Source organism: Anser anser, assembly GCF_964211835.1.
Source record: "Anser anser genome assembly, contig: HAP1_SCAFFOLD_225, whole genome shotgun sequence".
Classification (NCBI taxonomy): Eukaryota; Metazoa; Chordata; class Aves; order Anseriformes; family Anatidae; genus Anser; species Anser anser.
The window spans coordinates 1-144,179 of record NW_028154213.1 but is presented as its reverse complement, the minus strand read 5'-3'; the positions used below and the strand labels follow the sequence as shown (position 1 = coordinate 144,179).

The following is a 144,179-nucleotide window of genomic DNA, read 5'->3' as shown; positions in this document are numbered from 1 at the left end:
GGGGATTCTGGGCCCCCCCCTCCCTTAAACACCCGGGGGGGGTATTTTAGCCCCCCCACACCCCCAAAACGACTTGGGGGGGCATTTTGGGGTCCCCCCCCCACCCAAGTGCCTCGTTCTCCCGGGGGGGCCCCCCCACTTCTGCCCCCCCCCCGCCTGTACATAAACGCCACTCCCTCCCGGACCCCACCGTGGTTTTTTTTGGGGTTGGGGGGCCCCGAAAACAGCCCCCACCCCCCCCTAAAATTTGGGGGAAAATCCCCTAAAAAAATACATTTCTTACCCCTGCGCCCCCCCCCGACCCCAAATTTTGGGGGAAATCCCCTAAATCCCGCTGTTTGGGACCCCCCCCCCCACCCTAAACGATTTGGGGGGGGCATTTTGGGGTCCCCCCGCACCCTAAATAATTTGGGGGGGGGATTGTGGGGTCCCCCCCTCCCTTAAACACCCGGGGGGGGTATTTTAGCCCCAAAATAGGGGGCCATATGTGAGCCCTCCCCCCCCCCAAAAAAGAACCAGAAGGGGGGCACCAAATGAGCGCCCCCCCCAATAAGGGGGGGGGGGGGAGTCCTCAAATGAGCCCCCCCAAAAAAGAATTTAGGTAAATACCCCCCCCCCAAAAAAAAAGCCCCAAAATCCAGGGAAACGGCCCCAAAATCCGGGGCACGGCCCCAAAATCCGGGGAAACGGCCCCAAAAGCTGCTGATTGTGACCCGTTTTGGGACACACCCCCCCCGAAAAAACCACTAAAATTTCAGGGAATTCCCCCCAAAAACCTCTTCCCCCCCCCCCCCCCCCCTCCAATCAGGGACCCACCAAAAGCCCCGAATTTGGGGGAAATGCCCCAAAAAGCTGCTGCTTGTGATGCTGGGGGGGGGGGGGGGCACGGGGACACCCCCTTAAAAAAAACCAAACTTTTTGGGGGGAAATCGCCCAAAACCTGCACTTTGTTACCCACGTTTGAGACCCCCCACCCCCACTGAAACCCCCCATATTTGGGGAAATCCCCCCAAAAGTCCCAAAATCGAGGGAAATTCCCCCAAAACCGCTGCTTGCGACCCCGTTTTGGGGCCCCCTCCTCAAAGAAAACACTAAGTTTGGGGAAATTTCCTCAAAAATCCTCAAATTTGGGGATTTTCCCGGAAAATCAGGTCCGGAACCCTGAAGTGTTGTTAGTTAATGGGCTGATATCTGACGTCAGCCAAAGGCAGAGAGGAATCCCTGAGGCACTGGAAAATGTAAAGGCTGAACATGCTTGTTCTTTTAGGCACTGAGCTGCACAGGAATACACAGGGTCACTTGCTGCTGACACATTCACTCTGGTCTTGGATGGTTTGTCAGGAATTCCTTGTACAGGAGGCTCGTAGTAGGCCAGGATATCCTGACCTTGCTCCACAGCAAGAGCTACAACGTCAGTCTCAGAAGTGCTGTAGAAAATCTGCAGCTGACCAAATCTTCCCTCACTAAAAGACGTTATAATAAAATAAAGTTCTGTTAGTTGACAAAGGATGTCTAATATTCTACATGTTTCTGGGTTAATAATAGAAGTGAACAAAATCAACTGACCCTTTCTGAATTGCTGAAAAATTCCAAATAACACATCAAAATGCATTCCCTTTGAAACTAGTACCAGAATAACTGAGTTATCTTATTTTTTTGTGGATAGCAAGTTTGATTATTTATAGCTTAGGTAGTAGTCTGTTAAGAATGCATATTTGTAAACATTTGGTTCTAGGAGTTAACTTAGTCTTCTTCAGGACTTGGCAGCTCTCCTTACTTGCAAGGAAGAAAAAGCCGGTGACACCCAGACTTATCATCCTTCCTCTAGGATCACATGCATAAAACCTGTTTTCCTTCTCTTATTTTCATCCTGTAAGGGCTGGCCATTTTGTCCTCCTGTTCAAATCACAGGAACAGGCTACCATGCAGGTTTAAATGATTTGATGATTAAACGGACAAAATGAATAGTACACTGTGTACGCCGAGTTTACATTGTGCATTTCAATGTATACTACGTTTAAGTAATTTATGTAATACACAGACATCTACTTCAAAAACAATGTGTTTGAAATGAAAATACATTGAGATGGCAGATCAAAGAATTGATGCACATATTTTTATGAGAGGAGCATGAAATTTGACATTATAGTGGAAACAAAAGTGAAGAATAAATAGTAATTACAAATAAAGCAAACATTATACAAACCTTCGCCTGACTGTTATGTTTGCCAGCAAATTTCTTTCTAGTGGCTCCTGAACTCGATATAAGGATTGATGAAAGAAAACTGTGCCATAAGGATTATCATTGGCAGGTATTATAATACTTGCCACGCCATCTAACCCAATAGCACCACCATTGGAGGCCTGAGTTAATTCTACACGGACAATCTCAAAGAGAAGAAAAGAAAAAGAAGTAATGCAGCTAGACAATTTGTGGTTTTTCTAACAATAATTACAAGCAAAGTATAACATGAAATTATAGCACCTTCCTGCCGGAACATTTCTTGTTTTCCATCATACATATTTCTAGAACAAGTCAAAATTAATACCATCTTCAAGGAAGATGTAAGTGCTTGACTTACTTCTTCTGTTTCTGGAACATCATCAGCCAGGATTTCCAATAGTAGCATCTGAAAGGCTTCCCCAGGGGCAAAAGTAATATTGCCTGAGGCAACCTGCAAGTCCTCATCAGCAGGGTGTCCACCAATGGTAGCAACCCACTCAACAGTAACGTTACCAAGTGTCCCAGCATTGCGGATTACTGGCAGATTTATGGGTACTGATCCAGATTCAGGCTCCTCCACAGTAAATTCGGTCATCTGGAACACTGAAGTGCAGCACAAAGAGGTGTATTTCATTAACAGTAATATTTAAAATAAAAACACCATCCTAGTTACTGAAGTATATATTTTATTTCACTTGATTGCATTCATTTGCACAATTAAAAAAATGTTAATCAGGTTTAAACTTCAAATTGAACTTTCAGTATCATTTTATCTGCAAATAAAATTGGCATGAAAATTCAGCCCCCACCCAAGAGTTTATTCCAACGTATCCATTGTTCAAGGCTAGCCATGATCTAAGTTTTTAGAAGACGGTCAGAAGGTAATTTTTCCCAGTGAGGAAATTTTTTATCATTTTTTATGTCACGTATGGAAAAAATGTGTCAACATATTCCATCTAAATTGTTTCAAATATAAGTCTTTCTTGTATAAAATCTTTAGTTGTTAAGAATGAAGTTAATGAATTATCCATGTGGAATTATTTACTTTTGTCAATTTCCTTTACATTTTGCTGATAAAATGGAATAACTGAAATAAAGTAGGGTACTAAAGGGAGAAAGAGTAAGTCAAATAAAATGGCTGGAAAACATACACCAGAAATACTGAAATAGAAAAAATAAATAGAAAAGATAAATTTCTAAAATGTCATTAAATTTTTGAAATTACCATTTTTTTCTCAAAACCTGTGTAATGAAACTATTTTTGGAAAGTGTCCACAATCCATTTTACTGATAATGATAGAAAGAAGAAAAACTACAATAACTAACAACCAGAACATACAAGAATGCAATTTAAGTCATATTTGTACTTTCCAATTTCCCCAGATATTTAAACCTGCTTTGCCTGATTATTTTGTAAAACAATGACACTGCACTATCTAAACAGGTTTTGGCATGTAAACTTAAGCTTCAAGCTATTGCAGAAATGCAACATTTAGAATAGATAAAAAAATACAAATTAAATTAAAATCCATCCCCATTAGGAGACTCCAAAATCCACCTTCGTCTCACAAAATCTTGATATATAAGTTGACTGAATGCTTCAATTTCGCTATATAAGGGCACCATTTGCCCTTACTTACACGTTTTAATTTAGTTTATCTTATTTTGTCCTTTACTGTGTTCATCCAGACTTCCCTTTTTGTATTCTGAAAATTTTTATTCCATTGCCCAGTAATAACTCACCCACAAATCAGCAGATTGCTACTGGACAAGAGAAAATATGCAAATAAGACTCATTTACCAAAGGATCCAAACGGGTCATCAGAAGCCTCAATGGTTATGACTGCCCTCGTCAAAGATCCAAGCAAGGCTCCTCCTGTCGTTTGATTCAGCAGCTGAACATAAAAGGACTCCTCAACTTCAGGATTGATATCATTAATTATATAAATTGGCACAGCTTTACTTGTTTCTCCTTCTAGTAAGACAACATCTGATGAGGCTACACTGTAGTCCTCACCTAGATTTGTACATGAAAAAATAACAAAACAATCAAAACACAGAAGAATATTAAGGCATTCTGGTTCATTATGAAACATCACTAATGTTTATCAGCACTAATATTTATCTGTTCTTTTTGCATTCCCTTGTGTTCATATGTTGGTGTGTTTTTTTGTGTTTTTTTTTTTCTTTATCTTCATACCCAGAAAATACAATTGTTTATTTCCTAGTGCCTTTTAGATATCTGGATGGATGAAAATAAATCTCATCTTGGCCAAAACAGAGTTTACACTGTCAGTCCAAGAAGCAATTACAAAAGGTCCATTATTATCTTCCATTGAGAAGATCACACAACTGTGACATTTCTATATTTGATTTCTGATAGTTGTCTGGCTTTCCAAGAGATAAAATGAAACAGAAGTACCTTTTTCAAAGGAGATTTTACTAAAGGACATAAGGTCACTCCTTCCCTCGTGGAGCTTTTCAGGGATCACCTGAGAGCTTTACCTTTCATTTGCAAAGTAAAAGTCTTCTTGAATTGTGCTTAACATTTGTCTGTTTCACAGAGGAGTCACCAGCTCTCAATTTCCCTCCAAGAAACTCAAATAAGCCATGTATGGTAGGTTGAAATATGTACAAAGGACTAAGTACTAGCTATATATACTACTACAGGATTTTTTATTTTATTTTATTTTTTTGAGAAAGTGAGTGGCCACCAGGGAAACAAACAGCCAATTCCTTTCCTTAGTTTTCTTGCTAGATTCTTCAGTGATGATATCTCTGAGTTTTTTTAAATTTGATGTAAGGTCTCTTCTATAGGACCTGAATTCCTGTCTCCTAAGTACACTCAGTAAGTATCTCACACTTTGGTATTTTTTCTACTTGTTTTACTAGACTGCATTCAATACACACTTGCTTGCTTTGGTTACTCGAAGCATACAGTATGCTCTTTCTGGTTTAACACAGAATGTGTATTTCTGCTATTTTGATTTCTTACCAGCTGTTGCAGTTATTGGCATAGCTTTGAATTTCACAGAAACATCTGCAAAAATTCCCCCAGTTCTGGTCACGTTAATGATTGGTCCAACATAATTTTCAGCAACTCGCACAGCTGAAGCTGAAAGCTGAAGTGTTCCAAAAGCATCATCATTGGCATTGATAATTACATGAGCTATAGTCTCACCCACTGATCCAAGACGAGGAGAATTTACAACTGAAATATAAAAAAAACCTCTTAGAGCAAGCCTGAAATGCCTCCTATATATGGCTATACTGTTCATATACATACACCTGAGTTTAGTGGATGGCCACTACTAGCTTTCAATAAAATTTTCATTTTAGATTTGGACAAAATATAACTACAAACTGCACAAGCATATTTTTGATGTTTGAATTATATTATGTCAGAAAATCCACATTCTTACTAACTTATTATTCTACCCTGCTGTGGAGCATACAAAACACCAGTTCTTTGAAGAGGTGAGGTACTAGCAAAATTACTTATTTATTTGTCCATAGGACAATAGAATTTTACACTAGCAATGATGAACTATAAGTAACCTTTCAGTTTCCCAGTAGAATTTTTTGTAGTGTTTCCCTTAAAAATCAAGATTAATGTGGGAGAGTCATGGGGGAGAGGGAAGGGAAATTAGGCATGCCAAGAAGCTCTTAAGCATAAATAAGGCTGTAATGACCTGAATTTATCTGATCGGGCAAACATCCTCTACGCTAAAAAGCCAGCATGAAGCTGCAATTCTACACCACTTAATGTTTAAAAGGCTTTTTTCGCTTTCAGTAAGTGCAACTAGCTTATTTCCTATCATTGTGCTTTACAGAAACAACAGGTGAGCAGGTATTAGCACACAAAACCAATACAGTAATATAGTTGGCCTAAAACACCTGGGATAAAGCAGATGCAGAAGGGAGAAAGAAATGTCCACCCCTGACAAAATTTTGTGGTAAAGGAAATATATGCTGACACACAGAATCTTCATACTTAATGTGAGATACTCTGACATATAACTTACAGGATTCTTAACTATACAGAGTTAGGCAGAGGTAAAATTTTACTGTAATTTCAATTGCTGCATTTTATCCTATTAAATATAAATATTAGCCTACATATTTAAGCTTTTGGTTTACATATGAAAGACACTTACTTGGCCGATCCTGTACTTTGTCGATCAAAACAGTATTGTTTAGCTCCACAAAAACAGATTCTGACCTCTCAGGATCATAATCATCCAAAATAGGCAAAGATATTGTGGCTTCGCTTTCATTGGCTGCGAAGATCACATAACCAGTAATGGGTATATAATCTTCTCCTTGTATTGCTCTAACAACATCAGGTGGAAGAAAGGGTGACTTTTCATCATCACCTAAAGTTCTGTATGTAACCACTACTGTACCAAGAAGACCACCAAGCCTTACTATTGTCAGGGAGATATTTTTTGTTTCTTCCTCAACTTTTATTGGTCTGTTTCTCTCAGAAAAGATGAACAGTCCATATGGATCATCATTAGCTAAAACTGTTAATGTTGCATTAGTGTGATTTCCAAGACGACCACCGGACACATTGATGATCAAAACTGAAAACACCTGATCCAGTTCAGGCACGTTGTCAGGAGAAACTTGTATGGTAATATTTGCTCTCACTTGGCCAACATCAAATGTTACATTCCCATATGCAGAGACCAGGTCTTCTGTAAGATCACAGACTATGACCCAATACAGAGTCACCTCAGACAGGGCCCCATGAGTTCTCACAACCTAAGTGGAAAACACAAAGATTTATGTATTTCTTTGTACTATAAGAAAGAAGAACATAAAAGTGTAAAATGGCATACAGCAAAGTCACAGAATCACAGAATATCCTGAGTTACAAAAGATCCACAGGGATTATCAGGTCCAACACCTGACTCCACACAGGACCACCCAAAATCAAATCGCATGTCTGACAGAGTAGTCCAAATGCTTCTTGAACTCTGGCAGCTCAGTGCTGTGACCATGTCCCTGGGGAGCCTGTCCCAGTGCCCGACCACCTCTGGGTGCAGAACCTTTCCCTAACCCCCAGCCTGACCCTCCCCTGTCCCAGCCCCATGCCGTTCCCTCGGGTCCTGTCGCTGTCCCCAGAGAGCAGAGCTCAGCGCCTGCCCCTCCGCTCCCCTCGTGAGGGAGCTGCAGGCCGCCATGAGGCCTGCCCTCGGCCTGCTCTGCTCTGGGCTGAACAAACCCAGGGACCTCAGCCGCTCCTCATACTTCTTGCCCTCTAGACCCTTCACCACCATAGTAGCCCTCCTTTGGATGCTCTCTAATAGTTTATGTCCTTCATATATTGTAGCACACACAGTGCTAGAGGTGAGGCTTCACCAGCACAGAGCAGAGCAGGACAATCCCTTCCCTTGACCATCCAGCATTGCTGTGCCTTATGCTCCAGAACACAGTTGACCATTTTGGCTGCTAAGGCACACTGCTGGTTCATATTTCTCTTGCTGTCAAGCAAAACCCCCAGATCCCTTTCCATGGGGCTGCTCTTCAGCCTCTTGTCCCCAGGCCTGTCCGTACAGCCAGCATTGCCCCTTGCCAGGTGCAGAATCCAGCACTTCCTCGTTTAACTTAATTCCAGTCAACTGTGACCTCTCCAGACTCCAAGACTATTGAAAAATTATTGAGAGAGGTCTTGCAATGACATCAGCCAGCTCTTTCTGTACTTTGGGATTAATCCCACTGGACCCCATAGACTTATATGCATCCAGCTGGAGCAGCAAATCCTGCACAAGTTCAAAGTTGGCTGGGAGTTTATCATCATCACAGTCCTGAAATTCAGAGCTTTGGGTGTCCCCGAGCCCATCATTGGTGTTAAAGACAGAGGCAAAGAAGGCATTAACCTCTGCTTTATTGGCGTACTTATTTGTGAGGTTACCAACCTCAACAAGTAATGGATCAATGTTTTCTCTGCTCCTCCTTTTGCTGTTAGCATCCTTTAAAAAAAGCACTTTTTGTTGTCCCCACAGTACTGGCCAGCTTCAACTCTGAGTGAACATCACCTCTGTAGTCCTTGTTCAACTGACCTTGCTTCCAATGCCCACAGATTTTCCTTTTTCGCCTAAATTCTAGAATAAGATCCCTGCTCAGCCAAGCTGGCCTTCTGCCCAGCTTGCTCAACTTCTGACTCTTTGGAATTGCCTGTTCCTGTGCTCTTAAGAGGTGTTACTTAACTAACCAGCACTGATGGACTCCAATACCTTCAAAAGCAGGTTCCAAGGGGACCTCACAAACTAGTTCACTGAGTAGTCTGAAGTCTGCTGTCTCCATAGCTAGGGCTGAACTTTTGCTGGCAGTTTTCCTCCTATTACCAAAGATTTTAAACTCAGCCATCTCATGGTCACTATGGCCAGGACAGCCTCCAATCACCACTTCACCCACAAGACCCTCACTGTTTACAAGCAACAAATCTGGAGGGCACCTTTCTTAGTCAGCTTCCAGAGTAACTGTACCAACAAGTTATTGTTAACGTGCCTCAGGAATTTCCAGTACCTGTTTGTATTGGCTGTATGGTATTCCCAGCTAACATCTGGGAAGTTGAAGTCACCCACAGGGACAAGGGCAGATGACCTAGAGATATCCCTTAGTTCATTATAGAATAATTTGGCAATGTTGTCCTCCTGGCTGGGTGGTCTATAGCAGACTCCCACAACAACTTCATCTTATTGTTATAACTTATTTCCATGTCCCTTAATCCTTACCCGGAGGATCTTAAGCATGTCATTGCCAACTGCAAGCTGCACACAATCCAGCCCCTCCATTATATACAGTGCAAAGTCATTGACATGATGAGTTAAAAATAAACTAATTTTAAAAACAGTGTAATCTTTATCATCTTAGCTTTGCTGTATTTGTTGTGTCATCAGCACTTACTTTAAAATATTCATACCTCAAATGTAAACAAGTAGAAGTAAATTTAAACTTATATAAAACATTTTAGTTTTAAGCTGAAAGATACACTTTAGAAAGTGAAGTATAAAATGTCAAGACAAATGTACATGATAAAGTTAAGTTAAAATGCTGTAGACCTATTATAAAAATATTGCAGAATGCTCTGTAAAATAGACATAAAAGAGGATTGCATAGCAATATGAGACCCAAAACTTTCTAACCTGCAACATAATATTGCTATCTCCATCTTCAGGCTCAGTTCCATTTACCGAGAGTGACTCAGTACTGAACTCAAAGACGCCATGAGCATCATCAGAAGCCTCAATAGTCACAACGATGTGGGATGCAATTCCCAAGCTGGCTGTAAGTGCAAGTGCCAAAATGAGTTATTTTTTTATACCATCTTTTCTTAAAAGCTAAGGAAGTTTGTTACAAAAAGCACACAGAAAAGCATAACTGGAATATTTCTGCTGTTTTGCATTTTGTGGTGTGTTTTTTTTTTGTTTTAAATGTGGAATAATTATCCACATGGATAAGGAACTCACTTTCAATAATGCAGTCCTGGCAGCCCTTCTATGGAACAACACTCCAAAGCAACATATAAAATGCAAATATTTTAAGAGAGGATCAAAAATAAAATTACTTGTCTAATTAAGGAAAATGAACTAGAATTTAGGGTAGGGGAGAGTTACGTGGTAAAACACAGTGTAAGCAGTGCAGACAGGACAAAAGCAGGTACTATTTTAACTGAAGCTGGAACAAAGAAAAAGCTAGTCCAGGAAATTCTACTACTGTAATGATCATCTTGTGTGAGATAACTTGCTGCTTAGAAAGAGAAAGAGCCTGTCATTTTAAAAAAAATCTGGAAACACAGAAGAGGAAACAACACTTCCCAGGAAGTTCCAAAAAGTGGTTAAACCACAGACTTACTCTCAGGTTCAAACTGAACTCCTTTGTATTTTCAAATAAAACAGAAAATCAGGCTGTCACTGTGGAATAAATTATTTGATTTCGATAATGGGTGCTAACACAATATTTTCAGGTCTCTAGGGTTTAATTCAAAATCCGCCATCATTAGCGTTTCCCTCATAGTAGGTGCTTTTGTTTTCATCTTATTTCTGCATATTGTATGTTTTTAATTTTCTCAAGATTAAATTATCTTTGTTTTCTGTATGTTGTGACAAAAATAGACTTCAAAAATGAAAAATAATCAAAGCATTCTTTTAGAAAAAAAAGAGCTAACACCACTTTTTATTAAGAGTATTTTTGAGATGCAGAGATCAAAGCATAAAGCAAGTGGCAAAAGAAAGTATCAAAACACACAGTCAGGTAATTTTTAAATTACCTTAAATTTAAAAAGTTTCTCTCCTCTTTGCTCTCCAGAAAATTTTACAAAATTTACAAACAAAGCTAATTTTTCTAACTACTTCTGGAATAACTACATTGTGTTCTATAAAAATACAGCTTTGAAGATAGAGAAGCTGTTATTTTCTGTATTACGGTTAGTATTGACTGTTGTTGAAATTAAGCCTTTTTTAAAATGGGAAAGAATGTTTTGACAGGACTCTATGATATATCTCAAACCACAAGCAAAATAACACTATGATAAACTGTGTCAGTAGTGTAGTTCATGAGGGATATTACAGTTAGCATAAAGAAATAAAGATTAATCCAAAATGCTTACCATGCTGATGGACAGTTGGAAGGAAGAAATCCATGTTCCCATCACCACTACCACTGCCATCATTTCTAAAGAGCTCAGCAACTTTAAGATGACAGACATACAGATATATACACATATATACATTTATAAATCAGAGCGCAAGCAAAGAGAAATTTAAACTATTCTGGACAACAGGAAAAAAAGAGGGAAGCACTCTAGGAAGGTATCAACTTTGCTTCTGAAAGTGTACAGGAGTTCTAATAAAGACTGAAATATTTACATATGCCACCTCTTACTTAATTTATGACATTGGAAATAGCAATGGGAAGTCAGAATGAAAGAAAACACATACACATAGTTTATCTTTCCTCTCTTTCCCTCTTTGTGTCCCCATTTTGTATTTCCCCTTTCTCACTCCTAACTGAGGCTTGTCATGGAGGAATCTAAATTGAAAAAAAAAAAAAAAAAAAAGGTAGGGGAGACGATAAAGTCCCTCAAGCTCCTTATTCTAATATTTTCTCACAAAGTGAAAATGTTGGGAAAATCTGCAGAAAACTTAACTAATGGGGACTTCATAAGCTTTGTGTTTGTGTTGGAAAGGCCAAAAAGAAGGCTCATTTTAAAAAGGCTATATAGTTACTGGATTACTAAAGTTAGTTGTAAATTTTCTGTCACAACAATTTGAAAGAGAAAAGTTTGACTCCTTTTAACAAAACAACTATTCAACCAAAAAGACAAAATACGTGAAAAGTCTCAAGACTTTACCAAAAGAATCACTGAGACCATGTTGCACCATAGACACATACAATCATAGCAGAGAGCTGGATTAATTCAAGGAAATCTGATACATCCTCCCAGAAGGGACCACACTTGCAATTTCTGAATTGTTTAAAAAAATAACATCAGTTTAAAAAAAAAAAATCAATTTATGGCTGTCAGTGTTTCTAATTACTTTTCCCTCCAACAAGCTTTACAATCTCCGTTAAAATTTTTCTCAAATGGAAAAAAAAATCTGTAAGGTATTCAGGGGTTTATGTGGCAGCACCACTATGCTTTGCCGTCCCTTCAGACTAGCCCTTCAAACCAATAATTCTTTCAAGTGTTTGTCTTGTTCTTACAGACAGTTATCTACGAGCTACCTCTGCAGCTACAGCTCAGCAAACTCCCTATGGCCCTCAACATCCACAGCCTATTACTGCTATAATCCATTTGACCTATGTATTGCAGTTCTTCTGATTTCACTCATGTGGAAGAAAAAACAAAACAAAACAAAAAAAAACCAAAACAAACAAACAAAAACACAACACTTTGACTGTTTAGCCTTAAATATTTTATAAATATTCCATATTTTTGAAATGCAACATATTGCTAATATATTTTTGCATTATTTTAGTTCTCATTACCAACCATGAAGTTATACAAAGTGAAAAGCAGCAATTGCCTTTAGATGACCTAACAGATGGCAGTGATACACTTTCCCTAATACATGGTAATAATATACTTGCTATGGGATCTGGTTGTTTCCACCAAGGATTAAGAAAAGAACTGAGGAACAGTTCTTCCCTACGAAAAAAGACAGCTGTATGGGGGTGGGGATGTAGAGGTGCTTTTTGTTTGTTTTCAGAAATAACATAGAAAATAATGCCAAGAAAGACAAGATTTTTATGAACGAGTAGAGGTCATGAAAATACAACTAAGGGCCTGATATATGTGCCTTACCTCCTCCCTCTGGGTTCAACAGCTCCACTTTAAACGTTTTTTCTAATTCAGGAATAGTATTATCAGTGATGTTAACAGTAATGTACTTGTATCTTTCTCCTGGCTGAAATTCCAGTGTACCCACAACAGCCTGCAATATAAGAGCTCTTCATATTTTTGTTCAAGTCTAATGTTTTCATCCATATAAAAAAAAGAAACAGAACCTTCATTTTGTCTTTTTCAAAACATCTACTTTTGCTCACTTAAGCTTTAAAAAAAAATCTGAAAAATCTGTTTTACAAAAGAAAAAAAAAAGAAGAAGACATCTAAGTTGACATACTGGTGAGCATCTGCATTCATGTACATTTTTCTTATTTTTCTGCACAAATGATCAGTTGGACAAGCAAGTGCAGATACATGCAGGTTATTTTGCTAGGCATATACAAATCCCAGTATGTACAAGCATAATGTTAACCTGTACATGCACTTGAATAATATGGTCTGTAACAACAGCAAAACTCACAAATTGCTACACTGAAAACTCTGTTAAGAAAAAAAAAAAAAGTTCAAAACCAGAGGCTTTTCCTAGACAATGCAACTTACTGCAGAGAAAAGAATGGAGAAGTCACATGATGTATATTTTTAAGTGAATATTACATATCCATTTGCCACATCACCTTGTAAAGTAGTCTTTCTGTGAAAGAATCATAGCTGGGCTAGAGCAGTCAAACTGAAAGCTATCTCCACGATAAATAACTCTAATTAATTCCAAAACAATTATACCACCTTGGCAGTTGCCATACCTGATAATCTTTGGGACTGAAAGCTGTGACTGGCACTGTTCTGTATTCCACCAGAACTGTTCCAAGAAGGCCTTGTGCACGAACTACCAGTAATCTGACGTGTCCAGCTTCTTCTTTAATAGTAATATGGGGCACAGAAGAGGCTGGAAGAATCATTTTATCACCTGGCTGAGGAGGTGGCCCCACAGAGAACTGGAGCAGACCTGGAAGACAAGAATTACTACTTACATGGCTTTTCATAACAAATTTTAAAGATGATAAACAATTTAAATAAAGTGATTGATAACATATCTTGTGATGGTTCTGAAATTAAAAACCACATATACCAGTATACCCTTAAGCCTCAATCACACTATTTCCAGAGATGTGCTGTGTGCCTTACCCTCTCTCACTGATATTCTTGTCAGTCTTGATAAAAGGCACAGCACAATAATAAAACCTTCTCTTCCCAAAAGAGCCTCACAGGCCACGGTTTTGCGTATTTACTGGTACAAGACATATGGAGAAATGACTCTCATTGTCAGGAATTCTCATTTGATGAAAAACCTGGACAGGATCAACTACATGCAGAGCCTTTATTTGCCCTCACAAGAGAATCATTGCTTGTTTGGTCAGGGAAGATTTGAGGCCTTTTTGTAAAATTATAAAAGAAAACTAATTCAGTATTCATTCATGTATATAAACAATGAATTAATTCAAGTTAGATAAAGTGGAATATATGAGATTGCTTCCTCAACTATTACAACCAAGCAAAGTTTTCATCTGACTGGAAAGAACTACACAATAATCTGAAACAAAGCTGTATAATTCCCATCATTGTTACCGTATGGGTGGTCACTGGCTTTGATGCTGATATCAGTAGTTTCCTTTTCTGGATCTATACTTGCTCCACTGGTAGGAGTTGAACCTAGTTTCCCATCTCCAGACACTGCAGAGACTAATGTCACACGGAAATATTCATTTAACTCCGGAATGTCATCATCAATAACATGCAAATTTAACACCTAGAGAAGGACCAAATCATGGAGAAATCAAACCATGCAACATTCTTTGATTAGTCAGTCAGCTGTATCTGCTGTATAGTTCTGAAAGCAAAGGACACTATTTTTGCTCTCCACATAAATTCAACTAATTTCTAAGATAACATTTTATGTCTAGAATATGCTTTCCAAAAACAATGCTTCCAAGCTACTGGAAATGGAAGGCATATTTTCTGAATTGTTTCAAACTACATAAATAAGTGATAATAAATACTTGTTTGGTTGGTTTTGTATATCTTCACAAAAGCAGAGTTTAATTTCCATGTACTGAACATGAAATATCTGATAAATTTTAAAATCTTTTTGAAATTATGCTTATGAAGAGACATTACAGTGATTAATCCAATTTAGAGAGCAAATAAATTGAGCTTATTATACCACCTGACACTTTGACCTGCAGATCATACGATTTACTAACATAACCTTGCTCTAAACACGCTAACACATTCACTTCAGAAAATTCCATCTTTCTTTATGTTTCGATATGGTCGGACAAACATATAGAAAACATTTAAGTAGCTGATCATATTTAGAGGCATGGTAATGAGTAGATTACAAATGTCAGTTGAAAGTCCCTTAGGATATCCCACCTGAAGAGCAGCTTGCTACCAGCCCGTTTCTTAGAGCCATGCACATTAGCTCCTCTGTATGTATGCAGTAAATTGGACCAGTAAGCTGTGTAGCAAGAGCCTACATCAGCCATTTTCTGCCACTAGATAGAGTAATGTGGGCCTCGTCTATGTTGCCATGCTAGAAAAGCTTTGGAAATTTCTGCTATATATGATTGTATGAAATGCAGTAATATCATTTCACAGAGAAATAAAGCTGAATGAACAAACTATTATAACATGAATGAACTATTTTCAGATACCACACGCTTTTGCCAGTCATCACATTATCCAGATTCACAGTTCTAGTGAAGTCACTGGGATCCCTGCAAATGACTTCAGCGAATTTGAGTCCACATTGACTTCTGCAGCCTGATATAAGTGAAACTGAGGATGGTATTTTCTACTCACAATTCATCCTTATTATACAAACAATAATAGAAAGTGTATGTTGTTTCTACAGTACTGTGGTCCCGCACCACTTCTTCAAATAAATTTAACAATTCTGTGCTGTACATCAGGATTGAATTCATTGAAACAGATTATTTTTATTTCTATTTCTAGCACACGCTGTTTATTACCACAGAATTTTAATCATAGGACAGCCCACGTTGGATGGGACATCAAAAGATGAAGTTCAATGTTTCATGGAAAAAAAAAAAATAGATGAAATAATCCAGCACCATGTTCAACTGCATCTTAAGCACCCCTGGTGATGGGAATTCTACCATAGAACCATACATTGGTTTGGGCTGGAAGGGACCTTAAAGCCCACCCAGCGCCACCCCCTGCCATGGGCAGGGACACCTCCCCCCAGCCCAGGCTGCCCTCAGCCCCATCCAGCCTGGCCTTGGGCTCTGCCAGGGATGGGGCAGCCGCAGCTCCTCTGGGCAGCCTGGGCCTGGGCCTCACCGCCCTCTGAGGGAAGAATTTCCTCCTTCGCCCCCTCCCTCGCCCTGCTGCCCACGCTGCTGTTGGTGCAGCCCAGGGTACGGGTGGCTTTCTGGGCTGCAAGCACACATTGCCGGCTCATGTCGAGCTTCTCATCAACCACCACGCCCAGGTCCTTCCCCCCCCAAGGGGTGCTCTCAGTGCTTTCTCTGCCCAGCCTGTGTTTGTGCTTGGGATTGCCCTGGCCCAGATGCTGAGGTCGGGACAACCCGACCCTGTCCCTAAGGAAGTCGTTCCAGTAGTTGTAAAAAATTTCAAGACAAAACCTCTCCCACTCTATCTTTGTACTCTTTGCCCTCTGTCTTCTCCTGTGGTTTCTTGAGAAGAGAGAGCCTCTGTCAACTCTGGAGCTGCCCTTTAGGTACTGTAATAATGGGATCAAAGTCCCCTTCTAAAGGGTGAAAAGATCTAACCCCTTGAGTCTTTCCTTAGAGGACAGGTTCTCCAGCTCTTTGATCATCTTTCTGGCCCTCTTTTGGACCTCCAGTCTGCCCACATAATTTTTTAATTGTGGGCCTCTGTAGCTTTGAATTCCTACTCTTCAGTGTATCCTGGTATCCTGGTATTTCTTTTTTCTTTTTCTTTTTTTTTTAAACTAATTCAGATAAGGAATTTCGTAAGACTTTTAGAAAGCTTTCTCAGAAGCAGCTAAAGCTTCCCTTATGTATCATTTCTCTTTCTCTCCCCCAACTCAGAGATGCAATTCTGATTACCAATTTCAGGTGTCTCTAAGGCCAGAATATTGAATAATTTCCTTATGTTCCAGTTGCTCGCACACTTTATGCAGAGGAATAGATTAAAGCAGACAGTAATCATTTCAGGGAGACTCAAAAACAGCTATTGTTACAAGAACACCTTTAATCTCCTGTTTCTGATTTTGAATTTAAAAGGAGACAGAACCTGGATAGCCTTGAGTGCAAGAACAGCAATGAATCTTACTATTGCCTATTTAATTGTTGTGGACATAAATTTGAGTTACAACACTCAGATCAAACCTGATCATTTTCCAATTTCGAAAGTACATGGACTATCTACACTTTTTAAAGTATATGTACACATACACATAAATACAGTTAATATTTTTTATGTATATGTACATATATCTAATATGTACATGCACACATGGTGACTTTTGAACTGACATATACACAGAGCTACAAATAACACTTTCTTGTTGTCAGGGATGGAAAAAAAGAAAGAAAGAAAATATATATATAACAAAAAAATAACAACATAAAATAACAAAATAAAAAATAATAATAAGAAAAGCCATGTGAAGTAAACACTCTCTAGTATGCAAACCAGCCAAGCACCCTCAGAAGGTATTTTCCAGGAGGTTTGTAAAGGACAGGATGAATTGTTAATAGGAAGGTAGGGTTTACCTCTGATCTCTGCCAAGGAACGAATGTGATAGTGCCACTGCTATTAGAAAAATCGGTAACAGAGTAATTAATGCCAGTGGAATCAACCTGTGAGATAATGTACTTTATATACACATAGTCTAGGGCTCCCCTTGTACGCTCCACAACACAGGATATAGTGGAACCTTCATCAGCAGTCTGGAAGAAAGCAAAAATTTGGAACGTTTATTACTGTCAAAGTAAATCAAGGCAATTTCATTAAATAACACGAAAATATTTAATGCCAGACAAATGTTCAAGTAAAAAATTGCTGTCATGTTACTTTCAGCTCTTTTGGAGTGTTAGGAAGCTGAAACTGACCTTGATGCCAATCAGAACAATCCTAGTGGAATCTGCAAAAGTCTGATGCCTCCCTGAGGACTATTAAGGTAACAAATAACAATACACTGCAGTTCGTCCTGGACACAACCCCTTTCCTAAAACTATGCGTCAGAGACAGAATCAATATGCTTGAAATGTACCTGTCGAAAGCAAATGAAACTATTGCTTTATAATAACGTCAATATTGTAATTTTCCTTAGCAATAATTTAAAGAAAGATTTGGATCAGCACTTTCTCTAACCAGACACACTATGGATAGAAATAAACTATACCATCATCATTCAGAAAAACAGATTTTTCTCTTCTACTGTCCTCCTTACAATTCTGTATCTTCACAGATAACATGACTTCTGCAGCGACAACTTCACATCTCTGGAATGAAGCTTTAATTGGTACTGACCTTCTATTTTAGAAAATAACGTTCATAAAATTAACATAGAAAATAATTTTATCTGAAAGTTATTGGAAAGGTTAAAGCTATCTTATGCATTAGATAAATTTCAGGGCTGCTTTGTAAGAAAGCATAGATACTGTGTGTGACTTCAGCTGCCTAGTAGACAGATATGCACAGTTAAACTACTGGTAAAAAAATGCTGTGTTCCTGCATCACCACTAAGAGCTCTAATACTTCCCTGGTGAAATGGACATATGATAGGTGCAAAACAATTACCGTGCCATATAATTATTTTTTTTCTTCATGGTTGGCTGATGATCTGTGGCATCACAGCGTATCAGAGGTACTTGAACCTAAAGGAATCTTTTATCATAGCATATGGTAGGCACACAATAAGCAAACTGAACCAAACTGAAAACTAGTATCACTCAGGCAAGACAGTTATTTTAAAAACATCATAAGCACTTTGATTAAAAAAGAATGTAATTAAAGCTCATAAGAGTTCCCAAATGAAAACTATATTAAATTTTTTTTTCCACAAAATAATCCAATACCAGTAGAGATAGCTATCATGTTATTCCCCCTTATAATTGATTAAAGAAGTAAAGAATGATTTATGTTTATTTCAAGCCTCCTCAAAAAGTAGCAAGTTTACACTCTGCATATAGAATGGATACCACTGAAAAAAGATTTCATCTGTTAAAACTAAAACAACAAAAAAAACCACTACTAAATCAACCAACTGACATCAAACATATGCAAATTATAACTTAGTTTATGACAGCAAATGAAGGTGGAAAAATCCATAACACTTTGTCATTGCATGATCTCTAGTAAAATTATCTCAAACACATCATGTGACACAGAAAACTAAAATAAAAATCTTTGCAATAATCCATTCTCAAAAAAAAACCAGAGAAGTAAATCTTACATTTTAACTGGTAACTCAAATGTAACAGAAGTGAAGGTAAAATATTTTTCTAGAAAAAAAAAATTAAGCCTTAGTCTTCAGTTTATATAGTAAACTAAATTTTCTTAACCATTTTTTTCTTTAGTTTTTTAAAATTATATAGTAAATCCCAGTGGAACTGAGGTTGTATTAACAGAACATATGCATCTCCAAATCCTAGGAAAACTTTGCTTAACCACAAAAGCAAACACTGCAAAATCTAGGGTTTGTTCAGGTCACTTGGTCCTGCCATTTAGCTTTCTGTGCCTGAAATATCACCTACAATTTCCATTATGACCACCTTACCTCAGGGATACATGCTCCAGTGAAGCCAAATAAACCATTAGCATTATCACTTTTCTGTATTCTTAATCTTGCTGTGGTGTTTTCTTGTGAAATTCGAGCTCCACCACGCACAGAAATGAGCTTTAGTATGAATAATTCTTCTCCTTCTTCCTCTTTGTCATCCTTTGCAGACACGATGAATGATTTATTGGTCTCTCCTTGCCAATACTCCAAATACCCAGAGACAGGGTGGACATCACTTTTTGCAGGAGTTGCATGAAGTTCATAGATCTCTGCTCGTGTCAACTTACGCTCATAAAGCCTTACATCCTGCATTAACCCTGTGTACCTACTGCTGCCGTTGATTCCTGCTCCAATTCTTACTATTCCTGGACCTGAGAAGGAAATTATAATTTTTTCTCATGTTATTGTATTTGTATGAAACAGTCAGCAACTGACTACCTGTTTTTCTTAAAAACCAATGGTAAACTGTTCATTGTCCCTGGATGAGGAATCATATTGATCTTGAGATCCAAAATCAGGAGGTTCCTTGAGCCTCATCTCAATGTTACAGGTAAGTCCTCACAGGCCAAACAATTCCATCCTATGCTGTCCAAGTTTTTCATCCTATTAGTTCTAGCAGCACATTATCATCATCCCTCATTTTTATAAGTCTTACAGACTTGAGGCTCCCTCTTTCCTCCACAGATTTTCAGAGCAGAACTGCAACCCCTTTTAGCCCTTGTTTTGCTGAACAAATCCTACTTTGTTTCCCTCTGCTAGGGCAGCTGATCCATTCTGATGATACTCATGATTACTGCATTAACCCTTCTGGACATCCATTTCATCCACCACACTGTAATTCCATGCAAATTCCAAACTCTTTTTACAACAGCATTTATATTTCTCTGTCTCCAAACTATAGGATCACAGCTGCCTCATATTCATTCCTACTCTATCCTATTCTGTGCCATGCTATGCTCTTGTGCTAAAACACACACATCAGCTGTTTTCAGTTGCCTTTCAGAAAACGAAAGAAAACAAACAAACAAAAAAAGCTGTGCTCTTCAGTGTATTGTCATACATATGACACTGAGTGGCAGTTGTAGAGATGAGCAACCACAGGAACTGATAAAAGTCCCAGGGCACAAAGTGGAGGATGCTGAGAAAAACTGGGCTGCTATGCACACCACTGTGTATTACCCAACATTCAACGGAGAGAGATGACATACTTGCCTTACTATTGCATTATCCCCAGACACACGCCATCCCCACTAATAAAGAAAATTTACAGCACAGACATATCCTTCTAGCAATAAAAGCATAATTGCATTTCACATATATTTGTTCTAGAAACCGAGGGAGGGAAAAAAAAAAAACCTCTCAGCCTCTCAGCTTAGCTACAGTACTGCAAGTGTGATGGAAATTACTAATTGCAGAAGTACTATTCTTTTTACAAATGGAAAATTTGATTTCTTAAACTTCAACCTGGAATTTTAAAAGCAGAAATAAAATAGTACACCATACAATTAATAGTCCTCTACTCTCACTCAACATCGCAGCAGTTTGAATTTTTTAGAACATTCACACAATTTCCATAGGCTTTCTGAAAATCCTCAAAGAATTCTTATCCATTCCTTTCAATTAACTTAACAGATATAATCATTTCAGTGTATTTCTTCCACCTTTGAAGTGGCTAGACTATGCATTTCAGAGCTTTATATATGGAGAAAAATAGCAAAGGCTCACCATCAAGAATTGCTTCTCCTTTTAGACTCTTCATTCCTCCCAGAACTAGAATTCCATCAACGTAAAATTCAATTATACTTTCATCCAGAGTAATCAGAACGTGAAGCCAAGTATTCTCATCCAGGTATTTCATGACTGATGTTTTAGCCATGTATGTCATATTGGACCCTAATGCTGTATAATGAAGCACTACAGAAACATGAGAATCATTTGTCTGAATTTTCACACCATAATATAAAGTCCCATTATCGTTATCCTTTTCAACTATATAGCCATCTGTACTGACATTAGGAATTAACCAAGCTGAAAATGTAAAATTGGTTACTGCATTATTTCCATTGTTATGGGTATTCAGGACCGATAATGCCAAATGCATCCTCTTTTCCACTGAAATACAGAGCGTCTGTTCCACTGTGATGGCGCCTCATGTGGGGCTGTGATTGTACTGAGCTTGGGAATGATCCAAGCAACAAGAAATCTACCATTGATGGCAGTCCAGCTTGGAAGGTACTAGACAGTATTTCCCAACCTAGTCGGACAACACCAAAGGTGCCTTGCTGTCTCCAGATGGTGAAGTCCGTAATATAGGAAAGGTCATCTTCAGAAAGAGTATCTTCCACTATCTCTCTGTCCTGGCTCTCTGGATCTATAACAAACACTCCAAAAGGGTCATCATTGAAAGGGATCATGACAGTTACAGTAGGACTGGTTTCAGATAACTGACCACCAGGACCAGGAGACCCACCTGCGTAATAGAAGTTAGAGTAAAAGTTAATGATTAAACAACACACTCAGAAAAAAGTTTCAAAGTACTTTTTTTTTTTTTTAATAAAACAAGTTTCTAAAAAAACCTCAAACCCTCCTTTAAGATCCTCTGGACTTATAGCAAATGATCTAACTTGAAAATTACATAGGTTAATTGTATTATTCTTAAAACACTGTGCTGATGTAATTTCAGTAGAAAACAAACCCACATGCTATTTTTCAGCTGTAAAACACACAGATGTCTTTCAGGTGAAACATGACAAGGTCCATCTTTTCTTAATTAGCCAATAAGGTAGGTTACCTTTGATTCGTTTGATAAGCATGGGGGCCAAATTCAATTCTTGTATTGCTCAAAGACTTACAGGAATAGAGAATGGCAAAATCTTGCCTGTTGCCTCTGATACAGAAGTACATACACCTTGCAGAAACAGTAACCAGTTGTGTGTTAAAACTGCTGCCCAGTCCTGGTGTTAGTCATCTATCTTTGCACAGTAAGAATTCATGATATGAAGATCATGTTGTGAATGGAGAATCTCCGTGTTCAAAGTGTACAGTGATCTACCTGTTATAAGCAGGAAATCTTTTGTACATCCGTATGGACTTCACTTACAGGAAAGGCCAACACACATTTTCACTTGTATCAGAGCACAGAAGACCATGAATAGTACTAAAGTGGAATTAATCCAGATTAGGAAATGTGTCCAGTAGCAATTTAAAGTTGTAATTTAAGTCATGTGAAGTGGTAACTACAAGTATTTTACCTCCTCTAGGGAAACAAACAAACAAAAAAGCAACCTCTATTATGGTAGACACACAAAACCTTTAATACCTTTGTTATTTCTTTGTTAGTATCTTTGTTTTATATTTTGTGCATGGAGATCTATGTATCTGAAATTCAGAACTCTTGGTTTTTGAAATGAAACTTCTGAACTTTAAGAAGTTTAATTTCAAAAACCAAGAGGCATCCCTTTTAAAGTTCAGATCACCAAAATGTGTTTAACAGTATTTCGGGAACTGAGTAACTCTCTATATATGGAAATCAAGATTAAATGAAAAATAAGACCTAAAACCTTACCAGAAAAGCATAGGATATCAAGACATGATTCAGAGCAATGCTCTTTCTAGTGTTGGTTTCTTTTTGATTGATTAAACATAACTCTTTTCTACCAGATATGAAGGAAATGGTGATATGGAAGACAATACCTGAAGCATTCACCAACTTTAGAATGTAAAATTCATTGAATTCAGGAATTCTATCTGAAATGGCACGTAGTGTTATTGACTTCGACCTTTCACCATCCATGAAGCACACAGTCCCATAAGTTTCATAGAATTCTTCTCCTGGCTTCAGTGCAGAGTTATTATCAAACAACTGCCAGGTCAAAGAAACATTGCCGAAGTGTCCTCTGTGTCTCAAAATCCTGTTCAGTGATACAGAAAGAATGAGAGTCCTGGCAGGCATGCATCAGCGTTGAGTAGAAAAGGAAAATGTGGAGACTCCTTTTACTGTAATCTTCCTTACAGTAAGAAGTAATATACTATGTAATATAAAGTAAAATACTAATATACTACAACTGTTCCATGAAGCCTTCCTTTTAAAGGCAACCACTTTTGCAGTACAATTCTACTCCCGGAATACGTACTTTAGAAAACAGAAGTAGCATACGCAGGTCCATGCAGAATACTACTGTGAAGCTACACATCACTGTGTCTTGTAATTCCAATTTATAATAATAAATATGAATGCATAATAGTTCAGAAAGTTAACATTAAAAATTAATATACTTGGACACTCTTAGACAGGAAAGAGAATCATCTACATTTAACCACAAACGTTTCTCCTTTCAGTCATCAAGTCTACTTAAACTTTTTCTTACACTTGTATTAAATTAGAATTACATTCTACGGCTTTCAGAAATCTACTGTTATTTGTGATTAAGAACGTAGTAAATGAAAAGATTTTTTTTTTTTTGGTAACTATCTGCTAACACAATTACACTAATTTCAAAAAGGCACTACAAATAAAAAGTGACCCATACAGTGCCTTTATTAAGAGTGCGCTTACATACAGGAAGTTTGCTTCTGTCGGTTTGCACGGTGACATAAAATGCCTTATAAATAGATTATATCAGGTTGAAGAATTAGTTCAGCTAAACTAGTCCAGCCACAGGAACACATTTATGTTGTTTCTGCTTCCAAAGGTTTTTCTTCTGTGGCGTTAACCAGGGTGCTCTATCCCAGCTGTGTAGCGCTGCTGCACTAATTCCAATTACCTCATTAAAACCTCTGTGTTTTCGGTGGTTTGGTTACATGCTACTTTGACCACTTTTTTATATGCTACACAACTGTCAAAGTAGTGACAGTATGGAAGAGACAGATCCCTAGTAAATATATTTTATCAATGATGACTGAGCAGGTTCCTCAGATGTTGGAGATCTTGGTATCCTATAATTCCATAAAGCACCTGTATATAAGCATGTTTACATCAAAACAATATTCTTAACACCACCAAATCCACAAAAATTATCCTGCAGATTAGACTATAAAGGACAAAAAAACAACAAAGCCCAAAACAGTGAACAGCACAACAACAAACACACAATGAACTTAATATCCTCTTTTCTTGAGACTATTCATATTTCAGATGTATTGACACAAGCATAAAGAACCAATTCACAGCCATAAGCATCTGCTTCAAGGCTTTAAAACAAACAGACAAAAAAAAAAGGATGATTTTTTAAATGCAAGAAGAACCTCTTCCCTAACTATTTGCACTATCGCATTTATTGTGACCTAACTTCTCTTTACAGCCTGTCTCAAGATTTCTTAACGAAAAATCATTTTTTCATCCAATTAAAACCCCATAGTAAATTTATGAAATGAATGTAACAAGGCGAGATGCCAAGTGCATTCAATTTTTAACCCTGCTAATTCTTCAATATATCATGGTGGCACAAAGGAAAATACTTTCAAAGGTCAGACTAATGAAGAGTGTCACATCCGGACTTTAAGTATAGATTTCAATCTGTAATTAACAGATAAAAGAAAAAAAAAAATACAAAAACAGAAAGAAAGAATACAGTAGTTTGCAGTTGAAAATTTCAAAGATGGGTACAAAAAGCCACCTAGTGCCACACAGTTTTATTTAGCTATTTGTTGAGTGGTTTTTTTTCTTTTTCTGTCAGCCTAGGTTATATTGTGCTCAATCATTCAGATTTTTCTGTATCTACAGGTTCCTGAGATTATAACAGAACATCAATGCTGAAGTCTTATTTAGTTACATTTCAACATGAGCTTCTGTGCACTTTTTAATATTTACTGTGTACTCCATAGTATTACAGGTGATGTCTTCAACACATTACAAATCATTTAATCCAAAATTTTGTAAAACTGTTTTTCTATAGTGCACTTCTATCAATGCACACTTGTGCATTTGATTTAATCAAAGTGCTATTTATAAAGTACCACATACACCAGTTCCAAAAGAGTGCAAAGATATTCTTTAAACGTTACTTACCAAAAAATGTTACTTTTGCCTTCTTCAACTGGCTTCTCTAAAGGTTCCAAAGAGAAAATTCCATTAGGATCATCATTTGCTTCAATAATAACTGTTGCCATTCCAGCCTTAAAGATAACTGTATCTCCTAAAAAAGAGGACAATTATTATTATTAAAATTGGAATCAGAAATGTAGGTAACTCTAAATCCAATTATGTTTTCTACTCACTACAATTGCTTTTATACAAAGAAAAGGACAATTATAAAAGTCAGTGAAAAACAGAATTTGAGGTATTCAGCAGCAGGCAAATCAGAGTAAAAGTATTTAAGTAGTGTACCATCCAGAGAGCAAGACGTAAGATTTTCAGGAAAAATGACATGAACTGAGAAGATGTGATTCTTACTACACAGTATCCTTGCATGTAGTTGTTATGTGAGGTAACATTTTCTGTTTGATCATCTGGACAAGTCAAAAGAATAAGATATTCAGAGGTACAGAATAAAAGAGTAAGGTATTCAGAGAGCCCCGACCTTCTTTAGACCTAGAAGAAAAGTATTGCATTTAAACTAAATACAAGCTATGAGCAATGTCTAAGAGTTTATTCACTCCCATATCAAAGAATATCTAAAAGGAAGAAACATAAGATTCTTATTATGTAGATGGGAAGCTAGCAGGCTTTCAGTGTGCATATTAGTACAGGTAAATATTAAGGGATGTTAATTCTAACTCCATTGCATTGTCCATAGATGAACATAATGTGTCCACACCCACCCCATTTTTTGTCTTCTTTGAAAGTGTCCGACTAAATTTTGTTCCACGTTAAACAATGTGCTTATTCCTCTAACTTCATATACCTCTATTTGTATTTTCTCTCAGGAACAACAGTCCCCAAAAAAATTTCAGAACAGTCAAGGCCACTGTATGTAACCAATCATAGAAAGAAAACCAACTTTTGCTTTCAGGAATATGTATAGAAATATTCTTTATTCTTAGTGATTCTAGAATGGCTGTAAAACTATATGATGCTCATTTTAGAGGAAAAAGGAGGCTATGGATACCCATTCCCCATGTGCTAGGAGAAAAGCCATGATATGTTCCCAATGGGGTAGTATTGGGAGCTACCAGTAGATCCTGAAGAAAGTTATTAAAGTAGAAAGAGACAACAAAAGAGAAAACTTATGAAGGAAGAAGAATGGTTTTGTCTAATCCTTTCCCTAGTCTGATATTTTATAAGAGACCTGGGTACTACAGTGAATACCAGCCGACCTTGGGAAATAGCTTAGCTGCCTTATACTCAAATTACTGCTTTCCCTGTCAACCTCTGGCTGCCTGCTACCAATGTTCAGGGAAGGATTCAACTCAAGATCAATGCTGCCTTGTGAGAAACTCACAGGCCAGCCGCAGGGTGTCCACTGTAGCATGACCTCAATCACTTCAGTCTTATCGACTGCTAAAGACTAAGACCATCAGAGACTGTAATGAGAACTAAGATGCTTAGCGTGCTTACAGATGAAGAAATCTAATTTTAGGTTTCCTAATCTTGAATTGAATACCTGGTAGGTATTTTACTTTGAGAACGTGTCACACAATCTGAAGGTATAGTCTGATGGTTAATTGCCATCATCTTTCTTTGCTTTATTAAATTACAGCCCCTCAGGTTTCAATGGCTGATTCAATACAGCTTTGCTTTGCATTGCAAAGATTTGCAGCAGATTCAGAGCCTGTTATTACCTCTCAACTAGAGAACAGTAAAAAATGAAGGGCAGTAAATTAAAATTTGATAACACAATTGCAAATGACTCTCCCACAACACCATGAGTTTTGTTGGAGCTAGGTGTGGGGAGGGTCTTTATTAAATACTTAGGGCTCTGGAAAAATTATGAATTTCTTATACTTCACTTTTATTTTCTCATGTATATTACATAACAGTGATAATTTATTCTAAAAGATATGTATTTCAAAAACGTGAGGAATGGGCTGAATAATTTTGGTCATTCCTTTTTAAGTGTAAACTTTGAAAAATAAATAAATAAACAAAAATACGTTATTTCTAAGGTAATAAATCCTTTCTTTAGAGGTGGTCCCCTGGGTAAATTGTGACATATATTTTTCTGCAAATTAAGCCTTTTAAAACTATAGTCTCAGAGTGAAAAAAATGTATGCATACTTTTCGCTACTAATAAAATAGAGCAATTACATACCCTTCCTCCAAAATATGGCAGTTCTGTTTGTTTTTACAAAAATCATGTAGTTTTGTAATACACTCTGGAGCATGAAAAAAATAACTAAAAGAATACCTCTTTTCCTAAGACTGTTGGGTACTAAATTTTGTTTTTTTTTTTTTTTGCTTTGTGTTTTTGTATTGAAGTCCATCTAATTTGGAGCATTTATATTTGAAAAGGGACTTTCACTCCAGTTGTTTTTGCAGGCAAAGTATCAACTCTATCATTTGATTTTTGTTTCCAATAAAATAATTAAGGATGAAAATTCAAACACAGTATGCATTTATTGTATAAAAATCTTGAAGCAAACATTATTCGTATAATTCTTGGCATTTAAATATTGCTTTATGATAAGACCAAGATACTAAGAAATTGCCAGCAAAAAAAAAAAAAAAAAAAAGGAAGACTTACCTGTAGAATTGAAAAGGATAATATAAAATGTTTCATCAGTTTCAGGGGTATCATCATCGTTGATATACACAGATAAATTCTGCTCCCTTTCTCCAACATCAAACAAAATGACACTGTTCTTTCCACTGGGAACAAAGTCTCCCTCTTCAGCTGTTGCATCTCCATTAACAGTAATATACTGGACAACAACAGCGACATCAGCAGATCCATTCCTTAGGACTGTAAAGTTTGCAACACTTCCTTCTTGAACACTCACTGTCACAGGTTCTGAAAATACAAAAGCAACAAATCTGTCTGAGTTCAAGCCTGAGTTGCTTGCATTTGCTCTGTTTTCTTAATTCTCTCTAGTAGGATCTTCCTCTTCAATGAAACAATAAGATGTATGTGATAAAGGTAGGAAATAATTCAGGTACGAGAGAATATTTTGTACCTTGCCTCCTAACTGATCTCAACATCAACAAAGAGAAAAATGACACACACAAAAAAATGGGAAGGTTCTGAAGGAAACAAATATAAATTAAATACAAAAAAAAAAAAAAGTTTGGGGAGCTTTTCCACTTGCTCTTTTGGGATTACGATTTCGCAATGATCTGGTTTGTGAAAAAAATCCGTTTTAGGTAGTGTATGTATTCCACATTTATAAACAATAATATCTAACCTGCAAAATAAATGGGATCATCATTCTTTGTTATTTGTAAAATTGCAGTGGTTACATTGCCCAGCCTGGCTCCACCGGTAGCATTGAATAAACTGATGGTGAATACTTCCTCCTCTTCAGGCACCTGAAAGTATTAAGACATTAATTTCTAGCATACAAAACACTGAAGAATTTAAAATGAAAAGTTAGGGGGATTAATAAGCCAGAGATTTCTGAGTGTTGTTTTTATTTGTCAGTCCTTATGTGTCTCAAGAGGGATGATAATTCATACAGTTATACAGAAATTATCATCCATCTACAGTTTTTGTAAGTAAGTCCCTTCCTCTTTATCTTGCACAGATGACCCAAAAGTTACCTTCCAGTTTTATGTTTCTGATACATGTAGTTTTTTTTACAGCTTTATTTATTTATCATTAGGTGTAATCTTTCTTATATTACTTCAAATTTATCAGCATATAGGATTAGGATTGAAATTAGGATTCCAGTTATCAAGATACGAGTTTCAGTCAAACTTTCCTATAACTTTACCACAGTACAATTACTCTCAGCTTCTACCTTTTTTGTTTAGAGGTATGCACAGCTTCTGAAATTTCTCTATGATTTGCAGACATTATCTCAGTTCTACCCAAGTATTTTGATATTTCCTACAAGTTATTAGGCTCTTGAGAAACACACATTCCTTTTTTCTCCTTATACTCTAATGTTTTAGTACTTACTCTTTGTCCCATATTCTCACCCCAAAACACTGTAAAAGTGTTTACCTCATCTGGCAGTGAGTAAATGGTGATATTTTTTGAAAACTCCAGATTATCAAATAAAATAGTCCCTTGCTCTGGATAGACGTCATTGGTACATGCTGGATCAACAACCCAAGACACACTAACATTTCCATAGTTTCCTTGATTTCTTACAACTCTGTAAACAGCTAAAAAACATAAACAGAGTCAGTGTGCATATTCAGAGCAACAGAAATCAAAAAGGAACATCTGAAACATCTGAAACTGAGAAAAAGGAAATACAATAATAACCAATTTCACTTCTTATGAAACCAGTAACATGTTGGAGTGCTACAGAAAAGGACACACAAAGACAGATTACTAAAGCAGTGCAAACTGCTTTAATTTCACATGTTAATTCTTGCCTGTAAAAGTAATTGATAACTGAATAGATCAATTAAAATCACCCATAGGAAGATTTAACTCTATGTTTCTCTTATATAACACCCCATTCTTCATTCTCCACCAACAGAGCTACTACCTCCACGTTGCACTTTGCACATACATCAGTACTCCATCCCTCCTGTCTGGAAAATTCTCTAGCAATCCTTTTTACTCAGTTAATCCCTCTGTTTTTCCACACCCATACTTCTCCACTTCACTCTCCGCTGCTCATCTTGCTTGGCATTGTACCAATCTGTAAAGTCCTGAGTGGAGATTTTAGTAAGAAGTCTCCTAGACTTCTGTTATCCTAGAACAGGGAAAATAAGACTTGCAGAAGCAGACAGCAGATAAAGAAGTAACTCTAATAAAAAGGAATTACCGGTATGGATGACTTCTCCTTTGCTTTCACTTATTGTTACTGTTAGTTCGTAAGGTAGAAACTGAATGATACCATGCGGATCATCATTCTTCAAAATGGTTATATTGACCATTGTGGCATTCCCCAACTTGCCTGGCATTTCACTGTAGCCACTAAGTACCACAGAATATAGCTCATCCAGCTAGAAGAGGGAAACTCAGTCAGAACAAAAATACATATTCAACATCCACATCAAAAACAAAATGGTCTATAGTCCACAGTCCCCCATCAGGCAGAAAGGGATACAAACTTAAAATGAAATCACACACATTCTACATGCAATAAACGTTTGTATAATGCTATCAAATAAAGGAAATTGTGAGAACTTTCTATCTCTAAAAGCATCAGTTTCTCCAAAAGTCTATTATTATTATAAGCAAGGACTTATTTTGTGTACTTAATTTAGAATCGCATAATTTCACAAGTAATGTTTGTAACACACTCTGAAATGTAAATTTTCTTTCCTCCAAGACTTCTTAAGATTCCTGGCTTTGTAACAGGTAAAGCAAAGATTTTTAAACCATGGACAGCATGCTAATTTAGAAAGAATTGATCAACTGGCTTTATTAATCTAATGGGACATGGTACTTTCAAAAAAGTATCAGAGAACATTAGAAAAAAATATTGCATTTATCTATCTAGAAAACAGCATTACTCTACACTGGGGAGAACTCAGTGAAACTGGCTGGTGGTTAGCAGTAAAGAAACACACATGAACTGGTTCTTCACATACAATTCAATTAAACAATGGTGTTCAGTACTACAGAATGTCATGGATGCTAAAACCTTACCTGCGTTCAAAGCGTAACTGCTTCAATTAACAGAAAGAAAATCTGAAGGCACCCAAAGATACCATCCATTACTCCAGACATCCTTGGACTGCCCACCATTGGAGGCTGGGATGGCATTCTGGAGGAAAGTGATTATATATGTCCTGCTCATGTATGTGGCTTTTGGCCACTCTTGGAGATAGAAGAGTATAAAAGGACCTCCTTATTTTTTAGTCCTGACACTACAATTCGTATGTTTTTGCCTGAGCATTTCAGCAGGATGACTTACCTAGTCTAATAATACTGCTGTAAGCAGGGAAATACTTTTATCTCAGCCTGCTGATGAACTAGTAAAAACTGGGAATGGAACTATTAAATAACCCGCTGTTTTAGTGCCTAAGTTTTACTAGATTAACTTATGTTCCTGGCTTCTGTAGTGGAGTTCAGACTTCTTATGTCTCCTTTCTTTGGAGTATGTAGGGAAAAGAAACCTGAATTTCTACAGCAGCCTATGCAATTGAAGTTGGAGTTGCTGTGATCCCCTGATTTCCTCATCATATGGTCCTCCATCCCTCCTTCAATCCATGACTGATGACCACCTGGCCCTACAAAAAGATTATTAACCTTCCTAAAACCTTTATGTTTTGTAAAGCTGGCTTTCTGACATCTTACTCCTAGATCAGCTCATTAGCAGGATCAGACAAACACAACTAACTGCTTATGCAAAATACAGCATAGGAATGTGCATGTAAAGGCAGCAAAAAATGCTGAATCACAGCAGCTAAAATTTATGTTAACATAAATGTGGTAAAATCAAACCCTTGCAAACTTCCTGATGGAATCCAGGATGGCTGATGCACAGGAAAGGGAACAAGCTACAGAAAAGCAGAAAGCAAAGAGAAAAGCAACAGACACATGCCTCAAATTGTGCAGATTTCTGGGATTACAAAACAATAGAGATATCAGAGAAATGAATATTCAGGCAAGACTGACAAGACCTGATTTGTATTGATATAAAGTGCTTTCATATGGTGCTTGACTATCTTATAGGCCTTTCAGTCACTCCTCCTCTATCTATTTCTCACACTTAAGAAAAAGAAAGCCTTCAAATGTTACAGAAAAATTGCTGGTATTTACAGGTGAAACCATCTATATTTTAGTAAGTGACAAACAAATATGTATGTGAATGCAATTTAAAGAGAGAAAAATATTAATTCTTACCTCTGGAATCCCATCCATCCTTGTCAGTAGAGTAATTATGATCTCTCTTTCACCAGGCTTAAACTCCAGAATTCCTGTGCTTCCATAAAACTCATTATTATCTCTTGGTTCTACAGTGTAGCGCAGAAACTGTCTGATGAGGCTTCCTCTAGTGCGAACAATCTGCAGCTCAACAGACTCCCCTTCCTGCAAAAAAATAAAATTAATCTTTTTCTAGCACTCTGTTAGAACTAAGTCGTCTGTAATGTTTAAGTGACGTTACTCGGATAGCTACCTTGATGCTGTAGGGACCTCTGGAAGAGGAAGAAAATTCGAACACTCCTCCAGGATCATCGTTTTCCAAAATTGTAATTTCACAAGTAGTAAACCCGTATTTCAGTATCTGATTTTCCACACTGACCCTGAGAAAGGAAGGTAAGAGGTTTTTTTCAACTTGCAACTCTGTTTAGCAAATCCATACAGAGGAGATCAGGATATTGACAAATTTTATGAATAAATTATGAAAGCCAACAGTTACCTACAAGGATTAAAACAAGTTAAGAATGATACAACATCAGAATGTTTTATCCATTCGTAAAAAATAAATAAATAAATAAATAAAATAAATAATTGCCTCTGAAGTAACTTTTTGTTTGTTTGTTTCTGATTAGCTTTTTATAGCTAGTAACTCTGTTGTTTGTTTGTCTGTTTTTGATAACACATGCACACAACACACAGGAAAAGAAACAGAATAGTGCCAGGAAAAAAAAAAAAAAAAAGTTAGTTAAATTCAGAACTACTTTGTACTTGGATCAAGGTATAAAGGAAATTCCAAAATCACCTATGCTGAGATTACACTGAAAAGCATAAATTTCCATTATTGCTTTGTTTGTCAAAGTTTACTACTGACATAAAGAGGCAGAAATTTGACCCTCGATACCATGGATTTCATCCTCAGCTCTGTGTTAGCCTGCCTTCTGTAGATGTGGAGACTACCTGTAGGATCCCTGTCTGACTCTACAAAATGTTGGACCTGCTCTCAGTAGCTCAGACTCATTCCCCTTTCTCATTACTCCTTTAAAGCACATGCTGAATGGTGCAAGAATGAAGTACGTTGACCAAATACGCATACTTCAGATTCCTCTCAGTAAAGGATTTCTCTCTCTGGGCTTCTCCTACACCATCTTGATCGTACTCTGTGACAGGAATGGGCAGTATCTGATAACAGTAATGAACCTTGCATATTACTTGCTTGCCTTTCCTCAGAAGCAGTAATTTTCATCATTTTAAATTTCTTATATTAAAAATTCCAGAGAAGCACTATTGCAGGATGCATCAAGAATACACCTTCAGATTGATGGTCTGCATATGATTTATTACATGTAGTTTTAGGTACTTAGATTCCTTTGCATCTTTCACGTTTCCTGTCAGTATTGTATTTTTCAATGAAATCGTGGTCCTGCATACTGTACATATTTTTGTGCTTTCACTGTGCTACAACCTAGACTTTATCAAACACTATTTCATGAAGAAATGTGATCTATTATATCCAGTTTTTGAAATCAGGCCCAGAACTGTGTCCAGAAGCACGTTTTAAGTAACTGGAACCTACACACACAAAAACAACTTAGCATTGTTGTAGCACAGTCTACAGGACAGGGTACAGGATGCAAAATAGGTAATACCTATTTAATAGAGTAACGTGCTCATGTTTGTTACATGTTTAAAAAAAAAAAAAAGTCGGTAGAAAAAATAACCTGTGTTATATAAATTATATGCATGTTAGTCTAAATCAAGATAACTTTCCTTGTCTTTGACTAGAGAAAATTACTCTGTAACTCTAATCAGTTCAGCCATTTAGTTGGGGCAAACTGTATTTGTAGCAGTTTAAAACAATTAATTCATTATTCCATGAAACACTCAAATATCAAACACTGAGCCATGCATTCATAACTTTCATCATTCACAGATCCTACATAAAGAAATGCCTTCAAGCAAGAACCCCATGCCATCAAACGAAACACCAAAGGGGAAGCATGCGTTGTCTGAAGAGATGCAGAGACGTGATTCTTGGGGGGGAAAGAAATGATAAAGACAGTTTCTGTCCAAACCAACCACTTCTGAAACAAAGCATTGATTCACTGAGGACAGAAAACAGTTCACCGCACTTACCCAAAGAACACGACAAACCTTTCTGTCTCTACCCTGTCAACACAGAGGAAAAAAAAAAAAAAAAAAGAGGATGTAGAAAGTAATGAAAGTGCCACTTACTAAAATTTCAATACTACCCATCTTATAAAAGAACAAAAAACTAACAAAAGGGACAAAAAAAAAAAAAGAAAAAGAAAAAAAAGAAGGCTTTCTTTTTACTTTCCAAAAGTTTATAATGTTCTTTTTATGGGAACCCTGCTTGCTTGGCATTTTCCTGTTGACAAAGGCCAGCAAGTGGGCAGTTCCCACTTAGGAGGAGTGACCCCATGACCAATTCAGCATGTCAAGAGCCACTCAAGGTGTTCCCTACCAAGCCCTCCTCAAAGAGCTTGATTACTGACTGCGTGATCACAACTGCAGCAGCCATCCACGATTATAACCCTTTATTAGGGAAATACATCTACGTGCCTCTGTGATATGGTGTTTCATCAGTCTGACAAAGTAATGATAAAAACAGATAAGCACAGAAAGAGTACTGATGGGTACACAAGGAAAAGTAATTAGGCACAAAATCACAGCAAACCTCATTTACAACAATTTTTTAGTTAATCAGATTACCAAAGTAGTATATATACATGTATAACATAAATACAAATATAAGAAAGAGAAGCAGAAGGAGAAAAAGGGGAAAAAGAGGGGACAAGGAAATAAAGGGACAAAAAAAAAAAAAGAAAAAGGGGAAAGGAAAAGGTATTTGCTAATCAAAAGGTTAAAAAATTAAATCAAGTTTCAACCAAGCATTTATAACAAAACTGCCACATGAAGTCAGTCAAAAGGGCAGCATTATTCTGCAATAGTAATCATGTATTTTGGCTTTCTTAATCAAAAATACATTAAATACAAAAACTGTATCGTCTATCAAAGCACCAAAAACAGATTAAAACAGTGTTTGTAAGGTGATAATTGGGCTCCACTAATCTCAAAAATAATTTAAATTTGGAATTCAATACAGACAAGAGTTCACTCTAAATTCTGAGAAGTAAATACATTCACAGACGTTCTTTCGAATAGGAAGTCTGAATTAATTGAAATTTGTTATTGATATTCACTGAAGCTAGGTATATATTGAGACATTCTCCCTTCCCTCAGAAACATGCAAAAGCATTCAAAAAACAGCAAAATATTAACACAATGAAAAGATCAAGGAGAAGATTCCAGAGTTGGTAATGCTAAAATTTAATTATATCGCTAAGCTGTTAGTAAAATAATTTACAACAGAAAATAAAAATGAATCACTATATCAAGTGAGCTTTTGATATGTATTAAACCTAGACAGCTTTCAGGTCAGGAAGCAACCAGTAAAATTCAGTCCATCAACTGGTAAAAAAGAACATTGTTCAGGTGGTTTCTCCATACAAACCCCATCTTGAACACCTGGATCCTTTTATTTATTTACTTATTTGTTTGTTTGTTTGTTTATTTATTTATTATCTGGTCATTTTTTTTCTCTGGCTGATATCATGAGTGGTCAGACCGCTATCACTGCCCTGGCACAGTAATGTTAGTTACTTCTCCAAAAAGTCATAAAACATCCTATGCAGAAACTTAATAGAAGCAGCTAGGTTTAGGTTTCCAGCTCCAAGATGCTGTTAAGCAAACAATGAATGAACGAAGCTGTGGCTGCCCCATCCCTGGAGGTATTCAAGACCAGGTTGGATGAGGCTGTGGCCAACCTGATCTAGTAGGTGCCATCCCTGCCCATGGCAGAGGGGTTGGAAGTGGATGATCTTTAAGGTCCCTTCCAACCTGAGCCATTCTGTGATTCGAAGAATGGTGCACTCAGTAGTATTCTTTATATCTATACTCTAAGGCATATACATGTAACTTTTCATAACATAGAATGCATATCCCTAACAAGAAATTTTTAAAAAATAGTATTGAAAAAAAAAAGAAGAATTAAGAGAACAAAGATAAATTAGGAAAGTACATTTTAAATTTAAATCCAAAATGTTTGTTGTAAAGTATTCTCACAGGTTTACTTTTTTCTAGGAATAATAAAAAAAAAAAAATCCCAATTCTATTGTTTTGAACAATTACATTGTAATGCAATTATCATACTCACATCCTGCAAACTTTTATCCTTTTAATCCAAATGCTTGCTTTTCGGTTCAGTGTACTCTTCATGTGCTAAACCTAAGTCCATACAGGGCTAAACCAGGCAAGGTGAAGCGTTCAGCAAATAGCTGCATAATACTTCCAGCAGCCAGCTCAGATCGACCCGGAGGAGCTACGGGGCTGGACACAGGGTCCGTGCCACCAGAGAGCTGCCAGGACACCAGCCCCATCCCCTGCCACGTGCACTTCCAACCTCGAAGAACAGAGGGGCGTTCATATACCACCCTTACACCACGGAGGAGATGCTCCCAGACTGCCTGACACTACACGGGTCCAGTTCAGTCCCGTTTCACTCCTCGTGGTATGTGAAACCAGCTCTTTAGGTGTTCCTCTGACAGCAGTATGGAAACAGGACAAAGAGGGCTATTCAGAAGCAGCAATAAAAGTTAAAACAGCTGCTTTGACATGGTGGCTTAACCGTGGCCAGCAGCTCCTCCAGCTAGTGAAAAGAACTCTTGACCAGGAATAAGGTGATACCAATCACTGGGAAAGCCACTTCCCTGTTTTTATCCTCAGCTTATTTTTTCCTGTAAAATGGCTATGTATGGACATGAAGTTTCATATCGTCACAGACAGTAAACCCTGGCAATGCTTATGATGCTGCCAAAAGAAATACAACCTCAAAGTGTGTAAAGCATTTCTTATACAACAAGACTAATGTGAAATGACTGATCATTAGGGAAATTCTTTCAGTAAAAAAAATCATAATTATTATGTAGCAAGAACTACAGATGAATTAGGACAACTGACAGGAGCTTCAAAATGTTTCTTACACTTTTTTAAACATGCAGTACAAGAAAATAGGAGAAATTAGAGTTTTGACTAAGTTTAAGGTACCATGAGAATTTCAATGTTAAGAACTAACTAGAACCACAAAATAATTAAATAAATAAATGAAAAATAGCTTTGAAGTTAATAACTTTTGACAAAATCTGGAATTTCTGCAGAACCTGAGTGTTCTGAAAGACACATGAGAAACTTAATTTCCACTGTGAATCTACACGGCTGTCATTATTAAACCACACTTCTCTAAAAGACTTTCTTTTCTATCAGGGTATCTCAAAAAGGGGGAAGTGAAATTGCTTGTGGAACATTACTCAATTTGCTTGCATTCAGTGTTCACCCCCTCTTCAATTTTTTCAGGATTATCTACTGATTTAATTAGAGGCAGGCTCTAGCTCTAAAGAACTGCATTAAAGTAGGATTTGCCACATTAGACTTTCCATAGTGCCTCTCATCAGAGGAAACACCTTCTCTCCAGGTTTAATCCATCATTTATTTGATTTTTGAGGCTATTTTAATTTTTCTGAGTCATAGCAGGAGAGATATGTTGTTATTTTGAGAAGTAATGAAAACAAGCAGTAGGTGTCCAGCGCACTCATTTCAACATTCTACTATTTTCAAATGACTTTTTCCCCGTTAAAACGCAGTCTGATCAAACCCTTGAGGCATCCCTGGAGGTTTTCAAGGCCAGGTTGGACTAGGCTGTGGGCCGACCTGATCTAATGGGTGGCATCCCTGCCCATGGCACTGGGGTTGGAAACTGATGATCTTTAAGGTCCCTTCCAACCCAAGCTATTCTGTGATTCTATGAAAATTTACATAAGTAAGATAGATATGGTTTTGAAACAGACACTAACCAAAGGGAATTACCAAGTAAGGAGAAAATCCTAGCTCCATTAAGCAGTATGGCAGTGAGTAACCCACAACACATAAACCCTTAAGCCCTGTCCATCAACACTACACAGTGATTTAAATGGCCCTCCTATGCTTTTCTAACTTTTTGACATGTAGCAACCTCTAAAACCCAAAAATGTTTAAAAACTGCCAGATATTTCACAGTGAAATAGTCAAGTCTGTATTTTACATTTGTAATTTTCAAAAAATTACTTCATAACTCATAGGTCTAATCATTTTCCACATAAACTGATGACAGAATGTCAGCCTATGGAAATCTGTATCCCATCACAGAAATCACTAGAACAATAAAAATCTTCAAATAACGTTGCTTCAGTTTATTATATATAGTAAATGAGATTTATGTCGTAACATATGCATATGGATCTGTTCTGGCATCCTAACTTCCATGAGTTAAGACTCAAAAAATGCTGGAGCATAAGGACTGCCTAAACAGTTGTCTGTTTGTTGATTATCACTTCCACAAAATAAAAGTGATTTATCCCCAGATCCCAAAGTCTCCAAGTTCTCAGTCTCACCACCACTCACTCATGAGCACAAACACAGGCCACGTCCCCAGCCCACATACCCTGCAGGTTCTGGCCCTCTGGTTGTGCCAGGTGCCAAACTGATAGCTGTCTGCACCTTAACTGGGGGGCTGATAACTGCCAGTGAGAGATTACGTTGTGTAGAAGGAAAAAACAGCAATCAGATTTAAAAAAAACTGATTTCTGTTTGTGCTTACCAGGTAAAATGAACAGCCCTAGTATGCATATATGCTCTCACAAAGCACACACACAATTTCCATGGCCTGTTCCACCTACATTCATCAAGAAGACCAAGGTCTTTCCTTTCTCACATAGATTTCACTACAGACATCTGGTTTTATTTATGCTTGGTCTCAATTCAGGCCTATTCAGATAGGGCAGGCATTCAACCTGAATCTGCTCCTAAAAAAAGAAAATATAAAGAAGCTTCAGCAGATACAAGACTCTCTTGCTCCTTCATTACTCATCATTACTCATCTGTGTTCTTTGGAATCATATTTTTCATGTTATACATTTTCCTCCAGTTTGTGGACAAAATTCAGAGCTAGTTTTAATATCTGTGGTCTAAGTATAGAGAGCATAAAGCAAGAAAGGATAACATTGTTTTTAATGGCTTGGAAAAAATATAGTTATGGATGCACTTAAAGCTTATTTAAAATTGAACTGCCTTGACAATACCACTAAGCCGTAAATAATACATCCTTGTTAGAACTAATTATTTTGATTATTTTACCCGTGCTATTAATAATTGCAATACATTGAATGCTTATGAACATATGTCTATGTCTGTAGTTTCATTAAAGTTCTTACATGCTTTCTTTTCTCGCTGACTTATGCTACAATTTACGGAACAGTACAAGCACATCTACAGCACAGTGCATCTTTGTTTTCATGCTCATTCACTACTGCTGTGAGGTGCTGGCTGCCAGCCTCGGAAACTGAAATCTTCTATTTGTCCACAAAATACCAACCAGGCTGAAAGCAATAGCACGGGCGTACACGTAACCCTGCCAGTATCCTTCAACCCTAATTTGAAGAGTCATGTCTAGTACTGAAAGGATGATCTCTGCAGTCATTTCATTCTTGGCTTCTGCTAATTAGTTGAAGTGAGGGATGCTACCAAGGTCTAGAGAAAAGTTCAGATTCTATCTCCTCCTTGCTTACTTCTTTTTCCAGGACAGACCACCTGTTCCTCGGTTCACTCTCTGACCCTGCCAAGTGTGGGAAAGCTGCTTACTGTTGGCACACTTTTCACCATCCACTTCATGATCAACAGAGCCTACGGCTTGCACCATACACAGCAAAAGCAGAACACTGGTTGTATTTGTTCAGCTGCCAGTTCAATCCCTGTTGCAGCCACCATTTTCAAGGTATAGCCTACAGTTGTAACTCAGGATAAATGGCAGAAAACTGTACTTTCACACACGTGAATCAAAAAAGTTACCCTTTCATGCTGCTTACTTCTATCTACTTACTTGTTTACCTCAATACCACTCTGCATTCTTGGCCACCTTACACTCAAAACTTGAACCATCATTTCTAATCCTAGTTTCCCCCTTTGTGCCAGAGACTCTAAAAAAATTCCTTGAGACAAACCAGTTTCTCCCACAGAAAGAAAGCGGAGAACTGCTTGCAATAGTCTCTGTTTTTATTCTGAAAAGGATTGCCTTTTTAATGTAATGAGTAGCCAAGGTAGAATAAAATAACTAGTTCTGAACTACATGCATTAACCAGCCACCTTTTAATCAAGCAAGCCAATCCCGCAAAGGAATAACATCTTCCCTGTGTGCCATAAAGATGTTCGAAAACCATGTTTTCTGAAATGGGATCTTCTAGTGATCAACAACAGCGTGAGGAGCTTCTTGCCTATTGTTTGCTAATGTGGAATCACTGTGGATATCTGTTGTGGATATCTAAGAGCTAGCCTACGCTTCCTGTACAGAATAAAAATACTTCTTCTGCATAAGGTAAGGACTATGTAAGTAGTAGATGTTCAGTGTGGAAGCTGGTGCTGGCAGACCACTGTAGTATGTTTTCAGTAAAAGTGGAAAATGTACCTTAGACAAATAGGAGGTAATACAAGAGCACGTGTGGTGGTATTTCTGTATTTACTTATGTAACTGAGCTGTGGGAAGCAGGACAGACGATATAGCCAAGACACTCTTGTTAGTAACTCAAAGAGGGAAAAGACTCCTGATTATAAACTAATTTAAGTTTTCTGAACAGTGTTCACATGCAGATAATAGTATCACCTGAGGGCCCTTACAGCCTGTTATCCTAAAATCCTCCACTAGATGAGAAGGGAGACCAGAACACTGTGCTTCAGAAACCCCACTGCATTCTCATTAGCAGAAGACTGCAATAATAGTCACACTGGGATATTCTGGGGGCTATGAGCTGACAGAAGTATCTAATTATCAAGGAATATTGAACATGCAGATCAAACAAATAAACTGCAAGTCTAATTCTACAGTGACACCCAAGTTATAAATGTTTTTTCTGACAGAAAAAGTTCTGCATTGCTTTTTAGTTCTCACTTTAGTTTTTCCCATTATCTTACTAAATATTATTTTTCCGAAAAAAAAAAAGTGTTAAAACCAAGAGCTATAAAAAAGATCAAAACTGAAAGAACTTTCTAAATAGCATACAGAATTTTCATGAAAATATAAACAGTTAAGTCATTAGATAATAAATGCAAAATGGTTTCTTACATTGATCTCCAGTCAAAGAACCCATACACAGTCTGAAACAAGGGCCCACTATTTCTTCAGACACATATCAACACAATGCAAGCAATACCATGTAATTAACACTGTGCTAATCTGTTATGCATAAATCGAGTACTGCAGCTGATACATATGAATAGAGAATAGGGTACAATACCTGTCCAAAGTTAATAACACAGTTTCGTTCATTTCAGGTACATCATCAGCTTTAATGGTGATGTTAATTGTGGTATCACTTTGTCCAGATAAGAAAACCACGGAGCCGTTAAAAGGACTTATATCATCCTGTGTTACCGCCTTTTGATTGGGACCAGAGGGTTTCAAACTCCAGAACACAGTTGCTTGACCATCAGTCCCATCTCGATGCAATGCAATGGAAACCTGTGAAACACATTAATTTGTTGTGACTTGCAAAAGTAGATGCAAAACCGATTACTCCCTTGCAAATTACTATTTGAATAAATAATAATAAAAACAAAAGTTTGGCCAGTTCTAATTTGAGAATGGGAAATGATCTATCTTATTCAGGATTTGTCTCAGTCCTACTTTACATGACTATGCTCGCAATTGGTGAGAGAGACTAACTGCAGTATCTTTTGCTCTGTGTGAGCATCAAGGGCTAACTGGTTTTAGATACTTACACAGAAAGCAAAGACCAATCTCAGTTCTCTGGAAATCAGTAACAGATTATTTCAGAGCATTTTTTTTTTTTTTTAAAGAAGAGAATATTTAGGATAAGACAGAACTTACAGGAAGGCTTTTCCTCACATTAATTGTCAAATGCTACACTGAATACAGCAAACTCCACCTTCTCCAAATAAGTTTTCCATAGCAAAAGACAATATAAAAAGGCTTACTTACCAGCGTAGCAGGGGAATCTTCTGGTTCAGAAAGAATAATCGGTAGATTGCTAATAAAGCCTATTTCTCCATTTGCAATATCTGGAGTAATCCTCAAAGAAATATTTCGAATTTCGCCTAATCTAGGACTCACAGATGGGACTAGAGGAATTCTATTCACCAGTTCAACTCCTTCCAGCTGTAGGAAAAAGTAAAAGAAAAGTGAGAAATAAGAAGCCTCAGCACCAAGTCAGAACAGTTCTGACATTTCAGAGTAATTTTCATATAAAGGAAGTATACATCTCCAGAGCAAATTCTTCCTACTGATAGCACTGCTGTTATAAAAATTTGTAAGTAGACATGTCAAAGAAATTAAGTGGATATTGTTGAGCTGTCAGCAGAATGGTACACCTCCCAGACAAATCATGTTAGTGTATGTAATTAAACACAGATCAAGCCAGAGAGAGAGACTCTGTTCCAGATCAGCTGATACATTACTAGAGCTATTAACAACAGTCATTGATGAGCAGCATAGGCAATTGTCTAACATCATTTTTTGTGGCTTGCATTGATAAAAATCTAGGGAAATCACTGAAGTCATAATAATTTACAGCCCTTGATCAAACAGCCAAATAATAATCCACTTTTCTTTCCTCTCCACAAAATTTTAAGGAATTCTCTATCTAAGAACTACCAGAGCCACATTAAGAATTTAAATTCAGTACAGTATTTCAAAACTGTATTTTACTTGTCACTGCATTTCTGATAGATTATAGATACTAAGAGGAAATAGATTTTTTTTCATCCTTTTCTTTAAAAGGGAAGCATCACTCGCTAAGCCCAGCACCAGTAGTGACACACCAAGGAAAGCAGAACTTGCCTGTTTAATTATTTCCTTTAAATATTATTTATTCCATGTGATTCTGTCTACATGCATCATTACAATAAATGTTTCCATAACAGATTTGCATATATTTCTGTGAACATTTCACTGGGGCATAAACTCCCACTGACATTTTTTCTTGGAGTTATCAGGTGTTATCATAGAGTAAAGCTTTATTTTTTGGGGATAAAATAGTGGCCTTTCTTAAATTCATATAGTAATCATGGTTCACCATTTCAAAAGATGATTTTTAAAGTCTTACAGTTCTTGAAACCAAACTCTATAAATATGTGGGCTGTATCATATTTTGTTCCACAACTGCTTGAGTAACACCCAGAAATATGCATGAACATTTATCTGATGATAGATGGAAATGTTTTACAAATACTGTATTTAGTAACTGATTCTCAACCATTCCAACTTGTTATCAAAAGTCTGAAGAACAGATGATGGCACTGTTTGTTTCTCCTCTTTTCTGAGCTTTCTCCTAGCATAGGCCCCGATTCTGCAATTAACAGGATGAAAGTGCACCATTGTGCGGTTATTAGCTCAGTAAACTTTCTGAAATACTACACAGCCAAAACAATTTGCTCTATTTAAAGTGTATGCTGTATTTGGATCCTGTATGGTACCTTTGGAATAAAGTAATAATCAATAAAGAACAGAGATTTTACTCTTTCTGCAATGTTTCCTTTAGTACCTTTTAAAGGAAACCAGTACAAAGAGAAAAAAATATATAGTTATTTGAACAATAACAATTAGTTTATGAGCTTAATTTTCAGAGTTAATCTTCCTAGCTATACCAAAAACCGCATCTCTGATTACAGCACGTTATTTAATTGAAGGTGTCACTAAGGAATATATCTCACATTAACATTATCTCCTGTACCTTTATTCATCCTACAGTTTCATTTGCTTCTCTGCTGATTCCTGAGTCAATTCTTTATTTTGCCTAAGTACAACTCATTCTAAACATGTTCACTGAGATTATCATTTATTCACGATGCAGAAGGATTGTCACAGTGATAAATAGTGGTGTTTTCCTTCTCTATGAGTTTCTAAATTAATTATTTGAGCTGGAAAGCTCCTCTGATTTAATTTCTTCAAACAAAGATTTTATTTATAGTTCATGGAGAAAGTACAGAAAAAAAAAAAAACAGATTGGAATCTACAGTTTGAAAATCCAGGCAAAGTGCTTGGAATGACTGAACATTCTGAAATATTTATCAGATGTGTGTCTTGACTACAGTCAAAGGACAAAAAAAAAAAAAAAAAAAAAAAAACATTGAATACATGGAATTAGACATTTAAGAATTTTGTGGATCTCTCAAACCTCTTGCAATCATAAAACATACTAACGTGTTCTAGTATTTCAGAAGGCAATTCCTAATCTAACTGTGAATGCCATAAATAAATAAATAAATAAAATTGCATATTAGATAAACAATATAATTCTGGCAAAACTTTTTGTTCTCATTATTCCTCCTGTAAGAGAATGTAGGGAGAAGGATGTGGAGGGAGGAAATCTTTCAAAGGTCTTAGAAGTGATTACAACGTCTTTGGTAGACTATAAGGAAAATATAAAACCTGGCAAATTTGAAATTCATGGATATAACATCAACACCTTCAACGATGATAAAAGTTATCTTTTACAAATTGAGATAGAAAAAAAAAAAGGAAAGAAAAAAGTGAAGAAAACTATACAGGGAAAAAAAAAAGTAAGTTCTCCTAACAAATTTATATATAAATGCAATATAATATACATATAATATATAATGTATATTTGACCCTTTTTAATTTAGAATAGTTCAGCTGGAAGAGCAAAGATCACAGTATCACAGAATTGTAGGGGTTGGAAGGGACCTGGTCAGGCTGGAGAGTTGGGCAGGAAGAAACCAGATGAGGTTTAACAAGAGCAAGTGTAGAGTCCTGCATTTGGGAAGGAACAACCGCAAGTATCAGTACAGGCTGGGGGATGACCTGCTGGAGAAGGACCTGTATCAAGCCCAAGATACATTTACTTGCATGTCATTTCTGAAATTTTTCCTGCTTCAGTAATTTAATTTTAAGAACCTTATTTTTTTCACGTTCCAAGTCAGAGGCCAAGCAGAAACATGCTTCAAGGGGCAAGCAACAGACAACGCTGATCTCATTTTGATAAATTCCATGATTAGTACCTGAATCCTCTTTAGTTTTAAAATTTGTTTAATTACTAATGATTAGGGATAGAAAACTTTATAGCATAGTTATGAAAGATGTCTTTTTAAATAAGAAAATCTTTGCTTCAGAGCTAAGCACTTTTTTTTTTTTACAGGAATGGTCATTTAAATTACAGTCAAGGGGAAGGATCAATTATTGAATCATATTCCTCATATTAAATAAGCTAAAAAACAAAAACAAAAACAAAACAGCTGAGATACCTGTATGAGGAAATGAGCACCATTTTGAAGAAATGCATCTTTTCTTATTGGTATACTCAAAGTATGATGTGTTTTTCCTTCTGGAAACAGGAGGATGCTGTTTCTAGACATATTTAGAATGCCATCTTTTGCTCTCTCAGGATCCAGAGCTCCAGCTGGAATATACAGTGCAGTATAAACTAACTGCACATTTCCAACTGTTCCTTTCTCCCTTACAAAACTCAAGGATAAAAAGCGTCCTGTTGGATTACTTTCAATCTTCTGATTCTCCAAAGGATAAAACTTTATTACGCCATAAACATCATCGCTGTCCTGAATGTAAAACAAAAGCTGCAAAACAGAAAACAGCATCACTTACTCAATGCTACAATTAATATACACCACAGTTTTCACGTTTTCATGAAAGTATGTCCTGACTGTCATCATACATTTTTATCGTTAGTGAATTGGCACTCAAGAAAGAAATCAGATTGACAGCCCCAAAGTGTTGCTTGTGCACAAGCAGCACACCACTGATAGCAGCAACTTTCCTGCTATGCCTCATCTATGTCAGAATGAGCTTTGAATAACTGATTTTTGGTTCAGCAGCCAAAGTGAATAATTTGAATATATTTCAGACTGTGAAAAAATCATTTAATTCACCAAATTCATTCCAATCATATGTTCAAAAAGCAAAGTAGGGACCTGAGTCACAGAATTGTCAGTAATGCTAATTACCCCTTATTTAAAAGTTCAGAGGTTAGTCTTAATCACTAAGCCATCCTCTTGAAGCTGTTACTCTGTGTAAAACATTCCAGTACCTACAGCAAATAAGCAAGTGAAAATAAATGCTCAACCTTCTCTTAGCAAGCAACCAATCAAGATAGCAGTTATGCAATGATATTTATGATGGGAATATTCTAAGCTAAATGCTACTGCATTAAATAGGTCTGGCCTTATAAAATATGTTAAGCCAAAGACTTTGGATGTGGCTCTTTATACTGAGAATACATCAGCTTGCTTCACTTAAACTCAAGCACAACTACTTCAATTTAGCCAATCCACCAAAACTGGTGGATCCTAATCCTAATCCTACTCCCTAATTATTATCTATCACCTCCTCAAAACAAGTTCTGAAATCAAACTTACCTCAGATGGTTCGCTGACTTCTGCGCCTCCCTGTATTGTATGAGCTAAGAGCTTCAGAAGATAGGGCTCTGCTTCTTCTGGCATGTTATCATCAATAATGGTCAGTGAAAGTGTGACCAGCATCTGTCCTTGATCAAAATGTATCTCCCCGGTCTCTGGAACAAGGTCTGCAGTCACAGGTGACAGATCACTGCTATTTCGAGTTATGACCCAGGTCACAGAAACATTTCCATGTGTTCCACCATTTCTTACGATCGTGATCCCTTCAAACCTGTGGTTTTGAATGAAAATAAAAATCTGTAACATGCAATTATAATTAATATCGGTTTACTTAGCTATCTGTTCCCTGGAAGATTTATACTGACTTCAGTGGAATCGATATTAACTGCTGCTACTGACATTTGAGTCAGGACTTAAAATTTGTGAAATCATACCACAGAAGTAGACTTTTCTCAGGTTGCTTATTCATGAGATAATATACATAAAGACATGAGTAATATATCTAAAGACATTAGTTAAAATTTATTTTGTTTACAGTAAGAAAGATACTGAGAAGAGGAAAGTTGGCATGTTTATATTTTTTCTCAGGAAAGATGTTAAATTTCAGAAAACTTTTTCTCAACTAAATTTCTACACTGTTTTATGGACTATATCAAAATACAATTGTCAGGCATGAGTGTTTAAATAATGATTTTATTTAAAATAAAGTGACTCAACTATTTGCCTATGCACTGAAATATAATTTATCAATATTTGTGATTATGGAAATGTCACGTTTCCTGTATCTGTGTATAAGAAAGAAAAAAAAAAAAAGTGAATATTGAAGTGCTGGGCTCTACATACTAGAAATTGTTCATAAAATCATAGGTTGATACATTACCTCTTTCTCTGGGGATGAACCACCATCACTAGCTAGCAGTGGACATTTTTACTAAAACTGGCAATATTGTATAGATATTAGTTCTGCTTGTAAAGATTTGTGTGGAGATTTGTTTTTAATTTATCTGTAAAATTACATGTATTTAACTTTTTTGGAAGTCTATGGGTATTCAGTACTTCACAGAAGACACTCACCACCATTTTTTAACCAGAGACTGACTTTAAATACAGTATAGACAAAGATTTACTGGGAAAGGAAGCCTGAAATATATTTTCCACTTGTATGAATGGGTGTGTGGCCGCATCACAACTTCACTGATCCATCTTTTAGATTAAGGGTTTTTCAGTATTTTGATAATGTCATTAAATATTTACAGTTCTCATATATAGTTCATAAATATTAAAATACTTCTGCATAATTAGACATTTTCTCCCTTGAAAATTCTATATCGTTTATAATAATTACACAGTAGGTGATTTCTATATTAATTTTTCACTACTGATTTTATAATTACTGTCAGTGAAATCCTAAGGATGCTTTACAGTGCCAAACAAATCCCTTAACATGACGAGATACTGTTTGAAGATCTGTAGTACCTTGAAATTTGGTCTTCATCAATGATAACAGTTTGAGTAAACAGGATACTGTTGATTGAAAGCACTCCATAGGGTTTATCATTTGGTTGGATGGTGACGTGAACAACAGATGGATTAACCAAAACAGCATCTCCCTGTAACGTGTCCTTAAGGAGCATAATTTGGAAGGTCTCAGCAATTTCTGGTATGGCATCATCAAGGATCTTGAATTTCATATATACTTCATGAACTAGAGGTGTGAAGACAATAGTTGTATTTGGCTGAAGATCTAGGAAGTCTAAATTGAGCTGCGCGTGTGCTGTTGAATTCCCAGTTATGATGGTGTAACTGACGGAGACTTCACATTCATCAGGTCCAATTAATTTTCCACTGTCATCCTTACCACGAATCACTTGAATTGTGAGCATTTCGACTTCCTCAGGCACCATGTAAGTGCTCTGAGCAAATCGCACAGGGCTGTCATTTTTCTTAATATTAATCTGAACAGAATTCCTTGTGGTGTTGATTTCAGCCCCTCCCTCCACACTCCTGAGATGAACAACAAACAATTCATCATTTTCAGGTATCTGGAAAAATAATAGTAGCAACAGGGTGTAAGTCCCATTTCAAATATATGCAGAACACTTACTTAGAAATATGTTATGTATATTTAGCAATAAAGGGAAATAATACAAACATTACAACCCTTTTCACATTAAAATAAACAGGCAAAAAGAAACTCGCTTGCAACTTTGAAAATCCCTTCTCAAAATTGAATGTTTCCATTTTCTAAGACATACTTCTATGCTATGGAAATATGAAAAAGTGGGAAAAGACAAAAAAAAAAAAAGGGCAAACAAAAACTAGGCAAGAATCAGATGAAGCTCTATCTTTCCAACTAGAGAGTGTGAGGAGATCCTAACTCAACTTGTGGAAGTTGCTCTGCTTGGACACAAGTGTTCCTGACAGTTATTTAGTCTGACATCTTTATTTGCTGATGTTAACACCATTTTACATCTATGCATGCCTGAAAGAACAGAGGAACAACATATGAACACAACCTACCTTGGCCCTTTTGTTCCTATTCAACGGGAAAAAGAACAGTTCCTACTTTCAGACAGACTCACATTCCCAGCACAGCTTCAGTCACAGCTCTGAGAATGTGCTTGCTGATGCTTATCTATTAATTAGACTTTGGCATTTCTACATGTGGTTTGTTTAGAACTGCACTTTAGTTTTAGCTCTTTAGTCTCTAATAACTGATGCAGCAGACAAAAAAGAAGGGTTTATAAGCCTTGAATTGCAGAATTTAATATTTTTTACTTTATATTATTACATTTTATTCCCCAGTCTTGATAGGCTAAGTCTGTTGAACTGGAAAATATCATTATTTTATTAATACAGAGAGATTAGAAGGAAATATTTAAATATTACATAAGATCCTCACATCTCATTCTTGTTGTGGACTCTCAGAAAAAACAGTATTATTTGCTTCTGAGATAAATTCCACAACAAAATTGCTTATGTGTTACTAATGGCATTGCTTTGTTATAGGGCTGATGAATCCTTTCCATGTAGTTCTGTTTACTGAGCAAAAAAAGTTCAGAATTCCTTGTGGTCCAATATTTCTTCTCTTTTTACACATTTGTTAATTGGCCACCCTTAGATCCTGTTTCAGGGCACAAAGGGTATGCACGCCGCTGTCTTTGTAGCTGAGGCCAATTTTGTCCCTTGTTTGACTTGTGGCACTTAAACTTGCATAATATTATTGACTGATGCAGGTTGTTTGTTTTTTTTTCCAGCGTGAGATTTGCAAGCTCTCTGTCACCTCTCTCCTACACTACTATTTCCTATTTTATCTTATTAAAATTGATGTTAACTTACGCTTGTTTTAGTTCACTAGTTCATATACTGTCTTGCAGTACAAAAATACGCATTTGACAGTCAGAACGTACATGCCATTTTAGTTGCAGATAAAATCTTAGTATCCTACATAAATAAGGCATTGTGGAGCTTTCAATTACATCATGATTGACCAATAAATACATGAGTCAAACTTCGAATATAATAGTATAAATGATTTCCAGTGCTGCCTTGCCTCTTTAATTTTCTCTTAAAGTTGCAATTATACTTAAAAAGGAAACCTGCACAGGAAAAGTACTATAAATGCAGAGCTGTGGAAATCAGAACTGCAGTCCCCTACCTTCTGTAAGGCTGCACAATTCAGAAAAATACTTGTTTCATTGGTTTCCCTAACTCAGATCCTAAAAGCTCAAATTAAGTTCTGACAGTAGTGTTACTGGATTCTTGTGAACTCTATCATCATCATCATCAATAAAGGTTTTTGTGCAAAATTCATCTTTCACATACACTTGTGAAAGACTTTCAAAGAGTGGAAAGACGTTGACTAGACACACCAAATACAGATCAAACTTTTAGAAACAGAAGTTTGAGAGCATTTCTCAGAATAAAAATAAATAAAATCACATCCTCCCAAGAGAAAAGACCCTAATAATTTATTTCTGTGTGTAAGTCACTGAAATATTACATTGAATTGGAAAGAGATGTTTCTACACTTCAGCACCCCAGGTTGGCACAGCCTCTTAACACTAGAGTATCAGTAGAAATGTGGAAGGACATTTTTTATAACTAAGAGTAAAAAGGAAACAAGCTGCTTTACAGTTCTGTGCTCACTTCTGAGACACACACCTTTCACCATTATTGTTTTCTTATGAATTTCTTACTAAGTTGTTTTGCATCATATATACTTATTTTGATGTCTCAGTTTTCCCTCTTAAGCTTATTATAAAGGAAAAGAAAAACACAAAAGAAAAGTGCAGGTAAGAAAAAAGGAAAATCACAAGTTGCAAATTAGAAGAATGTTTTGTTTACTCTGAGATAAAAAGAAAGCCTCACAACCTATGAGTTATGTTGTGGTTTTTTTTTGTTTTGGTTTGGTTTTTTTGTGTGTGTGTTGTTTTTTTTTTTCAATTGGCCAATCTGAAAACAGAAAAATGTTAATTATCACCTAGTATTCATGCTTTCCACAAGACTGCATGTTTGTTTCAGGAATCTCATCTATTTTTAGGATTTTTTCAAATATGTTTCTACCCTGAAACATATTTGAAAAAAAAAAACCACAAACAAACAACGACAAAAAATATTTTTGAATCTGCCTTTTCCCTGTGAATCTTCAATGTGTAATATTCTTTCTTTAGTGACAAAGATAACATGTCTGCTCAGCCAGGATATGCACATAAACTAAAACTATTCACTGATGAGAATTAAAGAGGGAGCTTGGAAAGAGTAAAAATAATAGACCAGAGAGCCAAAATTTAACATCACTTCATCAAATAGAACTGCTTTTAACCTTATTTAAGCCAAGCCTTTTTGTAACTTATTACTCTAAGTCTTTCCAGAACTTCAGTTAACCTTCTACGTATCAAAGCCTAAGATGAAGTCAGCTTGTTCCTACCTGATCATCAAGCACTGTTAAATTATAAATCAGCTTTGATCTCCCAGGTGTGAATGTAATATTTCCCTTAGCTGGACTTAGGTCTTCTTCAGCTGGGTTTGGACCATCTTTTATCTGCAAAGAATTGATTTGTCTGATGAGAAGTCTATAAAGCAGGAATACAAATCCAGTGCAAGTACAATAACCAATATGCAGTGTGACTTGCATAACAAATGCAAGCCATCTCCAACTTACAACTTACATGAACATTCAGTTGTGAAAATCTGCTCTTTTCTGGCAGACAGTGTAAGTCAGAACAACCACTCTGAAGAAATCCCGTATTTCCAGAATAAGAGGAAGAAAACTACTTCCATATAGGCCTATGGGGACTCTTTAGTATATTCTGATGCATAACTGACTCTTTCATATTACAGAAAGGATATTCATGCAAATTCAGTTTGAATCAATAGTATTTCATAATAAATTCCAAGACAAAGTAATAGTACTTACTGGTTTTGTGTCCCTTCTATCTTAACTTGTGATATTAAAGATACTAAATTTAACAGTCAAACTCAAAATACTACAAAGCCTCTTAAAGGTCATATGGGATTTTTTGGTTTTAGAACATTTTGTAAATTATTTTTCAACATACATATATAATGATGTGAGACAGACCTAAGTAATTGTCCAGAGAGTAAGATTTACTGTACCTTAAAACAAACATATTTGCAAAAAATTGCACAGAGAATCATATTCAGTACTTTAACTATTCATGCTATATTTAGTATTAATAAAATCCAGTGCAAAGCTTTTCTGGTTTTGACAGGTCTAGACTAAAGCTTTGAGGTCTAGATTAAAGCCTTACCCTATAGGACCAGGCAACTAGTACAGAAATATCTATATGAAAGATTTTATATATAATTTTAAAGTAAATAATAGAGTCTGAGCTAGATAAGAAAAAGAAAGCAATGAAGTCAGTAATTGTATCACATTCAAATCACATATGTAAATAACAGGATAAGTATTCAACATGATTAATTATTTCAAAAGCTTCATTTGCAGGGGATTCAAGATAGAGATCAAGATACAGATGATTATAGATACAGAAATTCACCAAATCCTGAGCACTCACAGTTCAAAGTTGGGATAATCATTAAAGACTCACTTGAATATTTGTATGTAAAATAAATATTTTTTAAAAAAATTAAAAAAACTTAGATAAGACACTTCTTACATACTTAATATGCATTATTTTCTAGTAATACATACTGATGTTGCCTCACGTACCTTTCTAAATGACAGAATATACTCGGTTTTCTCTAGTACCTCTTAACGTTAAACAGTCAATTAAACAGTCAGATAATTACAGTATTTTCTATATGACGGTTAATATGAATCCCTTTTATGAAACAGATCTACCTAATGTAGATGTAGGTATTTTGTCCTTCTTCCCCTTTTGCAAACACTTCAATAAATTATGATTACAGCCTCTCAGTTTAATCCAACAGACTACTGTATGAAGTCTTTTGGATAAACTCACCTCAAAAGTTATGACGACCGTCCCATAGGTTCCCCTCTCTCTAATTAGAGTGAGCGGCACAAATTCATTTCTGCCCCTGGGCTCATTCACTGTGATTAAGGCAGACTAATGAGGAAGAAAAGGAACAGACAATCAGACACAGATCAAATATCACAGCAGAATGAAGAAACTGTTACCATAGAAATATCAAACTCCCACAGACAAGTTAATCCAATCCGCAAACCAGTCCACTGATGGCATACATTTCCTAGCAACCAATTAGTTCAGCTAATGAAAACCTTAAAAGATTTCAGATAAAAATGTATCACGTAATGCAATTTGTGTGTTTTTGTTGTTGTTGTTGTTTGTTTGTTTCTGTAAATGAACATAGTCAACATACACAAAGCACTGACATATCATCACTGGTATTTTTAGGAGCTCCTACACCCATTAAAAATAGGTTTTCACCATCATGAAGTCGTTTATTAGATAGCTAGCTATAAATGTACTCAGGACAATCATTTAGGTCACTGGTCACTTTTTTAGGCTATTGTAGGTAACAGATTTTGAAGATATCCACAAATCCCAGAAGCAGCTTGGCTTAGTACTGTGGCTCTAACATTTTCTTATGTTCTTATGTTTTTTCAGAGAAGTCCTATACAAAATTATATTGTCAGAATGCTGTCAATAAGGCATAGCTACTCGTTCTACTAATACAACCTCTGTATTATTGCAAATATCATCTGCTGGAGTAACAACAGCATCTTATCCCAGAGGGTGTTATAAAATGCATATATTATGACAATGTTCCCTCAGTAATTGGTAATTAACCCTACTGCAAGAAGCTGTGCCTGCTCTTCAGAGGAACAGGTTTATATTCAGAAGCTACTTCTTTGTTTACATGCTACATTTCAAAACTGAAATAACAGTAGCAATAAAAACAAACCAGATGTAAATTATACACTCAGGTAGAGAGTATTTATACATCCAAACAAGTCTGGAATTTTAACTGTTATAAATTTCCAATAGAAACAAAAATAATATGTCAGAAATACATGCTTATAGATTTACTTCCTTTCATTATCCTTTCAGAAATAAGCAAACTACCCACATTAAAGCCAGAGAAGACTGAAGAATATTCAAACCTGGATGGAACTGGAACTGTTTGTGTGACTCACAATAATCAAATAGTCTTCTTCCTCCACTGCAAAATGTTTCACACGTCTGGTATCCAGAACAGAAAGAGTCTGTATCTGCAAGGGAAATATGAGGGTGACTATGTTTATCTACATATGTATATAAACAAATACATTTTATATTACATTGTATATAGTGAGAAAAAGTACGCATAGAATGTTAAGAATTCCAAAATTATGTATAAAACTATACATGAAATAGCTTTTAAAACTTTATATTTTATATATATATATATATATATAAGCAACTAATTTACAGAATTAACATAACTTATCATACATTTTCCAGAAAATGTTCTATGACTTGATTGCTTGAGAATTTCTTCCCCCACTTCCAAGCAGAGCTACAGGCTGGGAGATGAGTGGTTGGAAAGCTGCCTGGCCGAGAGGGACCTGGGAGTATTGGTTGATAGTCGGCTGAATATGAGCCAGCAGTGTGCCCAGGTGGCCAAGAAGGCCAACAGCATCCTGGCCTGTATAAGAAGCAGCGTGGCCAGCAGGGCTAGGGAAGTGATTGTGCCCCTGTACTCGGCTCTGGTGAGGCCACACCTCGAGTACTGTGTTCAGCTTTGGGCCCCTTGCTACAGGAAGGACATGGACGTGCTCGAGCGAGTCCAGAGAAAGGCAACGAAGCTGGTGAGGGGTCTGGAGAACAAGTCTTATGAGGAGCGGCTGAGGGAGCTGGGGTTGTTCAGCCTGGAGAAGAGGAGGCTCAGGGGCGACCTTATCGCACTCTACAGGTACCTTAAAGGAGGCTGTAGAGAGGTGGGGGTTGGTCTGTTCTCCCACGTGCCTGGTGACAGGACAAGGGGGAATGGGCTAAAGTTGCGCCAGGGGAGGTTTAGGTTGGATGTTAGGAAAAACTTCTTTACCGAAAGGGTTGTTAGGCATTGGAATGGGCTGCCCAGGGAAGTGGTTGAGTCACCATCCCTGGAGGTCTTTAAGAGACGTTTAGATGTTCAGCTTAGTGATATGGTTTAGTGAAGGACTTGTTAATGTTAGGTCAGAGGTTGGACTAGGTGATTTTGGAGGTCTCTTCCTACCTAGACAATTCTGTGATTCTGTGATTCCCAGGTAATCCTCCCTGCACCCTCAAATGTAAATATATAAAAAATACAAACAATGTAAACAACTAACTATGACAAACTTACATCACTGAAGTTATGTAGTATTTTAGGACACAAAACTAACTCTTGTCACACAGAGTGCTTTTTTCTAAAACATGGCCAGACTGGAGGACCTCCCTTGGTCCTTGCCAACCCATACTATTTTAAGATTTTAAAATTAAAATCGATTTACCCACAACAATCTGTGTCCAGCCATGAATGCATACACACTGTTGTTAGAAGCTCCCTGTGTGGCTCCTCCATGAGTAACCACAAGGTAGGAAGAGGCTCCAATTTGGAAAGACACACAACTTGTAGGATTCCACATACTGAAATTCTGCAAGAAGAATAAAAAAAAAGTAAGATTGTGACTTAAATTCCTTATTAACTAGCATGTCTGGTGTTCAAAAACAAACATTTACCTCAACAGGAACAAATACTCCTTTCCACTGGTAGACAGTAGAAAACAAAGCTGGAGGCATACGCAACAGAACACCGTACAGGATTTCTCTTGAGGTAAAGAAACACCAACCAGATGCTGATTCTTCCACAAAACTTTGCAAGACAGATAGGACACTGATACCACCCCCTGCAATATAGTAAAAAATAAAATAAAATAAAATAAAATAAAATAAAAACACTATTTACTATTATATTACTCTTGATATCTTTTCTAACCCCATTCCCATTATTTACCTCCCAAAGCCAGACCTAGTATGAGAAATGATGAAGTTGTGTCTTAGTATTTGTTATAAGTGTATATAAATACATAGAAATGTTACAATGCTAAGGATATAATGAGAGTTAAGCAGTAAATGTATTTTTCATTCATTACAACTGCACATGGAAGACATATAGGCAATTTGAGTCTGACTCATAATAATTGATCTTGGAATTTAGCTAACAAGAGAATTAGCTAGATAGCAAGTAGTAAAGAAAAAAAAAAAAAAAGACAAATTACAAAATGTTCATGTTTTGTTCCCCATTTACAACATGTTCATGTTTTTATTCCAAGACGGTCCCTAAGCACCGTCTTGTCAGAACTAAACTCCAGGAGCTAGACTCTTGCATGTCACATGTCATTTATACTGTGTTAGAAAGATCCTGAGTTACAAGTAGTACGGAACAAATTTTATTACACACACACAAATAAATAAATAAATAAATGGCTAGTGACAATAATGTTCATATTAGCAGCAAAGACAGAAATAGAGATTACTGAAACTGGCAGAAGTGGCTGATGACAAGGTGATTCTTAAGCAGCTAAAGTATTTTATCTACTAAATCTTACATAGGAAAATATTAACTGAATTGTGTCTGAATACTTGAATTTACATTCCCAAGCTACATCTCCTGTATGCTTGGCTACTCTCTTACTATCTCCACTTCTACAAAAGCAGTGGACATTCTCTGTAAAGTGAACGTACTGATGCCAAATGCAGTATCTGATGATGTCTCCCACTCAACGCTCACAGAAACGTTAAGCCCATTACTCCGTGAAACTTTCAAATAAGCTGTAGTGTTGGCTTCTTCAATTATGATGAAATTTGTCCTAAATGTGAGAATCATAAAAATAAGGAAAAAATTATTTTATAGTATATTCATTGCTGTAATAAAAATAAGATTTTTACTGTACAATTCCAGATGCAGAATATACAACAGAAATAAAAAGAAAATATTAATAACAGGTTTCAGTATCTGATGGACTGGTAGCTACATTAATTAGGGTTTCCCAATGATCCTTACTACAATCATGCAAAATCATAGGCAATTCAACAAAATCTTTAAACAGACTGAAATTTAAGTATATTAAATTCACGTAATAAATGTTTAGATAATATTATTATTAAATATTAATATAAATTATTAACTCTAAATATCAATGTATTAATAAAATAGCATACATACATTTTTTATTTAAATAGTAAATTTATTTAATCTGTATGGTTTCAGCTGAATGGTTTTTAAAAATGGCAGTCCATATGTGTCACTTGCTTCTGAAAAACAGCCTTCAGTGAAAGTATATTTTTTACAGGTTTAAAAATGAAAGTAAATTATAAAACGTATGACTTCCTGGACACTGATATGAGGTTTGGAACTTTTAACATGGAATACTATCAGTGGAATATGTAGGCACTAGTGAAGTATTAGTTTATAAAGAAAAATAATAATAAATAAATTGAAATTTTGGATTATGAATAGTCCTTTTTATGCATTTTTCTACTCTTTTGTTTAGCAGTAATAGTATTTCACAATACCTTTCAAAGTTACAGATTTACAAATTGGGTTGCTGAATTTCTTTAATGCGATCCATCAAAAACAAAATTGTAGAGAAATATTATCTCTTTGGAGTATGAGCAACTATCTCCTTTTTACTGATCAGTGTAAAGTACCTATTTCCAACTGTATAGATGCTGAAAAGCCCTAGTGGAGCCTGGTTTTGTAATATTGTAATCATAGTTTCCACTCTCGTGCCTAGTCTGGCTCCTCCAGTTGGATTGAACAGGGTGACAATGAAGTGCTCATCCATTTCTGGTTCTTCATCTAGTACCGCAGAAATATGCAGCGTCTGATAACAAAACAAGCATACAATGTTATTGAGACATGATAACAGATGATGACACAGCTCTATCAGAATGTGCTACCTTTTTTTTAAATTTATTTCACTATAAGGCTTTGGATAGCATAGCAGGAGAAGAGCAGCTCATGAAGCTGGAGAGGACAGAATTGAGGCAAGCTCAGACTGAGTTCAGACTGAGGTTCTAAAGCCATCCATCTAGTGGCCTCCATTGGTGCAACACTAAGATGAGCATATTCACTTTTCGTTGTTGTTGTTCTCTTTTCTTTCTTTTCTCATCCTATGATCCTCTGAAGTTTTTGATCCTAATTTCATACTTTTGTTCTCTATTTATTCCATACATTTTTGGGTAGTTTATACTCACAACACAGCTATAAGTGTAATCAGTTAAGTTGGTTTTAATTTATTTTAGTTGGCAGCTAAGCTATCTTCAGGGAAACAGGGTAATCTCACTACTGGTGCTGTCAAGAAAGAAAAGGAAAAGGAAAAAAAAAAGCAAGAATAGTGAGAGATTTGAAATACTCTTTCCTCTCGATGCTTCTTTCCCTCTCCTACACCACTGTGGATGAAGATCAGGTCTTCTAAAGGCAATCTCAAACTAGCAAAGAGCAATCTAGAGAAAGCTAAGTGCTTCACTTTCATTTGGGGCTCACTGTCATCCTTCACACTACTCAAACAAGCAAAAAATTTCATAGGTACGCATAGCCTTGCTGTACAAAATAAAAAGTTAGTGATGATGCATTTGGAAATAATACAAAATTTACAATGTTTTATATTTCTGTTCATTTCCACAATAAACCATATTTACCAACTATATTAAGAAGGCTCCAACTTCTTATAGATCTGCTGCATTGTGATTCCAAATGCATCTAAAGGCCAGAAATTGAAAACCAGTGTTTCCAAGAAAAGTTTGTCTCAGTTTCTATCCTATTGCCTGTAATATGCTAACACTAGCTTCACCAGCTTTACTGGCAAAAATAAATAAATCGAATTGTGATTAAACCTTAGAAGAGTCAGGATTCACAAACTTAAGCTAGTTCATTTTGTAGCTGACATTCTTGTGAGGACAGTATAGAGGCAGTGAGCTTAATACTTAAGTTATTTTCCAATCCTAAGACAGACAACTGTTCTACTTTTTGTATTTGTTGCAGCACATTCTGTTTAGTTCAGACTAACTAAAATGTTAAATTACAGAATGGGATTTTTACTTTGATCTTAACTATTAGGCTTGCAAATTATCACTTTAATTTAAAGTAAGTTTGCATTTCAGCTATAGATTGACTACATAAAAAGAACTGTTCCAAAGCACACATGAACGTTATCTATAGTGTACTGTTTTCAATTTACCTCAACCCTTACAAACTAAGAAACACCTAAAGATGAGCCCATTTAATTTTCACACACTTCCACATCAGATAATAACAGGAAATCAGTCACAGCTCATGACTCAATTCACTTTATGAATGAAAGAAGTAGAAAAAATAAACAGAAGATAAAGCACAGACATTTCTGAAATCTTTCCAATATTTCCAAAAAAAAAGCTTCCTAGACTTCTCTGGTAATAACTAGCATATTACCTTGAACCTGACTCCCTCTTCGAGCACAATATATCCTTGAGAAGGGGTCAAATCCATTGTTGCCTCTGAAGAGTTAATCTCACTTACAAGATACTGAACAGTCACAGTGCCAAATATTCCCTGAGGTGGTTCTCTGATAATATTCAATACTGCAACACTTTCCATCAAATGGATAGATGTTTGCTCTCTCAGAAAGAAGTGATTGCTGTTATTGAATGACAAAACTCCATGGCCATCATCATTGGCAAGTATAGTAATTGTAGCTTTTGAAAAAGAAATAATGAAAATATTCTTTGGTTAACATAGTAAAATATAAATATACATATATAGTAACATAATACATAACATAAACACAAATACATTCTTCCTTTAGTGTGTATATAATGCTTATGTGTCCATGACATTACCTGAAGAGAATGGGAAGGCATTTCACTTTAACTAGGAAGATCTCTAGACAGGAAGAATATAGTCTCTCCTAGAAAAGGATTATGAACTCTCTAAAAAGACCTCAGTTCAGTGAGGTAGTACACATTGAAAAACTCATCTTCGTGCTTTCTGATTCATTGCTTTACATATAAACTTTTTAATTGCACAGATTTCACAGGGATGTTTCAGAACCTTCCAAAGGAGTATAAAGATTCACCATAGCAGGACAATGGTGCTTTCTGAAATATGATTATTCAGAAAAGTGGAATTAAAATGTGTGCCACAGAATTCTAAAGAAATGGAACATTAAAACTAAGTTTTACCTGTTGTGTTCTCCCCTAATTCCAGCCCCAGAGATGGATTTGTTAAAATTAACTGGAACTTCTCATCACCTTCAGGAATCTCATCATCAAAAATCATGACATCAACAGATTTATGCCTTTCTCCATCAGCAAAAAAAAGAGTCTAGCGTTGAAACACATAAAGCACCGAATACTTACATCAGTTAATATCACACAGAAATTTTTGACTACGGTAAACAGAATTCTGTGAAATAGGAAGGAAGGGAAAGCATAGGAAGAGCCATATTCTCTGTTCCTTATAAACTGATTGAATCAGAAATATAAAGGTTCAGCACATTACAGAATGAGGACAAGAAAGAATAATTTATTTTGAAAGTCCTGTTGCAAAAATAGTCTATGAAAAAGTTTGTATGTCTAATCAAAATTAAATTTGAAATCGATGTTTGAAAGTTTACATTTTGCTTTATATTAAAAAATATATTTTTAAAAAAGAAATAAATAGTAAGAATAAGAATATTTTTATTTCATTCTATTTAGATTACCAAAGCAACTGAAACAAGCTGAAACATCTAGCATCACTACTGATCATTCTGCAGAATAATCAAGAAGATATTCTTTTACGGAAGCTGAAAGAATAAAAAGTACTAGATTTAGAGTTGCTTCTTACCCTTGAGGTTACATTAAAATCCAAACCCAGCTGGGCCTCCAAATTTTGGGCATAAAAAAATACAGACACATTGCCATATGATCCTCTGTTTCGGTAAGCCATTACTGTCAGATTCCCATGAGATTCACTAACTTCAAAACTAAAATAAAAAGAATAATTCTCAATGTTCACTGATTATGTTCTTTTGAAAAAGATAGTACATTTTTATTACATTTTCACTCTGAATTATTCCCTACATTATAGTTCTCTAACGCATCCTTTTTACCTTTTTTCTCTTATCTAAATTGAATTAAGTAACATGAGGTTTTTGTTTTGTTTTGTTTTGTTTTTTGCTTACATGAATGGTGAGGCTGGAAGAGTTGATGCAGGCTGGGGAGGTTAGGCAAATTGGTGATATAAAAGGACAACAGTGAAAGTAGTAATAAGTAAAAGAATTCTGATTAGATGAATAGTGAATTTTTGTTTTCAGTGTGGGAATCCCACTTTCTAGTTCAGCTGAATTGAATGATTACTTTACCATCTCAAAGACATGGCCCTATTTTTAACAGGAGTTTTACTTTTAGAAAGAAAATGGGCAACACCAATCACTAATTGGCACAGTAAGTTCTTCAAGGAAGATGAGACTTACTTGGTACCTTCCCATTCAATTACTCCTCTTACACCATCATTAGCATCGATAACAATTTGAGAAGCTAAACCTTCCACATCTAAAAGGCAAAACAGAAAGACAAAAATTAAAGAACAATAAAATCAATTTTCTTGATTTTCAAGAATCACAGAAGCATTTATTCAATCGGTACTAATATTACAGTGTCTTTACAAAAAATGTGTAGGAGAAAATGGGAGTGGGCAAGATAACTGGAAAGAGTCCTTACTACTAGAAGTGCAATAATGCGTCTTGAATTAGCACTGTAATATTTAATAATGCATAAAAAAAAAAAAGACTAAGGAAAATGTAGAAAGTTAAACAGCACATAAAACATTAGAAAATAATAAAGTCTAGATTTGCGATGGAATCTTAATTTGTCTTCACTATAAGTGTTTATTACAATGACATTCAATATTTTGCATTTGCCATTCTGAGTATGAGAAAGACAATGAGGAAGAATAATAAATGATTCAGCATTTCATCTTCTATTTGTGCTTCAGTGCCTCATCATACATTCTAATGGCACACCTCAGATTTCACTACAAATACACAACTATTAATTTATTTGTGGGGTGTTCACATACTGTAATATTCTACTGCTCCATAAAGACATACAGGTATTTACAATTAGCCTGAAATCGTAATTGAATACACTGCAGTGTGAAAAACACCAAATAATAGGTTAATGTCAGAAAAGTCTACTAACTTCAGAGACCAGAACTTTACAGTCAAAACTTAATACTTCTCAGAAAATAGGTTGTTGTTTTTCAGACAACCGCACCACACAACTACCTTAACTTACTTGTTTACTTTTTATAAACTTCAACTTACTTTCTAAAACCAAATTGACTTCACCGAGTCTGCCATAAGTATATTATGTTTAGATCCATATACATTTTTCCATCAATTCAGATAAAACTGAACAAAAGTAGAAGATTATTGCCATGAATCTAAGCCTGTCACTATGAGGTAGAGATGACGATGAGCAATAGCTCTACACAGACAACAGAAGTGTTACTGAGGTTTACAAATCCTGAGGGAGTAATGGCAATCAGAGACATTTCTGCTTCACTCCTGCATTTTCTCATGTCACCCTGAAGTCAGATCTGTTCACCCAGGATCTGTAAGAGTTTGCTCACAGACACACACGCGGACACACGTATTTGAGTCAGGCTATTTCTTCTACCAGAAGAATTCACTGACATGTTATGTGAACACATTTTTTCCTTATGACTTAAAACTATTATTTTCTCATTGTAAGTAAAGCTGACCCAATGCAGTGTCACATCAGTGTTAAATGGTCATGGTTCAAGGAGACAGCCAAAGAGAAAGTGAGACTATACAACACTGTTTAGTTTGGATGAATCTTTCATTCTTATATGCTACTCCTTTCATATTTTAGACTCAACTATTCACAAATCAGCAATGAGTCTTGCAAGTTACCTTTCAATCTGTAACGAATTAACTCAGTCACTTCTATAAGCATGCAAAGAAAAGGGAAAAGAGTCAAAGAAGATGTCTGACATTATATAACTAGTCTTTAGTACCACAGGATAATCCAACAGTTCTTAAAGCTAATGACTACTATTCTACTGAATTCTGAAGAAGCAAAATGAGAAGCAGACTAAGCAAATAATAAAGATCATTGCAAGAGTAGGAAAACCATAAAATATGTTTCCTAAAAGTGATAAAAGAATAAAAACAGACTTTTTTAAAAGAGTGAGCAGAGTAGCCACATAAAGTTTTTTTTTTACTTTTTTTTTCCATTTTGTAGTTTGTAAATGAAAATCAGATGAAAAAATCACCAATAAACTTTTCAAATAATTGTCCTTTCCAACTGATAATTACTAACTCCTCTACGAAAATTAATTTAAATTTTCCCAGAGTTTAAAAAGCAAGAGATTAAGTGTAATAATAAATCTATTTCATATTCTATGATGTTTCTTCTAAATAACCATGTCTCATCTCAGCATAGTTGGTAAGTAAGAGGAATAATGGTAATCTCCCAAGGTAATATAATATAAACCATTAAAAAGGAAAAGTAAAAATAATTTGCTATAAGATGTTTTTACCTAGCTTAGGTGGGGATGACGTTGAATGGTTCATGATGAGTTCCACTGAAGTTAAATTAACCAAGAAGAATTCTTGCACCTCTGGTATATCATCCTGCAAAACACAAATACAGTACATCCTCTTCTCATTGTCCTTTAAGAAACTTCCACAGAAGTCACCAAAAAGGATCACACAACAAGTCTCTAATATTACTGTGACACTAGAATTCATTTTTCTGTTTTCCTGAAATAATTTTATTGGGTCTGAAACTGATTATCGTGGAAGAATTAAGTAAGACATTATATATCATGAAAAAGATCCTGTGGTGACGCTAAACTATTCTTGCAAATAAATTACTGACCGATTTTAGAGGCATGTATCTCCAGCAATGAAAAAGTATGAGCCTGTAGCCAGCCATGAAGCACACTGTTCTAAATACTACTAGATAGTTGGTAAAGTTTTAATGAGACAACTTTATTACCTTTAGACAGAGGTAGAGCTGCTTTCTGTGACTATTTGATCCCTTGTGATTTTAATATTAAGATTGAAACCATCTTTCTAAATGATAGTGAAATATAACACAGGGCTTCAAATAATGGCTGCAAGCTTTAGTTCCCAAAATATTACCCTTTTGAAATCATACAGAAAAGTACAGAATTAAAGGGTTTAGAGGTTACCTCTAGAATAGTAATATTTATGGCAACTGATGTTTCTCCTTCTTCTAAAATCAGTGAGCCAGAAGCAGGTACATAATCAGCTCCTGGTTCAGCCACAGTCTCTTCTGTCTGATTACTTACAGTGAGCAATCCTGTAACTGTGGCATAAGTAACATTGATAGTACCTGTTTAATTTGTGAGGAGAAAAAAAAAAAGAAAAAAAAATTGTTTTTCAGTTCTTATATAATGTTCACTGGAATGGATAAAGACAAGAGATCAAATTCTCATCCACAAAATAAAAAGACTAACTGCAAAACAGAAGGATTAAAAGAGTTATCCAAAGTACATTGGAGCTAGTGTACCTTTGTTACCGTTATCAATATGCCTTCAATTTGACCTTTGCTGACTTGTCTGTCTGCATAGGACTCAAAAATCATTGGGTCCAAATGCATCCAGAAATTTGAAGTTCTGTGGACCATAAATATGAAATTGCTGAAAGACTAACTGGGACATCTCATGTACCATTAATATGAGTTTTTGCAACAAGGACACTTTTTGGGAATGACAGATATCTAAGAAAGGCTCTAAAGACAGTGCTGGGAAACACAGATTAATAAATCTAGATACTTTCCTGGGTAGATTGACAAACTTCAATAGAGAACAAAATTAGGGGACACATGGATAAATATTACCAAGCAGAAAAGTTATACATTATAGTTTTGAGAATAAAGCCACCTCTCGCTAATCTGGTAGGGTAAGTCAAGTGGCAAACATAAGGAGTATGAACCTGAAATAAAATGATAGATGAAATTAAAAGCTGCTCTATATGAAATAAAATGTAAGAGATAAAAGAGTCCTAATTAATAAATAAGTAACGATGCTTATTTTAATTCAGTGAGAGATCTTGCACTTACTATGAACAATTATCTTAAAACATTAGTTTACTGAATAGTGTTCAAAGAGTACACTAGAGTATGGACTGGTATTAAAAAATAAATGGAAAAATAGTGTCATTAAAATGTCTCTAAAACTCTCTGGTGTCTCCAGATCTTGAAAAGCACTGTAAATGTTACTTCATTTCAAAACAAGTATGGCAAAAGAAACAGCCAGATTATCACCGAGGTGTAAATATAGTCCAAAAAGGCAAATAGGAAATTATTATACATGTTTTCTCACAACATAAGTTGCTATTTTCAGGCAACAAACACAAGATTCATTTTTTTTTTTCATGAAGCACACTATTGTATTGTAGAATTGAATACTATATAGTTTAAAGGATGTTAATGGATAAATTGATTCAAAGAGGAATCAGAAATTGTCAGAGGAGACATAAATTGAATTCAATGGTCTGGACACAACTTTTTCCATGTGACATTCCTAAGGTGCTGACTTCCTGAAATTCAGAGAAAAAATATGTGGGATGTGTGTACATGTCACTTTTCTCATGTTTTTTATTTTTTCTGAAGAGACTAATGCTTTGAGACAGACTCATTAGACAAAAATATGGTAACCTTAATAGCCACCTGATTGTTACAGCTTTCAGATCCCTTGCTGTATTAATGAGGATTATGACTCTAGTAATAAGTAATATTTAGTTTCCAAGTCTGCAGAAAGAAGCTTAGAAGTTCTGAAAAAAATACCAACTGTAACAAAGATTTTTCCAAACTTTCATTATCATGGCTTTTATTTGCCTAATGATAAGCAAAACAAAACTTCCTTTCTCTTGGAGTTGTTATACAGACCTAGAGATCCAAATTCTCTGTTAATAAAAAGCTGAATTGTTTTGTTTTCTTCTGGGATTAAAACCACCCTGGATGTGGAAGCAAAATTCAAAATTCCATGTGGTTCATCACTAGCTTCTACTGTTAGAACAGCTTCATATCCTTGACTATCCAAAACAGCAGCACCTGTAGAAGAAACTCCTGCAAGAGAATCAGTGGACTGCAGTGAATGAAGTGTTATGCAACTAATATTTTTGTCTTACATTATTGTTAATATTACATTTAAATAACGTTCAGTAGCCATGCAAATACCACGAAACCAAAGCTCACTGAAGTATGTGGATGGTGTGGGACCTACACACATATATATACTTACATTCTATAACAAATAGAAACAGAAATTTTATGCATACCAAGTACAAAGTCACAAAAATGTATTAAAAAATAAGAAAACTTAACAGGCCAGTGCCAAATATCAACTTCCCTATATTTTAAAAGGAAATAAACCATTTTCCCAGGAAGTACCTCCAAAAGCTTAAAACTATATTCCACTTCACAATCATTACATCAATAAACTGATATGTTTTCCAACTATTGCTTTGATGAATAATTTTGCTCATCCCGTTGGGCCACAGTGACTCTCGGAAGTTGATAAGGCACCTCGCAGCAACACAATCCATGTCAAGTTAGTTTGGTGTTTGGACATTAATTTCAGTTTGAAAAAAGGTATTTCAGAACGGATGCAGTTTAAGGCTTCTTTTCTCACTATAATTTTAATGGCAAGAATAAAATATTCTGACCACCTTGAATTCAGGGACAGATCAGTAAGTCTGCAGCTTGACAAGATTGTTTAAAAAGATAAAAATATCTGCATGTTTCATGGCAACTCTATCCATGACATATTAGTAAACTCAGTTTGCATTAAGATTAAGGGAAGAAACAACCATTGAATTAAATAGGCAGAGTTAAATCAGGATTGAAAACCATTTAAGTGTATTTGTGGAGACACGGTGGGATTTATATATACATACATAAGGACCAAGCCTATTTCAATAAAATGTTAATGAACTTTGCGTACTTTGCACCAGCTGCAGTTTGCTCAGTCCTATACCTCCAAAATGAAATAATAAAATTAAAAATATTATATTATTAAATGGTATTTTTAAGATGTAGCTGGCTATAGTTCTGCATTACCTTCTGTTTTGATGTTGTATAGGATGACTTGGTATTCTTCTTTTTCTTCAGGAATATGGTCATCCAGCAGATCAACATACAATGTTGTATTCAACGTCCCCTATTTGTTTTAAGGGTAAATTGATTAGCCATTATTTTATAAAACACAAGTGATATCATAATGACAAGTATTTTGAACAATTTCTTTAAGAAGAGTTAAGTATCAAGAATTGTAAGCTCCCTCCAGTTTGTAAGTCAAAAAGTGAGAAATTAAATAATCAAACCAAGAAAGAAGGACTGTTGAAAAGGCACACTTTTTCTCAGATCAGTTCTAATCACACTATTTTCCTGTAGCCAACATCACTGTTTATGGACTTACCTCAGGAAAAAAAAGTATTCCAGAATAGTTTGCAAAATTTTGTTTTACATTATGTCCTACTATCTTCCACTCAACAGTAACATTTCCCAGTCCTGGAGGAGTTCTTACGATGTGGAATTGTAATTGTTCTCCTAGGAATAAAGGACAAGATGCAGTGTTTCAGGGTCTCCTCTTCTACATGTTGGTTATAAAAATGAGAGGTCAAAAACATGCATCACACAGTTAAAGTATTTTTCCTGAAAGATATTGCTATTTTTGTCAGTTTGAATTTCACAGTAGTTATATACCACATTCACTTTTAATGCTGAAAAGAAAAACCTAAACTTAAACTCTTCTAGTTTTTTTTTTTCTGTTTTTAGTTCACACTTGGAAATAATTATGAACATATGAGGGAACTTGGTATAGATGAATAACTTAGAAAGGGAATGTTCATGAAAACATGCGCAAACATTAGAGCAATACAAGTCTGTAAACTGTACAAAACAGTAACTACTGTATGTACCAACAATAATAGTAGTTTTCTACAACAGTTCCCTGGAAAGAATACACATTATCTGAACATTTGCACTGTCTTGTGACTTTATTCAATGCATGCAGAAAAAAATGCTTATAATTATCTGTAAGTTCCATTTATGTGAGTTCGAACTTACAAATATGGTCACTGTTAGAAAACAAAACATTCAGAAAATGTTAATAATTTCTTATAATCTCAGAGGTAATCAGTATTGCTGGACAATGTGCATATAAAGGAAGCAAATACTATGGTATTTTGCACATTTATAACATTTAACCCCAAAGGCACTTTAATTAAAAAGAGTAGACCTCTTAGTAGGCTTTGTAAAATGTGGAAATTGTTTTATATTCACAAGTTTTTCACAAAATTTCCATTAAATATTTTAAATGTGGACATGTGAAATTAGCATGTTATATCAACATGGAATAGATCAGTAGGCAATATTTTGCAAAACATTCACAATAGAGGACAGATGGTTATTTATAATAGGTAGGTACATGGCATTCATATTTCATATGCATTTTTCAGGTCCACAGAATTTAAGTTCAACAGCACATTTTGTCCTGCATTGGCTTTCAGAGACATGAAATATGCAGAAATCTACAATTCTGAGATTTTTGAAAACAATACATGAGATTTCTTTTGCTTATTGAAGAATTAACAAAACATAAGATAATGTTATAATAACATTATGCTGCCCAACTAGTCCCTTTGATTATGCAATTTAGAGAGCAGCAACTTAGGATGCTGTCTTGCTATTCTACTGTATTACCTTACAGAATTGTACAGCATTGTACAGCTAAAACTGGCAAGAAAAATCTGAAAATTTTCTAGTTACATTTATTTTTTGTAAGGAAGAGTCAGAGATATGCATGTATATTGGCTACCAATGAAAGAGAAAGGAATTCTTAACTTCAAGAGCCCTTAATATACTTAAATAAAATTTAATATTGTAAAGAAGTAATACAAAAACTGTTTACACCCATTTTCAAATACATAAATGTGCTATTCAGCCCCAACATTTCAAACTTCAGTTAAGTCTCAGAGATGTCAACATTGATGTCGACATTGATGTCGACATCTTTGGCTTAAGTTGGTCCATGTTGCTTCTAAGAAAATTAAGGAATTCAAAATTTATTGATATCACAAGGATTCCACTTCTACAGTCAAATATCTGGATGGTAGACTCCCAATTTACAGGTTCCTCTGAGGCTAAATCATTACAGTGTTTAACACTGCACTGCAATCCACTATGTTCTATTTGAGAATTTTGCATATCCATTACAAAGAAATAAAGATTTAAAAGAAAAGTGGTTTCAATGGTTTAGTACCATTGGGAAAACACACACACACACAAATAAGGCAAAGCTTATTTCAATATATCTCTATAAGTTATAATGAATTTTCATTGAAGACTGGGAAAAATGCTTTATGATATAGAAAGCTGTTCCACTATAATCCAAACACTGAGAAGAAACTTGAAGTCATTATTACAGATTCCAAGTAGTTATTTACTGATCCATGTTTCCTACCAGCTTTACCAAGATTTTTTTGGTATTCCTATCCAGAAGAAATGCTAATATGAACACTAATTGATTTCTGAAGATTGAAAGTGTTATTAGGCTAAATTCAATATTTTTTTTAATATTTAATCCTTATCCATACTTTTACATTTCTACATTGTGACTTAATAAGTGATGCATCTCTTACATAGAGAAACAAAGAGGTGGGTATTTATCGCTGTGAAGAAGGGAGCATCAGCCGCTCTCCTCTTCCTCATTACTTTAAGCTACTGCAGTGCATTTTCTTGTAATACAGTTACACAACTGTCGCAGACCCCTGTCCAATAAAAAATACTACACTTATCCTCAATAAGGTAAAAAATAACATGCACATTGTGAAAACAAAATGTATTCACTTAACAGAAAATTTTCAATAACACAATAACTGTAAAAGTAATGATATTTGGATTTATGTCTGGTAAATTTTGCTTTCGAATGAAAAAAATATTTTGACAAACTAAAATAATCTAAATGCCTTAGCTCTTTTGCTCTTTCTCTATTTCTCCCTTTTTCTCTCTCTTTTTTTTTTTAATCAAAGACACTTAGTTCACTTGTTTTGTTTCTGGCTGGAAGGCAATGAACTATTTCTTTTCACAACCTGGAAAAATAATATAATAATAACTATATATAATAATAGAACTATAGCCAAGTACTTCAGTTTCAAGCAGCCAGCATTTGGTAGCATGCTATGAATAACATTTAACCAGTTGAAAGTATTCAGGGACTTTGGGACTGAGACAGTTTTTATTAATTCCTTGTGCTCATTAACAGCTCTTCTTAGCTAATCATATCACATCTGGCTTGGCACAGAATTAACACAAACCATACCTAGATAAAAAACCAAAGGTTATGATGCCCTTTCATGTTGGGAAAACAAAACAAAAAACCTTTGGTTGAGAAAGCCATTTTTCTTCAAACAGAAAATGTAGTGCACACATTAGGGGACAAGTTCCTGTTTTGTGAACTTTCCCTGCCCATCAGTTCAAACATCAGAGAAACGTGATACTGCAATACACTGAGATTCCATCAAAGGCCACCTAAAGCAATCACCACCAGTACTATTATCATCCTATGCAAAACTGCATCAAACTGTAGATGAAACATGCCGTGTATTCTTTAAAACAATAGTAGAAATGTTTAGTACATACCAAATTATTATTGTTCTTTCTCAAATGTTTGCTTTCTCTTATAATTGCTACTTCCCAAATCATCTGCCATAAAAAAACATCAGGTTCATGGGACAGACAAAGGGAAGATGTTACCCTAGTGTTTCTGCAGGAATGTTTTCTAGAATATTTTAAATTCTTTGTAAGTCGCTGATAGATCTGATTTGCTTATGACTATTAGGTGTGTGTATGTTGGCAGTCATGAAGTGGGCTGGCAGGAGCCTCGTGCAGGCCAACAAAGAGAAGGGCAGAGTCCTGCCCCTGGCGGGGAGCAGCCCCAGGCACCAGGGCGTGCACCCTGATGGAGAGCAGCTTGACAGAAAGGGCTTGGGGTCCTGCTGGACACTGCACTGGGCAGGAGCCAGCAACATGCCTTGTTACTAAGAAGGCTGATGGCATTCTGGGCTGAATTAGGCCAAGTATCCCTAGCAGGCTGAGAGAGCTATCCTTCCCCTCTACTCTGCACTGGTGAGGCTGCACCTGGAGCACTGGGTCCAGCTCTGGGCTCCCCAGTGCAAGACAGACCTAAACGTACTGGGAAGACTCCAACAGAGGGACACCGAGGTGATCAAGGGAAGGGAAGAGAGGCTGTGAGAGCTGAGACTGCTCAGCCTGGAGAAGGGGAGGCTCAGGGGGATCTCATCAGTGTCCTTCAATACCTGAAGGGAGGGTGGAACAGGACAGAGCCAGGCTCGTGTCAGTGGTGCCCAGGGACAGGACAAGAGGCAGCGGGCACAAACTGGAGCACAAGAGGTTCCCTCTGAATATCAGACAGCACTTTTGTGCTGTGTGGGAGCACTGGCACAGGTTGCCCAGAGAGATTGTGGGGTCTCCCTCCTTGGAGATACTCAAAAGCCTGGACATGGTCCTGAGCAACCTGCTCTAGGTGGCCCTGCTTGAGGGGGAAAGGACCAGATGACCTCCAGAGGCCCCTTCCAACCTTAAGCATTCTGTGATTCTATGAATGCTTGCAAGAGTTCAAAGTACATGTCAGGTATGTGGATATTCACTTCTTGCTGGTGTTCTCTGAACAGTGAAACACAATCATTGTGAGTCATTATCAACTGAAAGCACAAAGATGGAAACTGGCATTAAAATTTGAGCGTGGTCAACACAAAGAACACACCTTCACAACCAATAACAGATCTTGAGGCTGTATGGAAGCTTATAATTCCTGCCACATTGTCACTTGCCAGAATAATCACTGTGACAGTGTCAAAACTGGGCAAAATTCGACTCCCTCCTTCAGTATGGACCAGGCTGATTTCAATACTTTCATCATCCTCTGGCTCTGGATCATCTATAATGGGCAGCGTGACCATCATCTTTGTTTCACCTACAAGGAGAAGAACGTATACAACCGTGTGTCCACTTGGAAACCACCTTGTAAAAAGACTCAATCATCTCATTTTGAAAATAATTAAATACATAAAATATATTAAAATTGCATGAAACAAACTTATTTACCTTTCTGGAAGTCAGTGAATGTCATTATGAAATTTTATCTAATTACTATTGATCAGTCACATTAAGCCAATAAAACGATCACATCATTAAATATACTATGTAGAAATTAATTATATAGGAATTATTTCGGAGTGCCTAGAATTCTTTATTTTCATTACAAATTCTATGACTTTAAAATTTAACTTAGAAAAGGGGAATATCATTCTTGAAAAAAAAATAAATTGCCAGGTGCTAAGCTCTCCGATGAACCATTTACACAAGGGTGTACATTCAATATGAGTACATTTACTGAGCCAGGGAATGCATTGAAATGGGATGACATTTTGTTAGTTCCTTGCCTTTGGGACTATCAAAGAATAATAATGTAAGCAGCAAACACCGTTAATCTCTAGTCGCTATATATCCATTAAAATTTACAACACAATCCTGTTGTTCAGTGCGTGTGCATAACCCAGCTGTGTTTTATGATCATTAGAATATCAATTTACAGAATACATATGTATTTCCTGCTAGATTGTCTTTCAAAATACTTCAAAATCAGTTTTTACTAAACTTATAACTGGTAATGTAATTACATGTCAGCCTCACAATCATTGCCAGCAGCCATGCCTTACTATTCAGATGATTTATCAAGCTAGCACACTAGAATCTTTACTACGCACCTGGAAATTGCTTTCAAAATATCAGTTCGATTAACTCAGACTTTGAAAAAATAAAATACAGCATAAAATACAGCATGCTGCATGGTACTTAAGTAATGTCTGAGAGGGACTTGTTTGTCCTGTTTGCAATTCTTTTAAATATGTTCTGTTATGTTACGTTTAAATATGTTTTGTTATGTTACAATATGATCTCAGAATTTAAAGAGATGTCATGAAAAATTAGTACTGTAGTGACCGAGGGCTAACAAAAGACCACTTAGGCCTGATTCTCATTTCCATTATCCTTGCTGTAACAACTATCTTCGACTTTATTAATCCTTACTTATGTGGTAAAGGAAATCTTTATAGTGCAATATTTATACTGCAATATTTCTTTAATAAAAACCCTTAGGTATTTATTGTGCTTAGATATTTCATTGTGCTTTGCTACCACTGTGTGTGTTCTGCAAGATAATGCTACATGCTAATGAACAACCATACTCTTTTGCACGTGTATCCTTAGCATTCAGGAAAATTTAGCCTAAGAAGAAGATATCAGTTGTCAAAACATCCACAGTATCGTGTACTTGTCACGTTCTTTTTTCTTTTTCTTAGTTTTACAAAACAGAAGCCAAAACGAGAGCTTGTCTCACCTTCAGCAAACACCAGAGTCTCACCGACACCTATAAAATCCAAGTTTGGAGTAGCAGTCCCACCAATGACACGCCATTCCACTGTCACTTGTCCCAGGCTGCCTTCTGTTCTGTGTATCATTAGCTGCACGTTGGTCTGAGGACGTTCCTCTACTTCAACATACAGACCTTTCTCTGTTGCATTGGGACTTACACTGTAGATCTTAAACACTCCAAATGCGTCTCCATTCATCATTATGATAACTGTGGAGGTATTTGGCTGTCCTATGGTTGGTTGGTTTTTTGAGCTGGCTGAGACGTTCATCAGTTCTGCTTTCAAAAGGGTTATAGTGAATCTCTCATCCAGTTCTGGCAGGCTGTCAGGCAGTATGGTAACTGTTAGATTTGCAGACTCTTCCCCTTCCTGCATTATGGCCCACTGTCTTGTAACAGGTTCATAATCACTGCCAGCGATGGCTTGTGTGCTGAAGAGGGCGAATGCACTGGTAACGTTTTTCTTGTAGGTCCGGAACCCTGAAGTGTTGTTAGTTAATGGGCTGATATCTGACGTCAGCCAAAGGCAGAGAGGAATCCCTGAGGCACTGGAAAATGTAAAGGCTGAACATGCTTGTTCTTTTAGGCACTGAGCTGCACAGGAATACACAGGGTCACTTGCTGCTGACACATTCACTCTGGTCTTGGATGGTTTGTCAGGAATTCCTTGTACAGGAGGCTCGTAGTAGGCCAGGATATCCTGACCTTGCTCCACAGCAAGAGCTACAACGTCAGTCTCAGAAGTGCTGTAGAAAATCTGCAGCTGACCAAATCTTCCCTCACTAAAAGACATTATAATAAAATAAAGTTCTGTTAGTTGACAAAGGATGTCTAATATTCTACATGTTTCTGGGTTAATAATAGAAGTGAACAAAATCAACTGACCCTTTCTGAATTGCTGAAAAATTCCAAATAACACATCAAAATGCATTCCCTTTGAAACTAGTACCAGAATAACTGAGTTATCTTATTTTTTTGTGGATAGCAAGTTTGATTATTTATAGCTTAGGTAGTAGTCTGTTAAGAATGCATATTTGTAAACATTTGGTTCTAGGAGTTAACTTAGTCTTCTTCAGGACTTGGCAGCTCTCCTTACTTGCAAGGAAGAAAAAGCCGGTGACACCCAGACTTATCATCCTTCCTCTAGGATCACATGCATAAAACCTGTTTTCCTTCTCTTATTTTCATCCTGTAAGGGCTGGCCATTTTGTCCTCCTGTTCAAATCACAGGAACAGGCTACCATGCAGGTTTAAATGATTTGATGATTAAACGGACAAAATGAATAGTACACTGTGTACGCTGAGTTTACATTGCCAATGTAAACTCAGCGTATTCAATGTATACTACTGTATACAATGTATACAATGTATACTACATGTATACAAATGTATACAAATGTATACAAAGTATACAATGTATACTACAAAGTATTCAATGTATACTACGTTTAAGTAATTTATGTAATACACAGACATCTACTTCAAAAACAATGTGTTTGAAATGAAAATACATTGAGATGGCAGATCAAAGAATTGATGCACATATTTTTATGAGAGGAGCATGAAATTTGACATTATAGTGAAAACAAAAGTGAAGAATAAATAGTAATTACAAATAAAGCAAACATTATACAAACCTTCGCCTGACTGTTATGTTTGCCAGCAAATTTCTTTCTAGTGGCTCCTGAACTCGATATAAGGATTGATGAAAGAAAACTGTGCCATAAGGATTATCATTGGCAGGTATTATAATACTTGCCACGCCATCTAACCCAATAGCACCACCATTGGAGGCCTGAGTTAATTCTACACGGACAATCTCAAAGAGAAGAAAAGAAAAAGAAGTAATGCAGCTAGACAATTTGTGGTTTTTCTAACAATAATTACAAGCAAAGTATAACATGAAATTATAGCACCTTCCTGCCGGAACATTTCTTGTTTTCCATCATACATATTTCTAGAACAAGTCAAAATTAATACCATCTTCAAGGAAGATGTAAGTGCTTGACTTACTTCTTCTATTTCTGGAACATCATCAGCCAGGATTTCCAATAGTAGCATCTGAAAGGCTTCCCCAGGGGCAAAAGTAATATTGCCTGAGGCAACCTGCAAGTCCTCATCAGCAGGGTGTCCACCAATGGTAGCAACCCACTCAACAGTAACGTTACCAAGTGTCCCAGCATTGCGGATTACTGGCAGATTTATGGGTACTGATCCAGATTCAGGCTCCTCCACAGTAAATTCGGTCATCTGGAACACTGAAGTGCAGCACAAAGAGGTGTATTTCATTAACAGTAATATTTAAAATAAAAACACCATCCTAGTTACTGAATTATATATTTTATTTCACTTGATTGCATTCATTTGCACAATTAAAAAAATGTTAATCAGGTTTAAACTTCAAATTGAACTTTCAGTATCATTTTATCTGCAAATAAAATTGGCATGAAAATTCAGCCCCCACCCAAGAGTTTATTCCAACGTATCCATTGTTCAAGGCTAGCCATGATCTAAGTTTTTAGAAGACGGTCAGAAGGTAATTTTTCCCAGTGAGGAAATTTTTTATCATTTTTTATGTCACGTATGGAAAAAATGTGTCAACATATTCCATCTAAATTGTTTCAAATATAAGTCTTTCTTGTATAAAATCTTTAGTTGTTAAGAATGAAGTTAATGAATTATCCATGTGGAATTATTTACTTTTGTCAATTTCCTTTACATTTTGCTGATAAAATGGAATAACTGAAATAAAGTAGGGTACTAAAGGGAGAAAGAGTAAGTCAAATAAAATGGCTGGAAAACATACACCAGAAATACTGAAATAGAAAAAATAAATAGAAAAGATAAATTTCTAAAATGTCATTAAATTTTTGAAATTACCATTTTTTTCTCAAAACCTGTGTAATGAAACTATTTTTGGAAAGTGTCCACAATCCATTTTACTGATAATGATAGAAAGAAGAAAAACTACAATAACTAACAACCAGAACATACAAGAATGCAATTTAAGTCATATTTGTACTTTCCAATTTCCCCAGATATTTAAACCTGCTTTGCCTGATTATTTTGTAAAACAATGACACTGCACTATCTAAACAGGTTTTGGCATGTAAACTTAAGCTTCAAGCTATTGCAGAAATGCAACATTTAGAATAGATAAAAAAATACAAATTAAATTAAAATCCATCCCCATTAGGAGACTCCAAAATCCACCTTCGTCTCACAAAATCTTGATATATAAGTTGACTGAATGCTTCAATTTCGCTATATAAGGGCACCATTTGCCCTTACTTACACGTTTTAATTTAGTTTATCTTATTTTGTCCTTTACTGTGTTCATCCAGACTTCCCTTTTTGTATTCTGAAAATTTTTATTCCATTGCCCAGTAATAACTCACCCACAAATCAGCAGATTGCTACTGGACAAGAGAAAATATGCAAATAAGACTCATTTACCAAAGGATCCAAACGGGTCATCAGAAGCCTCAATGGTTATGACTGCCCTCGTCAAAGATCCAAGCAAGGCTCCTCCTGTCGTTTGATTCAGCAGCTGAACATAAAAGGACTCCTCAACTTCAGGATTGATATCATTAATTATATAAATTGGCACAGCTTTACTTGTTTCTCCTTCTAGTAAGACAACATCTGATGAGGCTACACTGTAGTCCTCACCTAGATTTGTACATGAAAAAATAACAAAACAATCAAAACACAGAAGAATATTAAGGCATTCTGGTTCATTATGAAACATCACTAATGTTTATCAGCACTAATATTTATCTGTTCTTTTTGCATTCCCTTGTGTTCATATGTTGGTGTGTTTTTTTGTGTTTTTTTTTTTCTTTATCTTCATACCCAGAAAATACAATTGTTTATTTCCTAGTGCCTTTTAGATATCTGGATGGATGAAAATAAATCTCATCTTGGCCAAAACAGAGTTTACACTGTCAGTCCAAGAAGCAATTACAAAAGGTCCATTATTATCTTCCATTGAGAAGATCACACAACTGTGACATTTCTATATTTGATTTCTGATAGTTGTCTGGCTTTCCAAGAGATAAAATGAAACAGAAGTACCTTTTTCAAAGGAGATTTTACTAAAGGACATAAGGTCACTCCTTCCCTCGTGGAGCTTTTCAGGGATCACCTGAGAGCTTTACCTTTCATTTGCAAAGTAAAAGTCTTCTTGAATTGTGCTTAACATTTGTCTGTTTCACAGAGGAGTCACCAGCTCTCAATTTCCCTCCAAGAAACTCAAATAAGCCATGTATGGTAGGTTGAAATATGTACAAAGGACTAAGTACTAGCTATATATACTACTACAGGATTTTTTATTTTATTTTATTTTTTTGAGAAAGTGAGTGGCCACCAGGGAAACAAACAGCCAATTCCTTTCCTTAGTTTTCTTGCTAGATTCTTCAGTGATGATATCTCTGAGTTTTTTTAAATTTGATGTAAGGTCTCTTCTATAGGACCTGAATTCCTGTCTCCTAAGTACACTCAGTAAGTATCTCACACTTTGGTATTTTTTCTACTTGTTTTACTAGACTGCATTCAATACACACTTGCTTGCTTTGGTTACTCGAAGCATACAGTATGCTCTTTCTGGTTTAACACAGAATGTGTATTTCTGCTATTTTGATTTCTTACCAGCTGTTGCAGTTATTGGCATAGCTTTGAATTTCACAGAAACATCTGCAAAAATTCCCCCAGTTCTGGTCACGTTAATGATTGGTCCAACATAATTTTCAGCAACTCGCACAGCTGAAGCTGAAAGCTGAAGTGTTCCAAAAGCATCATCATTGGCATTGATAATTACATGAGCTATAGTCTCACCCACTGATCCAAGACGAGGAGAATTTACAACTGAAATATAAAAAAAACCTCTTAGAGCAAGCCTGAAATGCCTCCTATATATGGCTATACTGTTCATATACATACACCTGAGTTTAGTGGATGGCCACTACTAGCTTTCAATAAAATTTTCATTTTAGATTTGGACAAAATATAACTACAAACTGCACAAGCATATTTTTGATGTTTGAATTATATTATGTCAGAAAATCCACATTCTTACTAACTTATTATTCTACCCTGCTGTGGAGCATACAAAACACCAGTTCTTTGAAGAGGTGAGGTACTAGCAAAATTACTTACTTATTTGTCCATAGGACAATAGAATTTTACACTAGCAATGATGAACTATAAGTAACCTTTCAGTTTCCCAGTAGAATTTTTTGTAGTGTTTCCCTTAAAAATCAAGATTAATGTGGGAGAGTCATGGGGGAGAGGGAAGGGAAATTAGGCATGCCAAGAAGCTCTTAAGCATAAATAAGGCTGTAATGACCTGAATTTATCTGATCGGGCAAACATCCTCTACGCTAAAAAGCCAGCATGAAGCTGCAATTCTACACCACTTAATGTTTAAAAGGCTTTTTTCGCTTTCAGTAAGTGCAACTAGCTTATTTCCTATCATTGTGCTTTACAGAAACAACAGGTGAGCAGGTATTAGCACACAAAACCAATACAGTAATACAGTTGGCCTAAAACACCTGGGATAAAGCAGATGCAGAAGGGAGAAAGAAATGTCCACCCCTGACAAAATTTTGTGGTAAAGGAAATATATGCTGACACACAGAATCTTCATACTTAATGTGAGATACTCTGACATATAACTTACAGGATTCTTAACTATACAGAGTTAGGCAGAGGTAAAATTTTACTGTAATTTCAATTGCTGCATTTTATCCTATTAAATATAAATATTAGCCTACATATTTAAGCTTTTGGTTTACATATGAAAGACACTTACTTGGCCGATCCTGTACTTTGTCGATCAAAACAGTATTGTTTAGCTCCACAAAAACAGATTCTGACCTCTCAGGATCATAATCATCCAAAATAGGCAAAGATATTGTGGCTTCGCTTTCATTGGCTGCGAAGATCACATAACCAGTAATGGGTATATAATCTTCTCCTTGTATTGCTCTAACAACATCAGGTGGAAGAAAGGGTGACTTTTCATCATCACCTAAAGTTCTGTATGTAACCACTACTGTACCAAGAAGACCACCAAGCCTTACTATTGTCAGGGAGATATTTTTTGTTTCTTCCTCAACTTTTATTGGTCTGTTTCTCTCAGAAAAGATGAACAGTCCATATGGATCATCATTAGCTAAAACTGTTAATGTTGCATTAGTGTGATTTCCAAGACGACCACTGGACACATTGATGATCAAAACTGAAAACACCTGATCCAGTTCAGGCACGTTGTCAGGAGAAACTTGTATGGTAATATTTGCTCTCACTTGGCCAACATCAAATGTTACATTCCCATATGCAGAGACCAGGTCTTCTGTAAGATCACAGACTATGACCCAATACAGAGTCACCTCAGACAGGGCCCCATGAGTTCTCACAACCTAAGTGGAAAACACAAAGATTTATGTATTTCTTTGTACTATAAGAAAGAAGAACATAAAAGTGTAAAATGGCATACAGCAAAGTCACAGAATCACAGAATATCCTGAGTTACAAAAGATCCACAGGGATTATCAGGTCCAACACCTGACTCCACACAGGACCACCCAAAATCAAATCGCATGTCTGACAGAGTAGTCCAAATGCTTCTTGAACTCTGGCAGCTCAGTGCTGTGACCATGTCCCTGGGGAGCCTGTCCCAGTGCCCGACCACCTCTGGGTGCAGAACCTTTCCCTAACCCCCAGCCTGACCCTCCCCTGTCCCAGCCCCATGCCGTTCCCTCGGGTCCTGTCGCTGTCCCCAGAGAGCAGAGCTCAGCGCCTGCCCCTCCGCTCCCCTCGTGAGGGAGCTGCAGGCCGCCATGAGGCCTGCCCTCGGCCTGCTCTGCTCTGGGCTGAACAAACCCAGGGACCTCAGCCGCTCCTCATACTTCTTGCCCTCTAGACCCTTCACCACCATAGTAGCCCTCCTTTGGATGCTCTCTAATAGTTTATGTCCTTCATATATTGTAGCACACACAGTGCTAGAGGTGAGGCTTCACCAGCACAGAGCAGAGCAGGACAATCCCTTCCCTTGACCATCCAGCATTGCTGTGCCTTATGCTCCAGAACACAGTTGACCATTTTGGCTGCTAAGGCACACTGCTGGTTCATATTTCTCTTGCTGTCAAGCAAAACCCCCAGATCCCTTTCCATGGGGCTGCTCTTCAGCCTCTTGTCCCCAGGCCTGTCCGTACAGCCAGCATTGCCCCTTGCCAGGTGCAGAATCCAGCACTTCCTCGTTTAACTTAATTCCAGTCAACTGTGACCTCTCCAGACTCCAAGACTATTGAAAAATTATTGAGAGAGGTCTTGCAATGACATCAGCCAGCTCTTTCTGTACTTTGGGATTAATCCCACTGGACCCCATAGACTTATATGCATCCAGCTGGAGCAGCAAATCCTGCACAAGTTCAAAGTTGGCTGGGAGTTTATCATCATCACAGTCCTGAAATTCAGAGCTTTGGGTGTCCCCGAGCCCATCATTGGTGTTAAAGACAGAGGCAAAGAAGGCATTAACCTCTGCTTTATTGGCGTACTTATTTGTGAGGTTACCAACCTCAACAAGTAATGGATCAATGTTTTCTCTGCTCCTCCTTTTGCTGTTAGCATCCTTTAAAAAAAGCACTTTTTGTTGTCCCCACAGTACTGGCCAGCTTCAACTCTGAGTGAACATCACCTCTGTAGTCCTTGTTCAACTGACCTTGCTTCCAATGCCCACAGATTTTCCTTTTTCGCCTAAATTCTAGAATAAGATCCCTGCTCAGCCAAGCTGGCCTTCTGCCCAGCTTGCTCAACTTCTGACTCTTTGGAATTGCCTGTTCCTGTGCTCTTAAGAGGTGTTACTTAACTAACCAGCACTGATGGACTCCAATACCTTCAAAAGCAGGTTCCAAGGGGACCTCACAAACTAGTTCACTGAGTAGTCTGAAGTCTGCTGTCTCCATAGCTAGGGCTGAACTTTTGCTGGCAGTTTTCCTCCTATTACCAAAGATTTTAAACTCAGCCATCTCATGGTCACTATGGCCAGGACAGCCTCCAATCACCACTTCACCCACAAGACCCTCACTGTTTACAAGCAACAAATCTGGAGGGCACCTTTCTTAGTCAGCTTCCAGAGTAACTGTACCAACAAGTTATTGTTAACGTGCCTCAGGAATTTCCAGTACCTGTTTGTATTGGCTGTATGGTATTCCCAGCTAACATCTGGGAAGTTGAAGTCACCCACAGGGACAAGGGCAGATGACCTAGAGATATCCCTTAGTTCATTATAGAATAATTTGGCAATGTTGTCCTCCTGGCTGGGTGGTCTATAGCAGACTCCCACAACAACTTCATCTTATTGTTATAACTTATTTCCATGTCCCTTAATCCTTACCCGGAGGATCTTAAGCATGTCATTGCCAACTGCAAGCTGCACACAATCCAGCCCCTCCATTATATACAGTGCAAAGTCATTGACATGATGAGTTAAAAATAAACTAATTTTAAAAACAGTGTAATCTTTATCATCTTAGCTTTGCTGTATTTGTTGTGTCATCAGCACTTACTTTAAAATATTCATACCTCAAATGTAAACAAGTAGAAGTAAATTTAAACTTATATAAAACATTTTAGTTTTAAGCTGAAAGATACACTTTAGAAAGTGAAGTATAAAATGTCAAGACAAATGTACATGATAAAGTTAAGTTAAAATGCTGTAGACCTATTATAAAAATATTGCAGAATGCTCTGTAAAATAGACATAAAAGAGGATTGCATAGCAATATGAGACCCAAAACTTTCTAACCTGCAACATAATATTGCTATCTCCATCTTCAGGCTCAGTTCCATTTACCGAGAGTGACTCAGTACTGAACTCAAAGACGCCATGAGCATCATCAGAAGCCTCAATAGTCACAACGATGTGGGATGCAATTCCCAAGCTGGCTGTAAGTGCAAGTGCCAAAATGAGTTATTTTTTTATACCATCTTTTCTTAAAAGCTAAGGAAGTTTGTTACAAAAAGCACACAGAAAAGCATAACTGGAATATTTCTGCTGTTTTGCATTTTGTGGTGTGTTTTTTTTTTGTTTTAAATGTGGAATAATTATCCACATGGATAAGGAACTCACTTTCAATAATGCAGTCCTGGCAGCCCTTCTATGGAACAACACTCCAAAGCAACATATAAAATGCAAATATTTTAAGAGAGGATCAAAAATAAAATTACTTGTCTAATTAAGGAAAATGAACTAGAATTTAGGGTAGGGGAGAGTTACGTGGTAAAACACAGTGTAAGCAGTGCAGACAGGACAAAAGCAGGTACTATTTTAACTGAAGCTGGAACAAAGAAAAAGCTAGTCCAGGAAATTCTACTACTGTAATGATCATCTTGTGTGAGATAACTTGCTGCTTAGAAAGAGAAAGAGCCTGTCATTTTAAAAAAAATCTGGAAACACAGAAGAGGAAACAACACTTCCCAGGAAGTTCCAAAAAGTGGTTAAACCACAGACTTACTCTCAGGTTCAAACTGAACTCCTTTGTATTTTCAAATAAAACAGAAAATCAGGCTGTCACTGTGGAATAAATTATTTGATTTCGATAATGGGTGCTAACACAATATTTTCAGGTCTCTAGGGTTTAATTCAAAATCCGCCATCATTAGCGTTTCCCTCATAGTAGGTGCTTTTGTTTTCATCTTATTTCTGCATATTGTATGTTTTTAATTTTCTCAAGATTAAATTATCTTTGTTTTCTGTATGTTGTGACAAAAATAGACTTCAAAAATGAAAAATAATCAAAGCATTCTTTTAGAAAAAAAAGAGCTAACACCACTTTTTATTAAGAGTATTTTTGAGATGCAGAGATCAAAGCATAAAGCAAGTGGCAAAAGAAAGTATCAAAACACACAGTCAGGTAATTTTTAAATTACCTTAAATTTAAAAAGTTTCTCTCCTCTTTGCTCTCCAGAAAATTTTACAAAATTTACAAACAAAGCTAATTTTTCTAACTACTTCTGGAATAACTACATTGTGTTCTATAAAAATACAGCTTTGAAGATAGAGAAGCTGTTATTTTCTGTATTACGGTTAGTATTGACTGTTGTTGAAATTAAGCCTTTTTTAAAATGGGAAAGAATGTTTTGACAGGACTCTATGATATATCTCAAACCACAAGCAAAATAACACTATGATAAACTGTGTCAGTAGTGTAGTTCATGAGGGATATTACAGTTAGCATAAAGAAATAAAGATTAATCCAAAATGCTTACCATGCTGATGGACAGTTGGAAGGAAGAAATCCATGTTCCCATCACCACTACCACTGCCATCATTTCTAAAGAGCTCAGCAACTTTAAGATGACAGACATACAGATATATACACATATATACATTTATAAATCAGAGCGCAAGCAAAGAGAAATTTAAACTATTCTGGACAACAGGAAAAAAAGAGGGAAGCACTCTAGGAAGGTATCAACTTTGCTTCTGAAAGTGTACAGGAGTTCTAATAAAGACTGAAATATTTACATATGCCACCTCTTACTTAATTTATGACATTGGAAATAGCAATGGGAAGTCAGAATGAAAGAAAACACATACACATAGTTTATCTTTCCTCTCTTTCCCTCTTTGTGTCCCCATTTTGTATTTCCCCTTTCTCACTCCTAACTGAGGCTTGTCATGGAGGAATCTAAATTGAAAAAAAAAAAAAAAAAAAAGGTAGGGGAGACGATAAAGTCCCTCAAGCTCCTTATTCTAATATTTTCTCACAAAGTGAAAATGTTGGGAAAATCTGCAGAAAACTTAACTAATGGGGACTTCATAAGCTTTGTGTTTGTGTTGGAAAGGCCAAAAAGAAGGCTCATTTTAAAAAGGCTATATAGTTACTGGATTACTAAAGTTAGTTGTAAATTTTCTGTCACAACAATTTGAAAGAGAAAAGTTTGACTCCTTTTAACAAAACAACTATTCAACCAAAAAGACAAAATACGTGAAAAGTCTCAAGACTTTACCAAAAGAATCACTGAGACCATGTTGCACCATAGACACATACAATCATAGCAGAGAGCTGGATTAATTCAAGGAAATCTGATACATCCTCCCAGAAGGGACCACACTTGCAATTTCTGAATTGTTTAAAAAAATAACATCAGTTTAAAAAAAAAAAATCAATTTATGGCTGTCAGTGTTTCTAATTACTTTTCCCTCCAACAAGCTTTACAATCTCCGTTAAAATTTTTCTCAAATGGAAAAAAAAATCTGTAAGGTATTCAGGGGTTTATGTGGCAGCACCACTATGCTTTGCCGTCCCTTCAGACTAGCCCTTCAAACCAATAATTCTTTCAAGTGTTTGTCTTGTTCTTACAGACAGTTATCTACGAGCTACCTCTGCAGCTACAGCTCAGCAAACTCCCTATGGCCCTCAACATCCACAGCCTATTACTGCTATAATCCATTTGACCTATGTATTGCAGTTCTTCTGATTTCACTCATGTGGAAGAAAAAACAAAACAAAACAAAAAAAAACCAAAACAAACAAACAAAAACACAACACTTTGACTGTTTAGCCTTAAATATTTTATAAATATTCCATATTTTTGAAATGCAACATATTGCTAATATATTTTTGCATTATTTTAGTTCTCATTACCAACCATGAAGTTATACAAAGTGAAAAGCAGCAATTGCCTTTAGATGACCTAACAGATGGCAGTGATACACTTTCCCTAATACATGGTAATAATATACTTGCTATGGGATCTGGTTGTTTCCACCAAGGATTAAGAAAAGAACTGAGGAACAGTTCTTCCCTACGAAAAAAGACAGCTGTATGGGGGTGGGGATGTAGAGGTGCTTTTTGTTTGTTTTCAGAAATAACATAGAAAATAATGCCAAGAAAGACAAGATTTTTATGAACGAGTAGAGGTCATGAAAATACAACTAAGGGCCTGATATATGTGCCTTACCTCCTCCCTCTGGGTTCAACAGCTCCACTTTAAACGTTTTTTCTAATTCAGGAATAGTATTATCAGTGATGTTAACAGTAATGTACTTGTATCTTTCTCCTGGCTGAAATTCCAGTGTACCCACAACAGCCTGCAATATAAGAGCTCTTCATATTTTTGTTCAAGTCTAATGTTTTCATCCATATAAAAAAAAGAAACAGAACCTTCATTTTGTCTTTTTCAAAACATCTACTTTTGCTCACTTAAGCTTTAAAAAAAAATCTGAAAAATCTGTTTTACAAAAGAAAAAAAAAAAGAAGAAGACATCTAAGTTGACATACTGGTGAGCATCTGCATTCATGTACATTTTTCTTATTTTTCTGCACAAATGATCAGTTGGACAAGCAAGTGCAGATACATGCAGGTTATTTTGCTAGGCATATACAAATCCCAGTATGTACAAGCATAATGTTAACCTGTACATGCACTTGAATAATATGGTCTGTAACAACAGCAAAACTCACAAATTGCTACACTGGAAACTCTGTTAAGAAAAAAAAAAAAAGTTCAAAACCAGAGGCTTTTCCTAGACAATGCAACTTACTGCAGAGAAAAGAATGGAGAAGTCACATGATGTATATTTTTAAGTGAATATTACATATCCATTTGCCACATCACCTTGTAAAGTAGTCTTTCTGTGAAAGAATCATAGCTGGGCTAGAGCAGTCAAACTGAAAGCTATCTCCACGATAAATAACTCTAATTAATTCCAAAACAATTATACCACCTTGGCAGTTGCCATACCTGATAATCTTTGGGACTGAAAGCTGTGACTGGCACTGTTCTGTATTCCACCAGAACTGTTCCAAGAAGGCCTTGTGCACGAACTACCAGTAATCTGACGTGTCCAGCTTCTTCTTTAATAGTAATATGGGGCACAGAAGAGGCTGGAAGAATCATTTTATCACCTGGCTGAGGAGGTGGCCCCACAGAGAACTGGAGCAGACCTGGAAGACAAGAATTACTACTTACATGGCTTTTCATAACAAATTTTAAAGATGATAAACAATTTAAATAAAGTGATTGATAACATATCTTGTGATGGTTCTGAAATTAAAAACCACATATACCAGTATACCCTTAAGCCTCAATCACACTATTTCCAGAGATGTGCTGTGTGCCTTACCCTCTCTCACTGATATTCTTGTCAGTCTTGATAAAAGGCACAGCACAATAATAAAACCTTCTCTTCCCAAAAGAGCCTCACAGGCCACGGTTTTGCGTATTTACTGGTACAAGACATATGGAGAAATGACTCTCATTGTCAGGAATTCTCATTTGATGAAAAACCTGGACAGGATCAACTACATGCAGAGCCTTTATTTGCCCTCACAAGAGAATCATTGCTTGTTTGGGCAGGGAAGATTTGAGGCCTTTTTGTAAAATTATAAAAGAAAACTAATTCAGTATTCATTCATGTATATAAACAATGAATTAATTCAAGTTAGATAAAGTGGAATATATGAGATTGCTTCCTCAACTATTACAACCAAGCAAAGTTTTCATCTGACTGGAAAGAACTACACAATAATCTGAAACAAAGCTGTATAATTCCCATCATTGTTACCGTATGGGTGGTCACTGGCTTTGATGCTGATATCAGTAGTTTCCTTTTCTGGATCTATACTTGCTCCACTGGTAGGAGTTGAACCTAGTTTCCCATCTCCAGACACTGCAGAGACTAATGTCACACGGAAATATTCATTTAACTCCGGAATGTCATCATCAATAACATGCAAATTTAACACCTAGAGAAGGACCAAATCATGGAGAAATCAAACCATGCAACATTCTTTGATTAGTCAGTCAGCTGTATCTGCTGTATAGTTCTGAAAGCAAAGGACACTATTTTTGCTCTCCACATAAATTCAACTAATTTCTAAGATAACATTTTATGTCTAGAATATGCTTTCCAAAAACAATGCTTCCAAGCTACTGGAAATGGAAGGCATATTTTCTGAATTGTTTCAAACTACATAAATAAGTGATAATAAATACTTGTTTGGTTGGTTTTGTATATCTTCACAAAAGCAGAGTTTAATTTCCATGTACTGAACATGAAATATCTGATAAATTTTAAAATCTTTTTGAAATTATGCTTATGAAGAGACATTACAGTGATTAATCCAATTTAGAGAGCAAATAAATTGAGCTTATTATACCACCTGACACTTTGACCTGCAGATCATACGATTTACTAACATAACCTTGCTCTAAACACGCTAACACATTCACTTCAGAAAATTCCATCTTTCTTTATGTTTCGATATGGTCGGACAAACATATAGAAAACATTTAAGTAGCTGATCATATTTAGAGGCATGGTAATGAGTAGATTACAAATGTCAGTTGAAAGTCCCTTAGGATATCCCACCTGAAGAGCAGCTTGCTACCAGCCCGTTTCTTAGAGCCATGCACATTAGCTCCTCTGTATGTATGCAGTAAATTGGACCAGTAAGCTGTGTAGCAAGAGCCTACATCAGCCATTTTCTGCCACTAGATAGAGTAATGTGGGCCTCGTCTATGTTGCCATGCTAGAAAAGCTTTGGAAATTTCTGCTATATATGATTGTATGAAATGCAGTAATATCATTTCACAGAGAAATAAAGCTGAATGAACAAACTATTATAACATGAATGAACTATTTTCAGATACCACACGCTTTTGCCAGTCATCACATTATCCAGATTCACAGTTCTAGTGAAGTCACTGGGATCCCTGCAAATGACTTCAGCGAATTTGAGTCCACATTGACTTCTGCAGCCTGATATAAGTGAAACTGAGGATGGTATTTTCTACTCACAATTCATCCTTATTATACAAACAATAATAGAAAGTGTATGTTGTTTCTACAGTACTGTGGTCCCGCACCACTTCTTCAAATAAATTTAACAATTCTGTGCTGTACATCAGGATTGAATTCATTGAAACAGATTATTTTTATTTCTATTTCTAGCACACGCTGTTTATTACCACAGAATTTTAATCATAGGACAGCCCACGTTGGATGGGACATCAAAAGATGAAGTTCAATGTTTCATGGAAAAAAAAAAAATAGATGAAATAATCCAGCACCATGTTCAACTGCATCTTAAGCACCCCTGGTGATGGGAATTCTACCATAGAACCATACATTGGTTTGGGCTGGAAGGGACCTTAAAGCCCACCCAGCGCCACCCCCTGCCATGGGCAGGGACACCTCCCCCCAGCCCAGGCTGCCCTCAGCCCCATCCAGCCTGGCCTTGGGCTCTGCCAGGGATGGGGCAGCCGCAGCTCCTCTGGGCAGCCTGGGCCTGGGCCTCACCGCCCTCTGAGGGAAGAATTTCCTCCTTCGCCCCCTCCCTCGCCCTGCTGCCCACGCTGCTGTTGGTGCAGCCCAGGGTACGGGTGGCTTTCTGGGCTGCAAGCACACATTGCCGGCTCATGTCGAGCTTCTCATCAACCACCACGCCCAGGTCCTTCCCCCCCCAAGGGGTGCTCTCAGTGCTTTCTCTGCCCAGCCTGTGTTTGTGCTTGGGATTGCCCTGGCCCAGATGCTGAGGTCGGGACAACCCGACCCTGTCCCTAAGGAAGTCGTTCCAGTAGTTGTAAAAAATTTCAAGACAAAACCTCTCCCACTCTATCTTTGTACTCTTTGCCCTCTGTCTTCTCCTGTGGTTTCTTGAGAAGAGAGAGCCTCTGTCAACTCTGGAGCTGCCCTTTAGGTACTGTAATAATGGGATCAAAGTCCCCTTCTAAAGGGTGAAAAGATCTAACCCCTTGAGTCTTTCCTTAGAGGACAGGTTCTCCAGCTCTTTGATCATCTTTCTGGCCCTCTTTTGGACCTCCAGTCTGCCCACATAATTTTTTAATTGTGGGCCTCTGTAGCTTTGAATTCCTACTCTTCAGTGTATCCTGGTATCCTGGTATTTCTTTTTTCTTTTTCTTTTTTTTTTAAACTAATTCAGATAAGGAATTTCGTAAGACTTTTAGAAAGCTTTCTCAGAAGCAGCTAAAGCTTCCCTTATGTATCATTTCTCTTTCTCTCCCCCAACTCAGAGATGCAATTCTGATTACCAATTTCAGGTGTCTCTAAGGCCAGAATATTGAATAATTTCCTTATGTTCCAGTTGCTCGCACACTTTATGCAGAGGAATAGATTAAAGCAGACAGTAATCATTTCAGGGAGACTCAAAAACAGCTATTGTTACAAGAACACCTTTAATCTCCTGTTTCTGATTTTGAATTTAAAAGGAGACAGAACCTGGATAGCCTTGAGTGCAAGAACAGCAATGAATCTTACTATTGCCTATTTAATTGTTGTGGACATAAATTTGAGTTACAACACTCAGATCAAACCTGATCATTTTCCAATTTCGAAAGTACATGGACTATCTACACTTTTTAAAGTATATGTACACATACACATAAATACAGTTAATATTTTTTATGTATATGTACATATATCTAATATGTACATGCACACATGGTGACTTTTGAACTGACATATACACAGAGCTACAAATAACACTTTCTTGTTGTCAGGGATGGAAAAAAAGAAAGAAAGAAAATATATATATAACAAAAAAATAACAACATAAAATAACAAAATAAAAAATAATAAGAAGAAAAGCCATGTGAAGTAAACACTCTCTAGTATGCAAACCAGCCAAGCACCCTCAGAAGGTATTTTCCAGGAGGTTTGTAAAGGACAGGATGAATTGTTAATAGGAAGGTAGGGTTTACCTCTGATCTCTGCCAAGGAACGAATGTGATAGTGCCACTGCTATTAGAAAAATCGGTAACAGAGTAATTAATGCCAGTGGAATCAACCTGTGAGATAATGTACTTTATATACACATAGTCTAGGGCTCCCCTTGTACGCTCCACAACACAGGATATAGTGGAACCTTCATCAGCAGTCTGGAAGAAAGCAAAAATTTGGAACGTTTATTACTGTCAAAGTAAATCAAGGCAATTTCATTAAATAACACGAAAATATTTAATGCCAGACAAATGTTCAAGTAAAAAATTGCTGTCATGTTACTTTCAGCTCTTTTGGAGTGTTAGGAAGCTGAAACTGACCTTGATGCCAATCAGAACAATCCTAGTGGAATCTGCAAAAGTCTGATGCCTCCCTGAGGACTATTAAGGTAACAAATAACAATACACTGCAGTTCGTCCTGGACACAACCCCTTTCCTAAAACTATGCGTCAGAGACAGAATCAATATGCTTGAAATGTACCTGTCGAAAGCAAATGAAACTATTGCTTTATAATAACGTCAATATTGTAATTTTCCTTAGCAATAATTTAAAGAAAGATTTGGATCAGCACTTTCTCTAACCAGACACACTATGGATAGAAATAAACTATACCATCATCATTCAGAAAAACAGATTTTTCTCTTCTACTGTCCTCCTTACAATTCTGTATCTTCACAGATAACATGACTTCTGCAGCGACAACTTCACGTCTCTGGAATGAAGCTTTAATTGGTACTGACCTTCTATTTTAGAAAATAACGTTCATAAAATTAACATAGAAAATAATTTTATCTGAAAGTTATTGGAAAGGTTAAAGCTATCTTATGCATTAGATAAATTTCAGGGCTGCTTTGTAAGAAAGCATAGATACTGTGTGTGACTTCAGCTGCCTAGTAGACAGATATGCACAGTTAAACTACTGGTAAAAAAATGCTGTGTTCCTGCATCACCACTAAGAGCTCTAATACTTCCCTGGTGAAATGGACATATGATAGGTGCAAAACAATTACCGTGCCATATAATTATTTTTTTTCTTCATGGTTGGCTGATGATCTGTGGCATCACAGCGTATCAGAGGTACTTGAACCTGAAGGAATCTATTATCATAGCATATGGTAGGCACACAATAAGCAAACTGAACCAAACTGAAAACTAGTATCACTCAGGCAAGACAGTTATTTTAAAAACATCATAAGCACTTTGATTAAAAAAGAATGTAATTAAAGCTCATAAGAGTTCCCAAATGAAAACTGTATTAAATTTTTTTTTCCACAAAATAATCCAATACCAGTAGAGATAGCTATCATGTTATTCCCCCTTATAATTGATTAAAGAAGTAAAGAATGATTTATGTTTATTTCAAGCCTCCTCAAAAAGTAGCAAGTTTACACTCTGCATATAGAATGGATACCACTGAAAAAAGATTTCATCTGTTAAAACTAAAACAACAAAAAAACCCACTACTAAATCAACCAACTGACATCAAACATATGCAAATTATAACTTAGTTTATGACAGCAAATGAAGGTGGAAAAATCCATAACACTTTGTCATTGCATGATCTCTAGTAAAATTATCTCAAACACATCATGTGACACAGAAAACTAAAATAAAAATCTTTGCAATAATCCATTCTCAAAAAAAAACCAGAGAATTAAATCTTACATTTTAACTGGTAACTCAAATGTAACAGAAGTGAAGGTAAAATATTTTTCTAGAAAAAAAAAATTAAGCCTTAGTCTTCAGTTTATATAGTAAACTAAATTTTCTTAACCATTTTTTTCTTTAGTTTTTTAAAATTATATAGTAAATCCCAGTGGAACTGAGGTTGTATTAACAGAACATATGCATCTCCAAATCCTAGGAAAACTTTGCTTAACCACAAAAGCAAACACTGCAAAATCTAGGGTTTGTTCAGGTCACTTGGTCCTGCCATTTAGCTTTCTGTGCCTGAAATATCACCTACAATTTCCATTATGACCACCTTACCTCAGGGATACATGCTCCAGTGAAGCCAAATAAACCATTAGCATTATCACTTTTCTGTATTCTTAATCTTGCTGTGGTGTTTTCTTGTGAAATTCGAGCTCCACCACGCACAGAAATGAGCTTTAGTATGAATAATTCTTCTCCTTCTTCCTCTTTGTCATCCTTTGCAGACACGATGAATGATTTATTGGTCTCTCCTTGCCAATACTCCAAATACCCAGAGACAGGGTGGACATCACTTTTTGCAGGAGTTGCATGAAGTTCATAGATCTCTGCTCGTGTCAACTTACGCTCATAAAGCCTTACATCCTGCATTAACCCTGTGTACCTACTGCTGCCGTTGATTCCTGCTCCAATTCTTACTATTCCTGGACCTGAGAAGGAAATTATAATTTTTTCTCATGTTATTGTATTTGTATGAAACAGTCAGCAACTGACTACCTGTTTTTCTTAAAAACCAATGGTAAACTGTTCATTGCCCCTGGATGAGGAATCATATTGATCTTGAGATCCAAAATCAGGAGGTTCCTTGAGCCTCATCTCAATGTTACAGGTAAGTCCTCACAGGCCAAACAATTCCATCCTATGCTGTCCAAGTTTTTCATCCTATTAGTTCTAGCAGCACATTATCATCATCCCTCATTTTTATAAGTCTTAGAGACTTGAGGCTCCCTCTTTCCTCCACAGATTTTCAGAGCAGAACTGCAACCCCTTTTAGCCCTTGTTTTGCTGAACAAATCCTACTTTGTTTCCCTCTGCTAGGGCAGCTGATCCATTCTGATGATACTCATGATTACTGCATTAACCCTTCTGGACATCCATTTCATCCACCACACTGTAATTCCATGCAAATTCCAAACTCTTTTTACAACAGCATTTATATTTCTCTGTCTCCAAACTATAGGATCACAGCTGCCTCATATTCATTCCTACTCTATCCTATTCTGTGCCATGCTATGCTCTTGTGCTAAAACACACACATCAGCTGTTTTCAGTTGCCTTTCAGAAAACGAAAGAAAACAAACAAACAAAAAAAGCTGTGCTCTTCAGTGTATTGTCATACATATGACACTGAGTGGCAGTTGTAGAGATGAGCAACCACAGGAACTGATAAAAGTCCCAGGGCACAAAGTGGAGGATGCTGAGAAAAACTGGGCTGCTATGCACACCACTGTGTATTACCCAACATTCAACGGAGAGAGATGACATACTTGCCTTACTATTGCATTATCCCCAGACACACGCCATCCCCACTAATAAAGAAAATTTACAGCACAGACATATCCTTCTAGCAATAAAAGCATAATTGCATTTCACATATATTTGTTCTAGAAACCGAGGGAGGGAAAAAAAAAAACCTCTCAGCCTCTCAGCTTAGCTACAGTACTGCAAGTGTGATGGAAATTACTAATTGCAGAAGTACTATTCTTTTTACAAATGGAAAATTTGATTTCTTAAACTTCAACCTGGAATTTTAAAAGCAGAAATAAAATAGTACACCATACAATTAATAGTCCTCTACTCTCACTCAACATCGCAGCAGTTTGAATTTTTTAGAACATTCACACAATTTCCATAGGCTTTCTGAAAATCCTCAAAGAATTCTTATCCATTCCTTTCAATTAACTTAACAGATATAATCATTTCAGTGTATTTCTTCCACCTTTGAAGTGGCTAGACTATGCATTTCAGAGCTTTATATATGGAGAAAAATAGCAAAGGCTCACCATCAAGAATTGCTTCTCCTTTTAGACTCTTCATTCCTCCCAGAACTAGAATTCCATCAACGTAAAATTCAATTATACTTTCATCCAGAGTAATCAGAACGTGAAGCCAAGTATTCTCATCCAGGTATTTCATGACTGATGTTTTAGCCATGTATGTCATATTGGACCCTAATGCTGTATAATGAAGCACTACAGAAACATGAGAATCATTTGTCTGAATTTTCACACCATAATATAAAGTCCCATTATCGTTATCCTTTTCAACTATATAGCCATCTGTACTGACATTAGGAATTAACCAAGCTGAAAATGTAAAATTGGTTACTGCATTATTTCCATTGTTATGGGTATTCAGGACCGATAATGCCAAATGCATCCTCTTTTCCACTGAAATACAGAGCGTCTGTTCCACTGTGATGGCGCCTCATGTGGGGCTGTGATTGTACTGAGCTTGGGAATGATCCAAGCAACAAGAAATCTACCATTGATGGCAGTCCAGCTTGGAAGGTACTAGACAGTATTTCCCAACCTAGTCGGACAACACCAAAGGTGCCTTGCTGTCTCCAGATGGTGAAGTCCGTAATATAGGAAAGGTCATCTTCAGAAAGAGTATCTTCCACTATCTCTCTGTCCTGGCTCTCTGGATCTATAACAAACACTCCAAAAGGGTCATCATTGAAAGGGATCATGACAGTTACAGTAGGACTGGTTTCAGATAACTGACCACCAGGACCAGGAGACCCACCTGCGTAATAGAAGTTAGAGTAAAAGTTAATGATTAAACAACACACTCAGAAAAAAGTTTCAAAGTACTTTTTTTTTTTTTTAATAAAACAAGTTTCTAAAAAAACCTCAAACCCTCCTTTAAGATCCTCTGGACTTATAGCAAATGATCTAACTTGAAAATTACATAGGTTAATTGTATTATTCTTAAAACACTGTGCTGATGTAATTTCAGTAGAAAACAAACCCACATGCTATTTTTCAGCTGTAAAACACACAGATGTCTTTCAGGTGAAACATGACAAGGTCCATCTTTTCTTAATTAGCCAATAAGGTAGGTTACCTTTGATTCGTTTGATAAGCATGGGGGCCAAATTCAATTCTTGTATTGCTCAAAGACTTACAGGAATAGAGAATGGCAAAATCTTGCCTGTTGCCTCTGATACAGAAGTACATACACCTTGCAGAAACAGTAACCAGTTGTGTGTTAAAACTGCTGCCCAGTCCTGGTGTTAGTCATCTATCTTTGCACAGTAAGAATTCATGATATGAAGATCATGTTGTGAATGGAGAATCTCCGTGTTCAAAGTGTACAGTGATCTACCTGTTATAAGCAGGAAATCTTTTGTACATCCGTATGGACTTCACTTACAGGAAAGGCCAACACACATTTTCACTTGTATCAGAGCACAGAAGACCATGAATAGTACTAAAGTGGAATTAATCCAGATTAGGAAATGTGTCCAGTAGCAATTTAAAGTTGTAATTTAAGTCATGTGAAGTGGTAACTACAAGTATTTTACCTCCTCTAGGGAAACAAACAAACAAAAAAGCAACCTCTATTATGGTAGACACACATAACCTTTAATACCTTTGTTATTTCTTTGTTAGTATCTTTGTTTTATATTTTGTGCATGGAGATCTATGTATCTGAAATTCAGAACTCTTGGTTTTTGAAATGAAACTTCTGAACTTTAAGAAGTTTAATTTCAAAAACCAAGAGGCATCCCTTTTAAAGTTCAGATCACCAAAATGTGTTTAACAGTAATTCGGGAACTGAGTAACTCTCTATATATGGAAATCAAGATTAAATGAAAAATAAGACCTAAAACCTTACCAGAAAAGCATAGGATATCAAGACATGATTCAAAGCAATGCTCTTTCTAGTGTTGGTTTCTTTTTGATTGATTAAACATAACTCTTTTCTACCAGATATGAAGGAAATGGTGATATGGAAGACAATACCTGAAGCATTCACCAACTTTAGAATGTAAAATTCATTGAATTCAGGAATTCTATCTGAAATGGCACGTAGTGTTATTGACTTCGACCTTTCACCATCCATGAAGCACACAGTCCCATAAGTTTCATAGAATTCTTCTCCTGGCTTCAGTGCAGAGTTATTATCAAACAACTGCCAGGTCAAAGAAACATTGCCGAAGTGTCCTCTGTGTCTCAAAATCCTGTTCAGTGATACAGAAAGAATGAGAGTCCTGGCAGGCATGCATCAGCGTTGAGTAGAAAAGGAAAATGTGGAGACTCCTTTTACTGTAATCTTCCTTACAGTAAGAAGTAATATACTATGTAATATAAAGTAAAATGCTAATATACTACAACTGTTCCATGAAGCCTTCCTTTTAAAGGCAACCACTTTTGCAGTACAATTCTACTCCCGGAATACGTACTTTAGAAAACAGAAGTAGCATACGCAGGTCCATGCAGAATACTACTGTGAAGCTACACATCACTGTGTCTTGTAATTCCAATTTATAATAATAAATATGAATGCATAATAGTTCAGAAAGTTAACATTAAAAATTAATATACTTGGACACTCTTAGACAGGAAAGAGAATCATCTACATTTAACCACAAACGTTTCTCCTTTCAGTCATCAAGTCTACTTAAACTTTTTCTTACACTTGTATTAAATTAGAATTACATTCTACGGCTTTCAGAAATCTACTGTTATTTGTGATTAAGAACGTAGTAAATGAAAAGATTTTTTTTTTTTTGGTAACTATCTGCTAACACAATTACACTAATTTCAAAAAGGCACTACAAATAAAAAGTGACCCATACAGTGCCTTTATTAAGAGTGCGCTTACATACAGGAAGTTTGCTTCTGTCGGTTTGCACGGTGACATAAAATGCCTTATAAATAGATTATATCAGGTTGAAGAATTAGTTCAGCTAAACTAGTCCAGCCACAGCAACACATTTATGTTGTTTCTGCTTCCAAAGGTTTTTCTTCTGTGGCGTTAACCAGGGTGCTCTATCCCAGCTGTGTAGCGCTGCTGCACTAACTCCAATTACCTCATTAAAACCTCTGTGTTTTCGGTGGTTTGGTTACATGCTACTTTGACCACTTTTTTATATGCTACACAACTGTCAAAGTAGTGACAGTATGGAAGAGACAGATCCCTAGTAAATATATTTTATCAATGATGACTGAGCAGGTTCCTCAGATGTTGGAGATCTTGGTATCCTATAATTCCATAAAGCACCTGTATATAAGCATGTTTACATCAAAACAATATTCTTAACACCACCAAATCCACAAAAATTATCCTGCAGATTAGACTATAAAGGACAAAAAAACAACAAAGCCCAAAACAGTGAACAGCACAACAACAAACACACAATGAACTTAATATCCTCTTTTCTTGAGACTATTCATATTTCAGATGTATTGACACAAGCATAAAGAACCAATTCACAGCCATAAGCATCTGCTTCAAGGCTTTAAAACAAACAGACAAAAAAAAAAGGATGATTTTTTAAATGCAAGAAGAACCTCTTCCCTAACTATTTGCACTATCGCATTTATTGTGACCTAACTTCTCTTTACAGCCTGTCTCAAGATTTCTTAACGAAAAATCATTTTTTCATCCAATTAAAACCCCATAGTAAATTTATGAAATGAATGTAACAAGGCGAGATGCCAAGTGCATTCAATTTTTAACCCTGCTAATTCTTCAATATATCATGGTGGCACAAAGGAAAATACTTTCAAAGGTCAGACTAATGAAGAGTGTCACATCCGGACTTTAAGTATAGATTTCAATCTGTAATTAACAGATAAAAGAAAAAAAAAATACAAAAACAGAAAGAAAGAATACAGTAGTTTGCAGTTGAAAATTTCAAAGATGGGTACAAAAAGCCACCTAGTGCCACACAGTTTTATTTAGCTATTTGTTGAGTGGTTTTTTTTCTTTTTCTGTCAGCCTAGGTTATATTGTGCTCAATCATTCAGATTTTTCTGTATCTACAGGTTCCTGAGATTATAACAGAACATCAATGCTGAAGTCTTATTTAGTTACATTTCAACATGAGCTTCTGTGCACTTTTTAATATTTACTGTGTACTCCATAGTATTACAGGTGATGTCTTCAACACATTACAAATCATTTAATCCAAAATTTTGTAAAACTGTTTTTCTATAGTGCACTTCTATCAATGCACACTTGTGCATTTGATTTAATCAAAGTGCTATTTATAAAGTACCACATACACCAGTTCCAAAAGAGTGCAAAGATATTCTTTAAACGTTACTTACCAAAAAATGTTACTTTTGCCTTCTTCAACTGGCTTCTCTAAAGGTTCCAAAGAGAAAATTCCATTAGGATCATCATTTGCTTCAATAATAACTGTTGCCATTCCAGCCTTAAAGATAACTGTATCTCCTAAAAAAGAGGACAATTATTATTATTAAAATTGGAATCAGAAATGTAGGTAACTCTAAATCCAATTATGTTTTCTACTCACTACAATTGCTTTTATACAAAGAAAAGGACAATTATAAAAGTCAGTGAAAAACAGAATTTGAGGTATTCAGCAGCAGGCAAATCAGAGTAAAAGTATTTAAGTAGTGTACCATCCAGAGAGCAAGACGTAAGATTTTCAGGAAAAATGACATGAACTGAGAAGATGTGATTCTTACTACACAGTATCCTTGCATGTAGTTGTTATGTGAGGTAACATTTTCTGTTTGATCATCTGGACAAGTCAAAAGAATAAGATATTCAGAGGTACAGAATAAAAGAGTAAGGTATTCAGAGAGCCCCGACCTTCTTTAGACCTAGAAGAAAAGTATTGCATTTAAACTAAATACAAGCTATGAGCAATGTCTAAGAGTTTATTCACTCCCATATCAAAGAATATCTAAAAGGAAGAAACATAAGATTCTTATTATGTAGATGGGAAGCTAGCAGGCTTTCAGTGTGCATATTAGTACAGGTAAATATTAAGGGATGTTAATTCTAACTCCATTGCATTGTCCATAGATGAACATAATGTGTCCACACCCACCCCATTTTTTGTCTTCTTTGAAAGTGTCCGACTAAATTTTGTTCCACGTTAAACAATGTGCTTATTCCTCTAACTTCATATACCTCTATTTGTATTTTCTCTCAGGAACAACAGTCCCCAAAAAAATTTCAGAACAGTCAAGGCCACTGTATGTAACCAATCATAGAAAGAAAACCAACTTTTGCTTTCAGGAATATGTATAGAAATATTCTTTATTCTTAGTGATTCTAGAATGGCTGTAAAACTATATGATGCTCATTTTAGAGGAAAAAGGAGGCTATGGATACCCATTCCCCATGTGCTAGGAGAAAAGCCATGATATGTTCCCAATGGGGTAGTATTGGGAGCTACCAGTAGATCCTGAAGAAAGTTATTAAAGTAGAAAGAGACAACAAAAGAGAAAACTTATGAAGGAAGAAGAATGGTTTTGTCTAATCCTTTCCCTAGTCTGATATTTTATAAGAGACCTGGGTACTACAGTGAATACCAGCCGACCTTGGGAAATAGCTTAGCTGCCTTATACTCAAATTACTGCTTTCCCTGTCAACCTCTGGCTGCCTGCTACCAATGTTCAGGGAAGGATTCAACTCAAGATCAATGCTGCCTTGTGAGAAACTCACAGGCCAGCCGCAGGGTGTCCACTGTAGCATGACCTCAATCACTTCAGTCTTATCGACTGCTAAAGACTAAGACCATCAGAGACTGTAATGAGAACTAAGATGCTTAGCGTGCTTACAGATGAAGAAATCTAATTTTAGGTTTCCTAATCTTGAATTGAATACCTGGTAGGTATTTTACTTTGAGAACGTGTCACACAATCTGAAGGTATAGTCTGATGGTTAATTGCCATCATCTTTCTTTGCTTTATTAAATTACAGCCCCTCAGGTTTCAATGGCTGATTCAATACAGCTTTGCTTTGCATTGCAAAGATTTGCAGCAGATTCAGAGCCTGTTATTACCTCTCAACTAGAGAACAGTAAAAAATGAAGGGCAGTAAATTAAAATTTGATAACACAATTGCAAATGACTCTCCCACAACACCATGAGTTTTGTTGGAGCTAGGTGTGGGGAGGGTCTTTATTAAATACTTAGGGCTCTGGAAAAATTATGAATTTCTTATACTTCACTTTTATTTTCTCATGTATATTACATAACAGTGATAATTTATTCTAAAAGATATGTATTTCAAAAACGTGAGGAATGGGCTGAATAATTTTGGTCATTCCTTTTTAAGTGTAAACTTTGAAAAATAAATAAATAAACAAAAATACGTTATTTCTAAGGTAATAAATCCTTTCTTTAGAGGTGGTCCCCTGGGTAAATTGTGACATATATTTTTCTGCAAATTAAGCCTTTTAAAACTATAGTCTCAGAGTGAAAAAAATGTATGCATACTTTTCGCTACTAATAAAATAGAGCAATTACATACCCTTCCTCCAAAATATGGCAGTTCTGTTTGTTTTTACAAAAATCATGTAGTTTTGTAATACACTCTGGAGCATGAAAAAAATAACTAAAAGAATACCTCTTTTCCTAAGACTGTTGGGTACTAAATTTTGTTTTTTTTTTTTTTTGCTTTGTGTTTTTGTATTGAAGTCCATCTAATTTGGAGCATTTATATTTGAAAAGGGACTTTCACTCCAGTTGTTTTTGCAGGCAAAGTATCAACTCTATCATTTGATTTTTGTTTCCAATAAAATAATTAAGGATGAAAATTCAAACACAGTATGCATTTATTGTATAAAAATCTTGAAGCAAACATTATTCGTATAATTCTTGGCATTTAAATATTGCTTTATGATAAGACCAAGATACTAAGAAATTGCCAGCAAAAAAAAAAAAAAAAAAAAAGGAAGACTTACCTGTAGAATTGAAAAGGATAATATAAAATGTTTCATCAGTTTCAGGGGTATCATCATCGTTGATATACACAGATAAATTCTGCTCCCTTTCTCCAACATCAAACAAAATGACACTGTTCTTTCCACTGGGAACAAAGTCTCCCTCTTCAGCTGTTGCATCTCCATTAACAGTAATATACTGGACAACAACAGCGACATCAGCAGATCCATTCCTTAGGACTGTAAAGTTTGCAACACTTCCTTCTTGAACACTCACTGTCACAGGTTCTGAAAATACAAAAGCAACAAATCTGTCTGAGTTCAAGCCTGAGTTGCTTGCATTTGCTCTGTTTTCTTAATTCTCTCTAGTAGGATCTTCCTCTTCAATGAAACAATAAGATGTATGTGATAAAGGTAGGAAATAATTCAGGTACGAGAGAATATTTTGTACCTTGCCTCCTAACTGATCTCAACATCAACAAAGAGAAAAATGACACACACAAAAAAATGGGAAGGTTCTGAAGGAAACAAATATAAATTAAATACAAAAAAAAAAAAAAGTTTGGGGAGCTTTTCCACTTGCTCTTTTGGGATTACGATTTCGCAATGATCTGGTTTGTGAAAAAAATCCGTTTTAGGTAGTGTATGTATTCCACATTTATAAACAATAATATCTAACCTGCAAAATAAATGGGATCATCATTCTTTGTTATTTGTAAAATTGCAGTGGTTACATTGCCCAGCCTGGCTCCACCGGTAGCATTGAATAAACTGATGGTGAATACTTCCTCCTCTTCAGGCACCTGAAAGTATTAAGACATTAATTTCTAGCATACAAAACACTGAAGAATTTAAAATGAAAAGTTAGGGGGATTAATAAGCCAGAGATTTCTGAGTGTTGTTTTTATTTGTCAGTCCTTATGTGTCTCAAGAGGGATGATAATTCATACAGTTATACAGAAATTATCATCCATCTACAGTTTTTGTAAGTAAGTCCCTTCCTCTTTATCTTGCACAGATGACCCAAAAGTTACCTTCCAGTTTTATGTTTCTGATACATGTAGTTTTTTTTACAGCTTTATTTATTTATCATTAGGTGTAATCTTTCTTATATTACTTCAAATTTATCAGCATATAGGATTAGGATTGAAATTAGGATTCCAGTTATCAAGATACGAGTTTCAGTCAAACTTTCCTATAACTTTACCACAGTACAATTACTCTCAGCTTCTACCTTTTTTGTTTAGAGGTATGCACAGCTTCTGAAATTTCTCTATGATTTGCAGACATTATCTCAGTTCTACCCAAGTATTTTGATATTTCCTACAAGTTATTAGGCTCTTGAGAAACACACATTCCTTTTTTCTCCTTATACTCTAATGTTTTAGTACTTACTCTTTGTCCCATATTCTCACCCCAAAACACTGTAAAAGTGTTTACCTCATCTGGCAGTGAGTAAATGGTGATATTTTTTGAAAACTCCAGATTATCAAATAAAATAGTCCCTTGCTCTGGATAGACGTCATTGGTACATGCTGGATCAACAACCCAAGACACACTAACATTTCCATAGTTTCCTTGATTTCTTACAACTCTGTAAACAGCTAAAAAACATAAACAGAGTCAGTGTGCATATTCAGAGCAACAGAAATCAAAAAGGAACATCTGAAACATCTGAAACTGAGAAAAAGGAAATACAATAATAACCAATTTCACTTCTTATGAAACCAGTAACATGTTGGAGTGCTACAGAAAAGGACACACAAAGACAGATTACTAAAGCAGTGCAAACTGCTTTAATTTCACATGTTAATTCTTGCCTGTAAAAGTAATTGATAACTGAATAGATCAATTAAAATCACCCATAGGAAGATTTAACTCTATGTTTCTCTTATATAACACCCCATTCTTCATTCTCCACCAACAGAGCTACTACCTCCACGTTGCACTTTGCACATACATCAGTACTCCATCCCTCCTGTCTGGAAAATTCTCTAGCAATCCTTTTTACTCAGTTAATCCCTCTGTTTTTCCACACCCATACTTCTCCACTTCACTCTCCGCTGCTCATCTTGCTTGGCATTGTACCAATCTGTAAAGTCCTGAGTGGAGATTTTAGTAAGAAGTCTCCTAGACTTCTGTTATCCTAGAACAGGGAAAATAAGACTTGCAGAAGCAGACAGCAGATAAAGAAGTAACTCTAATAAAAAGGAATTACCGGTATGGATGACTTCTCCTTTGCTTTCACTTATTGTTACTGTTAGTTCGTAAGGTAGAAACTGAATGATACCATGCGGATCATCATTCTTCAAAATGGTTATATTGACCATTGTGGCATTCCCCAACTTGCCTGGCATTTCACTGTAGCCACTAAGTACCACAGAATATAGCTCATCCAGCTAGAAGAGGGAAACTCAGTCAGAACAAAAATACATATTCAACATCCACATCAAAAACAAAATGGTCTATAGTCCACAGTCCCCCATCAGGCAGAAAGGGATACAAACTTAAAATGAAATCACACACATTCTACATGCAATAAACGTTTGTATAATGCTATCAAATAAAGGAAATTGTGAGAACTTTCTATCTCTAAAAGCATCAGTTTCTCCAAAAGTCTATTATTATTATAAGCAAGGACTTATTTTGTGTACTTAATTTAGAATCGCATAATTTCACAAGTAATGTTTGTAACACACTCTGAAATGTAAATTTTCTTTCCTCCAAGACTTCTTAAGATTCCTGGCTTTGTAACAGGTAAAGCAAAGATTTTTAAACCATGGACAGCATGCTAATTTAGAAAGAATTGATCAACTGGCTTTATTAATCTAATGGGACATGGTACTTTCAAAAAAGTATCAGAGAACATTAGAAAAAAATATTGCATTTATCTATCTAGAAAACAGCATTACTCTACACTGGGGAGAACTCAGTGAAACTGGCTGGTGGTTAGCAGTAAAGAAACACACATGAACTGGTTCTTCACATACAATTCAATTAAACAATGGTGTTCAGTACTACAGAATGTCATGGATGCTAAAACCTTACCTGCGTTCAAAGCGTAACTGCTTCAATTAACAGAAAGAAAATCTGAAGGCACCCAAAGATACCATCCATTACTCCAGACATCCTTGGACTGCCCACCATTGGAGGCTGGGATGGCATTCTGGAGGAAAGTGATTATATATGTCCTGCTCATGTATGTGGCTTTTGGCCACTCTTGGAGATAGAAGAGTATAAAAGGACCTCCTTATTTTTTAGTCCTGACACTACAATTCGTATGTTTTTGCCTGAGCATTTCAGCAGGATGACTTACCTAGTCTAATAATACTGCTGTAAGCAGGGAAATACTTTTATCTCAGCCTGCTGATGAACTAGTAAAAACTGGGAATGGAACTATTAAATAACCCGCTGTTTTAGTGCCTAAGTTTTACTAGATTAACTTATGTTCCTGGCTTCTGTAGTGGAGTTCAGACTTCTTATGTCTCCTTTCTTTGGAGTATGTAGGGAAAAGAAACCTGAATTTCTACAGCAGCCTATGCAATTGAAGTTGGAGTTGCTGTGATCCCCTGATTTCCTCATCATATGGTCCTCCATCCCTCCTTCAATCCATGACTGATGACCACCTGGCCCTACAAAAAGATTATTAACCTTCCTAAAACCTTTATGTTTTGTAAAGCTGGCTTTCTGACATCTTACTCCTAGATCAGCTCATTAGCAGGATCAGACAAACACAACTAACTGCTTATGCAAAATACAGCATAGGAATGTGCATGTAAAGGCAGCAAAAAATGCTGAATCACAGCAGCTAAAATTTATGTTAACATAAATGTGGTAAAATCAAACCCTTGCAAACTTCCTGATGGAATCCAGGATGGCTGATGCACAGGAAAGGGAACAAGCTACAGAAAAGCAGAAAGCAAAGAGAAAAGCAACAGACACATGCCTCAAATTGTGCAGATTTCTGGGATTACAAAACAATAGAGATATCAGAGAAATGAATATTCAGGCAAGACTGACAAGACCTGATTTGTATTGATATAAAGTGCTTTCATATGGTGCTTGACTATCTTATAGGCCTTTCAGTCACTCCTCCTCTATCTATTTCTCACACTTAAGAAAAAGAAAGCCTTCAAATGTTACAGAAAAATTGCTGGTATTTACAGGTGAAACCATCTATATTTTAGTAAGTGACAAACAAATATGTATGTGAATGCAATTTAAAGAGAGAAAAATATTAATTCTTACCTCTGGAATCCCATCCATCCTTGTCAGTAGAGTAATTATGATCTCTCTTTCACCAGGCTTAAACTCCAGAATTCCTGTGCTTCCATAAAACTCATTATTATCTCTTGGTTCTACAGTGTAGCGCAGAAACTGTCTGATGAGGCTTCCTCTAGTGCGAACAATCTGCAGCTCAACAGACTCCCCTTCCTGCAAAAAAATAAAATTAATCTTTTTCTAGCACTCTGTTAGAACTAAGTCGTCTGTAATGTTTAAGTGACGTTACTCGGATAGCTACCTTGATGCTGTAGGGACCTCTGGAAGAGGAAGAAAATTCGAACACTCCTCCAGGATCATCGTTTTCCAAAATTGTAATTTCACAAGTAGTAAACCCGTATTTCAGTATCTGATTTTCCACACTGACCCTGAGAAAGGAAGGTAAGAGGTTTTTTTCAAGTTGCAACTCTGTTTAGCAAATCCATACAGAGGAGATCAGGATATTGACAAATTTTATGAATAAATTATGAAAGCCAACAGTTACCTACAAGGATTAAAACAAGTTAAGAATGATACAACATCAGAATGTTTTATCCATTCGTAAAAAATAAATAAATAAATAAATAAAATAAATAATTGCCTCTGAAGTAACTTTTTGTTTGTTTGTTTCTGATTAGCTTTTTATAGCTAGTAACTCTGTTGTTTGTTTGTCTGTTTTTGATAACACATGCACACAACACACAGGAAAAGAAACAGAATAGTGCCAGGAAAAAAAAAAAAAAAAAGTTAGTTAAATTCAGAACTACTTTGTACTTGGATCAAGGTATAAAGGAAATTCCAAAATCACCTATGCTGAGATTACACTGAAAAGCATAAATTTCCATTATTGCTTTGTTTGTCAAAGTTTACTACTGACATAAAGAGGCAGAAATTTGACCCTCGATACCATGGATTTCATCCTCAGCTCTGTGTTAGCCTGCCTTCTGTAGATGTGGAGACTACCTGTAGGATCCCTGTCTGACTCTACAAAATGTTGGACCTGCTCTCAGTAGCTCAGACTCATTCCCCTTTCTCATTACTCCTTTAAAGCACATGCTGAATGGTGCAAGAATGAAGTACGTTGACCAAATACGCATACTTCAGATTCCTCTCAGTAAAGGATTTCTCTCTCTGGGCTTCTCCTACACCATCTTGATCGTACTCTGTGACAGGAATGGGCAGTATCTGATAACAGTAATGAACCTTGCATATTACTTGCTTGCCTTTCCTCAGAAGCAGTAATTTTCATCATTTTAAATTTCTTATATTAAAAATTCCAGAGAAGCACTATTGCAGGATGCATCAAGAATACACCTTCAGATTGATGGTCTGCATATGATTTATTACATGTAGTTTTAGGTACTTAGATTCCTTTGCATCTTTCACGTTTCCTGTCAGTATTGTATTTTTCAATGAAATCGTGGTCCTGCATACTGTACATATTTTTGTGCTTTCACTGTGCTACAACCTAGACTTTATCAAACACTATTTCATGAAGAAATGTGATCTATTATATCCAGTTTTTGAAATCAGGCCCAGAACTGTGTCCAGAAGCACGTTTTAAGTAACTGGAACCTACACACACAAAAACAACTTAGCATTGTTGTAGCACAGTCTACAGGACAGGGTACAGGATGCAAAATAGGTAATACCTATTTAATAGAGTAACGTGCTCATGTTTGTTACATGTTTAAAAAAAAAAAAAAGTCGGTAGAAAAAATAACCTGTGTTATATAAATTATATGCATGTTAGTCTAAATCAAGATAACTTTCCTTGTCTTTGACTAGAGAAAATTACTCTGTAACTCTAATCAGTTCAGCCATTTAGTTGGGGCAAACTGTATTTGTAGCAGTTTAAAACAATTAATTCATTATTCCATGAAACACTCAAATATCAAACACTGAGCCATGCATTCATAACTTTCATCATTCACAGATCCTACATAAAGAAATGCCTTCAAGCAAGAACCCCATGCCATCAAACGAAACACCAAAGGGGAAGCATGCGTTGTCTGAAGAGATGCAGAGACGTGATTCTTGGGGGGGAAAGAAATGATAAAGACAGTTTCTGTCCAAACCAACCACTTCTAAAACAAAGCATTGATTCACTGAGGACAGAAAACAGTTCACCGCACTTACCCAAAGAACACGACAAACCTTTCTGTCTCTACCCTGTCAACACAGAGGAAAAAAAAAAAAAAAAAAAGAGGATGTAGAAAGTAATGAAAGTGCCACTTACTAAAATTTCAATACTACCCATCTTATAAAAGAACAAAAAACTAACAAAAGGGACAAAAAAAAAAAAAAGAAAAAGAAAAAAAAGAAGGCTTTCTTTTTACTTTCCAAAAGTTTATAATGTTCTTTTTATGGGAACCCTGCTTGCTTGGCATTTTCCTGTTGACAAAGGCCAGCAAGTGGGCAGTTCCCACTTAGGAGGAGTGACCCCATGACCAATTCAGCATGTCAAGAGCCACTCAAGGTGTTCCCTACCAAGCCCTCCTCAAAGAGCTTGATTACTGACTGCGTGATCACAACTGCAGCAGCCATCCACGATTATAACCCTTTATTAGGGAAATACATCTACGTGCCTCTGTGATATGGTGTTTCATCAGTCTGACAAAGTAATGATAAAAACAGATAAGCACAGAAAGAGTACTGATGGGTACACAAGGAAAAGTAATTAGGCACAAAATCACAGCAAACCTCATTTACAACAATTTTTTAGTTAATCAGATTACCAAAGTAGTATATATACATGTATAACATAAATACAAATATAAGAAAGAGAAGCAGAAGGAGAAAAAGGGGAAAAAGAGGGGACAAGGAAATAAAGGGACAAAAAAAAAAAAAGAAAAAGGGGAAAGGAAAAGGTATTTGCTAATCAAAGGTTAAAAAATTAAATCAAGTTTCAACCAAGCATTTATAACAAAACTGCCACATGAAGTCAGTCAAAAGGGCAGCATTATTCTGCAATAGTAATCATGTATTTTGGCTTTCTTAATCAAAAATACATTAAATACAAAAACTGTATCGTCTATCAAAGCACCAAAAACAGATTAAAACAGTGTTTGTAAGGTGATAATTGGGCTCCACTAATCTCAAAAATAATTTAAATTTGGAATTCAATACAGACAAGAGTTCACTCTAAATTCTGAGAAGTAAATACATTCACAGACGTTCTTTCGAATAGGAAGTCTGAATTAATTGAAATTTGTTATTGATATTCACTGAAGCTAGGTATATATTGAGACATTCTCCCTTCCCTCAGAAACATGCAAAAGCATTCAAAAAACAGCAAAATATTAACACAATGAAAAGATCAAGGAGAAGATTCCAGAGTTGGTAATGCTAAAATTTAATTATATCGCTAAGCTGTTAGTAAAATAATTTACAACAGAAAATAAAAATGAATCACTATATCAAGTGAGCTTTTGATATGTATTAAACCTAGACAGCTTTCAGGTCAGGAAGCAACCAGTAAAATTCAGTCCATCAACTGGTAAAAAAGAACATTGTTCAGGTGGTTTCTCCATACAAACCCCATCTTGAACACCTGGATCCTTTTATTTATTTACTTATTTGTTTGTTTGTTTGTTTATTTATTTATTATCTGGTCATTTTTTTTCTCTGGCTGATACCATGAGTGGTCAGACCGCTATCACTGCCCTGGCACAGTAATGTTAGTTACTTCTCCAAAAAGTCATAAAACATCCTATGCAGAAACTTAATAGAAGCAGCTAGGTTTAGGTTTCCAGCTCCAAGATGCTGTTAAGCAAACAATGAATGAACGAAGCTGTGGCTGCCCCATCCCTGGAGGTATTCAAGACCAGGTTGGATGAGGCTGTGGCCAACCTGATCTAGTAGGTGCCATCCCTGCCCATGGCAGAGGGGTTGGAAGTGGATGATCTTTAAGGTCCCTTCCAACCTGAGCCATTCTGTGATTCGAAGAATGGTGCACTCAGTAGTATTCTTTATATCTATACTCTAAGGCATATACATGTAACTTTTCATAACATAGAATGCATATCCCTAACAAGAAATTTTTAAAAAATAGTATTGAAAAAAAAAGAAGAATTAAGAGAACAAAGATAAATTAGGAAAGTACATTTTAAATTTAAATCCAAAATGTTTGTTGTAAAGTATTCTCACAGGTTTACTTTTTTCTAGGAATAATAAAAAAAAAAAAAATCCCAATTCTATTGTTTTGAACAATTACATTGTAATGCAATTATCATACTCACATCCTGCAAACTTTTATCCTTTTAATCCAAATGCTTGCTTTTCGGTTCAGTGTACTCTTCATGTGCTAAACCTAAGTCCATACAGGGCTAAACCAGGCAAGGTGAAGCGTTCAGCAAATAGCTGCATAATACTTCCAGCAGCCAGCTCAGATCGACCCGGAGGAGCTACGGGGCTGGACACAGGGTCCGTGCCACCAGAGAGCTGCCAGGACACCAGCCCCATCCCCTGCCACGTGCACTTCCAACCTCGAAGAACAGAGGGGCGTTCATATACCACCCTTACACCACGGAGGAGATGCTCCCAGACTGCCTGACACTACACGGGTCCAGTTCAGTCCCGTTTCACTCCTCGTGGTATGTGAAACCAGCTCTTTAGGTGTTCCTCTGACAGCAGTATGGAAACAGGACAAAGAGGGCTATTCAGAAGCAGCAATAAAAGTTAAAACAGCTGCTTTGACATGGTGGCTTAACCGTGGCCAGCAGCTCCTCCAGCTAGTGAAAAGAACTCTTGACCAGGAATAAGGTGATACCAGTCACTGGGAAAGCCACTTCCCTGTTTTTATCCTCAGCTTATTTTTTCCTGTAAAATGGCTATGTATGGACATGAAGTTTCATATCGTCACAGACAGTAAACCCTGGCAATGCTTATGATGCTGCCAAAAGAAATACAACCTCAAAGTGTGTAAAGCATTTCTTATACAACAAGACTAATGTGAAATGACTGATCATTAGGGAAATTCTTTCAGTAAAAAAAATCATAATTATTATGTAGCAAGAACTACAGATGAATTAGGACAACTGACAGGAGCTTCAAAATGTTTCTTACACTTTTTTAAACATGCAGTACAAGAAAATAGGAGAAATTAGAGTTTTGACTAAGTTTAAGGTACCATGAGAATTTCAATGTTAAGAACTAACTAGAACCACAAAATAATTAAATAAATAAATGAAAAATAGCTTTGAAGTTAATAACTTTTGACAAAATCTGGAATTTCTGCAGAACCTGAGTGTTCTGAAAGACACATGAGAAACTTAATTTCCACTGTGAATCTACATGGCTGTCATTATTAAACCACACTTCTCTAAAAGACTTTCTTTTCTATCAGGGTATCTCAAAAAGGGGGAAGTGAAATTGCTTGTGGAACATTACTCAATTTGCTTGCATTCAGTGTTCACCCCCTCTTCAATTTTTTCAGGATTATCTACTGATTTAATTAGAGGCAGGCTCTAGCTCTAAAGAACTCCATTAAAGTAGGATTTGCCACATTAGACTTTCCATAGTGCCTCTCATCAGAGGAAACACCTTCTCTCCAGGTTTAATCCATCATTTATTTGATTTTTGAGGCTATTTTAATTTTTCTGAGTCATAGCAGGAGAGATATGTTGTTATTTTGAGAAGTAATGAAAACAAGCAGTAGGTGTCCAGCGCACTCATTTCAACATTCTACTATTTTCAAATGACTTTTTCCCCATTAAAACGCAGTCTGATCAAACCCTTGAGGCATCCCTGGAGGTTTTCAAGGCCAGGTTGGACTAGGCTGTGGGCCGACCTGATCTAATGGGTGGCATCCCTGCCCATGGCACTGGGGTTGGAAACTGATGATCTTTAAGGTCCCTTCCAACCCAAGCTATTCTGTGATTCTATGAAAATTTACATAAGTAAGATAGATATGGTTTTGAAACAGACACTAACCAAAGGGAATTACCAAGTAAGGAGAAAATCCTAGCTCCATTAAGCAGTATGGCAGTGAGTAACCCACAACACATAAACCCTTAAGCCCTGTCCATCAACACTACACAGTGATTTAAATGGCCCTCCTATGCTTTTCTAACTTTTTGACATGTAGCAACCTCTAAAACCCAAAAATGTTTAAAAACTGCCAGATATTTCACAGTGAAATAGTCAAGTCTGTATTTTACATTTGTAATTTTCAAAAAATTACTTCATAACTCATAGGTCTAATCATTTTCCACATAAACTGATGACAGAATGTCAGCCTATGGAAATCTGTATCCCATCACAGAAATCACTAGAACAATAAAAATCTTCAAATAACGTTGCTTCAGTTTATTATATATAGTAAATGAGATTTATGTCGTAACATATGCATATGGATCTGTTCTGGCATCCTAACTTCCATGAGTTAAGACTCAAAAAATGCTGGAGCATAAGGACTGCCTAAACAGTTGTCTGTTTGTTGATTATCACTTCCACAAAATAAAAGTGATTTATCCCCAGATCCCAAAGTCTCCAAGTTCTCAGTCTCACCACCACTCACTCATGAGCACAAACACAGGCCACGTCCCCAGCCCACATACCCTGCAGGTTCTGGCCCTCTGGTTGTGCCAGGTGCCAAACTGATAGCTGTCTGCACCTTAACTGGGGGGCTGATAACTGCCAGTGAGAGATTACGTTGTGTAGAAGGAAAAAACAGCAATCAGATTTAAAAAAAACTGATTTCTGTTTGTGCTTACCAGGTAAAATGAACAGCCCTAGTATGCATATATGCTCTCACAAAGCACACACACAATTTCCATGGCCTGTTCCACCTACATTCATCAAGAAGACCAAGGTCTTTCCTTTCTCACATAGATTTCACTACAGACATCTGGTTTTATTTATGCTTGGTCTCAATTCAGGCCTATTCAGATAGGGCAGGCATTCAACCTGAATCTGCTCCTAAAAAAAGAAAATATAAAGAAGCTTCAGCAGATACAAGACTCTCTTGCTCCTTCATTACTCATCATTACTCATCTGTGTTCTTTGGAATCATATTTTTCATGTTATACATTTTCCTCCAGTTTGTGGACAAAATTCAGAGCTAGTTTTAATATCTGTGGTCTAAGTATAGAGAGCATAAAGCAAGAAAGGATAACATTGTTTTTAATGGCTTGGAAAAAATATAGTTATGGATGCACTTAAAGCTTATTTAAAATTGAACTGCCTTGACAATACCACTAAGCCGTAAATAATACATCCTTGTTAGAACTAATTATTTTGATTATTTTACCCGTGCTATTAATAATTGCAATACATTGAATGCTTATGAACATATGTCTATGTCTGTAGTTTCATTAAAGTTCTTACATGCTTTCTTTTCTCGCTGACTTATGCTACAATTTACGGAACAGTACAAGCACATCTACAGCACAGTGCATCTTTGTTTTCATGCTCATTCACTACTGCTGTGAGGTGCTGGCTGCCAGCCTCGGAAACTGAAATCTTCTATTTGTCCACAAAATACCAACCAGGCTGAAAGCAATAGCACGGGCGTACACGTAACCCTGCCAGTATCCTTCAACCCTAATTTGAAGAGTCATGTCTAGTACTGAAAGGATGATCTCTGCAGTCATTTCATTCTTGGCTTCTGCTAATTAGTTGAAGTGAGGGATGCTACCAAGGTCTAGAGAAAAGTTCAGATTCTATCTCCTCCTTGCTTACTTCTTTTTCCAGGACAGACCACCTGTTCCTCGGTTCACTCTCTGACCCTGCCAAGTGTGGGAAAGCTGCTTACTGTTGGCACACTTTTCACCATCCACTTCATGATCAACAGAGCCTACGGCTTGCACCATACACAGCAAAAGCAGAACACTGGTTGTATTTGTTCAGCTGCCAGTTCAATCCCTGTTGCAGCCACCATTTTCAAGGTATAGCCTACAGTTGTAACTCAGGATAAATGGCAGAAAACTGTACTTTCACACACGTGAATCAAAAAAGTTACCCTTTCATGCTGCTTACTTCTATCTACTTACTTGTTTACCTCAATACCACTCTGCATTCTTGGCCACCTTACACTCAAAACTTGAACCATCATTTCTAATCCTAGTTTCCCCCTTTGTGCCAGAGACTCTAAAAAAATTCCTTGAGACAAACCAGTTTCTCCCACAGAAAGAAAGCGGAGAACTGCTTGCAATAGTCTCTGTTTTTATTCTGAAAAGGATTGCCTTTTTAATGTAATGAGTAGCCAAGGTAGAATAAAATAACTAGTTCTGAACTACATGCATTAACCAGCCACCTTTTAATCAAGCAAGCCAATCCCGCAAAGGAATAACATCTTCCCTGTGTGCCATAAAGATGTTCGAAAACCATGTTTTCTGAAATGGGATCTTCTAGTGATCAACAACAGCGTGAGGAGCTTCTTGCCTATTGTTTGCTAATGTGGAATCACTGTGGATATCTGTTGTGGATATCTAAGAGCTAGCCTACGCTTCCTGTACAGAATAAAAATACTTCTTCTGCATAAGGTAAGGACTATGTAAGTAGTAGATGTTCAGTGTGGAAGCTGGTGCTGGCAGACCACTGTAGTATGTTTTCAGTAAAAGTGGAAAATGTACCTTAGACAAATAGGAGGTAATACAAGAGCACGTGTGGTGGTATTTCTGTATTTACTTATGTAACTGAGCTGTGGGAAGCAGGACAGACGATATAGCCAAGACACTCTTGTTAGTAACTCAAAGAGGGAAAAGACTCCTGATTATAAACTAATTTAAGTTTTCTGAACAGTGTTCACATGCAGATAATAGTATCACCTGAGGGCCCTTACAGCCTGTTATCCTAAAATCCTCCACTAGATGAGAAGGGAGACCAGAACACTGTGCTTCAGAAACCCCACTGCATTCTCATTAGCAGAAGACTGCAATAATAGTCACACTGGGATATTCTGGGGGCTATGAGCTGACAGAAGTATCTAATTATCAAGGAATATTGAACATGCAGATCAAACAAATAAACTGCAAGTCTAATTCTACAGTGACACCCAAGTTATAAATGTTTTTTCTGACAGAAAAAGTTCTGCATTGCTTTTTAGTTCTCACTTTAGTTTTTCCCATTATCTTACTAAATATTATTTTTCCGAAAAAAAAAAAAAGTGTTAAAACCAAGAGCTATAAAAAAGATCAAAACTGAAAGAACTTTCTAAATAGCATACAGAATTTTCATGAAAATATAAACAGTTAAGTCATTAGATAATAAATGCAAAATGGTTTCTTACATTGATCTCCAGTCAAAGAACCCATACACAGTCTGAAACAAGGGCCCACTATTTCTTCAGACACATATCAACACAATGCAAGCAATACCATGTAATTAACACTGTGCTAATCTGTTATGCATAAATCGAGTACCGCAGCTGATACATATGAATAGAGAATAGGGTACAATACCTGTCCAAAGTTAATAACACAGTTTCGTTCATTTCAGGTACATCATCAGCTTTAATGGTGATGTTAATTGTGGTATCACTTTGTCCAGATAAGAAAACCACGGAGCCGTTAAAAGGACTTATATCATCCTGTGTTACCGCCTTTTGATTGGGACCAGAGGGTTTCAAACTCCAGAACACAGTTGCTTGACCATCAGTCCCATCTCGATGCAATGCAATGGAAACCTGTGAAACACATTAATTTGTTGTGACTTGCAAAAGTAGATGCAAAACCGATTACTCCCTTGCAAATTACTATTTGAATAAATAATAATAAAAACAAAAGTTTGGCCAGTTCTAATTTGAGAATGGGAAATGATCTATCTTATTCAGGATTTGTCTCAGTCCTACTTTACATGACTATGCTCGCAATTGGTGAGAGAGACTAACTGCAGTATCTTTTGCTCTGTGTGAGCATCAAGGGCTAACTGGTTTTAGATACTTACACAGAAAGCAAAGACCAATCTCAGTTCTCTGGAAATCAGTAACAGATTATTTCAGAGCATTTTTTTTTTTTTTTTAAAGAAGAGAATATTTAGGATAAGACAGAACTTACAGGAAGGCTTTTCCTCACATTAATTGTCAAATGCTACACTGAATACAGCAAACTCCACCTTCTCCAAATAAGTTTTCCATAGCAAAAGACAATATAAAAAGGCTTACTTACCAGCGTAGCAGGGGAATCTTCTGGTTCAGAAAGAATAATCGGTAGATTGCTAATAAAGCCTATTTCTCCATTTGCAATATCTGGAGTAATCCTCAAAGAAATATTTCGAATTTCGCCTAATCTAGGACTCACAGATGGGACTAGAGGAATTCTATTCACCAGTTCAACTCCTTCCAGCTGTAGGAAAAAGTAAAAGAAAAGTGAGAAATAAGAAGCCTCAGCACCAAGTCAGAACAGTTCTGACATTTCAGAGTAATTTTCATATAAAGGAAGTATACATCTCCAGAGCAAATTCTTCCTACTGATAGCACTGCTGTTATAAAAATTTGTAAGTAGACATGTCAAAGAAATTAAGTGGATATTGTTGAGCTGTCAGCAGAATGGTACACCTCCCAGACAAATCATGTTAGTGTATGTAATTAAACACAGATCAAGCCAGAGAGAGAGACTCTGTTCCAGATCAGCTGACACATTACTAGAGCTATTAACAACAGTCACTGATGAGCAGCATAGGCAATTGTCTAACATCATTTTTTGTGTCTTGCATTGATAAAAATCTAGGGAAATCACTGAAGTCATAATAATTTACAGCCCTTGATCAAACAGCCAAATAATAATCCACTTTTCTTTCCTCTCCACAAAATTTTAAGGAATTCTCTATCTAAGAACTACCAGAGCCACATTAAGAATTTAAATTCAGTACAGTATTTCAAAACTGTATTTTACTTGTCACTGCATTTCTGATAGATTATAGATACTAAGAGGAAATAGATTTTTTTTCATCCTTTTCTTTAAAAGGGAAGCATCACTCGCTAAGCCCAGCACCAGTAGTGACACACCAAGGAAAGCAGAACTTGCTTGTTTAATTATTTCCTTTAAATATTATTTATTCCATGTGATTCTGTCTACATGCATCATTACAATAAATGTTTCCATAACAGATTTGCATATATTTCTGTGAACATTTCACTGGGGCATAAACTCCCACTGACATTTTTTCTTGGAGTTATCAGGTGTTATCATAGAGTAAAGCTTTATTTTTTGGGGATAAAATAGTGGCCTTTCTTAAATTCATATAGTAATCATGGTTCACCATTTCAAAAGATGATTTTTAAAGTCTTACAGTTCTTGAAACCAAACTCTATAAATATGTGGGCTGTATCATATTTTGTTCCACAACTGCTTGAGTAACACCCAGAAATATGCATGAACATTTATCTGATGATAGATGGAAATGTTTTACAAATACTGTATTTAGTAACTGATTCTCAACCATTCCAACTTGTTATCAAAAGTCTGAAGAACAGATGATGGCACTGTTTGTTTCTCCTCTTTTCTGAGCTTTCTCCTAGCATAGGCCCCGATTCTGCAATTAACAGGATGAAAGTGCACCATTGTGCGGTTATTAGCTCAGTAAACTTTCTGAAATACTACACAGCCAAAACAATTTGCTCTATTTAAAGTGTATGCTGTATTTGGATCCTGTATGGTACCTTTGGAATAAAGTAATAATCAATAAAGAACAGAGATTTTACTCTTTCTGCAATGTTTCCTTTAGTACCTTTTAAAGGAAACCAGTACAAAGAGAAAAAAATATATAGTTATTTGAACAATAACAATTAGTTTATGAGCTTAATTTTCAGAGTTAATCTTCCTAGCTATACCAAAAATCGCATCTCTGATTACAGCACGTTATTTAATTGAAGGTGTCACTAAGGAATATATCTCACATTAACATTATCTCCTGTACCTTTATTCATCCTACAGTTTCATTTGCTTCTCTGCTGATTCCTGAGTCAATTCTTTATTTTGCCTAAGTACAACTCATTCTAAACATGTTCACTGAGATTATCATTTATTCACGATGCAGAAGGATTGTCACAGTGATAAATAGTGGTGTTTTCCTTCTCTATGAGTTTCTAAATTAATTATTTGAGCTGGAAAGCTCCTCTGATTTAATTTCTTCAAACAAAGATTTTATTTATAGTTCATGGAGAAAGTACAGAAAAAAAAAAAAACAGATTGGAATCTACAGTTTGAAAATCCAGGCAAAGTGCTTGGAATGACTGAACATTCTGAAATATTTATCAGATGTGTGTCTTGACTACAGTCAAAGGACAAAAAAAAAAAAAAAAAAAAAACATTGAATACATGGAATTAGACATTTAAGAATTTTGTGGATCTCTCAAACCTCTTGCAATCATAAAACATACTAACGTGTTCTAGTATTTCAGAAGGCAATTCCTAATCTAACTGTGAATGCCATAAATAAATAAATAAATAAAATTGCATATTAGATAAACAATATAATTCTGGCAAAACTTTTTGTTCTCATTATTCCTCCTGTAAGAGAATGTAGGGAGAAGGATGTGGAGGGAGGAAATCTTTCAAAGGTCTTAGAAGTGATTACAACGTCTTTGGTAGACTATAAGGAAAATATAAAACCTGGCAAATTTGAAATTCATGGATATAACATCAACACCTTCAACGATGATAAAAGTTATCTTTTACAAATTGAGATAGAAAAAAAAAAGGAAAGAAAAAAGTGAAGAAAACTATACAGGGAAAAAAAAAAGTAAGTTCTCCTAACAAATTTATATATAAATGCAATATAATATACATATAATATATAATGTATATTTGACCCTTTTTAATTTAGAATAGTTCAGCTGGAAGAGCAAAGATCACAGTATCACAGAATTGTAGGGGTTGGAAGGGACCTGGTCAGGCTGGAGAGTTGGGCAGGAAGAAACCAGATGAGGTTTAACAAGAGCAAGTGTAGAGTCCTGCATTTGGGAAGGAACAACCGCAAGTATCAGTACAGGCTGGGGGATGACCTGCTGGAGAAGGACCTGTATCAAGCCCAAGATACATTTACTTGCATGTCATTTCTGAAATTTTTCCTGCTTCAGTAATTTAATTTTAAGAACCTTATTTTTTTCACGTTCCAAGTCAGAGGCCAAGCAGAAACATGCTTCAAGGGGCAAGCAACAGACAACGCTGATCTCATTTTGATAAATTCCATGATTAGTACCTGAATCCTCTTTAGTTTTAAAATTTGTTTAATTACTAATGATTAGGGATAGAAAACTTTATAGCATAGTTATGAAAGATGTCTTTTTAAATAAGAAAATCTTTGCTTCAGAGCTAAGCACTTTTTTTTTTTTACAGGAATGGTCATTTAAATTACAGTCAAGGGGAAGGATCAATTATTGAATCATATTCCTCATATTAAATAAGCTAAAAAACAAAAACAAAAACAAAACAGCTGAGATACCTGTATGAGGAAATGAGCACCATTTTGAAGAAATGCATCTTTTCTTATTGGTATACTCAAAGTATGATGTGTTTTTCCTTCTGGAAACAGGAGGATGCTGTTTCTAGACATATTTAGAATGCCATCTTTTGCTCTCTCAGGATCCAGAGCTCCAGCTGGAATATACAGTGCAGTATAAACTAACTGCACATTTCCAACTGTTCCTTTCTCCCTTACAAAACTCAAGGATAAAAAGCGTCCTGTTGGATTACTTTCAATCTTCTGATTCTCCAAAGGATAAAACTTTATTACGCCATAAACATCATCGCTGTCCTGAATGTAAAACAAAAGCTGCAAAACAGAAAACAGCATCACTTACTCAATGCTACAATTAATATACACCACAGTTTTCACGTTTTCATGAAAGTATGTCCTGACTGTCATCATACATTTTTATCGTTAGTGAATTGGCACTCAAGAAAGAAATCAGATTGACAGCCCCAAAGTGTTGCTTGTGCACAAGCAGCACACCACTGATAGCAGCAACTTTCCTGCTATGCCTCATCTATGTCAGAATGAGCTTTGAATAACTGATTTTTGGTTCAGCAGCCAAAGTGAATAATTTGAATATATTTCAGACTGTGAAAAAATCATTTAATTCACCAAATTCATTCCAATCATATGTTCAAAAAGCAAAGTAGGGACCTGAGTCACAGAATTGTCAGTAATGCTAATTACCCCTTATTTAAAAGTTCAGAGGTTAGTCTTAATCACTAAGCCATCCTCTTGAAGCTGTTACTCTGTGTAAAACATTCCAGTACCTACAGCAAATAAGCAAGTGAAAATAAATGCTCAACCTTCTCTTAGCAAGCAACCAATCAAGATAGCAGTTATGCAATGATATTTATGATGGGAATATTCTAAGCTAAATGCTACTGCATTAAATAGGTCTGGCCTTATAAAATATGTTAAGCCAAAGACTTTGGATGTGGCTCTTTATACTGAGAATACATCAGGTTGCTTCACTTAAACTCAAGCACAACTACTTCAATTTAGCCAATCCACCAAAACTGGTGGATCCTAATCCTAATCCTACTCCCTAATTATTATCTATCACCTCCTCAAAACAAGTTCTGAAATCAAACTTACCTCAGATGGTTCGCTGACTTCTGCGCCTCCCTGTATTGTATGAGCTAAGAGCTTCAGAAGATAGGGCTCTGCTTCTTCTGGTATGTTATCATCAATAATGGTCAGTGAAAGTGTGACCAGCATCTGTCCTTGATCAAAATGTATCTCCCCGGTCTCTGGAACAAGGTCTGCAGTCACAGGTGACAGATCACTGCTATTTCGAGTTATGACCCAGGTCACAGAAACATTTCCATGTGTTCCACCATTTCTTACGATCGTGATCCCTTCAAACCTGTGGTTTTGAATGAAAATAAAAATCTGTAACATGCAATTATAATTAATATCGGTTTACTTAGCTATCTGTTCCCTGGAAGATTTATACTGACTTCAGTGGAATCGATATTAACTGCTGCTACTGACATTTGAGTCAGGACTTAAAATTTGTGAAATCATACCACAGAAGTAGACTTTTCTCAGGTTGCTTATTCATGAGATAATATACATAAAGACATGAGTAATATATCTAAAGACATTAGTTAAAATTTATTTTGTTTACAGTAAGAAAGATACTGAGAAGAGGAAAGTTGGCATGTTTATATTTTTTCTCAGGAAAGATGTTAAATTTCAGAAAACTTTTTCTCAACTAAATTTCTACACTGTTTTATGGACTATATCAAAATACAATTGTCAGGCATGAGTGTTTAAATAATGATTTTATTTAAAATAAAGTGACTCAACTATTTGCCTATGCACTGAAATATAATTTATCAATATTTGTGATTATGGAAATGTCACGTTTCCTGTATCTGTGTATAAGAAAGAAAAAAAAAAAAGTGAATATTGAAGTGCTGGGCTCTACATACTAGAAATTGTTCATAAAATCATAGGTTGATACATTACCTCTTTCTCTGGGGATGAACCACCATCACTAGCTAGCAGTGGACATTTTTACTAAAACTGGCAATATTGTATAGATATTAGTTCTGCTTGTAAAGATGTGTGTGGAGATTTGTTTTTAATTTATCTGTAAAATTACATGTATTTAACTTTTTTGGAAGTCTATGGGTATTCAGTACTTCACAGAAGACACTCACCACCATTTTTTAACCAGAGACTGACTTTAAATACAGTATAGACAAAGATTTACTGGGAAAGGAAGCCTGAAATATATTTTCCACTTGTATGAATGGGTGTGTGGCCGCATCACAACTTCACTGATCCATCTTTTAGATTAAGGGTTTTTCAGTATTTTGATAATGTCATTAAATATTTACAGTTCTCATATATAGTTCATAAATATTAAAATACTTCTGCATAATTAGACATTTTCTCCCTTGAAAATTCTATATCGTTTATAATAATTACACAGTAGGTGATTTCTATATTAATTTTTCACTACTGATTTTATAATTACTGTCAGTGAAATCCTAAGGATGCTTTACAGTGCCAAACAAATCCCTTAACATGACGAGATACTGTTTGAAGATCTGTAGTACCTTGAAATTTGGTCTTCATCAATGATAACAGTTTGAGTAAACAGGATACTGTTGATTGAAAGCACTCCATAGGGTTTATCATTTGGTTGGATGGTGACGTGAACAACAGATGGATTAACCAAAACAGCATCTCCCTGTAACGTGTCCTTAAGGAGCATAATTTGGAAGGTCTCAGCAATTTCTGGTATGGCATCATCAAGGATCTTGAATTTCATATATACTTCATGAACTAGAGGTGTGAAGACAATAGTTGTATTTGGCTGAAGATCTAGGAAGTCTAAATTGAGCTGCGCATGTGCTGTTGAATTCCCAGTTATGATGGTGTAACTGACGGAGACTTCACATTCATCAGGTCCAATTAATTTTCCACTGTCATCCTTACCACGAATCACTTGAATTGTGAGCATTTCGACTTCCTCAGGCACCATGTAAGTGCTCTGAGCAAATCGCACAGGGCTGTCATTTTTCTTAATATTAATCTGAACAGAATTCCTTGTGGTGTTGATTTCAGCCCCTCCCTCCACACTCCTGAGATGAACAACAAACAATTCATCATTTTCAGGTATCTGGAAAAATAATAGTAGCAACAGGGTGTAAGTCCCATTTCAAATATATGCAGAACACTTACTTAGAAATATGTTATGTATATTTAGCAATAAAGGGAAATAATACAAACATTACAACCCTTTTCACATTAAAATAAACAGGCAAAAAGAAACTCGCTTGCAACTTTGAAAATCCCTTCTCAAAATTGAATGTTTCCATTTTCTAAGACATACTTCTATGCTATGGAAATATGAAAAAGTGGGAAAAGACAAAAAAAAAAAAAGGGCAAACAAAAACTAGGCAAGAATCAGATGAAGCTCTATCTTTCCAACTAGAGAGTGTGAGGAGATCCTAACTCAACTTGTGGAAGTTGCTCTGCTTGGACACAAGTGTTCCTGACAGTTATTTAGTCTGACATCTTTATTTGCTGATGTTAACACCATTTTACATCTATGCATGCCTGAAAGAACAGAGGAACAACATATGAACACAACCTACCTTGGCCCTTTTGTTCCTATTCAACGGGAAAAAGAACAGTTCCTACTTTCAGACAGACTCACATTCCCAGCACAGCTTCAGTCACAGCTCTGAGAAGGTGCTTGCTGATGCTTATCTATTAATTAGACTTTGGCATTTCTACATGTGGTTTGTTTAGAACTGCACTTTAGTTTTAGCTCTTTAGTCTCTAATAACTGATGCAGCAGACAAAAAAGAAGGGTTTATAAGCCTTGAATTGCAGAATTTAATATTTTTTACTTTATATTATTACATTTTATTCCCCAGTCTTGATAGGCTAAGTCTGTTTAACTGGAAAATATCATTATTTTATTAATACAGAGAGATTAGAAGGAAATATTTAAATATTACATAAGATCCTCACATCTCATTCTTGTTGTGGACTCTCAGAAAAAACAGTATTATTTGCTTCTGAGATAAATTCCACAACAAAATTGCTTATGTGTTACTAATGGCATTGCTTTGTTATAGGGCTGATGAATCCTTTCCATGTAGTTCTGTTTACTGAGCAAAAAAAGTTCAGAATTCCTTGTGGTCCAATATTTCTTCTCTTTTTACACATTTGTTAATTGGCCACCCTTAGATCCTGTTTCAGGGCACAAAGGGTATGCACGCCGCTGTCTTTGTAGCTGAGGCCAATTTTGTCCCTTGTTTGACTTGTGGCACTTAAACTTGCATAATATTATTGACTGATGCAGGTTGTTTGTTTTTTTTTCCAGCGTGAGATTTGCAAGCTCTCTGTCACCTCTCTCCTACACTACTATTTCCTATTTTATCTTATTAAAATTGATGTTAACTTACGCTTGTTTTAGTTCACTAGTTCATATACTGTCTTGCAGTACAAAAATACGCATTTGACAGTCAGAACGTACATGCCATTTTAGTTGCAGATAAAATCTTAGTATCCTACATAAATAAGGCATTGTGGAGCTTTCAATTACATCATGATTGACCAATAAATACATGAGTCAAACTTCGAATATAATAGTATAAATGATTTCCAGTGCTGCCTTGCCTCTTTAATTTTCTCTTAAAGTTGCAATTATACTTAAAAAGGAAACCTGCACAGGAAAAGTACTATAAATGCAGAGCTGTGGAAATCAGAACTGCAGTCCCCTACCTTCTGTAAGGCTGCACAATTCAGAAAAATACTTGTTTCATTGGTTTCCCTAACTCAGATCCTAAAAGCTCAAATTAAGTTCTGACAGTAGTGTTACTGGATTCTTGTGAACTCTATCATCATCATCATCAATAAAGGTTTTTGTGCAAAATTCATCTTTCACATACACTTGTGAAAGACTTTCAAAGAGTGGAAAGACGTTGACTAGACACACCAAATACAGATCAAACTTTTAGAAACAGAAGTTTGAGAGCATTTCTCAGAATAAAAATAAATAAAATCACATCCTCCCAAGAGAAAAGACCCTAATAATTTATTTCTGTGTGTAAGTCACTGAAATATTACATTGAATTGGAAAGAGATGTTTCTACACTTCAGCACCCCAGGTTGGCACAGCCTCTTAACACTAGAGTATCAGTAGAAATGTGGAAGGACATTTTTTATAACTAAGAGTAAAAAGGAAACAAGCTGCTTTACAGTTCTGTGCTCACTTCTGAGACACACACCTTTCACCATTATTGTTTTCTTATGAATTTCTTACTAAGTTGTTTTGCATCATATATACTTATTTTGATGTCTCAGTTTTCCCTCTTAAGCTTATTATAAAGGAAAAGAAAAACACAAAAGAAAAGTGCAGGTAAGAAAAAAGGAAAATCACAAGTTGCAAATTAGAAGAATGTTTTGTTTACTCTGAGATAAAAAGAAAGCCTCACAACCTATGAGTTATGTTGTGTTTTTTTTTTGTTTTGGTTTGGTTTTTTTGTGTGTGTGTTGTTTTTTTTTTTCAATTGGCCAATCTGAAAACAGAAAAATGTTAATTATCACCTAGTATTCATGCTTTCCACAAGACTGCATGTTTGTTTCAGGAATCTCATCTATTTTTAGGATTTTTTCAAATATGTTTCTACCCTGAAACATATTTGAAAAAAAAAAACCACAAACAAACAACGACAAAAAATATTTTTGAATCTGCCTTTTCCCTGTGAATCTTCAATGTGTAATATTCTTTCTTTAGTGACAAAGATAACATGTCTGCTCAGCCAGGATATGCACATAAACTAAAACTATTCACTGATGAGAATTAAAGAGGGAGCTTGGAAAGAGTAAAAATAATAGACCAGAGAGCCAAAATTTAACATCACTTCATCAAATAGAACTGCTTTTAACCTTATTTAAGCCAAGCCTTTTTGTAACTTATTACTCTAAGTCTTTCCAGAACTTCAGTTAACCTTCTACGTATCAAAGCCTAAGATGAAGTCAGCTTGTTCCTACCTGATCATCAAGCACTGTTAAATTATAAATCAGCTTTGATCTCCCAGGTGTGAATGTAATATTTCCCTTAGCTGGACTTAGGTCTTCTTCAGCTGGGTTTGGACCATCTTTTATCTGCAAAGAATTGATTTGTCTGATGAGAAGTCTATAAAGCAGGAATACAAATCCAGTGCAAGTACAATAACCAATATGCAGTGTGACTTGCATAACAAATGACTATCTGTTCAGCCATCTCCAACTTACAACTTACATGAACATTCAGTTGTGAAAATCTGCTCTTTTCTGGCAGACAGTGTAAGTCAGAACAACCACTCTGAAGAAATCCCGTATTTCCAGAATAAGAGGAAGAAAACTACTTCCATATAGGCCTATGGGGACTCTTTAGTATATTCTGATGCATAACTGACTCTTTCATATTACAGAAAGGATATTCATGCAAATTCAGTTTGAATCAATAGTATTTCATAATAAATTCCAAGACAAAGTAATAGTACTTACTGGTTTTGTGTCCCTTCTATCTTAACTTGTGATATTAAAGATACTAAATTTAACAGTCAAACTCAAAATACTACAAAGCCTCTTAAAGGTCATATGGGATTTTTTGGTTTTAGAACATTTTGTAAATTATTTTTCAACATACATATATAATGATGTGAGACAGACCTAAGTAATTGTCCAGAGAGTAAGATTTACTGTACCTTAAAACAAACATATTTGCAAAAAATTGCACAGAGAATCATATTCAGTACTTTAACTATTCATGCTATATTTAGTATTAATAAAATCCAGTGCAAAGCTTTTCTGGTTTTGACAGGTCTAGACTAAAGCTTTGAGGTCTAGATTAAAGCCTTACCCTATAGGACCAGGCAACTAGTACAGAAATATCTATATGAAAGATTTTATATATAATTTTAAAGTAAATAATAGAGTCTGAGCTAGATAAGAAAAAGAAAGCAATGAAGTCAGTAATTGTATCACATTCAAATCACATATGTAAATAACAGGATAAGTATTCAACATGATTAATTATTTCAAAAGCTTCATTTGCAGGGGATTCAAGATAGAGATCAAGATACAGATGATTATAGATACAGAAATTCACCAAATCCTGAGCACTCACAGTTCAAAGTTGGGATAATCATTAAAGACTCACTTGAATATTTGTATGTAAAATAAATATTTTTTAAAAAAATTAAAAAAACTTAGATAAGACACTTCTTACATACTTAATATGCATTATTTTCTAGTAATACATACTGATGTTGCCTCACGTACCTTTCTAAATGACAGAATATACTCGGTTTTCTCTAGTACCTCTTAACGTTAAACAGTCAATTAAACAGTCAGATAATTACAGTATTTTCTATATGACGGTTAATATGAATCCCTTTTATGAAACAGATCTACCTAATGTAGATGTAGGTATTTTGTCCTTCTTCCCCTTTTGCAAACACTTCAATAAATTATGATTACAGCCTCTCAGTTTAATCCAACAGACTACTGTATGAAGTCTTTTGGATAAACTCACCTCAAAAGTTATGACGACCGTCCCATAGGTTCCCCTCTCTCTAATTAGAGTGAGCGGCACAAATTCATTTCTGCCCCTGGGCTCATTCACTGTGATTAAGGCAGACTAATGAGGAAGAAAAGGAACAGACAATCAGACACAGATCAAATATCACAGCAGAATGAAGAAACTGTTACCATAGAAATATCAAACTCCCACAGACAAGTTAATCCAATCCGCAAACCAGTCCACTGATGGCATACATTTCCTAGCAACCAATTAGTTCAGCTAATGAAAACCTTAAAAGATTTCAGATAAAAATGTATCACGTAATGCAATTTGTGTGTTTTTGTTGTTGTTGTTGTTTGTTTGTTTCTGTAAATGAACATAGTCAACATACACAAAGCACTGACATATCATCACTGGTATTTTTAGGAGCTCCTACACCCATTAAAAATAGGTTTTCACCATCATGAAGTCGTTTATTAGATAGCTAGCTATAAATGTACTCAGGACAATCATTTAGGTCACTGGTCACTTTTTTAGGCTATTGTAGGTAACAGATTTTGAAGATATCCACAAATCCCAGAAGCAGCTTGGCTTAGTACTGTGGCTCTAACATTTTCTTATGTTCTTATGTTTTTTCAGAGAAGTCCTATACAAAATTATATTGTCAGAATGCTGTCAATAAGGCATAGCTACTCGTTCTACTAATACAACCTCTGTATTATTGCAAATATCATCTGCTGGAGTAACAACAGCATCTTATCCCAGAGGGTGTTATAAAATGCATATATTATGACAATGTTCCCTCAGTAATTGGTAATTAACCCTACTGCAAGAAGCTGTGCCTGCTCTTCAGAGGAACAGGTTTATATTCAGAAGCTACTTCTTTGTTTACATGCTACATTTCAAAACTGAAATAACAGTAGCAATAAAAACAAACCAGATGTAAATTGTACACTCAGGTAGAGAGTATTTATACATCCAAACAAGTCTGGAATTTTAACTGTTATAAATTTCCAATAGAAACAAAAATAATATGTCAGAAATACATGCTTATAGATTTACTTCCTTTCATTATCCTTTCAGAAATAAGCAAACTACCCACATTAAAGCCAGAGAAGACTGAAGAATATTCAAACCTGGATGGAACTGGAACTGTTTGTGTGACTCACAATAATCAAATAGTCTTCTTCCTCCACTGCAAAATGTTTCACACGTCTGGTATCCAGAACAGAAAGAGTCTGTATCTGCAAGGGAAATATGAGGGTGACTATGTTTATCTACATATGTATATAAACAAATACATTTTATATTACATTGTATATAGTGAGAAAAAGTACGCATAGAATGTTAAGAATTCCAAAATTATGTATAAAACTATACATGAAATAGCTTTTAAAACTTTATATTTTATATATATATATATATATATATATAAGCAACTAATTTACAGAATTAACATAACTTATCATACATTTTCCAGAAAATGTTCTATGACTTGATTGCTTGAGAATTTCTTCCCCCACTTCCAAGCAGAGCTACAGGCTGGGAGATGAGTGGTTGGAAAGCTGCCTGGCCGAGAGGGACCTGGGAGTATTGGTTGATAGTCGGCTGAATATGAGCCAGCAGTGTGCCCAGGTGGCCAAGAAGGCCAACAGCATCCTGGCCTGTATAAGAAGCAGCGTGGCCAGCAGGGCTAGGGAAGTGATTGTGCCCCTGTACTCGGCTCTGGTGAGGCCACACCTCGAGTACTGTGTTCAGCTTTGGGCCCCTTGCTACAGGAAGGACATGGACGTGCTCGAGCGAGTCCAGAGAAAGGCAACGAAGCTGGTGAGGGGTCTGGAGAACAAGTCTTATGAGGAGCGGCTGAGGGAGCTGGGGTTGTTCAGCCTGGAGAAGAGGAGGCTCAGGGGCGACCTTATCGCACTCTACAGGTACCTTAAAGGAGGCTGTAGAGAGGTGGGGGTTGGTCTGTTCTCCCACGTGCCTGGTGACAGGACAAGGGGGAATGGGCTAAAGTTGCGCCAGGGGAGGTTTAGGTTGGATGTTAGGAAAAACTTCTTTACCGAAAGGGTTGTTAGGCATTGGAATGGGCTGCCCAGGGAAGTGGTTGAGTCACCATCCCTGGAGGTCTTTAAGAGACGTTTAGATGTTCAGCTTAGTGATATGGTTTAGTGAAGGACTTGTTAATGTTAGGTCAGAGGTTGGACTAGGTGATTTTGGAGGTCTCTTCCTACCTAGACAATTCTGTGATTCTGTGATTCCCAGGTAATCCTCCCTGCACCCTCAAATGTAAATATATAAAAAATACAAACAATGTAAACAACTAACTATGACAAACTTACATCACTGAAGTTATGTAGTATTTTAGGACACAAAACTAACTCTTGTCACACAGAGTGCTTTTTTCTAAAACATGGCCAGACTGGAGGACCTCCCTTGGTCCTTGCCAACCCATACTATTTTAAGATTTTAAAATTAAAATCGATTTACCCACAACAATCTGTGTCCAGCCATGAATGCATACACACTGTTGTTAGAAGCTCCCTGTGTGGCTCCTCCATGAGTAACCACAAGGTAGGAAGAGGCTCCAATTTGGAAAGACACACAACTTGTAGGATTCCACATACTGAAATTCTGCAAGAAGAATAAAAAAAAAGTAAGATTGTGACTTAAATTCCTTATTAACTAGCATGTCTGGTGTTCAAAAACAAACATTTACCTCAACAGGAACAAATACTCCTTTCCACTGGTAGACAGTAGAAAACAAAGCTGGAGGCATACGCAACAGAACACCGTACAGGATTTCTCTTGAGGTAAAGAAACACCAACCAGATGCTGATTCTTCCACAAAACTTTGCAAGACAGATAGGACACTGATACCACCCCCTGCAATATAGTAAAAAATAAAATAAAATAAAATAAAATAAAATAAAATAAAATAAAATAAAATAAAATAAAATAAAAACACTATTTACTATTATATTACTCTTGAGATCTTTTCTAACCCCATTCCCATTATTTACCTCCCAAAGCCAGACCTAGTATGAGAAATGATGAAGTTGTGTCTTAGTATTTGTTATAAGTGTATATAAATACATAGAAATGTTACAATGCTAAGGATATAATGAGAGTTAAGCAGTAAATGTATTTTTCATTCATTACAACTGCACATGGAAGACATATAGGCAATTTGAGTCTGACTCATAATAATTGATCTTGGAATTTAGCTAACAAGAGAATTAGCTAGATAGCAAGTAGTAAAGAAAAAAAAAAAAAGACAAATTACAAAATGTTCATGTTTTGTTCCCCATTTACAACATGTTCATGTTTTTATTCCAAGACGGTCCCTAAGCACCGTCTTGTCAGAACTAAACTCCAGGAGCTAGACTCTTGCATGTCACATGTCATTTATACTGTGTTAGAAAGATCCTGAGTTACAAGTAGTACGGAACAAATTTTATTACACACACACAAATAAATAAATAAATAAATGGCTAGTGACAATAATGTTCATATTAGCAGCAAAGACAGAAATAGAGATTACTGAAACTGGCAGAAGTGGCTGATGACAAGGTGATTCTTAAGCAGCTAAAGTATTTTATCTACTAAATCTTACATAGGAAAATATTAACTGAATTGTGTCTGAATACTTGAATTTACATTCCCAAGCTACATCTCCTGTATGCTTGGCTACTCTCTTACTATCTCCACTTCTACAAAAGCAGTGGACATTCTCTGTAAAGTGAACGTACTGATGCCAAATGCAGTATCTGATGATGTCTCCCACTCAACGCTCACAGAAACGTTAAGCCCATTACTCCGTGAAACTTTCAAATAAGCTGTAGTGTTGGCTTCTTCAATTATGATGAAATTTGTCCTAAATGTGAGAATCATAAAAATAAGGAAAAAATTATTTTATAGTATATTCATTGCTGTAATAAAAATAAGATTTTTACTGTACAATTCCAGATGCAGAATATACAACAGAAATAAAAAGAAAATATTAATAACAGGTTTCAGTATCTGATGGACTGGTAGCTACATTAATTAGGGTTTCCCAATGATCCTTACTACAATCATGCAAAATCATAGGCAATTCAACAAAATCTTTAAACAGACTGAAATTTAAGTATATTAAATTCACGTAATAAATGTTTAGATAATATTATTATTAAATATTAATATAAATTATTAACTCTAAATATCAATGTATTAATAAAATAGCATACATACATTTTTTATTTAAATAGTAAATTTATTTAATCTGTATGGTTTCAGCTGAATGGTTTTTAAAAATGGCAGTCCATATGTGTCACTTGCTTCTGAAAAACAGCCTTCAGTGAAAGTATATTTTTTACAGGTTTAAAAATGAAAGTAAATTATAAAACGTATGACTTCCTGGACACTGATATGAGGTTTGGAACTTTTAACATGGAATACTATCAGTGGAATATGTAGGCACTAGTGAAGTATTAGTTTATAAAGAAAAATAATAATAAATAAATTGAAATTTTGGATTATGAATAGTCCTTTTTATGCATTTTTCTACTCTTTTGTTTAGCAGTAATAGTATTTCACAATACCTTTCAAAGTTACAGATTTACAAATTGGGTTGCTGAATTTCTTTAATGCGATCCATCAAAAACAAAATTGTAGAGAAATATTATCTCTTTGGAGTATGAGCAACTATCTCCTTTTTACTGATCAGTGTAAAGTACCTATTTCCAACTGTATAGATGCTGAAAAGCCCTAGTGGAGCCTGGTTTTGTAATATTGTAATCATAGTTTCCACTCTCGTGCCTAGTCTGGCTCCTCCAGTTGGATTGAACAGGGTGACAATGAAGTGCTCATCCATTTCTGGTTCTTCATCTAGTACCGCAGAAATATGCAGCGTCTGATAACAAAACAAGCATACAATGTTATTGAGACATGATAACAGATGATGACACAGCTCTATCAGAATGTGCTACCTTTTTTTTAAATTTATTTCACTATAAGGCTTTGGATAGCATAGCAGGAGAAGAGCAGCTCATGAAGCTGGAGAGGACAGAATTGAGGCAAGCTCAGACTGAGTTCAGACTGAGGTTCTAAAGCCATCCATCTAGTGGCCTCCATTGGTGCAACACTAAGATGAGCATATTCACTTTTCGTTGTTGTTGTTCTCTTTTCTTTCTTTTCTCATCCTATGATCCTCTGAAGTTTTTGATCCTAATTTCATACTTTTGTTCTCTATTTATTCCATACATTTTTGGGTAGTTTATACTCACAACACAGCTGTAAGTGTAATCAGTTAAGTTGGTTTTAATTTATTTTAGTTGGCAGCTAAGCTATCTTCAGGGAAACAGGGTAATCTCACTACTGGTGCTGTCAAGAAAGAAAAGGAAAAGGAAAAAAAAAAAGCAAGAATAGTGAGAGATTTGAAATACTCTTTCCTCTCGATGCTTCTTTCCCTCTCCTACACCACTGTGGATGAAGATCAGGTCTTCTAAAGGCAATCTCAAACTAGCAAAGAGCAATCTAGAGAAAGCTAAGTGCTTCACTTTCATTTGGGGCTCACTGTCATCCTTCACACTACTCAAACAAGCAAAAAATTTCATAGGTACGCATAGCCTTGCTGTACAAAATAAAAAGTTAGTGATGATGCATTTGGAAATAATACAAAATTTACAATGTTTTATATTTCTGTTCATTTCCACAATAAACCATATTTACCAACTATATTAAGAAGGCTCCAACTTCTTATAGATCTGCTGCATTGTGATTCCAAATGCATCTAAAGGCCAGAAATTGAAAACCAGTGTTTCCAAGAAAAGTTTGTCTCAGTTTCTATCCTATTGCCTGTAATATGCTAACACTAGCTTCACCAGCTTTACTGGCAAAAATAAATAAATCGAATTGTGATTAAACCTTAGAAGAGTCAGGATTCACAAACTTAAGCTAGTTCATTTTGTAGCTGACATTCTTGTGAGGACAGTATAGAGGCAGTGAGCTTAATACTTAAGTTATTTTCCAATCCTAAGACAGACAACTGTTCTACTTTTTGTATTTGTTGCAGCACATTCTGTTTAGTTCAGACTAACTAAAATGTTAAATTACAGAATGGGATTTTTACTTTGATCTTAACTATTAGGCTTGCAAATTATCACTTTAATTTAAAGTAAGTTTGCATTTCAGCTATAGATTGACTACATAAAAAGAACTGTTCCAAAGCACACATGAACGTTATCTATAGTGTACTGTTTTCAATTTACCTCAACCCTTACAAACTAAGAAACACCTAAAGATGAGCCCATTTAATTTTCACACACTTCCACATCAGATAATAACAGGAAATCAGTCACAGCTCATGACTCAATTCACTTTATGAATGAAAGAAGTAGAAAAAATAAACAGAAGATAAAGCACAGACATTTCTGAAATCTTTCCAATATTTCCAAAAAAAAAGCTTCCTAGACTTCTCTGGTAATAACTAGCATATTACCTTGAACCTGACTCCCTCTTCGAGCACAATATATCCTTGAGAAGGGGTCAAATCCATTGTTGCCTCTGAAGAATTAATCTCACTTACAAGATACTGAACAGTCACAGTGCCAAATATTCCCTGAGGTGGTTCTCTGATAATATTCAATACTGCAACACTTTCCATCAAATGGATAGATGTTTGCTCTCTCAGAAAGAAGTGATTGCTGTTATTGAATGACAAAACTCCATGGCCATCATCATTGGCAAGTATAGTAATTGTAGCTTTTGAAAAAGAAATAATGAAAATATTCTTTGGTTAACATAGTAAAATATAAATATACATATATAGTAACATAATACATAACATAAACACAAATACATTCTTCCTTTAGTGTGTATATAATGCTTATGTGTCCATGACATTACCTGAAGAGAATGGGAAGGCATTTCACTTTAACTAGGAAGATCTCTAGACAGGAAGAATATAGTCTCTCCTAGAAAAGGATTATGAACTCTCTAAAAAGACCTCAGTTCAGTGAGGTAGTACACATTGAAAAACTCATCTTCGTGCTTTCTGATTCATTGCTTTACATATAAACTTTTTAATTGCACAGATTTCACAGGGATGTTTCAGAACCTTCCAAAGGAGTATAAAGATTCACCATAGCAGGACAATGGTGCTTTCTGAAATATGATTATTCAGAAAAGTGGAATTAAAATGTGTGCCACAGAATTCTAAAGAAATGGAACATTAAAACTAAGTTTTACCTGTTGTGTTCTCCCCTAATTCCAGCCCCAGAGATGGATTTGTTAAAATTAACTGGAACTTCTCATCACCTTCAGGAATCTCATCATCAAAAATCATGACATCAACAGATTTATGCCTTTCTCCATCAGCAAAAAAAAGAGTCTAGCGTTGAAACACATAAAGCACCGAATACTTACATCAGTTAATATCACACAGAAATTTTTGACTACGGTAAACAGAATTCTGTGAAATAGGAAGGAAGGGAAAGCATAGGAAGAGCCATATTCTCTGTTCCTTATAAACTGATTGAATCAGAAATATAAAGGTTCAGCACATTACAGAATGAGGACAAGAAAGAATAATTTATTTTGAAAGTCCTGTTGCAAAAATAGTCTATGAAAAAGTTTGTATGTCTAATCAAAATTAAATTTGAAATCGATGTTTGAAAGTTTACATTTTGCTTTATATTAAAAAATATATTTTTAAAAAAGAAATAAATAGTAAGAATAAGAATATTTTTATTTCATTCTATTTAGATTACCAAAGCAACTGAAACAAGCTGAAACATCTAGCATCACTACTGATCATTCTGCAGAATAATCAAGAAGATATTCTTTTACGGAAGCTGAAAGAATAAAAAGTACTAGATTTAGAGTTGCTTCTTACCCTTGAGGTTACATTAAAATCCAAACCCAGCTGGGCCTCCAAATTTTGGGCATAAAAAAATACAGACACATTGCCATATGATCCTCTGTTTCGGTAAGCCATTACTGTCAGATTCCCATGAGATTCACTAACTTCAAAACTAAAATAAAAAGAATAATTCTCAATGTTCACTGATTATGTTCTTTTGAAAAAGATAGTATATTTTTATTACATTTTCACTCTGAATTATTCCCTACATTATAGTTCTCTAACGCATCCTTTTTACCTTTTTTCTCTTATCTAAATTGAATTAAGTAACACGAGGTTTTTGTTTTGTTTTGTTTTGGTTTTTGCTTACATGAATGGTGAGGCTGGAAGAGTTGATGCAGGCTGGGGAGGTTAGGCAAATTGGTGATATAAAAGGACAACAGTGAAAGTAGTAATAAGTAAAAGAATTCTGATTAGATGAATAGTGAATTTTTGTTTTCAGTGTGGGAATCCCACTTTCTAGTTCAGCTGAATTGAATGATTACTTTACCATCTCAAAGACATGGCCCTATTTTTAACAGGAGTTTTACTTTTAGAAAGAAAATGGGCAACACCAATCACTAATTGGCACAGTAAGTTCTTCAAGGAAGATGAGACTTACTTGGTACCTTCCCATTCAATTACTCCTCTTACACCATCATTAGCATCGATAACAATTTGAGAAGCTAAACCTTCCACATCTAAAAGGCAAAACAGAAAGACAAAAATTAAAGAACAATAAAATCAATTTTCTTGATTTTCAAGAATCACAGAAGCATTTATTCAATCGGTACTAATATTACAGTGTCTTTACAAAAAATGTGTAGGAGAAAATGGGAGTGGGCAAGATAACTGGAAAGAGTCCTTACTACTAGAAGTGCAATAATGCGTCTTGAATTAGCACTGTAATATTTAATAATGCATAAAAAAAAAAAAGACTAAGGAAAATGTAGAAAGTTAAACAGCACATAAAACATTAGAAAATAATAAAGTCTAGATTTGCGATGGAATCTTAATTTGTCTTCACTATAAGTGTTTATTACAATGACATTCAATATTTTGCATTTGCCATTCTGAGTATGAGAAAGACAATGAGGAAGAATAATAAATGATTCAGCATTTCATCTTCTATTTGTGCTTCAGTGCCTCATCATACATTCTAATGGCACACCTCAGATTTCACTACAAATACACAACTATTAATTTATTTGTGGGGTGTTCACATACTGTAATATTCTACTGCTCCATAAAGACATACAGGTATTTACAATTAGCCTGAAATCGTAATTGAATACACTGCAGTGTGAAAAACACCAAATAATAGGTTAATGTCAGAAAAGTCTACTAACTTCAGAGACCAGAACTTTACAGTCAAAACTTAATACTTCTCAGAAAATAGGTTGTTGTTTTTCAGACAACCGCACCACACAACTACCTTAACTTACTTGTTTACTTTTTATAAACTTCAACTTACTTTCTAAAACCAAATTGACTTCACCGAGTCTGCCATAAGTATATTATGTTTAGATCCATATACATTTTTCCATCAATTCAGATAAAACTGAACAAAAGTAGAAGATTATTGCCATGAATCTAAGCCTGTCACTATGAGGTAGAGATGACGATGAGCAATAGCTCTACACAGACAACAGAAGTGTTACTGAGGTTTACAAATCCTGAGGGAGTAATGGCAATTAGAGACATTTCTGCTTCACTCCTGCATTTTCTCATGTCACCCTGAAGTCAGATCTGTTCACCCAGGATCTGTAAGAGTTTGCTCACAGACACACACGCGGACACACGTATTTGAGTCAGGCTATTTCTTCTACCAGAAGAATTCACTGACATGTTATGTGAACACATTTTTTCCTTATGACTTAAAACTATTATTTTCTCATTGTAAGTAAAGCTGACCCAATGCAGTGTCACATCAGTGTTAAATGGTCATGGTTCAAGGAGACAGCCAAAGAGAAAGTGAGACTATACAACACTGTTTAGTTTGGATGAATCTTTCATTCTTATATGCTACTCCTTTCATATTTTAGACTCAACTATTCACAAATCAGCAATGAGTCTTGCAAGTTACCTTTCAATCTGTAACGAATTAACTCAGTCACTTCTATAAGCATGCAAAGAAAAGGGAAAAGAGTCAAAGAAGATGTCTGACATTATATAACTAGTCTTTAGTACCACAGGATAATCCAACAGTTCTTAAAGCTAATGACTACTATTCTACTGAATTCTGAAGAAGCAAAATGAGAAGCAGACTAAGCAAATAATAAAGATCATTGCAAGAGTAGGAAAACCATAAAATATGTTTCCTAAAAGTGATAAAAGAATAAAAACAGACTTTTTTAAAAGAGTGAGCAGAGTAGCCACATAAAGTTTTTTTTTTACTTTTTTTTTTCCATTTTGTAGTTTGTAAATGAAAATCAGATGAAAAAATCACCAATAAACTTTTCAAATAATTGTCCTTTCCAACTGATAATTACTAACTCCTCTACGAAAATTAATTTAAATTTTCCCAGAGTTTAAAAAGCAAGAGATTAAGTGTAATAATAAATCTATTTCATATTCTATGATGTTTCTTCTAAATAACCATGTCTCATCTCAGCATAGTTGGTAAGTAAGAGGAATAATGGTAATCTCCCAAGGTAATATAATATAAACCATTAAAAAGGAAAAGTAAAAATAATTTGCTATAAGATGTTTTTACCTAGCTTAGGTGGGGATGACGTTGAATGGTTCATGATGAGTTCCACTGAAGTTAAATTAACCAAGAAGAATTCTTGCACCTCTGGTATATCATCCTGCAAAACACAATCCTGCAAAACACGCCTTGCCGAGGCGACCGGCTCCGGGGCAGACGCGTGCTGCAGCGGAGCGCGGGATCGGGACAGGCAGGGCTATTTTTCGGGCACCGAGCCTACGTGAGGGAGCCGCCAGGCACCGGCAGCCCTCGTGAGGGAGGCTGACGAGGCGTAGGCGGGGCCAGCAGCGTCAGCGTCAGCTCCTCCCCCCGGCCGTTCAAAGGCAGCCCTTAGGGAGCGCGAGCGACCAGGAGCGCGGCGACCAGGGCCGGCAAACAGGGAGTGACGCGGGGGGAGTGACGCGGCAGTTAGCGAGGCAGTTGGCGGGCAGGGCGGAGCGCTCACACCCGCCCATAGGGACAACTCCTCTAACGGCACTCTCCTGTCAGCTGGGCTACAATGGTCTCCACCAGGCACGGTGCCTTCTCTAGGAAGTCAGTGCACACCCAGACCGACTGCCCGCCCAAACATGCGGCAGTTCAGGTCTCCGGATGCGGGGAGTGTCTGAGCCTCTTGCTGCCATCGGCGGGAGGCAGGGAGACTGCTTGCGTGAGGTGCGAGCAGGTGGACGACCTGGTCCGCATGGTGGCGGAGCTTAAGGAGGAGGTGCAGAGGCTGAGGGATATCAGGGAGTGCGAGCGGGAGATAGACTGGTGGAGCGACTCCCTGCAGGACCGGAGGGAGAGGGACCAGGGTGAGACGCCCCAAAGGGGGGTGGACCCCCTGCCCTGTTGCCATCGGGCAGAGGGAGGGGACCTGCGAGTTGAGGAGGAATGGAGACAGGTCCCTGCTCGACCTCGCAGGAGATGCCCTCCCCTTCCGGCGCCGCCTTCCCAGGTGCCCTTGAACAATAGGTTTGAGGCCCTGGAGCTGGAGAGACTGGTGGGTGAGGATGAGGTAGGAAGCCTACCCGGGAGGATGCCTGAGGTGAGGAAGTTGACTCCACGCCTCAGGACTGCCTCCACCAAGAAAGAAAGAAGGGTGATTGTTGTAGGCGACTCCCTCCTCAGGGGAACGGAGGGCCCTATTTGTCGGCCTGACCCCACACATAGGGAAGTATATCATCCTGCAAAACACAAATACAGTACATCCTCTTCTCATTGTCCTTTAAGAAACTTCCACAGAAGTCACCAAAAAGGATCACACAACAAGTCTCTAATATTACTGTGACACTAGAATTCATTTTTCTGTTTTCCTGAAATAATTTTATTGGGTCTGAAACTGATTATCGTGGAAGAATTAAGTAAGACATTATATATCATGAAAAAGATCCTGTGGTGACGCTAAACTATTCTTGCAAATAAATTACTGACCGATTTTAGAGGCATGTATCTCCAGCAATGAAAAAGTATGAGCCTGTAGCCAGCCATGAAGCACACTGTTCTAAATACTACTAGATAGTTGGTAAAGTTTTAATGAGACAACTTTATTACCTTTAGACAGAGGTAGAGCTGCTTTCTGTGACTATTTGATCCCTTGTGATTTTAATATTAAGATTGAAACCATCTTTCTAAATGATAGTGAAATATAACACAGGGCTTCAAATAATGGCTGCAAGCTTTAGTTCCCAAAATATTACCCTTTTGAAATCATACAGAAAAGTACAGAATTAAAGGGTTTAGAGGTTACCTCTAGAATAGTAATATTTATGGCAACTGATGTTTCTCCTTCTTCTAAAATCAGTGAGCCAGAAGCAGGTACATAATCAGCTCCTGGTTCAGCCACAGTCTCTTCTGTCTGATTACTTACAGTGAGCAATCCTGTAACTGTGGCATAAGTAACATTGATAGTACCTGTTTAATTTGTGAGGAGAAAAAAAAAAAGAAAAAAAAAATTGTTTTTCAGTTCTTATATAATGTTCACTGGAATGGATAAAGACAAGAGATCAAATTCTCATCCACAAAATAAAAAGACTAACTGCAAAACAGAAGGATTAAAAGAGTTATCCAAAGTACATTGGAGCTAGTGTACCTTTGTTACCGTTATCAATATGCCTTCAATTTGACCTTTGCTGACTTGTCTGTCTGCATAGGACTCAAAAATCATTGGGTCCAAATGCATCCAGAAATTTGAAGTTCTGTGGACCATAAATATGAAATTGCTGAAAGACTAACTGGGACATCTCATGTACCATTAATATGAGTTTTTGCAACAAGGACACTTTTTGGGAATGACAGATATCTAAGAAAGGCTCTAAAGACAGTGCTGGGAAACACAGATTAATAAATCTAGATACTTTCCTGGGTAGATTGACAAACTTCAATAGAGAACAAAATTAGGGGACACACGGATAAATATTACCAAGCAGAAAAGTTATACATTATAGTTTTGAGAATAAAGCCACCTCTCGCTAATCTGGTAGGGTAAGTCAAGTGGCAAACATAAGGAGTATGAACCTGAAATAAAATGATAGATGAAATTAAAAGCTGCTCTATATGAAATAAAATGTAAGAGATAAAAGAGTCCTAATTAATAAATAAGTAACGATGCTTATTTTAATTCAGTGAGAGATCTTGCACTTACTATGAACAATTATCTTAAAACATTAGTTTACTGAATAGTGTTCAAAGAGTACACTAGAGTATGGACTGGTATTAAAAAATAAATGGAAAAATAGTGTCATTAAAATGTCTCTAAAACTCTCTGGTGTCTCCAGATCTTGAAAAGCACTGTAAATGTTACTTCATTTCAAAACAAGTATGGCAAAAGAAACAGCCAGATTATCACCGAGGTGTAAATATAGTCCAAAAAGGCAAATAGGAAATTATTATACATGTTTTCTCACAACATAAGTTGCTATTTTCAGGCAACAAACACAAGATTCATTTTTTTTTTTCATGAAGCACACTATTGTATTGTAGAATTGAATACTATATAGTTTAAAGGATGTTAATGGATAAATTGATTCAAAGAGGAATCAGAAATTGTCAGAGGAGACATAAATTGAATTCAATGGTCTGGACACAACTTTTTCCATGTGACATTCCTAAGGTGCTGACTTCCTGAAATTCAGAGAAAAAATATGTGGGATGTGTGTACATGTCACTTTTCTCATGTTTTTTATTTTTTCTGAAGAGACTAATGCTTTGAGACAGACTCATTAGACAAAAATATGGTAACCTTAATAGCCACCTGATTGTTACAGCTTTCAGATCCCTTGCTGTATTAATGAGGATTATGACTCTAGTAATAAGTAATATTTAGTTTCCAAGTCTGCAGAAAGAAGCTTAGAAGTTCTGAAAAAAATACCAACTGTAACAAAGATTTTTCCAAACTTTCATTATCATGGCTTTTATTTGCCTAATGATAAGCAAAACAAAACTTCCTTTCTCTTGGAGTTGTTATACAGACCTAGAGATCCAAATTCTCTGTTAATAAAAAGCTGAATTGTTTTGTTTTCTTCTGGGATTAAAACCACCCTGGATGTGGAAGCAAAATTCAAAATTCCATGTGGTTCATCACTAGCTTCTACTGTTAGAACAGCTTCATATCCTTGACTATCCAAAACAGCAGCACCTGTAGAAGAAACTCCTGCAAGAGAATCAGTGGACTGCAGTGAATGAAGTGTTATGCAACTAATATTTTTGTCTTACATTATTGTTAATATTACATTTAAATAACGTTCAGTAGCCATGCAAATACCACGAAACCAAAGCTCACTGAAGTATGTGGATGGTGTGGGACCTACACACATATATATACTTACATTCTATAACAAATAGAAACAGAAATTTTATGCATACCAAGTACAAAGTCACAAAAATGTATTAAAAAATAAGAAAACTTAACAGGCCAGTGCCAAATATCAACTTCCCTATATTTTAAAAGGAAATAAACCATTTTCCCAGGAAGTACCTCCAAAAGCTTAAAACTATATTCCACTTCACAATCATTACATCAATAAACTGATATGTTTTCCAACTATTGCTTTGATGAATAATTTTGCTCATCCCGTTGGGCCACAGTGACTCTCGGAAGTTGATAAGGCACCTCGCAGCAACACAATCCATGTCAAGTTAGTTTGGTGTTTGGACATTAATTTCAGTTTGAAAAAAGGTATTTCAGAACGGATGCAGTTTAAGGCTTCTTTTCTCACTATAATTTTAATGGCAAGAATAAAATATTCTGACCACCTTGAATTCAGGGACAGATCAGTAAGTCTGCAGCTTGACAAGATTGTTTAAAAAGATAAAAATATCTGCATGTTTCATGGCAACTCTATCCATGACATATTAGTAAACTCAGTTTGCATTAAGATTAAGGGAAGAAACAACCATTGAATTAAATAGGCAGAGTTAAATCAGGATTGAAAACCATTTAAGTGTATTTGTGGAGACACGGTGGGATTTATATATACATACATAAGGACCAAGCCTATTTCAATAAAATGTTAATGAACTTTGCGTACTTTGCACCAGCTGCAGTTTGCTCAGTCCTATACCTCCAAAATGAAATAATAAAATTAAAAATATTATATTATTAAATGGTATTTTTAAGATGTAGCTGGCTATAGTTCTGCATTACCTTCTGTTTTGATGTTGTATAGGATGACTTGGTATTCTTCTTTTTCTTCAGGAATATGGTCATCCAGCAGATCAACATACAATGTTGTATTCAACGTCCCCTATTTGTTTTAAGGGTAAATTGATTAGCCATTATTTTATAAAACACAAGTGATATCATAATGACAAGTATTTTGAACAATTTCTTTAAGAAGAGTTAAGTATCAAGAATTGTAAGCTCCCTCCAGTTTGTAAGTCAAAAAGTGAGAAATTAAATAATCAAACCAAGAAAGAAGGACTGTTGAAAAGGCACACTTTTTCTCAGATCAGTTCTAATCACACTATTTTCCTGTAGCCAACATCACTGTTTATGGACTTACCTCAGGAAAAAAAAGTATTCCAGAATAGTTTGCAAAATTTTGTTTTACATTATGTCCTACTATCTTCCACTCAACAGTAACATTTCCCAGTCCTGGAGGAGTTCTTACGATGTGGAATTGTAATTGTTCTCCTAGGAATAAAGGACAAGATGCAGTGTTTCAGGGTCTCCTCTTCTACATGTTGGTTATAAAAATGAGAGGTCAAAAACATGCATCACACAGTTAAAGTATTTTTCCTGAAAGATATTGCTATTTTTGTCAGTTTGAATTTCACAGTAGTTATATACCACATTCACTTTTAATGCTGAAAAGAAAAACCTAAACTTAAAACTCTTCTAGTTTTTTTTTTTCTGTTTTTAGTTCACACTTGGAAATAATTATGAACATATGAGGGAACTTGGTATAGATGAATAACTTAGAAAGGGAATGTTCATGAAAACATGCGCAAACATTAGAGCAATACAAGTCTGTAAACTGTACAAAACAGTAACTACTGTATGTACCAACAATAATAGTAGTTTTCTACAACAGTTCCCTGGAAAGAATACACATTATCTGAACATTTGCACTGTCTTGTGACTTTATTCAATGCATGCAGAAAAAAATGCTTATAATTATCTGTAAGTTCCATTTATGTGAGTTCGAACTTACAAATATGGTCACTGTTAGAAAACAAAACATTCAGAAAATGTTAATAATTTCTTATAATCTCAGAGGTAATCAGTATTGCTGGACAATGTGCATATAAAGGAAGCAAATACTATGGTATTTTGCACATTTATAACATTTAACCCCAAAGGCACTTTAATTAAAAAGAGTAGACCTCTTAGTAGGCTTTGTAAAATGTGGAAATTGTTTTATATTCACAAGTTTTTCACAAAATTTCCATTAAATATTTTAAATGTGGACATGTGAAATTAGCATGTTATATCAACATGGAATAGATCAGTAGGCAATATTTTGCAAAACATTCACAATAGAGGACAGATGGTTATTTATAATAGGTAGGTACATGGCATTCATATTTCATATGCATTTTTCAGGTCCACAGAATTTAAGTTCAACAGCACATTTTGTCCTGCATTGGCTTTCAGAGACATGAAATATGCAGAAATCTACAATTCTGAGATTTTTGAAAACAATACATGAGATTTCTTTTGCTTATTGAAGAATTAACAAAACATAAGATAATGTTATAATAACATTATGCTGCCCAACTAGTCCCTTTGATTATGCAATTTAGAGAGCAGCAACTTAGGATGCTGTCTTGCTATTCTACTGTATTACCTTACAGAATTGTACAGCATTGTACAGCTAAAACTGGCAAGAAAAATCTGAAAATTTTCTAGTTACATTTATTTTTTGTAAGGAAGAGTCAGAGATATGCATGTATATTGGCTACCAATGAAAGAGAAAGGAATTCTTAACTTCAAGAGCCCTTAATATACTTAAATAAAATTTAATATTGTAAAGAAGTAATACAAAAACTGTATACACCCATTTTCAAATACATAAATGTGCTATTCAGCCCCAACATTTCAAACTTCAGTTAAGTCTCAGAGATGTCAACATTGATGTCGACATTGATGTCGACATCTTTGGCTTAAGTTGGTCCATGTTGCTTCTAAGAAAATTAAGGAATTCAAAATTTATTGATATCACAAGGATTCCACTTCTACAGTCAAATATCTGGATGGTAGACTCCCAATTTACAGGTTCCTCTGAGGCTAAATCATTACAGTGTTTAACACTGCACTGCAATCCACTATGTTCTATTTGAGAATTTTGCATATCCATTACAAAGAAATAAAGATTTAAAAGAAAAGTGGTTTCAATGGTTTAGTACCATTGGGAAAACACACACACACACAAATAAGGCAAAGCTTATTTCAATATATCTCTATAAGTTATAATGAATTTTCATTGAAGACTGGGAAAAATGCTTTATGATATAGAAAGCTGTTCCACTATAATCCAAACACTGAGAAGAAACTTGAAGTCATTATTACAGATTCCAAGTAGTTATTTACTGATCCATGTTTCCTACCAGCTTTACCAAGATTTTTTTGGTATTCCTATCCAGAAGAAATGCTAATATGAACACTAATTGATTTCTGAAGATTGAAAGTGTTATTAGGCTAAATTCAATATTTTTTTTAATATTTAATCCTTATCCATACTTTTACATTTCTACATTGTGACTTAATAAGTGATGCATCTCTTACATAGAGAAACAAAGAGGTGGGTATTTATCGCTGTGAAGAAGGGAGCATCAGCCGCTCTCCTCTTCCTCATTACTTTAAGCTACTGCAGTGCATTTTCTTGTAATACAGTTACACAACTGTCGCAGACCCCTGTCCAATAAAAAAATACTACACTTATCCTCAATAAGGTAAAAAATAACATG

General features: G+C 36.0%; 4 protein-coding genes, 1 long non-coding RNA gene and 1 pseudogene across 7 annotated transcripts; all 6 read right to left on the bottom strand.

Annotated features, from left to right (window-relative positions):
* Nucleotides 1–1,493: 1,493 nt before the first annotated feature.
* Nucleotides 1,494–10,930, bottom strand: LOC310895898 (adhesion G-protein coupled receptor V1-like). Of its 2 annotated transcripts, XM_083854282.1 has the most exons (7): nt 10,842–10,929; nt 9,379–9,518; nt 6,382–6,991; nt 5,220–5,435; nt 4,026–4,241; nt 2,583–2,827; nt 1,494–2,388 (listed from the first exon to the last, which is right to left on the bottom strand). In XM_083854282.1, exons 1-7 carry the CDS (start codon nt 10,873–10,875, stop codon nt 2,197–2,199), a joined length of 1,653 nt encoding a protein of 550 aa, XP_083710408.1. In that variant the 5' UTR covers nt 10,876–10,929; the 3' UTR covers nt 1,494–2,196. The 2 variants fall into 2 exon arrangements, with proteins under 2 accessions (XP_083710408.1, XP_083710407.1); XM_083854281.1 differs by having other exon boundaries at nt 2,236–2,827; nt 10,842–10,930.
* An 830-nt stretch (nt 10,931–11,760) lies between these two features.
* LOC310895897 (adhesion G-protein coupled receptor V1-like) lies at nt 11,761–26,390 on the bottom strand (the record flags this gene model as incomplete). Its single annotated transcript, XM_083854280.1, has 4 exons — nt 11,761–12,669; nt 13,322–13,524; nt 14,145–14,325; nt 26,361–26,390. The coding sequence occupies 4 exons, from the start codon at nt 26,388–26,390 to the stop codon at nt 12,514–12,516; spliced, it is 570 nt and encodes a 189-aa protein (XP_083710406.1). The 3' UTR covers nt 11,761–12,513.
* A 14,603-nt stretch (nt 26,391–40,993) lies between these two features.
* LOC310895896 (adhesion G-protein coupled receptor V1-like) lies at nt 40,994–53,590 on the bottom strand (the record flags this gene model as incomplete). The annotated part of the gene is made up of 6 exons (XM_083854279.1): nt 40,994–45,890; nt 46,689–46,959; nt 48,165–48,730; nt 51,619–51,732; nt 53,138–53,242; nt 53,585–53,590. 6 exons carry the CDS (start codon nt 53,588–53,590, stop codon nt 45,510–45,512), a joined length of 1,443 nt encoding a protein of 480 aa, XP_083710405.1. The 3' UTR covers nt 40,994–45,509.
* A 156-nt stretch (nt 53,591–53,746) lies between these two features.
* Nucleotides 53,747–125,394, bottom strand: LOC310895899 (adhesion G-protein coupled receptor V1-like; annotated as a pseudogene). Its single transcript has 44 exons — nt 125,381–125,394; nt 124,683–124,827; nt 121,229–121,794; nt 119,754–120,024; nt 118,626–118,955; nt 115,349–115,525; nt 114,644–114,867; nt 107,379–107,411; nt 105,502–105,628; nt 105,228–105,413; nt 103,198–103,378; nt 102,420–102,583; nt 101,659–101,782; nt 101,001–101,267; nt 98,386–98,512; nt 96,073–96,290; nt 94,105–94,849; nt 92,378–92,751; nt 90,369–90,545; nt 87,211–87,391; nt 86,388–86,590; nt 85,605–85,734; nt 83,907–83,987; nt 82,444–82,583; nt 79,447–80,056; nt 78,285–78,500; nt 77,091–77,306; nt 75,648–75,892; nt 75,272–75,453; nt 73,602–74,416; nt 71,967–72,176; nt 67,599–67,729; nt 67,241–67,340; nt 66,068–66,247; nt 64,347–64,510; nt 63,690–63,783; nt 61,597–61,675; nt 60,969–61,107; nt 60,323–60,464; nt 59,574–59,836; nt 57,812–57,987; nt 56,846–56,970; nt 55,841–56,007; nt 53,747–55,755 (listed from the first exon to the last, which is right to left on the bottom strand). The product of its transcript is annotated as an adhesion G-protein coupled receptor V1-like (transcript).
* A 3,264-nt stretch (nt 125,395–128,658) lies between these two features.
* LOC310895901 (adhesion G-protein coupled receptor V1-like) lies at nt 128,659–137,222 on the bottom strand. Its single transcript, XM_083854283.1, has 9 exons — nt 136,797–137,222; nt 134,703–134,781; nt 134,075–134,213; nt 133,429–133,570; nt 132,680–132,942; nt 130,917–131,092; nt 129,951–130,075; nt 128,918–129,084; nt 128,659–128,832 (listed from the first exon to the last, which is right to left on the bottom strand). The coding sequence occupies exons 1-9, from the start codon at nt 136,828–136,830 to the stop codon at nt 128,674–128,676; spliced, it is 1,284 nt and encodes a 427-aa protein (XP_083710409.1). The 5' UTR covers nt 136,831–137,222; the 3' UTR covers nt 128,659–128,673.
* Nucleotides 137,223–140,218: 2,996 nt separating this feature from the next.
* LOC310895900 lies at nt 140,219–142,376 on the bottom strand. The gene is made up of 3 exons (XR_014581035.1): nt 141,773–142,376; nt 141,415–141,514; nt 140,219–140,421 (listed from the first exon to the last, which is right to left on the bottom strand). It is a non-coding gene; the product is annotated as an uncharacterized lncRNA (long non-coding RNA).
* Nucleotides 142,377–144,179: the final 1,803 nt, after the last annotated feature.

Bases quoted from the DNA above. Each gene is read 5' to 3' on its own strand.
- LOC310895898 (XM_083854281.1), bottom strand. From the start codon at position 10,875: ATGGATTTCTTCCTTCCAACTGTCCATCAGCATG. The intron at 9,519-10,841 runs GTAAGCATTTTG...TTGCACTTACAG, and splicing joins TCCAACTGTCCATCAGCATG to CCAGCTTGGGAATTGCATCC. The intron at 6,992-9,378 runs GTTAGAAAGTTT...TTTTCCACTTAG, and splicing joins ATAGCAATATTATGTTGCAG to GTTGTGAGAACTCATGGGGC.
- LOC310895901 (XM_083854283.1), bottom strand. From the start codon at position 136,830: ATGAACCATTCAACGTCATCCCCACCTAAGCTAG. The intron at 134,214-134,702 runs GTAAGTCTCATC...TTTTTATTTTAG, and splicing joins ATTGAATGGGAAGGTACCAA to TTTTGAAGTTAGTGAATCTC. The intron at 133,571-134,074 runs GTAAGAAGCAAC...TTTCAACGCTAG, and splicing joins ATTTTAATGTAACCTCAAGG to ACTCTTTTTTTTGCTGATGG.